This window comes from Carcharodon carcharias, chromosome 13 (assembly GCF_017639515.1).
Source record: "Carcharodon carcharias isolate sCarCar2 chromosome 13, sCarCar2.pri, whole genome shotgun sequence".
In the NCBI taxonomy this organism is placed as follows: Eukaryota; Metazoa; Chordata; class Chondrichthyes; order Lamniformes; family Lamnidae; genus Carcharodon; species Carcharodon carcharias.
Genome location: NC_054479.1, coordinates 82,892,855 through 83,037,033, shown reverse-complemented (window position 1 = coordinate 83,037,033; position 144,179 = coordinate 82,892,855). Strand labels below are relative to the sequence as shown.

The 144,179-nt window shown below is 45.6% G+C and overlaps 2 protein-coding genes across 2 annotated transcripts; one reads left to right on the top strand and one right to left on the bottom strand.

The window, feature by feature from the left end:
• The first annotated feature begins 59,976 nt into the window (after positions 1-59,976).
• On the top strand, positions 59,977-84,390 carry amdhd1 (amidohydrolase domain containing 1). The gene is made up of 9 exons (XM_041203485.1): positions 59,977-60,113; positions 60,702-60,808; positions 60,908-60,972; positions 62,359-62,636; positions 65,937-66,162; positions 69,263-69,387; positions 76,960-77,053; positions 80,748-80,908; positions 84,285-84,390. Exons 1-9 carry the CDS (start codon positions 59,977-59,979, stop codon positions 84,388-84,390), a joined length of 1,299 nt encoding a protein of 432 aa, XP_041059419.1.
• Positions 84,391-88,625: 4,235 nt separating this feature from the next.
• hal (histidine ammonia-lyase) lies at positions 88,626-143,444 on the bottom strand. Its single transcript, XM_041203245.1, has 20 exons — positions 143,190-143,444; positions 143,024-143,084; positions 142,559-142,586; positions 138,391-138,465; positions 138,192-138,264; positions 137,881-137,947; positions 136,904-136,941; positions 136,683-136,808; positions 131,992-132,131; positions 126,372-126,419; positions 116,818-116,965; positions 115,949-116,044; positions 115,792-115,850; positions 113,934-114,014; positions 103,653-103,718; positions 102,619-102,784; positions 99,015-99,149; positions 90,898-91,006; positions 90,724-90,793; positions 88,626-88,757 (listed from the first exon to the last, which is right to left on the bottom strand). The coding sequence occupies exons 1-20, from the start codon at positions 143,437-143,439 to the stop codon at positions 88,626-88,628; spliced, it is 1,968 nt and encodes a 655-aa protein (XP_041059179.1). The 5' UTR covers positions 143,440-143,444.
• Between the last annotated feature and the right edge of the window lie 735 nt (positions 143,445-144,179).

The following is a 144,179-nucleotide window of genomic DNA, read 5'->3' as shown; positions in this document are numbered from 1 at the left end:
TCTTAGGACACCTAAGCTAACCCATGTGTCTCTCTCTCTTCGATTCTGCAGGAGGAGAACATCAGGATCATGGAGAGAGAAATAGAGTTAACATTGAGTCCACATGACTCTTCAGAGCAGTTTTGAAGAGGAGCTGTGTGGACTCAAAACATTAATTCTGTTTCTCTCTCCACAGATGCTGAGAGACTTGTTGGGTTTTTCCAGCATTTTCTGTTTTTATTTCATATTTCTCACATCTGCAGTATTTTGCTTTTATCAGGATCATGGTACCTGTTGATTTAGCAGAATGCCTCATGGCTTACAGGGAGCAGAGAAGAAGAAGTAGCTGGCTCAGTAAAGGGCAGAGCATCTCCCTCTAGATGAATGGGTGGCAGGGCCTGCTGCACACGCAGAAGATCCACAATAAACCATCACTCATAAGCACAGGGTCTATAGACAGCGCTCATCATTCCTGCTGATGATTGAGAACCAGTGTCACTGAAGACTGCAGGTCTAGGGAACTGGTTGGTTGTATACGCCACCTGCTGCAGGATTTGGCACCACGGGGACATGGAGGGCATCCACTGACAGTGTCCGTGAAAGTGACTGAGGCGCTCAATTTGTACGCCAGTGGCTTCTTCCAGGGCTCCACAGGTGACCTGTGCCGGATCTCGCAAGCCTCCACACACAAGTGTAGCTAGGTCAAGGACGCCACCTTCGCAAAGGCACAGAACTTTGAGTATTTCATCTGGGATCAGGAAATCCAGGGAGCAAGAGTGCTGGGATTGGCACAGATCTCTGGTTTTCCACAGGTGCAGGGTTCCATTTACTGCACTCACTTAGCACTTAGATCTCCATGGCAACAAGCAGTCAACTATGTCGAATGCAGGGGGTTCCACTCGCTGAATGTTCAGCTGGTGTGTGGCCACCACAAATGCATCCTACAGGTCTGCGCATGATTTCCAGGGAGCATCCATAACTCCTACATCCTTAGCAGGTCTCAGTTCCCTGACATCTTCCAGGGTTCAGATAGGCTGCAGGGTTGGCTCCTCAGGGACAAGTGTTGCCCACAGAGGCTGTGGCGGATGATGTTCGTGCGGCAGCCTCAGACTGCAGCAGAGCGATGCTATAACGAGGCTCATGTCATGACTCAGGTTTTGGTGCAGCAAACAAAAGGCATCTTGAAAATTAGGTTCTGATGCCTTGACAGGCCCATCACACTGGCCAGATGAGGCAGACGCTCAGGAAGCCCTCATAGCCGCAAGATTCATGGAGGATGATGACGAGATGCAATGAAGACAGTCACCTTGCATCTGGGAACATTTGACTCGTGTGACTGATGGCAGCACACATACCCTCAGTGCTCAAGCTCATGTCATGGAGCCACAGCGGAGGTCTAATATTAGCTAGATTCCAGAAGTATGATGACAACATGCAGTGAGGACATGCCATAGGTCTTCACATAGCTTCTGTGAACATTTGACCCCTATCTGGCTGAGGGCAGCTCGCTTATGCTCTGTGATCAGGGTCATATCACAGAGACGCAACCATGAAACTTTCAATGCATCTGATCCTTTGTCTGTCTTCAGCACCTGAGCCCTTCAGGAGCACAAGTCACTGGACACAAATGCTGAAGAGATGAGGGCCAGCCCCATCTTAAAAGGTGCTGAGAGCACACACAGAGAATGATGGAACTCTGTGACACCTGCCCACTACATTCTGGCAGCAATGACAAGCACCACCGAGGTGCAGGCATCAGTGATGTGTCCAGTGGGTGTGAAGCCGGACCATCACTTTGCTCTGAACGTTACATATTGCATGGGCAATAGGCCCTGGACTGAGACACCTGCCTTTATCTTCTGCAGAAAAGTTTCATGTGTGAGTGACACGAACCCTGCCCATCAGAACAAGGAGCCATTGACAAGGAGACATTCTTGGGAGTTTACTTACAATAGTGAACATTATGTACAAGTGATTAACACCCATGACCAGGCTGTGCAACTACTTTTTCCTTAGCTTGGCCTAAATAGCCAAGTGGTTATGGTAGTCCCGCCCGATTGTTTGTCCCTCTTCCGCGGCTACGTTCGCTGCCGGATGTCCATGGAGAAGGAGCACGCGGTGTCTGCTGGCACTCTCGAGGCCTTCCGTGCTCGGTGGGCACCGCGGGGACTGGGGTGTTTTGTTGACCCCTTTAATCACATTTCGATTTAAAGTTTGTAAGTTTCCTTTAAACTTTGTTCTTGGTTTTACAGCTGACCTGAATTAGGGGCTGTGCCTGATTTATCCCAATTTTGTTGATTTGGTTTTCATTTAAAAGATTATCAAGAGTTCAAATCTCACAATGGCAAACTATGAAACAATTTAACTTCATCTGAAACAGATGGAAACGGGTTTGTACTCAAAAGAGTTACATCTTCTTAACGCTTGGCCTAAATAGCCAAGTGGTTATGGTACTGGGCTTGTAACCCCAAGATCAAGAGTTCAAATCTCACAATGGCAAATTATGAAACAATATAACTTCATCTGAATAGGAACAGATGGAAACTGGTTTGTACTCGAAAGAGTTACATCTTCTTCGCGCGTCTGTGAGTGTCCAGGTCGCAGCCGATGCCATCCAAGACCTGAGAACGGTCGTGCTCGGACCCGACGTTATTTTGGGTCTTGAGGCGGCCCAGGTGCGCGGTGGTCTTCCGTCTGAGCGTTCCCCTGTTCGGACGGAATTCCACATTGGCCCCAAGCCCCGAACCCTCCCTCGGGTGCTGGTGCCCCGCAATATGGGCCGCCTCGGGGACATGCCCTCTGTGCCTTTTGGCACGGCAAAGAGGAGCTTTTTGTACGGACTGCTGCTGCACACCTTCCATTTTCTCGCCCTTGTCCGTCGACCGGACACGCCCTGGCGTGCCTTGTTGCCGTCCGGCGGCGGAGGCCCCCGATGGGAGGCCCTCTACGGAGGTGTCCTCCCCCTTTCTATCGGAGACCTGGGTTGGAGGGTGTTGCATGCAGCAGTCCCTTATAATAAGAGGATGCATTGGTTCGCGGACTCTCAGGACACGTGCCCTTTTTGCGGTCTTGTGGAGTCCGTGGACCATGTATACATAGGGTGTTGTAGGCTGCACTCCCTTTTTAGTTATTTGAAAAACCTTTTATTGATGTTTTGTTTGCACTTCAGCCCCACGCTCCTGATCTATGGGCACCCGGTGCGGAAGGGGGTCGGGAAGGAGGAGGACCTCCTCGTGAACCTGCTCCTGGGCCTGGCCAAGTTGGCCATTAACAGGTCCAGGCAGCGGGCGATCGACGGGGGAGTCCCGCCTGATTGTTTGTCCCTCTTCCGCGGCTACGTTCGCTGCCGGATGTCCCTGGAGAAGGAGCACGCGGTGTCTGCTGGCACTCTCGAGGCCTTCCGTGCTCGGTGGGCACCGCGGGGACTGGGGTGTTTTGTTGACCCCTTTAATCACATTTTGATTTAAAGTTTGTAAGTTTCCTTTAAACTTTGTTCTTGGTTTTACAGCTGACCTGAATTAGGGGCTGTGCCTGATTTATCCCAATTTTGTTGATTTGGTTTTCATTTAAAAGATTATCAAGAGTTCAAATCTCACAATGGCAAATTATGAAACAATATAACTTCATCTGAATAGGAACAGATGGAAACTGGTTTGTACTCGAAAGAGTTACATCTTCTTCGCGCGTCTGTGAGTGTCCAGGTCGCAGCCGATGCCATCCAAGACCTGAGAACGGTCGTGCTCGGACCCGACGTTATTTTGGGTCTTGAGGCGGCCCAGGTGCGCGGTGGTCTTCCGTCTGAGCGTTCCCCTGTTCGGATGGAATTCCACATTGGCCCCAAGCCCCGAACCCTCCCTCGGGTGCTGGTGCCCCGCAATATGGGCCGCCTCGGGGACATGCCCTCTGTGCCTTTTGGCACGGCAAAGAGGAGCTTTTTGTACGGACTGCTGCTGCACACCTTCCATTTTCTCGCCCTTGTCCGTCGACCGGACACGCCCTGGCGTGCCTTGTTGCCGTCCGGCGGCGGAGGCCCCCGATGGGAGGCCCTCTACGGAGGTGTCCTCCCCCTTTCTATCGGAGACCTGGGTTGGAGGGTGTTGCATGCAGCAGTCCCTTATAATAAGAGGATGCATTGGTTCGCGGACTCTCAGGACACGTGCCCTTTTTGCGGTCTTGTGGAGTCCGTGGACCGTGTATACATAGGGTGTTGTAGGCTGCACTCCCTTTTTAGTTATTTGAAAAACCTTTTATTGATGTTTTGTTTGCACTTCAGCCCCACGCTCCTGATCTATGGGCACCCGGTGCGGAAGGGGGTCGGGAAGGAGGAGGACCTCCTCGTGAACCTGCTCCTGGGCCTGGCCAAGTTGGCCATTAACAGGTCCAGGCAGCGGGCGATCGACGGGGGAGTCCCGCCCGATTGTTTGTCCCTCTTCCGCGGCTACGTTCGCTGCCGGATGTCCCTGGAGAAGGAGCACGCGGTGTCTGCTGGCACTCTCGAGGCCTTCCGTGCTCGGTGGGCACCGCGGGGACTGGGGTGTTTTGTTGACCCCTTTAATCACATTTTGATTTAAAGTTTGTAAGTTTCCTTTAAAACTTTGTTCTTGGTTTTACAGCTGACCTGAATTAGGGGCTGTGCCTGATTTTTCCCAATTTTGTTGATTTGGTTTTCATTTAAAAGATTATCAAGAGTTCAAATCTCACAATGGCAAATTATGAAACAATATAACTTCATCTGAATAGGAACAGATGGAAACTGGTTTGTACTCGAAAGAGTTACATCTTCTTAACGCTTGGCCTAAATAGCCAAGTGGTCGTGGTACTGGGTTTGTAAACCCAAGATCAAGAGTTCAATGTTTCATAGCTTGGCCTAAGTATCGGCTGGTCACTTTGACCCCTCCCCCGGACTTTGTCACAAGACCAGCGGTTCCTGGACTCGTTCCGTCGCTTCTGGGCCGGCTGGAGAAGGAAGCGGGGAGGCTTCCCCTCCTTGAGGCTATGGTGGGACGTGGGCAAGACTCACGTCCGAGTTTTCTGTCAAGAGTACGCGAAGGGGTCGACAAAGAGACGCAAATCCAGGGTCGAGGAGTTGGAGAAGGAGGTGCTCGACCTGGAGGCATGTCTCCGTCAGCCCGACGCGGACCCGGCCCTGCGGTCGGTGTACGATGAGAAGAAGGGCGCGCTGCGGGACCTGCAACTGGTCGGGTCTCGGGGCGCGTTCGTGAGGTCGCGGATCTGTTTCCTTAAGGAGATGGACCGTGGCTCTCCCTTCTTCTACTCACTGGAAAAAAGGCACGGGGTCCGTAAGCAGCTCTTTACGCTGCTGGCCGACGACGGATCCCTTGTCTCGGATCCGGAGGGCATCCGGGCCATCGCCCGAGATTACTACACTGCCCTGTTCTCTCCGGATCCGTCCAGTGAGGAAGCTTGCAGAGTTTTGTGGGAGGACCTGCCGCAGGTCGGCCCGGAGTGCGCCGGAAAGTTCGACTCCCCTATAAGTCTGGGGGAGCTGACCGGCGCACTCGACGGTCTTTCTAGGGGCAAAACCCCGGGACTAGACGGGCTGACCGTGGAGTTCTTCAGGGCGTTCTGGGACGTCTTGGGGAGCGACTTCGCGGGGGTCCTGGGGGAGAGCATTGCTACCGGGGAGATGCCCCTTTCGTGGCGCAGGGCCGTGATTGCCCTGCTGCCGAAGAAGGGGGATCTCCGCCTTCTTAAAAACTGGTGCCTGGTCTCCCTCCTCAGCACGGACTACAAAATCTTCGCCCGAGCCATGTCTTCTCGGCTCGGCACCGTGCTGGACCACATGATCCACCCTGACCAGTCCTACACTGTCCCGGACCGAACCATTTATGATAACATCCATCTGGTCCGGGACATCATCCACCATTCCCAGAGGGCTGGTCTGTCGAGCGCCTTCCTGTCTCTCGATCAGGAGAAGGCGCTCGACAGGGTGGATCACAAATACTTACTCGGAACTCTGCGAGCTTTCGGGTTCGGGACGCATTTTGTCGCCCGGATCCGACTTCTGTACACCGCCGCGGAGTGTCTAGTGAAGGTTAATGGGTCCCTGACGGCGCCCCTTCGCTTTGGGAGAGGGGTACGTCAGGGCTGCCCCCTGTCTGGCCAGTTGTATTCTATTTGCGTGGAGCCTTTGCTGCGCCTCTTGCGGAGGAGGTTGTCGGGATTGGTTCTGCGCGGGCCGGGCATCGGGGTGGTCCTTTCGGCTTACGCCGATGACGTGCTCCTTATGTTTAGTGACCCGGCTGACCTGCGGAGGATGCGCGAGTGCCAGGAGGTCTACTCTGCCGCTTCTTCTGCCAGGATCAACTGGGGTAAATGTTCTGGACTCCTGGTCGGTCAGTGGCAGATGGATCCCCTACCCGAGGAGCTCAGGCCTTTCACCTGGAGCAGGACCAGCCTCCTCTACCTGGGGGTCCATCTCTGCCCCGCTGAGGAATCCTGGCCGGCAAACTGGCAGGAACTGGAGACGAAAGTCACCGCTCGCCTGCGGCGCTGGACAGGACTGCTCCGAGTGCTATCTTACCGAGGTCGAGTTCTGGTCATAAACCAGCTGATCGCCGCCATGTTGTGGTACCGGCTGGTCACTTTGACCCCTCCCCCGGACTTTGTCACAAGAATCCAGACATTGTTAGTCGACTTCTTCTGGGACAAAAGATTGCACTGGGTCGCTGCCGAGGTTCTGAGTCTCCCACTTAGGGAGGGTGGTCAGGCGCTAGTGTGCCTACGCACACAGGTGGCGACTTTCCGCCCTCAGACCCTGCAGCGATACCTCTACGTCGAGCCTCCTCCTAGATGGTGTGCCCTGATGACGTATTTCTTCCGTCAGGTGCACGGCCTGAATTATGACGTGCAGCTCCTGTTTATAGAACAGCTGGGCCTCGGTGGCTCCTTGCAGGCGTTGCCCGTCTTTTACCAGGACCTGATCAAAGTCTGGAAAGTGGTCGCCTCGCGACGCAGCTCTCCCCCGTCAGGAGTAGCGGCTATCGTCAGAGAGCCGCTGCTCAGGAATCCGCCCCTCCGACCTTTTCAGTGGTTGGAGGAGAGGAGGGCTGTGGCCGCAGGGGTTACCAGGATCGGGGACGTGCTGGGTGGCGGAGGACTGGGCTGGATGCTCCCGCAGGAGTTGGCGCGACGCGCGTCTGTGAGTGTCCAGGTCGCAGCCGATGCCATCCAAGACCTGAGAACGGTCGTGCTCGGACCCGACGTTATTTTGGGTCTTGAGGCGGCCCAGGTGCGCGGTGGTCTTCCGTCTGAGCGTTCCCCTGTTCGGACGGAATTCCACATTGGCCCCAAGCCCCGAACCCTCCCTCGGGTGCTGGTGCCCTGCAATATGAGCCGCCTCGGGGACATGCCCTCTGTGCCTTTTGCCACGGCAAAGAGGGGCTTTTTGTACGGACTGCTGCTGCACACCTTCCATTTTCTCGCCCTTGTCCGTCGCCCGGACACGCCCTGGCGTGCCTTGTTGCCGTCCGGCGGCGGAGGCCCCCGATGGGAGGCCCTCTACGGAGGTGTCCTCCCCCTTTCTATCGGGGACCTGGGTTGGAGGGTGTTGCATGCAGCAGTCCCTTATAATAAGAGGATGCATAGGTTCACGGACTCTCAGGACACGTGCCCTTTTTGCGGTCTTGTGGAGTCCGTGGACCATGTATACATAGGGTGTTGTAGGCTGCACTCCCTTTTTAGTTATTTGAAAAACCTTTTATTGATGTTTTGTTTGCACTTCAGCCCCACGCTCCTGATCTATGGGCACCCGGTGCGGAAGGGGGTCGGGAAGGAGGAGGACCTCCTCGTGAACCTGCTCCTGGGCCTGGCCAAATTGGCCATTAACAGGTCCAGGCAGCGGGCGATCGACGGGGGAGTCCCGCCCGATTGTTTGTCCCTCTTCCGCGGCTACGTTCGCTGCCGGATGTCCCTGGAGAAGGAGCACGCGGTGTCTGCTGGCACTCTCGAGGCCTTCCGTGCTCGGTGGGCACCGCGGGGACTGGGGTGTTTTGTTGACCCCTTTAATCACATTTTGATTTAAAGTTTGTAAGTTTCCTTTAAACTTTGTTCTTGGTTTTACAGCTGACCTGAATTAGGGGCTGTGCCTGATTTATCCCAATTTTGTTGATTTGGTTTTCATTTAAAAGATTATCAAGAGTTCCTGATACTGAGGAGAGAAGGTGTGTGGTGTTGGTGTTGCTGCTCCTCAGTGTTTCAACTGTTTCTGCTGCTGCCTTTGGGGTTGTTCCTTCTGCTGTGTGCTGCTGCTGCTTCTGCTGCTGCTCCTCCAGTGCTGCTGCTGCTGCTGCCTTGCCCCTGTGGTGCCAAAGGAGAGAGAGGGAGAGAAGAGAACAGTTGCTGCTGTTGCTACAGGACAGGAAGGCCAGGAGGCCAGGACTGAGTTAAAAAACAACATCCTAGGTGGGTGTCTGAACTGTGTATTTTTGTTTAAGGTGGGGGCAATTAAGAACTGTGTTTTGTAGGGGGAGGCAAGAAGACTGCCAGAGGAGTTGGGGAAGGAAAAGAGGGAGGGTGTGTGTGTGTGTGCTGAAACCATCTTTCTGCCACCCCTCCCCCCAACCCAGCCCTTTTCCCAGTAAGGCCAGCAATAGCTGGTGAAGACATCACCTCCCCCTTCCTGAAGAACATCAGGCCCCCACCCACCGTCCATCCACCATTGAGGACACCCACCAGGACATTTACCTCTTTCCCTCCTGTGCCTGTCTTTTACTCCTCTCCCTTCTCTCCTCTCCTGCCTAAAAGAGGGGAGGTTGTTTCTACCTCTCTCCCCCACCCCCTTTCCTCAAACAAAATGGCCAATCCTTCCCAGGGTGGGCATGGCTCTGGCCCAAAGGCCAATTCACCATCGCCTGTGGCCGGGCCCTCGAGGGCTAATATGGAGGCGGTTTTGTCACCGGTGGCAGGGCCTCAAAAAAAGAAAACCTATGCGGGGGTGGTTGCTTCTGCGGCTCCAGCTGCTCCCGCTGCCCTGTCACCATTCCGCCTCCTCACCAGGGCCCTTGGGGTAAAGAGCTATGCTCACCCTGAAATGACAATAGAGGCCTACGTAAAGGCTATGGCTGGGGTCGTCGGCCCCTCAGCCATTGTCGCGGCCTCTAAAACGTATGGGAAGGCCATATTCTTCTTGAGGTCTGAGCGGGCGGTGCACCTCGCCCTGCAAAAAGGACTCACTGTGGGTGGGACTTTTCTGGCGGTGGACCCCCTTGAGGCCACCGCCCAGAGAATTATTATTTCGAACGTCCCGCCTATTCTATCCAGTGAGCTCCTCCTCCCCCACCTTAATAAATTGGGGGAGGTCAGGTCGGGGGTTGCACCAATCCCGCTCGGCCTCAAAGACTCGGCCCTCCGCCATGTGTACTCCTTCCGGCGCCAGGTATTTGTCCGCTTGGCCCGGGAGGAGTGCCTGGAGGGGGCCTTCATTATCAATTTTGAGGGGACCGCCTATCGGGTCTTCTGGACCATGGAGGGCGTGCGGTGCCATGCTTGTAAGGAGGCGGGGCACGTGAGGAAGAACTGCCCCGCCTCCAAGGCCATGAGCCCCACCCAAGCGGCCATGGCTGGCACCGCCCCTCCTCCCCCCCGCCACCACTCCATCTCCCTCCCCGCAAGGGGAGGCGACGCCGGCGGCCACTGCCATCTCGGCTGCCGGTGAGGCGGGGGGAGAGCCCCCGCGCCGTAAGAAGGCGCGGAGGAAGACCCGCAACCTGGAGGCGGCCCCTGAAACGCCCCAAAACCCCCAAACACCTGCAAGCACCGGCTCGGGGGAAAAGACATCATCCGGCCCCGTCGTCGTGTCCGCGTGTGCTCCCGGGCCCGTGGGTGCTAAGGCGCCGAGTGCTGGGCCCGGCGTCGTCCCTGCACGTGCTCCCGGGGCCGGCGGGGAAAAGACGCGGGACCCCGAGCCGGGGAATCTAAAACCCAAGTGGAGTGTCCGGGAGGGCTGGACAAGGAGGAGGGGGCCTCGGAAATGGAGGTCTCCCTAGCCCCCAGCCTGACCCGGAAGAGACGTCACGCTTCGGAGGAGGAGGTGGGTGATGCCCAGACTGAAGAAGTTGGGTGTGTCCCTTCCCCCGATGAAGAGGTGGTGGCGTCTCCACCAAGTAAAATCTCGCCCTGTCCTCTGGGGGAACTCAAAACCCCTGCACCGACTCCCACCACTGTTACCCCCGTCAACCTGCTGCAGTCCCCTGAACAGGGCCCCTCGGGGGTCACTGAAGGCACCTCCCTTGAGGTGGTGCCCGACTCAGGAACCCTCGATACCCCCGAGGTACCTTCTGGCTCGTCGGGGGACTGTAGCTTTCAAAATTTAAAAAATGTTAACGGGTCATTGGGTGGCGGCGAAAAGGAAGGCCTTCCCGCTCCCTCCCAAACCTTAGCACCGGGCGTCCTAGTTTTGGGTCAGGAGCTTGTCCTGAGCTCCCCGGACGACCCGGTGCCGGGAGGAGAGCGGGCATCAGAACTGCCGCTGCCCTCTGACCCAAAACCTTTAGAGGAGACCAGAGAGGACCCCTCTGGCCTTGATCCTGGGGGTGGGATCGAGGTACAGGTGGGGCCAGCTGGCAGCTCCGAATCAGCCCCCGTACTCAATGCGGGGGAGGGGTCGGAAGCTGGAGGCGACGACCTGGAGGAGGACGGGGTGTCCGTGGTGAGCGCTGGAGATTACGCTGAGTCGCTCTCAAGCGAGGCGGTGGATCCCCTGGTGCCCGCCACTGACTCCCCCCTCATCCCCCCCAAGGGAACTCCGGGACTTTTTGGCGAGTCATCGCGGTCGCCGAGACAGGGTTCAGTTGGCCTTGGACCGGTGGCATTCTTTTCCGCTGGTGTTCTGGTCCACTCGCGAGGCTCTCAAGTCTCCTGAGTTGGATAGGAACGCGCGGCGGAGGGTCCAAATGTTTCTCGCTGGGCTCCTGAAGGAGAGGAAGGACTAAAAATTCCTCTTCTTCTTTTTAATGAATTAAGGTGAAGGTTTGATGTACCTTTGACAATGAAGACGACTATAGCCAGCCTCAACATCCGCGGCAGCAGGGCCGCACAGCGCAGGTTCCAGAACTTCTCGGTCCTCAGGGACGGGAAGTATGCGTTGTGCTTCCTGCAAGAAACCCATACCGTTCCGGGAGACGAAGCCACGTGGCTCCTGGAGTGGCGAGGGGGGGTCTACATGAGTCACCTAGCCTCCAATTCTGGCGGGGTGGCTATCTTGTTGGCCCCGCATTTTCAGCCGGAGATCTTGGGGGTCAAGGAGCCGGTGCCAGGCCGGTTGCTGCACCTGACTGTGCGTCTGGGGGGGGGCGGTGCATCACTTTGTGAATGTGTACGCTCCCCTGGGCACGCAGCAGCAAGCGAGCTTCTTTGAAGAAGTGTCCACTCATCTCGGCTCCATCGACGCTGGCGAGTGCATCGTCCTCGGGGGGGATTTCAATTGCACCCTCGGGGTCCGGGACCGTCACGGTACCCCGCACTGCACGCGAGGTGTGAGTAAGTTGCGGGATCTGGTCAGGTCCTTCGACTTAGTGGACGTCTGGCGAAATCTCCATCCTGACTCCAGCGTGTTCACCTTTGTGTCACCTGGAGTCGGAGCGTCCAGACTCGACCGCCTTTACGTTTCGAAGGCGTACGTGTCCTGCGTTCCGGCTGCTTCTATACAGCAGGTTCCGTGCACGGACCACCGTCTGGTGTGGGCGGAGCTCACTTCGTTCTGCGCTCGGACGGGGTCCGCGTACTGGCATTTTAATAACCTGTTGTTGGAAGACCAGCGGTTCCTGGACTCGTTCCGTCGCTTCTGGGCCGGCTGGAGAAGGAAGCGGGGAGGCTTCCCCTCCTTGAGGCTATGGTGGGACGTGGGCAAGACTCACGTCCGAGTTTTCTGTCAAGAGTACGCGAAGGGGTCGACAAAGAGACGCAAATCCAGGGTCGAGGAGTTGGAGAAGGAGGTGCTCGACCTGGAGGCACGTCTCCGTCAGCCCGACGCGGACCCGGCCCTGCGGTCGGTGTACGATGAGAAGAAGGGCGCGCTGCGGGACCTGCAACTGGTCGGGTCTCGGGGCGCGTTCGTGAGGTCGCGGATCTGTTTCCTTAAGGAGATGGACCGTGGCTCTCCCTTCTTCTACTCACTGGAAAAAAGGCACGGGGTCCGTAAGCAGCTCTTTACGCTGCTGGCCGACGACGGATCCCTTGTCTCGGATCCGGAGGGCATCCGGGCCATCGCCCGAGATTACTACACTGCCCTGTTCTCTCCGGATCCGTCCAGTGAGGAAGCTTGCAGAGTTTTGTGGGAGGACCTGCCGCAGGTCGGCCCGGAGTACGCCGGAAAGTTCGACTCCCCTATAAGTCTGGGGGAGCTGACCGGCGCACTCGACGGTCTTTCTAGGGGCAAAACCCCGGGACTAGACGGGCTGACCGTGGAGTTCTTCAGGGCATTCTGGGACGTCTTGGGGAGCGACTTCGCGGGGGTCCAGGGGGAGAGCATTGCTACCGGGGAGATGCCCCTTTCGTGGCGCAGGGCCGTGATTGCCCTGCTGCCGAAGAAGGGGGATCTCCGCCTTCTTAAAAACTGGCGCCTGGTCTCCCTCCTCAGCACGGACTACAAAATCTTCGCCCGAGCCATGTCTTCTCGGCTCGGCACCGTGCTGGACCACATGATCCACCCTGACCAGTCCTACACTGTCCCGGACCGAACCATTTATGATAACATCCATCTGGTCCGGGACATCATCCACCATTCCCAGAGGGCTGGTCTGTCGAGTGCCTTCCTGTCTCTCGATCAGGAGAAGGCGTTCGACAGGGTGGATCACAAATACTTACTCGGAACTCTGCGAGCTTTCGGGTTCGGGACGCATTTTGTCGCCCGGATCCGACTTCTGTACACCGCTGTGGAGTGTCTAGTGAAGGTTAACGGGTCCCTGACGGCGCCCCTTCGCTTTGGGAGAGAGGTATGTCAGGGCTGCCCCCTGTCTGGCCAGTTGTATTCTATTTGCGTGGAGCCTTTCCTGCGCCTCTTGCGGAGGAGGTTGTCGGGATTGGTTCTGCGCGGGCCGGGCATCGGGGTGGTCCTTTCGGCTTACGCCGATGACGTGCTCCTTATGTTTAGTGACCCGGCTGACCTGCGGAGGATGCGCGAGTGCCAGGAGGTCTACTCTGCCGCTTCTTCTGCCAGGATCAACTGGGGTAAATGTTCTGGACTCCTGGTCGGTCAGTGGCAGATGGATCCCCTACCCGAGGAGCTCAGGCCTTTCACCTGGAGCAGGACCAGCCTCCTCTACCTGGGGGTCCATCTCTGCCCCGCTGAGGAATCCTGGCCGGCAAACTGGCAGGAACTGGAGACGAAAGTCACCGCTCGCCTGCGGCGCTGGACAGGACTGCTCCGAGTGCTATCTTACCGAGGTCGAGTTCTGGTCATAAACCAGCTGTTCGCCGCCATGTTGTGGTATCGGCTGGTCACTTTGACCCCTCCCCCGGACTTTGTCACAAGAATCCAGACATTGTTAGTCGACTTCTTCTGGGACAAAAGATTGCACTGGCTCGCTGCCGAGGTTCTGAGTCTCCCGCTTAGGGAGGGTGGTCAGGCGCTAGTGTGCCTACGCACACAGGTGGCGACTTTCCGCCTTCAGACCCTGCAGCGATACCTCTACGTCGAGCCTCCTCCTAGATGGTGTGCCCTGATGACGTATTTCTTCCGTCAGGTGCACGGCCTGAATTATGACGTGCAGCTCCTGTTTATAGAACAGCTGGGCCTCGGTGGCTCCTTGCAGGCGTTGCCCGTCTTTTACCAGGACCTGATCAAAGTCTGGAAAGTGGTCGCCTCGCGACGCAGCTCTCCCCCGTCAGGAGTAGCGGCTATCGTCAGAGAGCCGCTGCTCAGGAATCCGCTCCTCCGTCCTTTTCAGTGGCTGGCGGAGAGGAGGGCTGTGGCCGCAGGGGTGACCAGGATCGGGGACGTGCTGGGTGGCGGAGGACTGGGCTGGATGCTCCCGCAGGAGTTGGCGCGACGCGCGTCTGTGAGTGTCCAGGTCGCAGCCGATGCCATCCAAGACCTGAGAACGGTCGTGCTCGGACCCGACGTTATTTTGGGTCTTGAGGCGGCCCAGGTGCGCGGTGGTCTTCCGTCTGAGCGTTCCCCTGTTCGGACGGAATTCCACATTGGCCCCAAGCCCCGAACCCTCCCTCGGGTGCTGGTGCCCCGCAATATGAGCCGCCTCGGGGACATGCCCTCTGTGCCTTTTGGCACGGCAAAGAGGGGCTTTTTGTACGGACTGCTGCTGCACACCTTCCATTTTCTCGCCCTTGTCCGTTGCCCGGACACGCCTTGGCGTGCCTTGTTGCCGTCCGGCGGCGGAGGCCCCCGATGGGAGGCCCTCTACGGAGGTGTCCTCCCCCTTTCTATCGGGGACCTGGGTTGGAGGGTGTTGCATGCAGCAGTCCCTTATAATAAGAGGATGCATAGGTTCACGGACTCTCAGGACACGTGCCCTTTTTGCGGTCTTGTGGAGTCCGTGGACCATGTATACATAGGGTGTTGTAGGCTGCACTCCCTTTTTAGTTATTTGAAAAACCTTTTATTGATGTTTTGTTTGCACTTCAGCCCCACGCTCCTATTCTATGGGCACCAGGTGCGGAGGGGGGTCGGGAAGGAGGAGGACCTCCTCGTGAACCTGCTCCTGGGCCTGGCCAAGTTGGCCATTAACAGGTCCAGGCAGCGGGCGATCGACGGGGGAGTCCCGCCCGATTGTTTGTCCCTCTTCCGTGGCTACGTTCACTGCCGGATGTCCATGGAGAAGGAGCACGCGGTGTCTGCTGGCTCTATCGAGGCCTTCCGTGCTCGGTGGGCACCGCGGGGACTGGGGTGTTTTGTTGACCCCTTTAATCACATTTTGATTTAAAGTTTGTAAGTTTCCTTTAAACTTTGTTCTTGGTTTTACAGCTGACCTGAATTAGGGGCTGTGCCTGATTTATCCCAATTTTGTTGATTTGGTTTTCATTTAAAAGATTATCAAGAGTTCAAATCTGACAATGGCAAACTATGTAACAATGTAACTTCATCTGAAACAGATGGAAGCGTGTTTGTACTCAAAAGAGTTACATTTTCTTAACCTTCCTAACCCTGCCCGGGGTGTTCCCCAGACTACCACAGTGGAGGTGGAGGCAGCCTGCTGACTGCTACGCCCTGTCTATGATGACCTTGGCGGGTGTCCTCTGGAGGTCCGAGACATGGAAGGCCCCATCCTGCTTGCGGGGTCCTGCTGTTTGGCAGTGGTACCCTCCTCGGTCTGTGGAGCTGGTGCTGCTGGGGTCACAGGAAGAAGGGATTCAGGTGGGCTTGACATTCCCAGGGTCACCTAGATGGATGGGCCTAGGGGGTGTGCACCTGTTGATCCTCTTCCCTATGGGTGCCTAAGGGCCCTTGGCTGACTCCTTCAGAAGGGGAAGCTGGAGTGAGATTAAGCTGCCCTGCATCCCTCTTGCATTGACACAGTTGGAGGCTAGCTATGACATCAGCGGTGGAGTTGAGCCCACGCAGCAGAGCAGGACTGATATCCTGGACCAAGGTCTCCATGGCTGCCACCATCCTACCAGTGCTGAACTCGGTGCATTGGCATACCGGTGCTAGCACCTCAGAGTGCAGGTGGACAAACTCCTCTATCGTGCCTTCCAATCTGAGGATTGCAGCGGACATCCCTTCCTGATGTTCCCAAGCGTGCCTTTGCAGCTCCAGAAACTGAGGTATGACCGAGTGCAGAGGCTCATCATCTGACTTGGGCTCAGCCAAGTTTCTTGGCTCCAGCAGTCCTCTGAGTGCCAGAAACCTGGGAAGTCCCTGTTATCACCAGCTGTAATTTAGACAGTGCAGTGTGCTCACCAGATTGTGACCCTGAGGCTATTTTAGAACTAGGTCCCACTGAGGTGTGTGTCTCTGCGCTGGTGAAGGGTGTGGGTGAGTGCTGTGACAGGACTTCAACTCGGGTGTCATCAGATATTTCTTCAGAGGTGTCTTTGGGGCTTGAATCGAGGTGCTGGCTTGTGGACCCCCTTGCCAGCTTCCCAGATGTGCCTGACAAAAGATAATTAATGCATTGCAGGGGATTGCGTAACCGGGAAACTCACTCACACCTTGGATGTCTGATGGATGTTGCACTGCTGGATCCACACTTGGTTGGGCGCTGCCAACCTCACCGTCACCACAGGAGTGGTCCAGATCCTCGCTGGCCAGCTGGATGGCTCTGTTTGCAAAGTCTGTGAGGACCCTGATGTTGGGCATTCCTTCACCAGTCTGCGACCTCTCCCTTTTGTTGTATGCCAGCTTGTCCCGTATGAATAGAGATGGAGAAAGTATAAGCAGGATGCCTGCCAGGCCAGATAATAAGGATGTCTGGCATGTGTGGGTACTGAGTGGTGACGTGGATGAGGACACATCCGCAGGGCAGATGAAGGTGCCTGAGAGAAAGTGAATGATGATGTCCTTTGAACTGACAATGAGAGCCCTGCGAATGTGTGATGGGTTTGTGAGTGTGAGAGTTGAGATTGTGAGTGGAGTGACTTACCCTGGCAGAATAGAGGAGATCATTCATCCTCTTTCGGCACTGAGTGGCTGCCCTCTCAGGGTGTTGGCACTGACCATCACTGCCACCACCTCCCATGCTGGATTGGTGTTCTTGCTTGCTGGTCCTCGCCCAAAGCAGGGGTAGAGATCTTCACGGTGGGCCTCCACTGTGTCCAGCAGGTGCCCAAGTGAGGCATTGTTAAATCTGGGGTAGCATGTTTCCTCCCTTGGCAGCCATGACTTTCTAGCAGCTTTCGAGAGTGCTTAGAGAGTCTCAAGAGCTTAGAGAGTGCTAGCTCTGTGCAGGAGCGCCCAGGTTATTGAAGGCCTGAGTTGACGGTGGGCGGGTGAATCAGAGGCCACCCTGTCAGCGATCCAGCATGTTTCCCATGAATGCATTTTTGACGAGGCAGGACTTGCCAGGAATGGGATGATATGGCGATTGCGGCTGGTGGGTAAAACAACGTTTTTCACACCCGCTGCCGCACTTAAAACAAATCTGGGACGATCCCATCCATAATCTTATCAAATGGGGGAGCAGGCCTGAGAGGCTGAATGGCCTACTCCTGCTCCTAATTCTTGTGTTGTGTTCACCTCTCATCCTGTTGCTCGCTGACCTATATTGACTCCTGGTTAAACAATGCCTCTATTTTCAAATATTCATCCTTGTTTTCAAATCCCTCTATGGCCTCACCCCATCCTGACTCAGAAGTAAGAGTGGTACCACTGAGCTACACTTAAATTAATGTGTTGTTACACCTCAACATTAGGCCTTTTGATAAATACTCAGGAGCAGCTTTTACATGGTATAGTTATGCAACACAGTTTATATCATACTTTGACATTTAAAATAAATGTTACACACCTTTTAAGCCTTTGCACTTCCTCAGCAGTTTTGTCTATTTCAGCTATTGTACGAAATTTATCTTTCGTATTGTCTTCTGCTCTAGAAGAATATATTAAAATGTTAACATCACTTATAAAGTATCTTATAGAATTATACATATAGCACAAGAGGAAGCCATTCTGTGTATTGACCCAGTGAAGGAGTTGTCCAATTAGTCCCATTGCCCTTCCTTCTCCCAGGTTCTTATGGGTGAAAGGAAAATTTTAACTGAAGTTAAAGGGAAACAAAGTGCCAGGTCCAGAAGGAATAAAGATCCTGAGGTCGACTGAGAGGTGAAGAGGTAGAAGACCCCAGAAGTTGTACGTCAGGTTCTATAGTGTGTGGATGTGAGTTGTAGGATTGGAGAATGGTCAACATAGTATCCAGTTATAAAAAGACAGAGCTAATTCAGGGAATCACAGACCAGTTAGCTTTAACATTTGGGATAGGGAAAAGTTTAGCCTTTGACAATGAAATTATCACTTATCTAGATAAAAGATAGAGTTAGAAATACCCAGCATTGATTTCGAAAAGGACCATCGTCCTTGGCAAACCTGACAGAATTCTTTGAAGGAACATCATGGGGAAATGCAGAGGATGTAATTTACATGGACTTCTGGAGAGCTTTGGCAAGATACAGATTAGTGAAGATGATTAAGGGATATGAAATAGCAAACTGGATTACAGTGAGATAAAAAAGAGAGAAATGAAGGGAGGTATTGAGGATAGTTTTCTCAGAGTGTTTGGAAGTGGTACTGGGGTCCAGGTGAATCCAACTCCCCTGTTTTCACTGTATACATCAATGATTTGGATATGGACCCAGAAAGAGTTGTGTTAAAATTTGCAGATGTTACTAAAACAGGAGATACAGTTAATGATGAATGCCTTTAAAGACCAAAGGAGACTGCAAAAGGGGGCAGATGGAGGGGTTAAAAAGGAACAAGTAAATTCAATACTATGGGGGTGGGTAGGGGGCATAGGTTGGCATGAAGGGGGCATGGGGAGAGAGTGGGGGTATGAGAGGAGAAGACTGGAGGGCAGTTTCTTTTGGTTTTTTGTTTAAAACAGCTGCAACAAAGTGCTGGTGCACTGAGGCAGATCTTTCATCCAGCAGTCTCCGCACTGTTTCGTGGTAACCCACCACGACTCCCAGAAGCCCAGGCCTCCCCAGAATATAAACCTGAAGGGGTACTTCCTCCTGGTTTGGGTCTGCAGAGCAGGGAAACATCCTGACTCTGCGCTCCTGACCTGGAAGTAAAATTCCAGACTGAAGGATCTGGAAGGAGGGGTCATGGCTACAAAATTAAATACAAGAGGTTTAGAACAGAGGACAGGAGAAACTTCACAACACAGTTGTGAGACAGAGGAATTCACTTCCAGGGTTAGTCCAGATAGACTCTCGCTCTTTGCTTCCCTATTCATCCCGACAGCCTCCCTCCCCTGTTCTTCCCGACAGCCTCCCTCCCCTGTTCATCCTGTCATTCTTCTGCCTCCAAGTTTAACCAGACACCCCTCAGAGTGAGGTGGGGGGGGGGGGGGGGGGGGCGGTGTTGGTGGAGGTGGAGGGGGGAGTTTGGGTGGGGGGTGGAGGTGGTGGGAGTGGCACCAAAGGGAGCAGCTGATGAGGCATCAGCTCCCTTGAAGAAACAGGTAGGTATGACAATAAGGGAGAGTGTGCAAGCCACCCATTGGGAGTCAGAGAGAAAGTAAAGGTGTTGGAAACTAAAAGAGCAACACAAAAATAATGAGTGAAAAAATGACTGACAACTACAGGCTAAATCATATCATAAGAAATAGGGTCAAGTGTAGCCCATTTAGTCCATCGAGCCTGCCAATAAGATCATGGCTGATGTGATTTTGGCCTTAACTCCACTTTCCTGCCTATCCCCCATAACCCTTGATTCCAGTGTAGATCAAAAATCCATCTAATCTCTTCTGTGTGCTACATTACAGAGTGTTGTCAGTTTTAAATCATGTAAGCTCCCACTCATTCAATAATTTTTAAACAATTACTCAATTCAACAAATGACTACTACTCCTAAAGTACCGTAACAATGCCTCTGTTCTCCTACTCTGACTTTCCACCATCAAATTTTCAATGGCGATTTTATTTTGTGTGAATTGCTTTTCGTCATCAAGCAGCTGTTGCTGGTTTTCGTGGGCTGTTTGTTCCAAGGCTGCTATCGATTTTTCTTTCACTCCTAATGTATACTACAGACAACCAACAGAGTTTGAATTAGGGACTTTCAGTAGTCAGACAGATTGCCATTGTCTGTATAAATTAATTAGGCCCAATCATTTGAAGTTGAGCAGCATAATCTATTTATTTGAGTGGATTTAAAATCTCATTACATCCATACAATTTACAGCATTTATCATACACCTACATTTCAGTGTCATACTTTCACTAATTAGCTCAAATTTCAAACAAAGAGCAACAAATCATAACTGAACTCATTTGGCAACATGCCACTTGAAAGGCTCTTGGGTCTAGGCAGTATGGGAGCAGATACTGAAGATACTGAACCTAGTAATTAAAGAACTGGACCAGAAACTCAAAAGGTCGCAAGGTCAAAACCTACTATGCCACATTGGGAAATTAAATTCATCAATAACTTGTGGGAAAGCGCAATTTGAAAGCTCTCGGATTGCTGTTAAAACCCCCCACTGGTTTACTATGTCCTTCAGGGAAGGACACCTGTCATACTTACTGTTGTACTGGACATATAGGTGATTCCAGTTCTTTGGACTGTGATTGACTCTTAATATTTTTGGGACTACAAGTTAAAGGCAATAAATGCATGTCTCTCCAGTGTTACCAAAGGACAATTTTTAAAACAAAACAGGGCTAGCGAGGACAAACTAGCAAATTTTTAAAAAATTCTTTCATGGAATGTGGGCATCGCTGGCAAGGCCAGCATTTGTTGCCCATCTCTAATTGCCCTTAAGATGAGTGGTCTACTGGCCATTTTCAAAGGATATTTTAGAGTCAACCACATTGCTGTCGATTTGGAATCATATGTAGGCCAGACCAGGTAAGGATGGCAGATTTCCTTCCCTAAAGGATATTGGTGAACCAGATGGGTTTTTACGGCAATTGATGGTAGTTTCATGGTCACCATTACTGAGACTAGCTTTCAATTCCAGATTTTATTAATTGAATTTCTGCCCTACAAATCTTTCTTTTCTATTTTGCTGCAGAGGATTTACTACAGGAAATAACTTCTGTACATGATTAAAGATATTAAAAAAACATTGTTCTGAAAGATACTGTTCACTGCTCTGTCTGGGAAACACCTTCATTAAACTTTATCAAGAGCCTGCGCTAGTGCAAGAATCCAGTCTCGAACTCATAGGGTTTCTTATACCACTCATACTCTGCTGCAGTGATTCAATCAGGCAGTTGGCCTTGGCTCCCAGGATGTACTTGTGTCAGCAACTGCCACATAATTGACAGCGAATCGGGCTAATCATGAAACAGGCCAGGACTTGCTTTTTGTGATGGTCTGAAAGCCCTCCCTAAGGGAGTAGGGAGGGCAACAAAAGACCCTTGGAATGAATTCATTATTAGAATCAGCCAAGGCAATTTGAACTTGCTTTTATATAATATGCAGAACAAAAAAAATTATGTAAAGCCCAGCATTTCAATTTGTATCTGAAGTCATTTACAGAGGAACTCCTAATAAATCACTATATTCATGTGGTTATTTGATAATTGCAGCATGTTACAAGTGTGAGGTCAAATTTTGTACTTTAACATATATATGTATAATTGAATTTCTGGGGGTGCAGAAAAGTTTTTTTTTGGGAGGTGGGGGTGCCCCTGGTGATGGCAGGAGCAGGTTTAGGCAAGTTCAGAGTCTAGTACTACTCTGAGGGGGAGATAGTGGGTCCTGTGATCTGGGAGCACCGTGGAGAGCAGTTCTTGGAGAATTGGCTGAGGGACAGGAGTAACCTAGCAGTTTTGGCATCATTGCAGGGTTGAGGAAGTGGGAGGGATGGGGGTGGGAGGTAATTGGGAAGTAGGGAACATCTTGGGAAGTGAGCACTAGAGTATTGGTAAGGTTCTGGCAGCCTCCGGGGTAAGGTGATCTAGAAGAATGAGGCCTTAATTGGCCTTTCAGACCATCACAAAAAGCGAGGAAGTTATAGTAGACATTTATAAAATCGCTGGACAGGCCAATTCTTGGTACCACACTTTAGGAAAGATGGTGCAGAAGACTAGAATGGTTCCAGGAATGAGGGACTTCAGTTAGATGGCGAGACTAGAGAAGTTGGACAAAAGCAAAATATTGCAGATGCTGCAAATCTAAGATAAAAACAAGAAATGCTGGAAACACTCAGCAGATTATGATAAGAGATCATTCATCTTGAAATGTTCAATGTTTCTCCCGCTGTGGACGCTGCCTGACCTGCTGAGTGGTGCTCGCAATTTCTGTTGTTGCAATCTCAGCTGAGAAGCTGAGATTGTTCTCATTAGAGCAGAGAAGATTAATGGGAGCTTTAATATGGATGCTCAAAAATATGAAGGATTTTGATAGAGCAGGTGGAGCAAAACGGTTTGCAGGGGCAGGAATATTAGTAACCAGAGGAGACAGATATAAAATAAACAGCCAAAAGTCCAGGTGGAGAAATGTTTTTACCTTGTGAATTATGATGAAATGGAATACACTAAATGAAGGGGTCTTGGAAGCAGTTTCAGTCATAACTTTCGAAAGGGGAATGGATATATGCTTGAAAAAAAAAAGAGTTGGTCAGGCTCTGGGAAAAGAGCAGTGGATAGGGACCTATTGGCTGGCTGCTCGAAGGAGTTGGAATAAACACCTTGGACCAAATGGTCCCTGTGCAGTCTAGTTCTCCGATTCCACAACTAGCTGCCGTGTTCCTACCTGTTAGCTTGTGAGGTAAAAGCTAAGCAGTTTATACTAGAAAAACAATTATTCATATTTCAAATGTGTAAAGTATCAGAAATAAAGCTTTGAGAGTTTAAAATCCTCACGGGGAAAGAGAACACCTCTCAGTTTTAACTCAGAGAAACCAACTAGTACATGCTGGTTTGTCCTGAAAACTTCTCTTGCTCAAAGAGCACATTTGTGGTTGTTAACTCCTGTTCACCTGGTCTGGGGGAAAGTGCTGCCTCAGGGAGATCGCTGAAAGGCTGCCAAATATTAAAAATAGAACAATAAAAAATTCATTAACATGTCCCCCTCATGTGAAAATGTCACATGAGATGGGACTTGTTAATGAAGTACACAAAACCTCTATTAAACACTTTTAAATCCAACATCAAACCTCATCCCACCACCAGATGAGGTTTGTAAAAAAAAAATCACTTACCTGCCTGCCCATTGGGCCCGTGCGCCAAGCTGAAGTTCGCACGGGCCCCTCAAAATCCTGGTCGATTGGTGAGTTAATGGCCTTAACAAGGCCTTTAATTAACGGTGGGTACGTGTCCCGCTGCATAGCGCACCCGCCGACCGAAATATCGCAATGCCGCGCACTGACATCGGGACGCTTGCGCGACATTTTAAGCGCTGGTGTGCGGACTCTGCCACCCACACGCCAGCCAGAAGATTCAGCCCTAGATTTTCGAGACCGGCTAAGCCTTGAAATAAAAATTTTAACCAAGATATTAAAATACATTTCAGTGAGAAGATCTATTGCTGTAAAAATGACACAATCTTTAGATATCCATATTTTGTTAGAAACTTTGGGTGGAATTTTCAAGCCCTGTTGCAGCATGGATGGGGCTGGAAAATGTGGCAAACCATTCAAAAGGCTTCAGCAGGACCAGAAGATCTCACCGGCAAGAGGGGCCGCAAAATTCTGGCCTTTAGTTTGAACATTAGAAATTTCAGTTACTGAAAAAGAGTCAGTTTTTTTTTAATGCATTTTGAGCAATTCTATTAGCTCACTTTTTTCCTTTAACTTTTTAAAAAACATTTAGAAGGATTTCAGAAAAGCTCACTTGTCTCATTATAATTTTTCCTTTGATTCTCTACCCCTTCAGTTCTATTTGCTTCTGTTTTTACTTTGAGCCAACCAGGAAAATGTTAAAGTAAAAATGTGACAACAGGAAACACATACGAAAACTTGTAGTGCCCATTAGGAACAGAAAGTACCTGGAAAGCCAGCAGATGCACAATGATCAAATACATACACAGGGCCTGCATGGCGAAGCAGGCAGAGCGAGCATGCAGCATGGCAGGGACTGCAGGCTTTCCCATGGTGCAAAGTGACATTGACCACACATATATTGCTTTGTAGGCAAGGTATACCACAACCAAAAGGGATTCTACTCCCTCAATGTTTAACTGTTCAGTGACCATACTCAGCGTACCATGTAGGTCAATGGTTGGGATCCTAGTGGCAGTCATTGTGCCTTCATTCTGTCCATTGTACCAGCTACAATTGAGCCATCATGAAAAATCTGAGGGAGGCTACTAAGCAGCAATGGCTTTCCTTTGATGACACGGCTCATGATTCCAATGTGTAACCCACACACACGAGAGCAATGTGCGTACAACAAAAGCCATTCTGCCACACAAAATGTGACATAGCAGACCATTGAAGCGCTCAAGCAATGGTTCAACTGCCTGAAACGCACTGAGGAGTCCTGCAGCTCTCAGCAGAGCTCATATCAAGTGGTGATGTGCTGCATGCTGTACAACCTCGCCATCATACTATACCACAAGCTGCACTACAACCATCTGGAGAGGAGGAAGGGAGGCGACGGAAGGAAAGAGATAACTAAGACAGATCTTTCTGGATGCAAGGTCCATGACTGACTCATTTGATTGTGTGAAACCACTGAATGCAATCCAAATTCTTCATTGACCAACAGCCCAACATCTCACCTTCACCCTGACAATGACCATCACAGTGTCCTCTTGGTCACAATACTGAAATAAAAGCCACGATCAAACAAACATTCCAAACCAAATTTATAACTCAAACTATCCAATATTCCAAACACAAGTCAACAATTTGCTCTGCCATCTGGCTTTGCCTGTCCTAGTGCTCCTACACATTGCTACCCAAGTGGTTGCTGCATGGCTGGTGGAAGGCCATTGATGTTCAGTAGGGGAGACTGCAGATGGCCTTGCAGGATTACCTTGAGTTGTTCTGGACCTAGAAGGCCCAGCTTTGCACTGCATCATCTTGGCATGGGCACCAACAGTCTGTACTAGCTGGCTGATAGGCAATAGCAGACATACTGGCACAGCAGTAGCAGGAGGATCACCCTCAGAGACAGGGCTGCAGGTGTGTGCCCCACTGAGCCATAGGGTTGCCAACCCTCCTGGATTAGCCTGGAGTCTCTGGGAATTGAAGACCAATTCTGGGGAGATGGTGGCGTAGTGGTAATATCACTGGAGTAATAATCCAGAAGCCTAGGCGAATCCTCTGGGGTCACTGGTTCAAATCCCACTATGACAGCTACATGAATTTAAATTTAATTGATAAAAAAATCTGAAGTTGAATGAAGATATCATCAATTGTTGTAAAAACCCAACCGGTTCACTAAAGTCCTTTAGAGAAGGAAATCTGCTGTTCCTACCTTGTCTGGCCTACATGAAATGCCAGACCCACAGCAACGAGGTTTACTCTTAGCTGCCCGCTGAGCCACCCAGCTCAAGGGCAATTAGTGATGGGAAACAAATACTGGGCTGGGCAGTGACACCCACATCCCCTGAAAGAATAAATTTTTTAAAAAAGCATTGAAAAAGTTTGTTTTTTGTCAATTTCTTTGAACATTTCTCTTTACCAGATATAAAAATATTGAAAATGGGGGAAAAAGGTTGTTTGGCTGACAGTCAAGCATCATCCAATTGGGTAATGAGTCTTTTTGCTTTCCAATTGGCGTAGGAAGGCAGTACATCACAAGGACAGATGTGTTGGCCGACTAAGGGCTAGAGCATGGGGCAAGTAGTGATGAAACCTCCAGGAATACATTTAAATCATAGTTGGCAGCCCTACTGAGCCACTTTCACTCTCCTGAGGCAGTGCTTCAGCGAACCCAATAATCTGTTGGGGACAGAATGCTGGGCTGCTGCAAGGCCTTTTGAACACTGGTATCCTCAGCTATGGTAGCAGCAGTCTGAGCTTGAGTGCAGCAAACTGAGATTGCCTAACCTCAATCTGAGCTTCTACTGCAGCACCCTGACCCTGGATGGCTTCTGCTTGCGCTGCAATGGAAGTTGAAACATCAGCCATCAGGAGGGTGCCCATTTGTCTGCTTTTGTACTGGAGAGTCCAGCTTTCAGCAGGTCTGTCCAATGTCCAGCATCTTGAATTTGTAAATAGCCAGCCTGAGGCAGGTCCATAAAGATATTTGTTCACAGGCACTCGCCAACCAATATACCGTAGATGTCAGCATGCAAGTCGACCTTTGAAGCCTCAAAAAAAAACCCTCAGAAAAAAGAGGTCAACTCATACACCAAGTATAAAAGAGACCACCTGGGTGGTCACCATCTTTGTCGTTTGCCAGGCGGGGTCTGCTCCGTGTGGGCATCTTAAACTCCCGTGCATCTTTGTAACACAGCCCATACTGCCTGCTTGATCCCTTGCAGCCAATGAAGTACTGATAAGTAAAAAAAACGTTTTTGGGATGGAAAATGGAGGTTGACTACTAATGCGAGTATAGCATATCATGGCTGAAAAGTATGGGTCAACTCATATGCTGAATATAAGCAAAAACATGATGGGGTTGTCTTATGCACTGGATCGATGTATATGCCACGATTTACAGTAAATCATTTTAAATGACATTGCTATTAACCAATGAAGATTAGAGGCTGGATGATTCCAAAATAGCCACTATAGCAGCCAGTCCTTGTAGAGAGAAATGCCCGTTCCCTTTAAGGACAAAGAAAAGGTTTAATTTTTCTGTTATAATGTTGACTAAACAAAACTCTCACTGAACATGGCTGTTTTCAGGTGTGTGTTGATATTGTTTCAGTGAGTTTCATTGCTGGGTGTACCTGTAAATTACCTCTCCCGCACCCCTGGATGTTATGTAAAATGGAATCCAGTTTAAGGCCTGGCCTTAAGCTTGTAACCATTTTTTCATTTGCACATGCGTGAGGCTTGGTAGCGGAGAGTGTACAGTATTCCTGAGCTCTAAAGACAGCAGTGCTTTCTCACAGTCTGTCTTTATTGAACTGATCTAAAATGGCAGTTTAGGGACCGGGTGGGGGGGGGAGCGGGGGAGAGAGAGAGAGACTGACTCATGGCAGAGGTCACATGACTAAGGCAAACCAGACAGGACATGTAGTTTTTGTAGCATTTCAAAATCCAAACATCCCCTTTTTCATAAGAAGATCCCTCCTTTTCCTAATGAGAAGACACATTTGCACGCACAATCATGTGTAACTGTGAGTTACCCAAGTTACTCACTGTTCTCATGAATTGTTAACTGTTTGTTCTACTAGTCAGTCTCTGCATTTGCATTGTATATACAGCCTTTAAATCATGGAGGTATCTTAAATGGTACACATGCACATTGCCATTGGCCATTTGTCTGGGTGACGTTCCTTGTCCGGAGAGTGTCATTTCCGTGGTGTTGCCAAGGTAGCTGTTGTTATTTTATTTTTGTTGGGGACCCATGGACCTCTGGGATTGATGGTAGATCTGTACTCAGGACAGCTTATGGGACCCCAGCTTCCTGGTCAGCCGATTGCTGTGAAGGAACAGCTTTACTAGCTGTGTGTATATGCCTATGGTTGAGCCAGTATACTTGGTCGTTCACTTCCACCACATATTATTGAGGTGACAATTTCTCTATGCATGTCCCAAGTTGTCACGTGGGCTGACTCCTGTTGAGGGCATTGAAGGTTTGTACCCTGACTGACTCTCCAAAGCTCAGTTTAGGCAGTCTTGTCAAAGCGAAATTTGCCTTTCTACCATTTTTTCACTCATGTCTGTTACTACTTCTGGTTTCAGTAGCTTTTTTGCTATTGGAAGAGTAGCTTGGGTGCGGCGTGACATTAGTCTTTGGACTGAACTACTTTCCATGCCTTCAGTCAGTGTGTTTCTCCACTCGAAGATTGCCTTGTGCTAGATTTGTTTGATTTCTTGATTCTTTTGGTGATTTTCACCGCCACCTCAGCCTGAGGATTGTGGAGAGATGATGTATAGTGTTGGGCTTCTCAATCCTTTGTGAAGTGGAATTTTTCACTCGTGAACTGAGGGCCAGTGTCTCTCATCACAATGTTTAGAATGCAGTAATGACTGAAGTGTGCTTTCAGGCATTCTACAACCTTACTGGTAGTCATTGAAGTCGGCTAGTCTAACTTCCAGTAGTCAGAATAGTAGTCTACAGTGACAAGATAGTTAGTTCCTGCTATAGCAAAGCAGTCTACTCCCAGCTTCATCCATGGTTTGTCTGGGATGTCATGCATCATCAACAACTCCCTGGCTTGTTTCATTTGGTACTCAAAACAAGCACTACACTGGCCTATGTGGTCTTTAATTTCATTGCTCATTTTTGGCCAGTAGAGCACTTCTCTTGTCTTTCTCAGGCTCAATCCAATTCCTTGATGGCTGCATGGATACAGGATCTCCCCTCTCCTCCTTAGGGATGATGACTTTATCTTCTTTGTGCAAGATGCCATCTTAGGCTGTCAATTCATCTTGGTAGCCCAATATGCTCATGACTACAGGTGTGTCCTTGATGCTCTCAGGCCATCCTTTCATCACTTTTTGTAGCACTTGGAGAGTTGTATCATGTTGGGTAGTTCACTTGATTTGAGCAAGGTGCTTGTCTGTCAGATTCAATGTTCTCTGCTGGGTTGATGACTTCTAGGGCATGTCGAGCTGCTGCTTTACGCTGAATCTGGAAGATTTCACCTTCTGTTGTAGCATCCTCAACTTTCTTCATGGGGAGCACTGCTCTCGACAGCATGTCTGCGATGTACATCTGTTTCCCTTGCTTGTATGTCTCACCCAGATGATACCTCTGTAAACGAAGTAAAACATTTTGCAGAAGCTTTGGGGCAGAAAGTAGCGGTTAGAGGAAAATGCATTGAAGTGACTTGTGGTCATTTATTTCGAGAGGACTAGAATATAAAAGCAAGGATATGCTGCAGAGGCTTTATAAGGCTCTGGTCAGACCATATTTAGAATACTGTGAGCAACTTTGGGCGCCGTATCTCAGGAAGAATGTGCTGGCCCTGGTGAGAGTCCAGAGGAGGTTCACGAGAATGATCCCAAGAATGAAAGGCTTATGAGGAACGTTTGAGGACTCTGGGTTTATACTCGATGGAGTTTAGAAGGATGAGGGGGGTTCTGATTGAAACTTACAGAATACTGAAAGGCCTGGATAGAGTGGATGTGGGGAAGATGTTTCCATTAGTAGGAGAGACTAGGACCCGAGGGCGCAGCCTCAGAGTAAAGGGAAGACCTTTTAGAACAGAGATGAGGAGAAACTTTTTAGCCAGAGAGTGTGAATCTATGGAATTCATTGCCACAGAAGGCTGTGGAGGCCAGGTCATTGAGTGTATTTAAGATCGAGATAGATAGGTTCTTGATTGATAAGGGGATCAAAGGTTACGGGGAGAATGCGAGAGAATGGAGTTGAGAAACTTATCAACCATGATTGAATGGCGGAGCAGACTCGATGGGCCGAATGGCCTAATTTCTGCTCCTATGTCTTATGGTCGGGCTCCACTGTTACTTTTTCTCTCCCAGATATTGATGAAAATGCTCACAGACAAGAATAATGGCCAAGCACTCTCTCGATCCGAGTGTAGCGTCATTTCGTTTGTGTTAGCGCCCTGGATGCAAATGCGACTGATTGTCTTCGCTGCATTAGGGTTGCTCTGAGACCTGTCTCACTGGCATCACACCGCAAGGTGAGTTCCTCATTGACGTCATAGCACTTCAGCACTTGTCACTTGTTGTTTGATTTTAGTGAATGCTGCTTCTTGTCCTGTGCTCCAATACCACTGTACCTTTTTGGCAGTGAGTTTGTGCAATGGTTCACTCTGATGACAAATTAGGCAAAAATTTTGCTCAATAGTTACCACCAGTGTCCATCTTACACTCATATCTACTTCGAGATAATATTCTCCGGGTAGACATCCCAACCTTGTAAACACATCTTTGTACTCCTCTAGGATCTGTTAGCAGTCAATGGTGTTGTGTGCTGCAGCATATTGTAAACCTCTGTTGGTATGTTCAGAGTTGCCAGTCCAAGCTTTAGGTTTGCTGGGATGAATGGCTGTTGCATTCCATTTATGATCTGGAACTCTAAATATTCCTTCTTGCCATTGCATTGGGCTCTCAGGCTAATTTGTCCTCTCGGTATGAGTTATCATATAGCCTTAAACTTACTTTCCAGGGCTTCAATTTTGGTTCAACACGTTGAGACACTTCGCACAGGCCTGTGAAGGTCACGATGTTGCATGATGCACCAGTGTCTGACACTTTTTGTTCACTTGATACTCTCCTTCTACGGTCATCATTGTAACAGTCACAAACCATTTGTCACCTATAGACTTGACAGAACCAACCTGTTGTATCATGTATAGTGTTTCATCAGATTCTTCTATTGATATCTCTTGTGGCCATCTGTATAGACTTGTTTTGCTTCTTTCTAGCCAAACACTTGTGTGCAAAATGATTCAGCTTCTTGCAGTTAAAACGGTGCTTTCCCCATGCTGCGCAATCCTTCTTTTCCTTTGTATGATGTCGTCTGCAGTATTTGCATCCTGCCCTTTGTCTGCGATTGTTCTGCTCTTTTGGCCTGGAAAAGTCTCTTAGCATAATGTATCTCCTGGTCTGTTCTGTCATACATGTTCTCCAACTGACATTTTACAAGCTCGGCATTCCTACACACGTCTATCACTTTCCTGAGCATAAGCTTCTCCTCTTGCAGTTGACTTGCTCTCACTGAGGGGTCTCGTAAGCCTAGGAGAATTCTATCTTTAATTAGATCATCTTTTCGTTGCCTGAATTCACATGATTCTGCAAGCTGGGTTAGCGTAGTCATCTACCGATGTGTTTTCCTTTCCACCTTGAGCTCTAGTACATAGTGTTCATAAGTCACTTAGGGCTCAAAATGTGTGTGCAATGCTTTCAAAATCTGTCATCTGTTTCCTTTGTTTGTCAGATTGATTTAAGGTGGAATACAATTTGTAGCAATCCCTCTCCAGCAGTGTTAGAAGTGTGGCTACTCTTATCGGCGCTGGCTTGTTAATTAAACCTGTTGCAATCTTGTAGTTTAGCCATTGCAAGTGGAAAATCTGCTAGTACTATCACATATCGCCTCTCATTTCAACAGGAGCAGGGAGGGGAAAGTTTACAGCCAAGTTAACTCACCCAGTATTTTACTTACCTGGAAAAACTCAGCAGGTCTGGCAGTTTACTTGTTGCCTTCAGTTTGTATCTTTGCTTTTTCTTGTCTTTTTTCAGCAGATTTGAACAATTCCGTGTGTCTTTCTGAGCTGTGGCTTCTCTGTAGCAGTCCCATGATTTTAAAACTTGTTAAAATCCCATTCCTGATACCATGTTTCCTATTCAAAGATTGCAGTGCTTTTTCATAGATCAGTTCAATAAAGACAGGCTAAAATGGCAGCTTACATAAAGACTGCCACATGCAGAGGTCACATGACTACAGCAAGCCAGATAGGATATGTAGTACTGTTGCATTTCAAAACCCAAACACCCTGCACCCCTGGATGTTATATAAAATGGAATCTGGTTTAAGGCCTCACCTTAAGTTCGTAACCATTTTTCTGCATACATATGCGCGAGGCTTGGTGGTGGTACAGTATTCCTGAGCTCTGTCAGTGGCCTCTCTAGCTATCAGTTGCAGCATGAGCGAATGTGCTAATTGGCCAACATTTTCATGCTGGTAATGGGCTCCAAGTTCTGTGTAAAGGAATCTGGAATCCTTCATGCTGCTTGATAGTAACCACAGGCTTTCTGGCAACCCTGCAAGCATTTCATGGTGCGCTCCCATCAAAATTCTGAAGGCCAGTCTATCAATATCTTCATCCAAGTCCTCTTCAGCAGAACTTGTGTACACCCTCATCTTCTGACAAGCTGACCCCTGTGCTACCATTGTCCCAAGCCCTGACTGCAGCTCACTGGTGCTTGGTGATCCATCGCATGCAGGTCCCACCTCTAAGCTACCCTCTAAATAAGGCTCAGTATCAGTATTGGGGCCAGTGGCTGTGAGGGTCAGAGTGAGTGATCGTGTTCCTTTTTCATCATGGGTTTCCTGCTCTTTTACCTCTGCCTGCCCAGCTTGCAGTTCCTTAGCATCTGAAAGGAGAAAGTCACAAGGATATGGTTGTGGTGAGGAGAGAGGAGGGGGAAACAAGGTGTATGCTTACACCATCTGCAACTTGTAAATCAGAAGAGAGTGTGGCATGAGGGAGAAGTGGAATTTGAAAAGGAGAGTTAAGAATGAGTGTATTATCAATGGTTTCATTCATGGTCACTCCAGTTATGGACAGTACTGTCTGCTCCATTGGGGATAAGGGCACGTCCGTCCTTCACTGTTTAGGTGTCGCTACCTTCAGTTACACACCATTTTGTCCTCTAAGAGAGAGGGAAGTGTGCCAATGAGTGTGCAGCAATGTGTTTGGATGATGTGGCTGTTATGGGTGAATAGTTGGCAATGTGTGAAAACTGTGTGCTGTGGATGTGAGACTTGCAGCAATGCTGAGTATGTAAGGGTGGGGTGAAGCTATGAATCTTAGGTATGAGTCCTGATTGATAGAGGTTGTCGTTGGTGAGTGGTGGGATATATGGTGCATTGAACAGTGTGAGGCTAGTGTTGCAGTGGGTGGGGTATGACATTTGAAGATATATTCACTGATCTTGACCACTCGTGTGAGGTCAATGAGTTTCTTGTGGCACTAGAGGACACCAGGTCCTAAAAGTTAAACTCTTGGCATTGACTGCCACAAATATCTGCTCCTGCTGCCATTGTAAGATTTGTCTAGAGGGCCCACTGTGCTGGATGACTTTTTTCTTCCTCTCCACTTCCTGCACCAAGAATTCTAGTGCAGCATTGGAAAACCACGTTGTGTTATTCTTGTGTCTTTCCCAGGTCAAAATCTTTTGGAATGGCACCTGCCCCAGCCAAAATGCACCTCCCCTTTAAGAGGTCCAAGCTAGTTTGAACTTGTACCATTCTCTCATGATCTTGTGGCCTCTGCTCAGATGCACAGCCAATCAACAGCACATTTAATACTGGCTGCATGCTACAATCATTTAAATTAGCAGGCAACACAAAGTTTGCATATTGGCTGCGTCAGAAGCAACTGGTGGGGGTTACTCATCCATCCAGATCCCGATGTAATTTTCAGGGGTGAAGAAATTACACTATCATCAAGAAACAAAAGTATTGTGAAAAGTTCCCGTACCTGTAGCAAGAATAAATATCGCTGCTGATCAATGTACTCCTTCGCTCCAGATTTGTCAGTGGAAGCACCTGTTAAAAAACAAAGTATATTTAATATAGAAGCCCTGTCTCCCTGTGGGATCCTTTTTGGGTTGCTTTCCCCTGCTTATGTCTCTTGGTTTCTCAATCTACATCTGTCTCCTTTCTGGGCATAACCTCACCCTCTGTCCAGCTCCAACCCAGTCAGTGTTGAATCTCACTGCGTCAGTAGGTGTTTGACCACAAAAAAGATTCCTTTATAAAATTAATTAGTAGAGTAATTGCATTAATTTTTCTAGTTTTATTACAGCATGGTAGGAGGGTGTCCAATTTCCAGGATGCTGTGCAGCAATTTATGAAGGGCCCTGACTCGAACATGTATCATGGCTCTATCATCATCACTGGATTAGTATCCAGGATTCCCCTACCCAAAGCTTCTGAGAACATTTTCACCAAACATGGACTGTAGCTATTCAAGGAAAAGGTTTGTGACCACCCACTCAGAGGGATGGGCAGGTTTGACACTCACCCACATCCCAAGGACAAATATAGAAAGAAATTCTCCAGTGCAAACAAACTTTTACCTCCAATAATAAAACACACAGGCATGGAATCTTCTTTTCCTGCACCTTTCCCTTCAACCTCCTCCTTGAAAATAAATCTTCGCTGGCTGCTAGAAATAACTTTTTTTCTTGACGCAAGGGTGCTTTTAGAATAACCTGGAACACCTTCAGCACTTATTGTCTCCTAAATAAAAACACAAGAATTTGGTTCAACAACAGGCAGCAATGTGATGGTCACTTACACACTGACTGAAATGCTACTTCGTTGGAGTTCCCAAACCTCTAAACACGGGGAACAAGGCATCCAGTGTGAAAATCTCATGGGTTCAATTCACAGACCAGAGACTTCAGCACCAAATGTAGGCTGACACTGCAATGTAATATTGAGGGAGTGCTGCACTGTCAGAGAATGTTTCTGCTAAGTTGTGCGTGTGCATGGCCATGCAGCAACTGGAAGGTACCATGTAGGCTGCTCATCCCCTTTAACATACCACACATGACACAAAAGAAATTTAAAGGTACAGCGTGTTGAAATAAACAGGCCACACACAAGAGAAATAAATTTAAAGGGGATGCTGGTCAAGCTATTTCTTTCACATGAGACATTCAACCAAGGTTATCTACCCTCTCAGGGGGATTAAAGATTTCACAGCAACATTTGTGTTACACAGGTGCCAAACAATTACCATCTCCAACAAGAGAGAATCTCCCCTTGACATTCAATGGCATTACCGTCGCTGAATCTCCCACCATCAACATCCTGGGGGTTACCACTGACTATAAATTTTATTGCATCAGCCACGTAAATACTGTGGCTACAAGAGTAGGTGAGAGGTTGGGAATTCTGTGGTGAGTAACTTATTTCCTGACTCCCTAAAGCCTGTCCACAGGGCTCAAATCAGGTGCATGACGGGATACCCTCCACTTGCCTGGATGAGTGCACCTCCAACAATGCTCAAGAAGCTCGACACCATCCAGGACAAAGCAGCCCGCTTGATTGACACCCCATTCACAAACATTCACTCCCTCCACCACCGACACACAATGGCAGCAGGGTATACCATCTACAAGATGCTTACAGCAACTCACCAAGGCTCCTTTGACAGCAACTTCCAAACCTGTACCCCTGAAAGATGCTTGGGAACACCACCACCTACAAGTTCCCCTCCCAGTCACATACGAGCCTTGCAAAAACCTGGAACTTCCTCCCTCACAGCACTGTGGGTGTACCTACACCACATGGACTGCAGCGGTTCATGAAGGCAGCTCACCATCATCTTCACAAATAGGGATGGGCAGTAAATACTGGCTTTGCCAGCGATGCTCAAATCCCATTATGAATGGAAAAAAGACTGATTCCTGGGACTGTCCAATGCGGAGAGATTGAATTGTAAATTCCCTAGAATTTCGAAAAAAATGTGAGATGATCTGATTGAAAGCTATAACATTTTTAAGGGGCTTGTGAACAATGTTTCCATTAAGTTACACAGCCTGGAAGGTATTACACAGGCCTTATTCTGTATTAAACAATGTGCATGCAAAATTTTTTTAAAGCAATCGCAATACTGAAAATGCTGGCTGTGCACAATGGCTAAATTTTAAGGTAGCATTGGCTTGGAGGATGTCTCCCTTGGTTGGGAAGTCAAGAATTACAAGTGACAGACTCAGATAAGGAATCATTTAAGACCAAGATGAGAAAAAAATTTTTCACTCCAAGGATTATGAATCTGTGGGATCTTTTGCTCCTGAGGGCTACGAATGCTCAGTTGTTGAGTATATCCAAGGCAAAGATTGACAGGTTTTTGGATATTAAGATAATCAAGGGATATGGGGGTAGTGCTGGAAGATGGGGTTAAGTTAGAAAATCAACCGTGATCTTACTGAATGATGGAACTGGCTTGATGAGCCGAATGGCCTCCGCCTGCTGCTATTCCTTCTGTTTATGTAAGGGAAAGCCTTCAATCAATCAATCATTCCTGTATTATTATGGGGGCATGGCATGAGTTTCAGCAAATTTACTAAGATTCCAGAGATTGTGTACTTAGAACTCTGGTCTCCTAGCAGCTGCAGAAAGCACAGTTTTTACCTTTTGTCGCAGTTGTAATTTTTCTCGGGTTGCTTTCACGTTGGAAGGAATAGTAAATGGATGTGTCAGATGATGCTTCTTATCCTCATCTGGTTGTTGCATGAGTGGGTGGGTAAGTGGGAGGAGGGGAAAACATGATTAAACATAATTAGAAGTTTCCTAATAAACATACAATATAAAAGTACAACATACATAATAAACTAATGCAACATGACCTATGTAGTGTAAAGGGTTAATGGAGTAGACATGCCAACGAGCGATGCATCTGTGACAGCAGCTGTCATGTGCTGGAGACGTTGTGCAGCAAACGGGCTGTTGTCAGAGGAGATGTGCCTACTCAGTAACCCACCTTGTACATATAAAAGATAGCATAAATACCAGAGTCTGGCTACAGGTTCTCTTCACAATATACTAGACTTGGCATCTTACTCAAACATGGCAGCAGTGATAGTGGCACAAATCTAAGCAACAGTTGATGCCATAGAGTGAACACCCATGGTCCACAATGGCAACAACCCCTGGTCGGACTGACATCTTGTAAGTGCCCCTCAGCAACAGCCTAACTGAAGAAGGGTAGTGATGGCTGCACTACACAAGCAGTCACTGCCCCTTCTCTGCCCGTTTCCAAGCTTCAAAGGCCTGCACCGCTGGAAGACGTGGGACAGTAATTTTATGAAGGGCAAGCAGCCTTGGGTCTCCTTACTGAAACACAAAACTCCAGGTCAGTTCATTTCTTTACTTTGTTGGTTCAGCCACTGACCAGATTGTTGGCAGTTAGAGGCTCAATGAAACCTCTGCAGATTTTGACCCTGTGTTGAAAGCCTTTGATGCATTCTTCACTTCATCCCGGGATCCAGCTGCAGGGAGAAAGCCTTACAATCACAACTCCCACAGATCAGAGGATGTTGTTGAATCACTTCCTACTTCTCCGTGCTCCAGTAGCTAGTCCTTGCCTAAAGGAGCTCGTGGCAGATGATCAGGCTAGTCAGCCCATTCCAACCAAGCGAATTGGGCCCATCACTCCACGACACAGTCGGCAAGGTCCATTCATCCTGCAGGCCCAAACATAGTAGCCCTGCCCACACCAAAGCCCAACAAACTGGTCGAAAAGTTGGGAACCCGTGCCACCACCATCTTGAAGTGCTTACACTGTGGCATGAAACAACAACACAGGCAGCAGGATTACCCAACATGGAGTGTAGAATGTTTCAGATGTGGGAAGGTGGGGCATTTCCAGTTCTTCCATTCATTTAAAACCTCCAATAAGCAGAAAAAAAGAGCAGAATTACTGCTGCTCGCAATTCTCCCAGGAGATAAATCACAAACAGACAAAGCTCATTTCAGACTTTCTAGGAGAAGTATAAGATCATTCCCAAGACATCTGGTTGGTCACTTGAGAAGTCAAAGGGTTTCCAAGCCACTTCAAACTCGATACACGCAGGGGTATCCTTACTGGCTGATCACCTTGCATCACTCAACACAGTTCCTGTTCCACCTGCAAAAATAAACTCCAAGGGCAGGGAGGAACTAATCTATACGTCAAGGATCAGATTACATCCACTCTATGGCACAAGGGGTGACAGATCAAAGAGACCCTCTATATTCTGTGTCACCAAAGTATTTCTTTACTCAGCAGGGATGTCTACATACGATTTGTGCATCCTACAGAAAGTCGAAGAGATCCTTTCACTGGACGTAAGGACCACATTCCCCAGGAATTTCATTGACTCTTTCAGGGACTGGGTAAGCTGAAGAACGAATATCACATTGCTCCCAGAGACCATGCCAGTCTGCCTGTTCACATACAGAAGGGTACCACATCCTCTACTACTGAAGGTCAAAGAGGAACTTGACTGCATATTGCACAGAGGTGTTACTTCACTGGCCACACAACCAGCCCGGTGGTGTTCCGGGCTGGTTATAGTTCCCAAACCCAATGGTCAACTCAGGCTCTGTGTGGATCTCACATAATTAAATAAAGCTGTGCAGAGGGAAGTCCAGCAAATGACATCTATTGACAACAGTGCGGAGAAGCATGCCAATAGCATCCTTTTTACCAAACCTGTGCCAACAGTGGGTTTTGGCAAGTACTTCTCGCTCATGAGTCCAGATTTGTGATGGCCTTTATCACATCTTTAGGCCGGTTTTGTTTTAATCACCTCTCTTTCGGCATCTCGTCTGCCCCCGAGATATTCAACGCATCATGTCCACAATCCTAGATGGCAAATAAGGTATTACCTACTATGGATGACGTCCTCACACCTGGCTCTACAAGAGCAGAGCATGAGCTTACGGTAAGATAAGTTCTCCAGGAAGCAGGCTTCATGCTGAAAGCTGTGAATGAATTCGACAAGACCACCATATCACTTCTAGGCCATATCATTCAAACATATGGTATTCCACAAAACAAAGGACATTACCGATTTTCCCCAACTGAAGTATATCAGAGATATCCAGTGGTTCTTAGGGATGGTAAACCAGGCAGGCAGGTATATCTGAAACTTAGTCACACTCAGAACCAATACCAGACCTCCTAAGGAAAGTCCAGCAATGCTTCTGGGGCATTGAACAATGCATAGCCTTTCAATCCATTAATGACTAATTAATCTCCTTGGATATCCTGGCACATTACGGTCCCACTTCACCCCCAGTTATAGCTGATGCTTCCTCCACTGGCCTTAGCACTGTTCTTATCTAACTGCAAAAGAAAGGAGACAGGAAACCAAAGCTCTAATGGAAACTGATCAAAGGTACGCCACCATTAACAAAGAGACACTTGCGGTTACATGGACCATTGAGTGGTTCTCAGGTTACCTGATGAGCTTGCCCTTTCATGTAGAAACAGGCAACAAGCCTTTCATTGCCCTCCTGAATTCCAAGGGAATTGTTAAAATGTCCCTACACATTCAACAATTTTGTCTTCGCTTGATGCGTTATCGATACATGGCCATTTATGTTCCAGGCATGTCACAAAATGCAGCTGATGCTCTCTCCAAAGCCAAGGTAGACCAAGTTATCGCTTTAGATTCCCCTGTTTGTCTCAAAAGTAGAAGCATTCTCCTCGGCTGTAACAAGTCTACTGCCCACCTCGGCCACGAAACTCCAGGATATCCGATGTGCCCTAAAAGTGGATGTCGAATGCGCTCAAGTACGCGAGTTCTTCCTCCAAGGAAGGTCTAAATATATCCCTGCAGAACACCTCATCCATAAATTCCATGAGCAATGCAGTCACTTGACCATGGTGGATGACCTCTTAGTTTACTACCACTGCTTGGCCATTCCTCAGTCCTGCAAGAAGGGACCCTCCACAGATTCAATGGAGGACACCTAGGCGTTTCTAATTCCAGAGCACACACACACTGCAATCTATATAGTATGGGGCAGCATGCAGGAGGTTCAAGATTTTGTCTTATCCTGCCACAACTGCTGCATTAATAGTCTGACACCCACAGAACCCCTGGCTGGTTCCACACCAAGCGTGGCAGAAGTTGGGGTTCAACCTTTCTGGTTATCAAGGCAAGCCGTACCTCGTGGCTATAGGTTATTATTTGAGATAGCAACCATTGTGGAGTCGGTATTCAGAGCGCTACAGATCATCTTGCATATCCATGGCTTCCCGGATGAAATCATTTTGGTTAGTGGTGCCCAATTTGCTAATGACTACTTTGGTAAGTTCATTGCTGACAATGGGACGAACCACATTACCGCTCCCCTTTTTATCTTCAAGCCAATGGGGAGGCTGGGTGAGCAGTCAGAACCAGCAAGGATCTGCTGTCCAAGAACCCAGACTGGCATTCAGCCCTGTCGCATTATCAAGCCACACATCTGGCTAATGGATTCTCTCCTGCTGCATTGCTCATGGACCGACATCTAAAAACGCACGTCCCTCTACTTCAACCTAATGTCACTCCTGCTGACCAGAAGAGGGTGAGAGAGAGGGAGTTGAGCCTCTGTGGAAAAACAATGACAGTGGTGTATTTCCCAACATAGGGCCAAACCCTACCACCCTTAATTCCAGGCCAGAGAGTTTGGATATATGACTGCAAGACAGAAGATCTCATCTTTTTCAGAATAGAGCATGTGCACTCATTTAGTGTAGACACCATGCAATACCCTCAACAAAACAGGGGAGCCATCATTGCACTGATACCCATCAAGCAAGTCTTCGATTACCATTGTATGTGGGGAAAAAGAGCTCAAGAATACTTCGAGCACCTCGAGAGGCGCTGACCCACTGAAGAACCCACTCCTAGGCCACCGATTCTGTGGGGTAGTCACAACATGTTCTGGGAGAGTGTGAAGGCTCCACAGAGACTTAACATTTAGCCTTGGGGATTCCTTAGGGTTAGGGTATTGGGGGGCAACAGGTGGAGGGTTGGGGGGGGGGGGGATGAAGGTGTGAAAGGAGGTGCCAGAGCCAAAGTAATGTAAATAGTTTAAGGAAACAATGTGATGTAAATAGTTCAAAAACAAATGAGATATAAATAGTTTGACATAGTTAACACTGTTATTAAAAGGTAGATAGCATACTTGGGAGGAAGTGTACTTTAAAGAGTTAATGGAACAGATGTGCTAATAAGCGATGGAATCTATGATGCACCTGTGACATCAGCAGTTGTGCTAGAGACTTTGTACAGCAAACGGGTAACTCTTAGAGGAGATGTGCTTAGTCTGTAACCCACCTTGTACACAAAAACTAATTTATTTAGACAATGTATAAGTAAATACTCAAGTTCAGCCACAGTTCCTCTTCAGGGGGTATTAACACATCCTTCTATCTTACCTTTATTCCACTATCAGCACCTTCTTTAGTCTTTAACACTACCATTAACACTTTCTTTGTCCTATGTCCATGAAATCTTTGTCAATTTCTGCTTAACACCCACCTAACCCTGACCTTCTATCTTTCCCCACCTGCTCCACCCTCTCTTAAACAGTATAAAATACATCACATTTCCACTTCTCTTTAGCTCTGAAGAAGAGTCATATGGATTTGAAACGTTAACTCTGTTTCTCTCTCCGCAGATGCTTCCAGACCTGCTGAGTTTTTCCAGCATTTTCAGTTTATTACAGTTCCTCTTCACAAGATACTAGGCCTGGCACAATCCTCAAACAGCATATAGAACTCTTTCATGCAGAGAGCAGTGAGAATGTGGAACGTGTTACCACAGGGAATGATTGAGGTAAATAACATAGATGCATTGATGGAGAAGCTGGATAAACAGGCAAGGAGGAGAAGTGAAGGGTATGCTGATAGGGTTAGGTAAAGCAGGATGGGAGGAGGTCAGTGTGAAGCATATACATCATGGACCAGTTGGGCCAAATGGCCTGTTTCTGTGTTGCAAAATACTGTAAGATTAAAATTTCACTAATTAACTGCATTGTAAGGGTTGAATAACCCAGATAAGTTACTTCATACATCTTCCCTTTTCTCCGGAGTCATTCCAGTGACCAGGATCAAACACAAACTCTCCTTCCCTGATCAATCAACTGGTCACATCCAGTTGCTTCCAGACCAGCATTTTCAGTTTATTACAGTTCCTCTTCACAAGATACTAGGCCTGGCACAATCCTCAAACAGCGTATAGAACTCTTTCATGCAGAGAGCAGTGAGAATGTGGAACGTGTTACCACAGGGAATGATTGAGGCAAATAACATAGATGCATTGATGGAGAAGCCAGATAAACAGGCAAGGAGGAGAAGTGAAGGGTATGCCGATAGGGTTAGGTAAAGCAGGATGGGAGGAGGTCAGTGTGAAGCATATACATCATGGACCAGTTGGGCACCTCCACCTAATACCAGATGTAATGAGCTCACGTACGTGTTTCCAAGGGTAAGTCTCTCCACTTATCCACCTTTGCTCCTTCCTCTTCCCTGTCTTTATTCCTCCTTCTACACTGACCTCTTGCAACTTCTCACTCATACATACAGCCTTCATAAGACTCATCTGTCCCACAAAGCCCACCACCTCATGTCTGACCTACATTTGCCCTAGATTTTGTTACAAATTCCTTTCTTCATCAAAACTCCACCCTCTCACCACCAATGACGTTCTGAGCCTCTTCATATCTTCAGTGCAGTGTTTTCAACCCATCAAAAATGCTCATACCTGAACCACTACCCTATCAGTAATCTGCCCTTTCCCTCCAAATGTTGCCACACAATACAGGCAAAGCTCTATGCTCCAAATTCAACTCCCTCCAACCAGTTTCCAGTTGACCAACCTGATCAAAGGCATCCCAGGTGAGTTTGATCACAACTCCAAGTTTGTTCCCAGTTTGTCTGTGACCTCTGATAACAACCAATTCATTCTCCATCAACACCTCAGTGCTCAACCCTCATGGTGCTATTTTGCCATCATTACACTTCTATACATAACACATTTCATTCATTGGTTTCATCTCCAAGTTCAATCCAATGAACCCCAGCGTTTCAGTGTTGGTGCCATCTTCCTTGAGGTTCAAGTCCCACTCCAGGGAAAGTTCAGGCTAACAACCCAGTGTAGTACTGAGGGAATACCGCACTGTCAGAGGTGCCATATTTTCAATGAGACATTGAACCAAGGCCTCATCTACATACTCGGGTGTGTGTAAAACATTCCATGGTGCTCTCAAGGAGCAGCAGGAATGTTCTTCCCGATATCCTGGCCAATATCTATCCCTCAATCAACTGTTATGGTAGATGATATCTGCCAGGCAGACCAAATCCACAAGGGAAACTTGGCTACGCTATCACAACAGTTTTGCAATTTGTATTTATTATGAGAAGAGGTGTGCACTGGATTCAGAAGTAATGAGTCCACTAAGACCTTTAGAGATTTTAAAAAGTAAATTAAAATATTTATTAACAAAAGAAAAGATTTCAAACACATACATAAGACTATAATTAATTATAAAATCCTAAAATTCCTAATTAACCTGACTCCCAATTACAAACCCTCTTTAAAACAACAGGCAAAACAGATTTTAAATTTAAAAAGCAAGCCAGCAAGTTACCAGAACACCCACTTGAAAATGGAATTCCAAAAGCTCGTCTCCAACTTTAGTTACAGGACACAGCAGATTTATGCACAAATGGCTGGAGGGTTCCCGAAAGCTGTTTCACAAACTCCTTTTAGATCTTAAATGGCCCCTCAACATAGCCTTTCATTCTCCTTTATCGAAGTTTCTCTCTCTTTAATCTGTAAATGCCATTGTTCCATATGTATTTGGAAACATACTTTTTCTATCATGTAAAAACTTTCATGTTGCCAATATTGTCAGTAACTTTTGGGAAAAATAAACACACTGCTTTGACTTGCTTATCTCACTAGTTGTAAGCATCCTAGCATCCCTTTGAAATGCAAACAACTCCTTCATTTATCTAAAAATGCAAATTTCCTTCACATCTTATATGCTAAGACAGCATTATTGTTGTTTACTCATTAGCATGTCAAATACATTTCTACACCTACTTTCTTTTGATAATTTCAAGCCTGCAGTCTCCCAGGCTCCAAATGTAATTAAATCACACAGACAGAACCACTTACCTCACACCCGTAAGCCTACTTGACAATAAACCAGAATAATGTTATGAAAATGATTATACTTCTGTAACAGGATGCCTCAAAGAAAGAGATTATACCGACATACAAAATAGGAGCAGAAGTAGACCATTCGGCCCCTCATGCCTGCTCCGCCATTCAATAAGATCATGGCTAATCTGTTTGTGTTGAGTTACACGTTCCCAACTACCCCCAATAACCTTTGATTCCCTTGCCTAACAAGAATCTATTTGCCTCTGCCTTAAAAATATTCAATGACCCTGCCTCCACTGCCTTCTAGGGCAGAGGGTTCCAAAGTCATACAACGATCACAAAAAATTTCTCCTCATCTCTGTCCTATAAGGGCAACCCCTAATTTTAAAACAATTCCCCCTAGTTCTGGACTCACCCACAAGAGGAAACATCCTTTCCATGTCCACCTTGCCAAGGCCATTCAGGATCTTATAAGCTTCAATCAAGTCACTCCTCATTCTTCTAAACCCCTGTGGAAACAAGCCCAGTCTGTCCAACCTATCCTCATGAGACAACCCACTCATTCCAGGTATCAATCTAGTAAGCCTCCTCTGAACTACCTTCAATGCATTTACATCCTTCCTTAAATAAGGAGACCAAAACTGCATACAGTATTTGAGATGCAGTCTTACTAATGCCCTGTACAACTGAAGCATAACATCCTTACTTTTATGTTAAATTCATCTTGTAATAAAGGATAACATTCCATTAGCCTTCTTGATTACCTGCATACTAACTTATTGTGACTTCTGCACGAGAACACCTAGATCCCTCTGCATCTCAGAATTCTGCAGTCGTTCTCCATTTAAGTAACACTCTGCTTTTATATTCTTCCTGCCAAAGTGAACAACTTCATATTTTCCCACATTATACTTCATCTGCCAGATTTTTGCCCACTTACTCAACTTATCTATATCCACCTACAAACTCCTTATGTCTTCTTCGCAACATACTTTCCTACCTATCTTTGTGTTGTCTGCAAATTTAGCTACTATGTCTTCACTCTCCTCACCGAAGTCATTGATGTAAATTGTAAAAAATTGAGGCCCCAGCACAGACCCCAGCGGGACTCCACTCATCACATCCTGCCAATTAAGCAAAAACCAATTTACGCATAGTCTATTTTCTGCCAGCCAGCTAATCTTCTATCCAGGGTAATATGTTACCCCCTACACGATGAGCTTTTATTTTACGCAATAACCTTTGATGTGGCACCTTATCAAATGCTTTCTGGAAATCCAAGTACGTCTATAGGCTTCCCTCTGTCCACTGCACGTTGTTCCTTCAAAGAAATCTAATAAAGTGGTTAAACTTGATTTCCCTTTCACAAAGCCATGCTGACTCTTCCCCTTGGAGTTTTTCTAAGTGTCCAGCTACAACCTCTTTAATATTTGACTCTAACACCTTACCCATAACAGACATCAAGTTAACTGGCCGTTAGTTTCTTGATTGCTGCCTCCCTCCCTTCTTGAATAGATGGGTTATATTAGCTACTTTTCAGTCTGATGGAATCTTTCCAGAATCTAGGGAATTTTGAAAAATTAACACCAACACATCTACTACTTCATTAGCCACCTCTTTTAAGACTCTAGGATGAAGTCCATTTGGACCTAGAGACTTGTCAGCCCGCAGATCCACCAGTTTTCTCAGTACTGCTTTGCTAGTGATTATAATTTCACCAGGAAGAGATTTTTCCCATTGGCGAGCAGGGGCAGGGCCTACTCGCTGACACGTAAAATGACGTGCGATGAAATCGGGCGGGCGTCCCGATGTCACCACGCGTCATTTAGGTTTTCAGTTTCAGTTTGGCACCCGCCAAACTGTCAAAGGCCTATTAAGGCCATTTAAAACCTAATTAGTTCAATTTAATGAGCTGCTCGTCCAACCTTAAGGTTGGTGAGCAGGCAAAGAGCCCAGGCAGCCTTCGTGTTTTTCACAAAACTTCATCCACCGGCAGGATGAGGTTTCATGAAGTGTTTATAAATCTAATAAAAATTTATACATTTATTCTTTGACATGACCCAACTCACGTGATAGTGTTACATGAGGGGACAAGTTTTTAAAGTGTTAAAAACCTTTATTTAGAACTTTAGCACTGAAACAAATCTCCCTGAGGCACCTCTCAGGGAACCGCCCCCCCCACCCCGCCCGCTCAGCGCTTCCGGGCGGGCGTCACAGTAGGCAGGCCTTAATTGGCCCACCCACATAAAATGGCAGCGCGTCCCCGTTCGGATTTACACCCGCCCCCCCATACAACCCCGCCCTAACGGGGGGAAATTTTTGGCCTAAGTTTCTCTCTCACCCCACCTCCTGATTCATAGTTATTACTGGAATGTTTTTTGTATCTTCTATAGTGAAGAAAGAAGCAAAATACTTGTTCATTTCATCCGTCATTCCCTTATTATATATTAGCTCCCCATTGCCACTCCAGAGGACCAACACTCACCTTACTTACTCTTTTCCTGTTTAAATACCTGTAGAAACTCTTGCTATCCATTTTTACATTTCTAGCTAGCTTCCTCTCAAACTCTAATTTCATTCTCCCAGTTAATCTTTTGGTCATTCTCTGCCAATCTTTATATTCTGACCAAACATCTGACCTGCCACTCATCTTTGTGCAGTTATATGCTTTTTCCTTAAGTTTGATGCTTTCCCTCACTTCTTTAGTTAACCACAGTTGGTGGGGCCTCCCTTTAGAATTTTTCTTTATAGTAGGAATATACTTATTCTGAGTATTCTGAAATATCCTCTTAAATGCTTGCCACTGCTATCTATTGATCTATCCCCTAGCCCAGTATCCCAGTTCATTTCAGCTAGCTCAGCTTTCATACCCATATAGTTGCCCTTATTTAAGTTTAAAATACTAGTCTTGGACCCACTCTTCTCCCTTTCCAATTGGATGTAAAACTCAATCATATTGTGATTGCTGCTACCTGAGGGTGCCTTTGCTCTGAGGTCATTAATTAATCCTGCCACATTACACAATACCAAGTCCAATATACCCTGCTCCCTGATTTGTTCCAGAACGTGCTGCTCTAAGAAACTAAACTATCTCAAAAGCATTCTATGATCTCATCAGCCAGACTACTAATGCCAACCTAATTTTTCCACTTTATATGTAGGTTAAAGTCACCCATGATTATTGCTATCCCTTTATTAGAAGCACCAATATTTCTTCTTGTATACTTTGTCCTACATTGTGGTTCCTGTTAGAGGGCCTGTAGACCACCCCAATAGTGACTTCTTTCCCCTACTATTCCTCATCTCCACCCAAAACGACTCTACACCCTGATCTCCTGAACCAAGGTCATCTTTAACGATTGCACAAATGCCATCCTTTATTAACAGTGCTACCCCTCCACCTTTACCTGGCTTCCTATTCTTCTTGAAGGTCATATAACCCTCAATATTCAGGACTCTATCATCTGGTCATTATCACATTGCTGTTCATGAGAGTTTCCTGTGCACAAATTGGCTGCCAGATTTACTAAGTTATAACAGACTACTCTTCTAAAGTACTTCATTGGTTGTAAAGCACTTTGAGTACTTCATTGGTTGTAAAGCACTTTGAGATGTTTGGTGGTTGTAAAAAGTGCTTTTTAAATGTAAGTCTTTCTTTTTTACCTAAGCATCTACTATCAGTAATGTCATTCACAGGCATGAGATATTTACACTAGTGTCATCCAACTCTTTGCATTAGCCTATTATCACCAAGTTTGTTGTTTTATTTGATGATTGTCACTTTGAGGTTAAAGGCCTGGATGAGTTCAAATAACTTAGAGCTGAACACCAGCTGATCCTGCTGACACCTCAAAGCCTCTGGCTCCAAATCTACCAATCAGCACCCTGTGTACATAATCTGTTCCTAAACAGAGTTTCCAATCACACATGGTATATCACTAAAACTACGTGCTTCCAGCTCTGAACATTGCCCACCTACACCCTCTGCCCACTATTGCTGAAACCTTTGTCCATGCTTCCATCACCATTGGACTCGACTTCTCCATTGCCATCTTCCTTTCTGTGGTATTTATGGTTTTATCTAATGTATAGTATACCTTTAAGAAGGATGTTATAAAGGAAGATCACATGATCTTGTGTAACCAATAGAAGAGTAGCGCAGGCTACCTATGTAGATAGTAGTCTGTAGTTAGCAGCCAGAACTATGGATATAGGGTTTGATGTGAAAGCACATGAGTAGCTGCTAAGTATCTTGTAAATAAACAGAATGTTTTCCACTTAAGAAGTGTCTGCTGATCAACTCTATCTAAAGTACCAACTCGGTCATCCCGCAACAAGCGTGCAATTGGGATTCACAAATCCCAACACTTTCTTCTTCCACTTTTTGCAGTGCCCAGTTAACCTGTCGCCCTGCAGCTCTCCCAGCACCCTTATAGCTGCCAGACCACAATAGCTACCTGTGCCCAAACAAATTTCAAAATCATCGTTCTCATTTCCAAATCCCTCCAGGGCCTCGGCCCCACAATCTACATATAGAAACTTTCTCGACCATATCTCCAGCTCACTTCCTGTGCTCTATTGATTTGGGATTACTGCCCCTTTCAGTCACCTCCACCCTCCACCCTTCCCTCTCTAAGAGGCTGATCTTTCAGCCACTATGGCCCTTACCCAAAATTCTCTATCTAACCCTCTACCTCAGTTACTCTTTCCTCCATCTTTAAAAGCCTAACTCATTGACCAAGATTTGGTCAACCCTCTTACTCAGTCTTATCCTCCCTGTAAAGCACTCAGAAAATGAAATATTCTTAAGAGCTTCCATCTCACTGAGGAGGCTTCAGGCCAATCCACAGCCAACAAGCTGTTCTGAAAACTCTGCTCACATTTTGACAGCCATAACCTATTCCAGCACAGCAGCTGCATCAATCCACAACATTCAGAAACAACCAACAACATTCTAAATAAAAGTTAATTTGTCCTATCTCCCAACATTAATGGATTCTTTAAAAGATTCCAGGATCTGACTCTGCATCTACACCAAAAACTAATCAGTTCTTCCTTTGGCCATACCCTGTATACCAAGTTTAGTTGAAATTCGCCCATGAGTTTCTGAGATACATTGTTTATTAACAGATTAATAAACGGGTGCAAAAACATTACCTCCGCCCACCTTCAGTATCAGACATAATAATGCATAAATATAGATTGCTATTTGGCAATCCAACAGAATCCACCAAATCATCAAGTACAAATTACAACTTGTGGCTTTGAGAGCTTAAGTGCACCAATTGTTTCCTGCTATCAAGAGCGTTGCACATTATTAATGCTCCCTAGATGGTTGTACACATCCCACATTGGAAAGTGTCAACCAAGAACAGTTCTGTCCCCCTTAAATATTGTTTTTTGGGCTTAGCTTAAAATCAGCAACAATGTTTCTGGATCCCAGATGCTCTGTAGCCTCCAGGAGCCTATGCAGCCCTCATGGATTGTTAAACACCAAATCTGGCACAACTTCTGCTCTGCAACCTCTCACACATGTGCAAGGATACAATTGAGATACTAAGCTTTTCATTCCAACTCTGATATCTTAAACAGCCCCCTGCCCCTCCCGACCAACACATGATGATCTTCTGCTGCCTCTATGTCTGTCCAAACTGTGCCCCAGTGACCTTCTCACCTTACATTGGAGGTCAACAGCTATTACCAGTTATTGCGCACTGTTGATTACCATCTGTGGAATTTGTTTTTTTTTAAATTTCATTCTCTTCAGCCACTATAGGCACCTTTTCTCTCATTCCTAACCAATAATAATAATTTATCCCTTTCTGTTTTTGGATCTCTACTTTTAAAACATCTTATCTTCCATCAGTTCCAGCTCTTTGCTATCCTCTGCCGAGCTCAACAATATCAATATTCTTACTGATCGTATTTACCAAAACTAAACACATGGAGGATTTTTACAGGCATTAGTTAATGATAGGGTTAAATTTCAGATTAGATAGAGCAGCAACTGGCATTGTTGTGCGAAGCTGCTGTTATTTGTCTGATCAAATATCAACAATTTGTGCAGACTCAAATATCGTTATAGATTCATTGCAACAGTGCCGAATTTCTAAAAAAAGATTGACTTCTTTTAATGTTCTGCTTATCTCCTTCAAGTTGCTTTCCCTTTTACCTTATTTTGCACCAACTCCATTGCAAGAGTGATGCTGCCTGATTTCTGGGCTTTGTTAATATCCCCTCTGAATTGGCTACCCCAACATTAATACATGTTTGTTCTCTATGTACCTGAGGTGCAGCTGCATTCCAAAATGGTTGTGGAATCTCAGAGCCAGCATCCAATAATCTTTATGACTTTCACACGTTAAAGAACAGTTTTGCACTGGAATAGCAAGTTGAACAGGCATCACTTACATGGAAATCTATCTGCAGCCCCCGAAGCTTGAGTTAGTGAGGGCACGATTGTTACCGCTCCCGCTGCCATGGTTTCAGATGGGTTATAGTAACCTGGATTACAAATACCATTACCTGTTAGTCCAACGGCTATTGAGACAATAAGACAGCTCGCTACAACTGGAAAACTTATTTACCTACTGATTATCCAAACCCAGGGCTACAATTAAAATAAATTCTATGGGTAAACATTAACAGTGGATGTGCTTAGCCATTGGCTTATTTGTTTAAATATGGATACTTTTCTTCACCATACAATTTTAAATTGAGATTTTGAAATGTTTCAAACAAAACATTGTCTGAACTCTACAGGATGTGTCAAAAGTTACCAATACATTTTTCTTAATTCATTCATTTTCAGGATCTGGGTGTGACTGGAAAAATCAGGATTTGTTGCCCATTCCTAATTGCCCTGAGAAGGCAGAAGTTGGCCTTTTCAAGCATCTGGGTGAGATAAGGCAAATGGCTTCCTTTCTTAAAAGGACAGTAATGAACGGGTTAGGCTTACTTTTAAATGGTACCAACCATTTATTTCCAGTTTTAAAAAAAAAAGATATTCAATTCTCAAACTGCAATGATGGGATTTAAAATCCGCTTTTCAGGATTATAAATCCAGGGTTCTAAATTACTAGTTCAGTCAAATAACTACACAAAAACTAGTAATGCTACCATGAGTATTTGTCCTAAACCTTTACCGCATGGACTGCAGCGGTTCAAGAGAGCAGCTCACCATCACTTTCTCAAGGGCAATTCCTATGGGTAACAAATTCTGACCTTGTCGGGGACATTCATATCCCACAAATGAGTAAAAAAAAGACAAAAAAAAACCTAACCCAAATATGCCCAGATAAAGAAACCTTCCAGGAAAGAATACCAATTATACCACTAGAGGTCTCCAGACACTTAGGAACATAGGAACAGGAATAGGCCACTCAGCCTGCTCCACCATTCAATTAGATCGTGGCTGATCATCTACCTCAACGCCATTTTCCTGCACTATCTCCATTTTTAAAATTCTTTCATGGGATGTGGGCATTGCTGGCAAGGCCAGCATTTGTTGCCCATCCCTAATTGCCCTTGAAATGACCTTGCTAGGTGATTTCAGAGGGAAGTTAAGAGTCAACCACATTGTTGTGGATCTGGAGTCACATGTAGGCAAGGCCAGGTAAGGATGGCATATTTCCTTCCCTAAAGGACGTTAGTGGACCAGATAGGTTTTTTCAACAATCGATGATAGTTTCATGGTCATTATCACTGTCTTCAACATGCTCAATGATTGAGCTTCCGCAGCCCTCTGGGGTAGACAATACCAAAGATTCATCGCCCTCAGAGTGAAGAAATTCCTCATCGCAGTCTTAAATGGCCTACCCTTTATCCTGAAGTTATGTCCCCTGGTTTTAGACTCAGCAGCAACTTGTTATATGGATCCACATTCATGCCATTGGCCGAATCTGTCAATAAATTACTATTCTTCAAATAAAAATTACATTTCTCGCTTAAAGATAAGTGCCAATGTTTGGAAATTTTTCATTCCTTTAAACATTTAACAAGCTGAACTCTGACACTGTTCAAAGTCTATTTCTCCCCTCATTGTACAGTTGCCCCTTCTGTGACTTATGTTCCAGCACTCCAGGATTGCCCTGAGCTTTCCAGGAATTAAGAGATTTATCACCAGGACACTGCTGCAAGTAGCCAAGAGAAAATAAATCATAGGGCCATTCAAAATTGCATTTTAACAAAAGCATTCTTTGAACACATTTTTTCCTGAATTTAAAAATATCAAATGTGTGAAAAGGCTGTTTGACTTGCAGTCAAGGATCACCTAATCAGATAATGGACAAATGACTTACATTCTGACTGGCACAGGAAGGGTGGGCACCATGTGGACAGACATGCCAGGCAACCAATGAGACCATGTGATGTCATCTACCACGGCACCACCCCCCCTCAACACCACCCACCCTCAAACTCATGACTGGGCCAATGAGCCTGTAGGAAGTCTCAGCTCCCACCTTCACCCAGGCTCTGGGCATTCCCCTGATAGTGTAGGGAATGGCAGACCAGAGACAAGGCTTCCCCTCCGCAATAGAGGATCCAGCAACTTCATATTTGACGAAAGCAAAATACTGTGGATGCTGGAAGTCTGAAATAAAAGCAGAAGAGGAGTCATACATACTCAAAACGTTAACCCTGTTTCTCTCTCCATTGATGCTGCCAGTCCTGCTGAGTTTTTCCAGCATTTTCTGTTTTTAACTTCACACTTGACCCAGCTACAGATGTACAACACTGAATGTGGCATGGACCCTCCTCAACCAGGTACATACCCTTGCCAGTATTGACTTTTCCCCAAATACACACCCTTTCCCAGTTACAAAATCTTCCATGGGTATGCACTCCCACCCCTCCGCCTCAGGTAAACACTCTTTCCCTGGGTACACACTGCACCTCAGATACACACCCCTCCCAGGTTTCACACCCCTACTCAGGTACACACCCCTCCCAGGTTTCACACCCCTACTCAGGTACACACCCCTCCCAGGTTTCACACCCCTACTCAGGTACACAGTGTTTTCCATGTACACCCCTCTCCAGCTGCATACCTTTCCCGAGATTCACACTCTTCCCCCGAGGTGCACATCCCTCCCTGGGTGTTCAGCCTTCCTCAAGTAGACGTCTCACCCTCGGTACACAGCCTTCCTCAAGTACACCACCCCTCCATGGGTACACAGTCTTCCTCAGGTACACAGCCTTTCTCAGGTACACCAGCCCTCCCTGGATACACACCTTTTCTCAGGTACACAACCAGCCTCAAGTACCCCTGCCTCGGAACCGTTATCCCAGTCCGTGCTCACCGGGGCCTTGCCAAGAATCAAGGCATTTAATTGGTTGGCCCTGACCGGCGGATGTAAGGTCTGCCCTGATTGGCTGGTGAGCGCGGGTGAGAGGGAATGGACCTCAGCGGGAGCCAATTAGAATCAAAACAATCGGCGCGAGGAGGTCAGGTAAAAGATCAGGAATACATTGGATCCTAACACTGATACAGGGATAGAAGATACGGTATCCGTTCCAGGGAGATACATTGGAATCCCTGATATGGGGACAGAATCCCTATACAGATCCATTGTACAGAAGACCATGAGGGCATTCGGCGAGGCGCAGGGAGCATTGATTCCTTGTTGGAATCAGTACAAGGGTCAGAAAGGTATTGAGGTTCTTCCGGCAGTTTCAGGAACTAAGCAAAAGATGAAAAAAATACGACCTCAATCTCAGGATTGCTCCCACCGCATGCTAATGAGTATAGAAACAAGAAGATACTGCAGCTAGATGCAAGGTTGGAGAAGTGGTGCGCAGGACGTAGGGTTTTAGGCTGCTAGGGCATCGGAAACTGGTTCTGTGAGCGGGGGCACCTGTCCATGATAGACAGGTCGCACCCGAACACCGCTGGGAGAGGTTAATACTGTTCCAGGAGGATTTCAACTGATTTGGCAGGGGGAGAAGAACCAGAAAATCGTAGAAAGGAACAGCAATGAGGTCAGAGGACAGAGATATAACCAGCAGTGAAATTAAAAATAATCCCAAAATCACAGATTGGGGAAAATAGCGAATGTGATGAAGGAGGTACAGTATTAAACTGTATGCACGTCAATGTCCACAGTGTAACTAATAAGATTGGTGAGCTGCAGGTAAAAATTGCCATATGGGCTTATAACATGGTTATAGTAACAGACACAGGCCTTAACCAATGCCCTTCTGAATATTCCTGGTTACTGATTATTCAAAAATGATAGAGAAGGAGAGAGTCTGACAGTATTTATCAAGGATATTCTAAAATCAAAATAGTAAGGATATACTAGATGGTTCTAGTATTGAATCTGAATCTTGAGTTGAGGAATAGAGGGGAACTGTTATATTGCTAGGAGTTTTTATAGAGCCCTAAACAGTGAGAAGGAGATAGATGAACAAATGTATCGCCAAGTTTCAAAAGTGTAACAAAATAGTGTAGCAATATTAGGAGACTTGTTTACCCTGATACAGACTGGGAAAAGGACATTCAGCTGAGAGTAGGGAAGGAGAGGAATTACTAATATATGTACAGGAGAATTTTCTCAATCAAGATGTTTCCAGTCAAACGAGGAAGGAAGCAAAGCTGGATCTGTTTCTAGGAAGTGAAATAGAGCAAGTGGAGGGTATTACAGTAGAACATGGGTAAACTGCAACAATTGTTTATTCCTGTCTGGTGCAAAAATAAAACAGGAAAGGTGGCCAAACCATGCCTTACAAGAGAAATTAGAGGTAGTATTAGATGCAAGGGAGAGGCATACAAATTGGCCAGAAAAAACAACAGACCTGAGGATTGGGAGCAATTTAGAATTCAGCAAAGGAGGACCAAGGGATTGATTAAGGGGAAAATAGAGTACGAGAGTAAGCTTGCAGGGAACATAAAAACTGACTGTAAAAGTTTCTATAGGTATGTGAAAAGAAAAAGATTGGTGAAGACAACTGTAGATTTCTTACAGTCAGAAACAGGGAAATTTATAATGGGGAACAAAGAAATGGCTGACCAACTAAATACATACTTTGGTTTTGTCTTCACAAAGGAGGACACAAATAACATGCCAGAAATGTAGGGGAACATAGGGTTTAGTGAGAGGGAGGAACTGAAAGAAATCAGTATTAGTAGGGAAATGATGTTGGGGATATTGATGGGATTGAAGGCCGATAAGTCCCCGGAGCCTGATAATCTACATCCCAGAGTACATAAGGAAGAGGCCCTAGAAATAGTGGATACATTGGTGGTCATCTTCCAAGATTCTATAGACTCTGGAACAGTTCCAACAGATTGGCGGGTAGCTAATGTAACCCCTATTTAAAAAGGGAGGCAGAGAGAAAACAGGGAATGATAGACCAGTCAACCTGATGTTGGTAGTGGGGAAAATTCTAGAGTCCATTATAAAAGATTTAATAGCTGAGCACTTGGAAAACAGTGGCAGAATCTGACCATGTCAGCATAGACTTATGAAAGGCCTTGACAAATCTACTGGAATTTTTCAAGGATGTAACTAATAGAGTTGATGAGGGGGAGCCAGTGGATATGGTTTATTTGGACATTCAAAAGGCTTTCGACAAAGTCCCACACAAGAGATTGTCATCTAAAATTAAAGCGCCCCCATGGGATTGGGGGTACTGTATTGAGATGGATAGAAAACTGGTTGGCAGACAGGAAACAAAGAATAGGAATAAACGGGTCTTTTTCCGAATGGCAGGCAGTGACTAGTGGGGTACCGCAGGGATCGGTGCTGGGACCCCAGTTATTCACAATATATATTAATGATTTAGATGAGGGAATTAAATGTAATATCTCCAACTTTGCAGATGACACAAAGCTGGGTGGGAGGGTGAGCTGTGAGGAGGATGCAGAGTTACTTCAGTGTGATTTGGACAAGCTGAGTGAGTTGGCAAATGCATGCCAGATGCAGTATAATGTGGCTAAATGTGAGGTTATCCATTTTGGTAGCAAAAACAGGAAGGCAGATTATTATCTGAATGGCTATAAATTGAGAGGGGGGAATGTGCAACAAGACCTGGGTGTCCCTTGTACACCAGTCACTGAAGGTAAGCATGCAGGTGCAGCAGATGGTAAAGAAGGCAAATGGTATGTTGGCTTTCATAGCCAGAGGATTCAAGTACAGGAACAGGAATGTCTTGCTGCAACTGTACAGGGCCTTGGAGAGACCACACCTGGGATATTGTGTGCAGTTTTGGCTACTTATCTGAGGAAGGATGCACTTGCTACAGAGGGAGTGCAGTGAAAGGGATCAAAGGGCGTGGGGAGAAAACGTGAGCAGGCTGTTGAGTTGGATGATCAGCCATGATCATAATGAACGGTGGAGCAGGCTCGAAGGACCGAATAGCCTACTCCTGTGCCTAGTTTCTATGTTTCTAACATCCAGCCAATAGTTACCACAACATTTTAGCGTAATTATGGAACAAAAATCAAAAAACATTGAATATAAAAATATTCCATCGGGGAAGAGCTAATTTCAGTGAGTAAACAGCAACTTGCATATATGTAATACCTTTAATATAATTAAAAACATCCCAAGGTGCTTCACAGGAGCATTATCTAATAGAATTTGAGACAGCAGAGAGATTTCTTGGAGATTAAAGTGAAAAGATGAAACAAGAATGAGAAAAAAGTGAAAATCTAAGTGTCAGGCTCGGGTCTGGAGCATCAGCCAAAACATGCATGTGAACATACATGGACGTAGGGAAAATCAGTTAATAGGCCTGGTTACTTAATCGGATTCAGATATATGTGTCTTCATAGTAAACCGGGAATAGAAAGGAGGTAATAGGGATAATAAGAGGGAGTGAGAATTAAAATCAGAGGTCCATGATGGGATTAGGAAAAGACCATAGGTAGATTGGAAAAGATGAATGGAGGGTAAAGCAATAACTGAGCATTGAAGGGCATTCAAGGAAGAGATAGTTTGTGTATAAACTAGACATATTCTTTTGAAAGGAAAGGATAAAGCATTCAAGGCCCTAAACCCTGCCCCTTATGATCCTGGCCTATATCTTTCTGAACTGTTTTAAGGTTCAATGTAAGGTTTTCTCTCAAACTCTCTATATCTCCTGTACTTTCCATAATCTTCCTGGTCATTAACTGAACCTTACTTCTGTTGTTTGTCATAAGCTTCCATTTCCTGGGGTTTTTTTTTAGTTTTATTTCCTTTATCATTTTTTAAAAATTCATTCAGGGGATGTGGGCATGACTAGATAGACCAGCATTTATTGCCCATCACTTCTCAAGGGCTATTAGGGATGGGCAATAAATGATGGTCTGGCCAGCGATGCCCACACCTTGTGAAAGAATTAAAAAATTCCAATTCTGCACTCATTCCCCACCTCCCAGCCCACACCCTGGGGTCCTGTAAAATCCCAGCCATAAAGTATTGGCCATTAGCTCAGGAATAAGTTTGGTCTATTAAGGGACTAAAGTGAAAGAAAAAGACTTGCATTTATATGGAGCTGTTCATAACCTCAGAACATCTCAAAGTGCTTTAAGCCAATGAAGTACTTTTGAAGGGTAGTCACTGTTATAATGAAGGAAACATAGCAGCTAATTTGCATACAGCAAACATCAATGTGATATTGACTAAGTAATCTGTTTTTAGTGATATTAATTGAGTGATAAATATTGGCCAGGACACCTGCCCTGCTTTGTATAGGATATTTTACATCTACCTGAGACAGCAGATAGGATTTGGGCTGAGCATGTCATTTGAGAGATGACACCTCCAGCAGTGCAGTACTCCCTCAGTACTGCAGTGGAGCATCAGCCTGGATTCTTGTGATCAAGTCTCTGGAGTGGGACTTGAACCCATAACCTTCAGAATCAGAGGCAGGAATGTTTACCAACTGAGCCACAACTGGAAAAAGTATCAAGTTAACACTTTGCATCTGTCTTCGCAAAGGATGATGTGAAAGTCACAACAAAAAGAAGAGAAGGAAGGTTATGGACAGGATAGTAAGAGAGAGAAGACACGCTAAAGAAAATTATCATAATTGAGAGATGGTAAGTCTCCTGGCCTGGATGGAATGTGTCCCAGGTTGCTGAAAAAAGCAAAGGCAAAAACAGCAGTCACAGTCTTTTAATTATAGGATGCAGAAGCAGTGCCAGAGTACTGGGGATTGCTAATGTTTTACCATTTTTCAAAAAGAGATAAAACCAGGAAACTAAAGCCAGTCGGTCTGACATCATTGGCAATGAAGTTATTAAAAATGATTATCAGGAACAAAATAAAGACAGCCAGCATGAATTTGTTAATTAAAAATCATATCTGACTTCTTAGAGGGACTAACAGAGAAGGACGATCAAGGTAGTGTGGTTGATGCTGTTCAGTTGGACTTTTGGGAGACATTTGACAAAGTGCCACACAGGAGGCTTGTTGAGAAGATGTAAACCCGTGGAATTAAGGGGAAATTGATGGTATGGATGTGGAATTGGCTCAGTGGCTGGAAGCGGAGGATGGTGGTGAATGAATGAGATGGTTAGCAGTAATGTTTCCCAAGGGTCAGTTTTGGGTCCATTGTGCTTCTCAGTTTTCCCAAGTGACCTAGACTCAGGTTTAGGGAGCTGTATTATAAAGATTGGAAACTCAGCAACTTTGTAGATAGTGATGAAGATAGTTAGAGGCTTCAGGATAAATATTACCCTGGATTGTTCACTTACACCTTAGAGAGTAGATGGGGCTTTAGTTTAAGGTCTCATCCAAGGTCTCATTCATCCAGATGTATGAGATATAAAAATCAGTGCACCCAATACTGTCTTGAAATGGAACAGTCGCAGGGCTAGTGCAACCACTCGGCGGACTAAGCAGTCATCTCAAGCAGCAACACTTGGGGTTGTGGCAAAAAACTAAATGAACTATTCCCGAAACTACATGGGCAGGATTTTTCACTCAGCGCGCGGGCGTGCGCCTGACATGCCCAAGTGTGAAATAGTGCGCAATGACTTCTTGTGAGTGTCCCAACGTCATTGCACACTTGCGCGATATTTAGGTCGGTAGGTGCGTATGATTGTCAGCAGTGTGCCCGCCAACAAGTAAGAGGCCTGCCCTGACTTCAGCACTCACATTCTTCCTGCCCCCACCCCACTGAATGGGGTGCCATTCAGCACGCCTTTCACGCTGGCTGGCCATTAATTGGCCAGCCAGTGTGAAATTCCAAAGCAGCCCACTTCCATTTACTCCCTCCACCACCGAAACACAGTAGCAGCAGTGTGTACTATCTATCAAATGCACTACAGCAACTCACCAAGGCTCCTTCAACAGCACCTTCCAAACCCACAACCTCTACCACCAACAAGGACAAGGGCAGCAGATGCATGGGAACACGTAAATGATTTGGATGAAGGGACCGATGATGTGGTTTCAAAATTTGCTGATGACACAAAGATAGGTAGGAAAGTAAGTTGTGAAAGTAAGAAGACGGCATAAGGGGGCTACAAAAAGGATATAGATAGGTTAGGTGAGTGGGCAATGATCTGGAGTATACTGAGGGAAAATGTGAGGTTGTCCATTTTGGCAGGATAAATAAAAAAGAAGCATATTATTTAAATGGCGAGAGATTGCAGAGCTCTGAGATGCAGAGGGGCCTGGGTGTCCTAGTGCATGAATTGCAAAATATTAGTATGCAGGTACAGCAGGTAATTAGCAAAGTTAATGGAATTTTATCATTTATTGCAAGGGGAATTAAATATAAGAGTAAGGAGGTTATGCTTCAGTTATAAAGAGCATTGGTAAGGCCACATCTGGAATACTGTGTACAGTATTGGCCTCCTTATTTAAGGAAAGATGTAAATGCGTTGGTAGCAGATCAGAGAAGGTTTATGTGGGTTGTCTTATCAGGAAAGGCTGGACAGGCTAGGCTTGCATCCATAGGAGTTTAGAAGAGTAAGAGGCATATAACATGAAACATATAAGACCACTTGTCAGCCCAAGCCTGGATATTGTCAGTAAGCAGGTTGTTGCTGAGTAAGTACCACTTGATAGCACTGTTGATGACCCCTTCCAACTCTTAACTGATGATCGAGAGTAGATTGGTGGGGCGGTTATTGGCCAGATTGGATCTGTCCTGCTTTTTATGGACAGGACATACCTGGGCATTTTTCACATTGCTGGGTAGATGCCAGTATTGTAGCTGAAATGGGACAGCTTGGCTAGGGGTGAGGCAAGTTCTGGAGCACAAGTCTTTGGTACTATTGCCAGAATATTGTCAGGGCCCATAGCCTTTGCAGTATCCAGTGCCTTCAGCCGTTTCTTGATATCATGTGGAGTGATTCAAATTTGCTGAAGACTGGCATCTGTGATGTTGGGGACCTCAGGAGGAAGCTGAGATGGATCATCCACTTGGCACTTCTGGCTGAAGATTGTAGCAAATGCTTCAGCGTTGTCTTTTGCACATACCCTGTATTGAAATGTAAGAATCGTACACACACTGTACAGAGATGTAACAGTTATACACACACACTACACTGAAATATAATAGTCAGTACACATACCTTGCGCTGAGATATAACTGCATGCAAACTGTACTGAGAATTTTATATCATCGAACGAGAAGCTGCTTTGAGGAGTTCAGAAGTTTAGTTATCTGTTAGTTATTAATCTTTCAGTCCAAGAGATTTTTTAAAAGTAATATTCTGCTGGAAGAGCTCCTGACAATATTTTGTCGAGTTGAAGAAGTTGAACCCTCGCTAACATTCACGGCACAAACAACCCACCAGCTCAATGATACAAACTATTTATTGTAAGAATAATAAACAGATGTGGAGCTGAGACACGGGATTGGATCAGTTCATTGAATGATTGACGGCGAGAACGGGAATAGTTCCCAGAGTGTGAGGGATTGAGTGCGGTGCCTGTGTGTGAGGGGTTGAGTGTGTGAGGGACAGTGTGTGAGAGGGGCTGATTGTGTGGGGGACAGTGTGTGTGGGGGTGCGGGCGGGTGTTGGGACTCCAGCGAGTTGAGCTTCACAATGTCGAGAGCGTGCGGGCTGCTGGTTAAAAACGCAGCTCAGATTGTTCAGGTTTGTGATAATGGAGCACAATACATGAGCAAAGGCGAGTTACAGAACATTGCAGTCATTCCCCGTGGGAGCATAGTGATCGGGAGGTAAGTGTTCAAAACCTCTGGGGCGGATAAAGCTGTTCTAAAAGAGCTGGACGTCCGATAATCTGTTCCTTTAATGTAACTCATTCAAAACTCCTGTCAAGTCATTTTCTGTCCATGTCACCTCTCTTCCCCACTGTCTTTCTGCAATTGACCTGGTTCCCCAGAAGCGATTAACCCCGAGGCCCGTCTGTCCCTTCTTCTGTATATCCCAAGAGACCATCTGGAAGTCGAGCAGGGGAGTTCTTCCGCAGTGTCCTGACCAATATTTATCCCTCAATCAACATCACCAAAAGAGATTATCTGGTAAAAGCAAAATACTGCAGATGCTGGAAACCTGAAACAAAAATAAAAATAGCTGGAAAAACTCAGCAGGTCTGACAGCATCTGCGGAGAGGAATGTGATTATGTCATTGCTGTTTTGGGATCTCGCTGTGCATAAATTGGCTGAAGCTTTCCCTACATTGCAACAGTGCCTAACTTCATTGGCTGTGAAGAGCTTTGAGATTCTGAAGTGTAGAAAGGTGGTATAGAAACACAAGTGGTTCTGCTTCCTTCAAGTGACTGCCATTTTCTAACCTCAATTTACAGAGATGGCCTGATTGAGGCAGTGGGGCCGACAGAGATTATCCAGGCCAAATATCAGGGAGTTACATTTGACCAACAGATCGATGCTTGTGGAATGTGTGTGCTGCCAGGTTAGTCTCTCAGAATACTCCTAATTAATGTTAACATTTACGATGAAGACAATTTCACACGCAAGTGTTTTTTGTGCCATCTTAATTTTTCATTTCTAGGTCTGGTGGATGCACACACCCATCCAGTGTGGGCGGGAGACAGGGTTCATGAATTTGCAATGAAGGTAAGACTGTGCAGATAAAAACAGAATATGGGGCCCAGAACAGAGCGGGGTGCAGGGCCTGGGACAGAGCAGGACGAGGGCCCAGAACAGAGCAGGACAAGGGTCCAGAACAGAGCAGGGTGATGGCCCAGAACAGAGCAGGGTGATGGCCCAGAACAGAGCAGGGTGATGGCCCAGAACAGAGCAGGGTGATGGCCCAGAACAGAGCAGGACAAGGGCCCGGAACAGAGCAGGGCGCAGGGCCTGGAACTGAGCAAGGCGAGGGCCTGGAACAGAGTGGGACGCAGGGCCCGGAACAGAGCAGGGCGATGGCCCAGAACAGAGCAGGGTGATGGCCCAGAACAGAGCAGGACAAGGGCCCGGAACAGAGCAGGGCGCAGGGCCTGGAACTGAGCTAGGCGAGGGCCTGGAACAGAGCGGGACGCAGGGCCCTGAACTGAGCATGAGGCTGGGAATGGAGCAGAGATTGTGGGTCCAGGCTCTGTTCTGGGCTCCATGCTCCATTCTGGGCCCCACACTGCCTGCACCATTCTGGGGGCCGTGCTCTGCTCCGTTCTTGGCCCTGCACTCTGCCTGGGCTCCATGCTGTCTGCTCCATCCTGGGCCCATGCTATTTGTTCCACACAATGTTCAAAAATGTATTCACAGGATGTGGACAAGGCTGGGCCAGGATTCATTGTCCATACCTGGTTGCCCAGAAAAAGTGGTGCTGAGCTGCCTGCTTGGACCATTGCAGTCCATGTGGTGTAGGTATGGCCACAGTGCTGATAGGGAGGGAGTTCCAGAAGTTTGACCCAGTGACGATGAAGGAACAATGATACATTTCCAAGGCAGGATGGTGTGTGATTTTGAGGGAAATTTGCAGATGATGATGGTGTTCCCATACACTTGCTGCCCTTCCCCTTCCAAGCCCGCGGGTTTGGGGTAATTGCTAAACATTCACATGAAAAGTTAGAAGCAACTTGTCAGATAGGGCAAATGACAAGAGGTGGAGACGTGGGACAGTGTTCGGGGATTGCAGGAGGGCCTGGGGTTGAAAATGGCCTGTTTTTCTTTTATTCACTCATAGGATGTGGGTGTCACTGGCTGGGCCAGCATTTATTGCCCATCCCTAATTGCCCTTGAGAAGGGGGTGGTGAGCTGCAAATTTGTGCAAATGTTAAGCAAAGGGCATTTTGCCATGGTGATATGCTGGCAGGGTGAGGCCTGTAAAGCTGTGTTTCACCAACTGGCTAAAGTTAATATCGACTATTACTGGAAATTAACCTCATATTCTTATGATTTAAGCTACCACATAACTAATGCCTAATTTTGATAGGGGTCATTCAGGAAGGGAGGTTGAACTGCACAATAGTTGCATTTATCTTTTTTCAATTCATACACCAGCTGGCAGGGGCATCGTACATGGAGATTCACAATGCTGGAGGAGGGATTCACTTTACTGTGGAACATACAAGGAAGGCATCAGAGGAGGAGCTGTTTGACAGTTTGAAATGGCGACTGCTGTGTATGATGAGAGCTGGGACCACTCTGGCCGAGTGCAAAAGTGGCTATGGTTTGAATCTGGAAACTGAAACCAAAATGCTTCGGGTGATCGAGCGAGCTCGAAGGGAGCTCAATATTAGCATCTCCTCCACTTATTGTGGTGCTCATTCTGTCCCGAGGTAATGTCACCAGTTGCTGAAATAGTCTTAGTGTACATAATGCTTGTCATTTTATTTTCCACCTACAGCTGGTCTGCATGCACTCCAATGTAATATTGAGGGAGTACTGCATTGCCTGAAGTGCTATCTTTCAGGTGAGAAATTAAACCGAGTTCCCGTCTCTGGTTCTCGTAGCTCGGGAGATGTAAACAACCCCACGGGTCTTGCTGAAGAAGAAGGAGTTCTCTTGCCATTCGGTACTGGCCAACCTTTCCTCACTTAACCATGCCCATCAAAATGAGATTAACTCACCAGCCATTCAGTCTCTATCTGTGGGGCATTGCTAATTAGTTGCTGCATTTGTTGAAATAAGTGACCGAACTTCAAAAAAAAAGTGATTCATTGGTTTGTTCTGGAGAATTCTGTTCAGTTCTAGGTATTGCAGCTCAGGAAAGATATATTAGCCCTGGAACGAGTGCAGTGCAGATTCACCAGAATGATACTGGGGCTAAAAAGGTTAAACTCTGATGACAACCTGCACAAACTTGTCTTGTGTTCCCTGGATTATAGGAGTTTAAAGGGCAATCTAAAACAGGCGTTTAAAGTGATGAAAGGAATTTGAGAGGGTAAATAGAGATAAACGATTTCCCTTCGAGGGATAATTCAGAACAAGAGGACACAATCTTCATATTAGACTTGGCCCTTCAGGAGTCAAATCAAGAAGCATTTTTCACACAAAATCCTGGAAATCTGAAACTGTCTCCCCTCCCCCAACACCCCCTCTTCCAAACAGCTGTGGAGACTAAGGATCAATTGAAGCTTTCATGGCTGAAACATTACATTTTTGTTGGGTAAGGATAGCAGCAGAAATGGAACAAAGATGGGTAAGTGGAGCTGAGGTATGGATCAGCCATGATGTCACTGAAGACAGAACAGACTCAAGGGGCTTAATGACCTCCTTCTGTTCCTATATAACACCATCCAGGACATGCTGGATGTGATAGCGTGCAATGGAAATGAAGGTGTTTTCTCCCTTCTCTTATGACTTTTGTACTCATCCCACTCATGTAGTTGGGAAGTTTAGCCATAGGACAGGAAAGTTTCTAAGTTACCAAAATTGGATTTATTCATGGAGTGAGAAAGCAGTTATTCCTGTCTGCAACGACCAGGTTTTACCAGTATGGAAGGCAACATTGGAAAGTCACTCTTCAACTAATCAGGGCTTTTGTCAAGATGACCCAGGTCTGAGGGATGTCCAGCTTACAATATCATCAACAACCACAACAATTTGCATTTATATAGCAACTTTAAGTAATAAGATGTCCCAAGGTGCTTCAGGGAAGGGTTATCAACCAAAATTTGACATCATGTCACATAAAGAGAAAGTAGAAGAAAAGCTTGGCCAAAGGGTGAGGTTTTAATGAAGGTCTGTGTAATAAAAATGTTTTCTCAGGTTGCCTCAGGATCTTTTCCTATCAGCTTAAATGTGCATCCTCTGCAGGGTGACCAATCCTTCTGCCATTGGAAACACTTGTAGAATCATAGAATAATAGAATGGTTGTAGTGCAGAAGGAGGCTATTTGGCCTGGCATGACTGTGCTGTCTCTCTGCAAAAACAACTTGGCTAGTCCTTTTCCCCATAGCCCTGAAAATCTTCAGATAATTATCCAATTCCCTTTTGAAAGCCACAGTTGAACCTGCCTCCACCACACTCTCAGGCAGTGCTTCCAGATCGTAAGTGTTCACTACATTAAAAAGTTTTTCCTTATGTCACCTTTGATCCTTTTGCCAGTTACCTTAAATCTTTGTCCTCTGGTTCTTGACCCTACTGCCAGCTGAACAAGTTTCTCCCTATTTACCCTGTCCAGACCTCTGATGATCTTCCCCAAGAACCTGCTGAACAGCAAGGTCTGGGAAGCAGTTGCATCGATTGCCGTATCAAATCTGCTCACAGCCTTCTCTTCTAAGGAGAACAGCCCCAGCTTCTCCACTCTAGCCAAGTAACTGAAGACCCTCATCCCTGGAACCATTCTGCTAAATCTTTTTTGCATGCTCTTTAAAGCTTCCATTTCCTTCTCAAAGTACGGTACCTAGAATGGAACACCATACTCCAGTTGAGGCCACTCATAACATCTTTGCTTTTGTACTCTATGCCTCTATTTATAAAGTCCAGTATCCGGTATGCCTTTTTAAAGTCTTTCTAAACCTGCCCTGCCCTGCCAACTTCAACAATTTGTGGGTCTCTCAGATCCTGCACCCACTTTGGACATAAAACAGAAAATGCTGGAAAAACTCAGCAGGTCTGGCAGCATTGTGGAGAGAGAGACAGTTAATGTTTTGAGTCTGTATGACTTCTTCTTCAGAGCTAAAGAGGGGTAGAAATGTGATTTATTTTATGCTGTTGAAGAGAGGGGAAGATGGAGCAAAATAGACATATTCCCTTCAGTTCATATTTCTTCCTCCCAAAATGTATCACTTCACACTTTTCTGAGTTAGTTTTCATGGCCATGTGCTTGCCCATTTCATCATTGCTTTATTTCCAAAACCTTTCATAATTTTGAACACTTCAAATAAACCAGGCCATAGCCTCCTCAGTTCGAGAGAGAACAACTCCAGTTGCTCCAGTCCTTCCACATTAACTGAACTCCCTCAACCCTGGTACCGTTCTTATAAATCTGTTCTCCTGTCTCTCCCAGGTCTTGACATCCTTCTTAATGTGTGGTGTTCAGAATTGAACACAGTACTTCACTGAGGCTGAACTAGTGTATTTTTTAAGTTTGGCATAACTTCCTTGCTTTTGCAGCATATGCCTCTAGATTTACAAAGCTAAGGACCCGATATGTTTTTTTAGAAACCTTCTCAACTTGTCCTGCCACTTTCCAAGATTTTATTACATACATCTTGGGATCTCTGTTGCTGCACCCCTTTTAAAATTGTATCATTTAGTTATATTGCCTCTTTATTCTTCCAACCAGGATGTATCTCTTCAGTATTTCTCATGTTCAATTTCATCTGCCCATTTCACCAGTCTGCCTAAGTCCTCCTGAAATCTGTTACAATTCTTATTCTTTAGTATATTTCTGAGTTTTGTGTCATCTGCACACTTTGGAATTATGCTCTGTATACCTGAGTCTGCGTCATTCATATATCAAAAAGTGCTTTGGGACATAAATGCACATCTGCCTTTCTCCATGTCATGATTTTCAGATGACTAAAAGCTTTATTCATGCAGAACATTTAATTTTAAAATTTAGAAGAATATGGGACTATACAATGCTCAAAATAAAAGTAAAAGCTGTAAATATGATTCCAATATACCAGAGGGAAGACTGCAGGAGAAACTGTGGATGATATCATTCGAGTTCAACTCCCTAAATTGAAGGAGATGATGGCGAATAGTGAATTTCACATCGATAACATTGATGTTTTCTGTGAAAGAGGAGTCTTTGACCTGGATTCCACCAGAGCTATATTACAGGCTGGGAAAGAGGCAAATCTCCAGATTAATTTTCATGGTGATGAGCTTCATCCAATGCACGCAGCAGAGGTAAGGTGGGATATATTAACCTATAGTTAAAATAATTACATACACAGTACCTGCTAAATTTACATATCTGCAAAAAAATGAGATTTTACCCAATGGCGCTTAATTAATCAGTTCCAGTACTAAACCAAATCAAACTGTGGGCACCAAAACTCACGTTTATATTTCAGCTTTAATAAAGTGAGATGACCCAAAGCACCTCACAAATCAAACAACTTTGGCCACTCAGGGGTATTGGACCAAGTGGTGAGAACTTTGGTCAAAGAGGTAGGTTTTAAGGAGTGTCTTAAAGGAGGACTGTAGAGAGATAAAACGAACGACCATAAGACATAGGAGCAGAAATTAGGCCATTCGGCCCATCGAGTCTGCTCCGCCATTCAATCATGGTTGATAAGTTTCTCAACCCCATTCTCTCGCCTTCTCCCCGTAACCTTTGATCCCCTTACCATTCAAGAACATATCTATCTCAGTCTTAAATGCACTCATGACCTGGCCTCCATAGCCTTCTATGGCAATGAATTATGGAGAGGTTTAGGGAAGGAATTCTGGAGTTTAGATCTTAGATGGCTGAAGGCACAGTTGCCTGTGGTGAAACAATGGGGCTGGGCAAGAGGCCAGAATTGGAAGAGCACAGAGTTGTTAGAGGGTTAGAGTGCTGGAAAAAAAGAGAGACACTGTTGCATTTATATAATGCCTTTGGTGGCCCCAGGTGTCCCAAAGTGTTTACAGCCAATGAAATACTTTTGTAGTGTTGTTACTGTTGTAATGTCAGAACAGAGAAGTTTACAGAAAGAGATCATGATGAGTTGAGAATTTAGTGATAGAAATGAAGGAAATGCTGATCCAGGGAGCCATTGTAGATCCAGGCGTTGCAGTGCTGATGGGTAAAGGGAACTTTTTGTGCAGCAGAGTTTTAGGTTAGCTCAAGTTTACAGAAGATGCAAGGTGGAAGACTGGACCAGAGAGCATTGGAATAGTTGAGCCTGGAGGAGACAAACATATAGAAAATAAAAGTGCATGGTGTAGGGGGTAATATATTAGCATGGATAGAAGATTGGCTGGCTGGTAGAAAGCAGAGAGTATGCATAAATGGGTCATTTTTGGATTGGCAGGATGTGACAAGTGGAGTCTCACAATGACCTCAACTTTGTACGATTTACATCAATGACTTAGATGAGGGGAGTGAAGACATGGTAGCTGAATTTGTAGATGACACAAAGATAGGTAGGAAAGTATGTTGTGAAGAGGACACGAGGAGGTTGCAAATGGATATAGATAGGTTGAGTGAGTGGGCAAAGATCTGGCAAATGGGGTTTAATGTGGGAAAATGTGAAGTTGTTCATTTTGGCAGGAAGAACAAAAAAGCAGAGTATTACTTAAATGGAGAACAGCTGCATAATTCTGAGGTGCAGAGGGACCTAGGTGTTCTAGTACATTAGTCACAAAAAGTTGTTATGCTGGTACAGCAGGTAATTAAGAAAGCTAATGGAATGCTATCGTTTATTACGAGAGGGATTCAACATAAAAGTACGCTTTAGTTATACAGGGCATTGGTGTGACCATATCTCGAATACTGTGTGCAGTTTTGGTCTCCTTATTTAAGAAAGGATGTAAATGCATTGGAGGCGGCTCAAAGGAGGTTTACTAGGTTGATACCTGGAATGAATGGGTTGTCTTATGAGGAAAGGTTGGACAGACTGGGCTTGTTTCCACTGGAGTTTAGAAAAGTGAGGGGTAATTTGATTGAAGTATACAAGATCCTGAACGATCTTGACAAGGTGGACATCAAAAGGACGTTTCCTCTTGTGGGTGAGTCCAGAACTAGGGGGCACTGTTTTAAAATTAGGGGTCACCCTTTTAGGACAGACAGGAGAAATTCTCAGAGGGTTGTGTGACTTTGGAACTCTCTGCCTCAGAAGGTGATGGAGACGGGGTCATTGAATATTTTTAAGGCAGAGGTAGATAGATTCTCGTTAGGCAAGGGAATCAAAGGTTATCGAATTAGATGGGAATGGAAATTGAAACAAAAGATCAGCTGACTTGAGGAGCTGAATGGTTTACTCCTGTTCCTATTTCATATGTTCTTATAGATGAAAGTTTCAGCAGGAGATGAGCTGAGCAGGGGCAGAGACAGGCGATGTTCAGGAGGTAGAAATAGATGGTCTTAGTGATGGGGAACTTACGGCTGGAAGCTCAGCACAGAGTTAGATAGGAAGCCAAGGTTGTGAATGGTCTGGTTCAGCTTCAGATAGTGGCCAGGGAGAAGAATAGAGTCAACAGCCAGTGAGCAGAGTTTGCAGCAGGGACTGACAACAATGGCTTCGCTCTTCCCAATAATTAATTGGAAGAAATTTTCACTCATTCAACATTAGATATTGGATAAATTGGAGACAGTGGTGGGGTTGAGAGAGGTGCTGGTGGGGTAGAGGTGAGTAACATCACTGCACACGTGGTACCCGATGTATTTTCAGAAGATGTCACGAAGGAGCAGTATGTAGATGAGGAATAGGAGAGAGCAAAGCAATTAGTAAAGCAAATAATTACACCCAGCAAGGGATTAAAAGCTTCTAGCATAATATACACAGCTCTTATTGGAATCTTTATGTTTCTAATGCAAGGATGAATTGGAGGGAATGGCTTTAATCTGAAAAACATACTGGTAATGAAAATCATTAAATTTACAAGCTGCCAATACACCCAAACTGGCGATTTCAGATTCACCTCTTCCTTCATGTTATCGACATCACTTAAGGAGATTCTCAAAAATCCGATGCTCCGGAATTTGGCATGGTGCAGTGCAGTGCAACTTTAATAGGCTCATTTACAAAAATAGCAATCCTAAAACAGCAACAGATAAGACAGATTAATCCATACATCTGAAATTTTCTTCAAGCTTTTGTGATTTATGTTTTATGAAAGCTTATATAACTGGTGGCCAGTCGAAGAAGCTCTATTACTGTTGGAGTCTTTAGTTTATATTCATTTGATCCTATGTTGCCTTCAGTATTTTACGTGATTGTGCTATGAATCAGTACAGGATAGAGTGTTCTAATGCAGGAAGGTCTGTAGCTGCTTCTCACCACTAATCTTTTCTACCAAACAGCTTGGTGTAGAACTTGGTGCTCTCGCTATAAGTCACTTAGAGGAAGTGAGCAATGCTGGAATTGCCGCCATGGCGACTGCGAAATCAGCTGCTGTGCTTCTCCCGAGCACTGCTTACATATTGAGGTATTGCACTTTATGAAGTGTCTAAATGGGGAAAAGGAGCAGAGAGATCTGGCAGTTCTGATTCACAAATCATTAAAAGTGGAAATGCAAGTTAATAAGGAAATATAAAAGGAAACAAAGTATTGGGGTTCATTTCTGAAGAGATAGAATTGAAAAGCAGTGAAGCTATGTTAAACCTATATGAGATCTTGGATAGACTTGTAGCACCGTGTATAGTTCTGCTCTCATAAAGGATGTAGAGGCACTGGAGAAGATGTAACAAAGATTTACAAGGATATTACCAGGGCTGAGAGGTTATACCTATTAGGGAAGACTATACAGGCTGGGTCTCTGTTCTCTGGGAAAGAGAAGATAGAGATCTTTAAACTTATGAAAGTGTTTGACAGGGTAGATGTAGAGAAGATTGTGGAGGGAGTCCAAAACTAGGGTCCATAAATATAAGAAAGTCACTAATAAATCTAATAGGGAATTCTGGAGAAACTTCTTTACCCAGAGAGAGGTGAGAATGTGGAACACACTACCGCAGGGAGTGGTTGAGGCGATTAGCATGGATGCATTTATCATAAATGCATAGATTAGCATAGATGCATTTTAAGGGGAAGTTAGGTAAGTTCATGAGGGAGAAAGGAATAGAAAGTGATGTTGATAGGGTGAATTTAAAAGGTGAAAGAGGAGTCTCTAGTGAAGCATAAACACAAGTGTAGACTTTCTGGGCTGTGAAATGCTATGTAATTGTATGTAGGACATGCTGCCCAGTGCACTCTGCTGTGAAGTACACACCAGTAGATGTCAGGTGATGAAAAGATGAGGCTCACTTGGTTCAATAGCCCACTGGAACTCACAGCTCATATTGCTTTTATTTCCAGTTTCTCTGTTCCCACAGGTCCCACACTCTGTGTAAGGTATTCTTCCTTGTTGAGAAGCCAGCCGGAACCTTGATCTCAGGCCTTTCTTACACAACTAACCTGTTTGCGAGGTAGTCCAGGGTAACCCATCCTCAGATTGTTTTTCCTCTTTGGAGGGAAAACTGAGCCTTCATTCAGTGCTCCCTGAATCTCCTGGTTGAAACTTGTGGAGATTCATGACCTTGTGCCACCAAGTTGGTGTCTGCATCACTGACCCAAACCCTTGGAGCACAGGCTGTGTGGAATTTTAATTCAGAAACATTCATACAAAAATTGCCTGCACTACCTCATGGGCATCTTTAATAAGAGCATTAAGTTAATGCAGTTAAATGGTTAATGCACTCAAGGAAAACAGTGCAAGTCGAACTTAACACTTTGTGATTAATCTAACTAGTTTTCAATTATTTTTCCTTAAATATTTCCCTTTTCTAACAATAATCAGTACCTCAATCCTTCAAAGTCTTCCTTTCATTATTTTTTAATATTTCTTGCAATGCATTACCTTCGAACAATTGGAAAGACATACAGACTAGCATTTAAATAGCACCTGTCAGGAGCTCAGAACATCCCAAAGCACTTTACAGTCAATGAAGTATTTCTGACATACAGTCACTGAAATGTAGTAAACATAGTAAGCTCCCATAGACAGGAATGTGATAATACCCAGATAATCTTTTAGTGATGTTGACTGAGAGATAAATATAGGCTCCAGTACAGAGGGCAGAACTCCCTTACTTCACTTTGAAGAGTGAAAGGGCATTTGGGGCTTCAGTTTAATATCTCATCCAAAAAAAGATTGCTCTCCCTCAGTATTGCACTTGAGTGTCAGCTTGGATTTTGTGCACAAGTCTCTGGAGTGGGGCCTGAATGCACAACCTTCTGACAGTGTTACCCACTGAACTAAAGTGTGTCAGCCTTTGCTTTCTAAATAAGGTAGCTGCATTGGGTTCCCTTCAGATTAACCCATCGCCAGTGATTCAGTGGCTGAAGACAGTGTGGACATGAGCCATACAGAGCAGGAAGCTCTGGGTTCAATTGCTGGATTTTGCTGGGTTTACTGATCTCTGGGAATGTGGAATTTTCGGAACACCACAATTGGTCTCAGAGCCCATGGAAGGGGAGCAGAGGACAGGAGAGCAGCCATGATTCCCAGATGAAGACAGAATTGAGCTCAAGTATGATCAAAGGGGTCACCAATAAATAGCCATTTGGACAAATGCCAAGGGGCAGCAACACATATACCTCATGTATATACTGTGAATTAATTTTTAAAATGTTGTTACTGGGTAGGCCAGCATTCATTGCCCATCCCTAATTGCTTTTGAGAAGGTGGTGGTGAGCCGCCTTCTTGAACCGCTGCAGTCCATGTGGTGTTGGTATACCCAGCGTGCTGTTAGGAAGAGAGTTCCAGGATTTTGACCCAGTGATGATGGAAGAAAGCTAATATACTCAGGATGGTGTGTGGCTTCGAAGGGAACTTGCAGGTGGTGGTGGTGTTCCCATGCATCTGTTGCTCTTGTCTTTCTAGGCAGTCGTGGTTGCATATTTGGGAGGTGCTATCAAAGCAGCCTTGGTGAGTTGCTGCAGTGCATTTTGTTAATGGTATACTCTGATGTTCCCTGTAAGCTGCATTCACGTGTGGCCACCAACCCAGAAGGTACCGTGCAGGCCGCTTATAAGAGGTGCTTTTTAAGATACCTCCTGCATGATGCCATATAAAAGTATTTAAAGGCACCACACATTCAAATAAACACAGCAAAAAGAGAGGTACACACTGCATTCATGTTGCACCCGTGGTGGAAGGAGTGAATGTTTGAGATGTCAGAATGGAATGTTTTGTCCCAGATGGTGTCAAGCTTCTTAAGTGTTCTTGTCGTGTCATGACTCAGTATGGCTGGTTCCAGAAAATTGGGAATGGTGGTTTCAGGAGCAAAAGCAGAATGAAAAAGAGGCAAAACAATTCAGACTACATAGCACCAATTATTCGATATACTATTAATAAAGAGCATAAGGAATGGGAGGAGGAATAGGCTATTCACCCTTGTGTGCCTACCCCATTCAATAAGATCATGGCTGACCTTTTACCTCAGCTCTAGCTTTGCACACTATCCCCATATCTGTTAATCCCCTTGATATCCAAAAATGTAGTGAGGTTGATTGGTTGGGTAACCGCAGAATAACGAGAGGGCGGTTCATAAAGCTAGTGATATGAGTGAAATAGTCTCTGCACAATGCCCAAAGTCCATGCAGATACAAACGTTTCCATTTTGTGGAATATGCAGCACCAAGCACTCTTTAATTCATGAAGGGCCTTGTGCGTGTGTGCATCATCTGACAGATGAGCCTTTCTTACTGACGAAAGAATTGTCATGGGTCGCTGAGGTACACTCTACTTACTCTGCTACTGTTTGCATGAGATAATTTATCAGGAGTTTATCAGTGTGCTTTTATAAAGGCCACATGGGTTATAGCTGAGCTATTCAATCAATAGTAGTTGTAATGGCAAACATGTTTTGCTAACGTTGGCCATTTTTGGGGTTATAGTGGATCTTGAATTGCTTACAGTGTTAACTGAAGTAAATTAATAGGTTAGGAACCAGCCAGCAATCATCCAGACTGGGGAAAGGTCACTGGCCTTGCTGTACATTTGGAAGCTCCGAGTTTGTTCTATGTGATTCTGTTACTGTAAGTGCAGTGAAGCTCCGTGGCTTGTGATGGTGGAAGATTGCAACAGGACTGCAGTCAATGAGAGGTCACTTAATTTGCATGGGACCGGCGGACACTGACGCCAATAAGAGTGCACCTCCTATCGCTCCCACCCCCCACCTCCGCCCCATAGTTGCAAAATGCAGCAACCGCCTATAATCTCACCCAGCCGCATTGAATGCCACTCTTTAAGGCCGAGGTCGTTCACCTTCCTGGTGGGTTCCACCTGCTCCCAGTCCTACATTAGATACTGGGGAAACGGGAAGTTGAGTGTCGGGAATCTCCAACCAAGAAACAGGATGACCTCATCAGCAACAGTAGCTACCTCCACACCTCCGCCACCGCCCCACCCCCCCCACCCCGACACACACATACACACACACACATATTATTGGCTGTGGGAGGAAGACCCCAGAAATAGACATCCTGCATGCCTGGGTCCCTGCCATCTTCCAGAAGGTTCTGTCAGAGTTAGAGTAAGAGTCAGACTGACACCCCCCCCACCCAAAGGAACATGAATTCAATTTCCGTTTCCAGAGAATTTTGGAAAATGTCATTGTTCTTAGCATTACTCTTTCATCGCTAACCTGACTTGGTATTCTTGAGTGATCAGTGTCTGACTGAACTAAGTCCCTGAAATCCATTTAATATTCAAGTACCATTGTTATTCCTTCACACCATTCTCTGCTACTGCTATGGCCAGGGTTGTGGCATTGGTTTATTCTGGATGGTTTCATCATGTGACCTCCTACTTCCAACTGCCTCGCCCTCACATACTCACTATTGGTCAGCTGACACATCCATCGCCACAGCCAATTGGAAAACCAGGAGACTCATTGTTACCCAATTGGATGATTCTTGACTGTCAGCCAAACAGCCTTTTACCCATCCAATATTGATCTAACTAATAAATGAAAGTGTTCAAAGAAAAGGAATAAAAAGCCATAGAATTTATTTTTCATGCCTCTATGATTTTCCCCCCTGGTTGTTTGCAGTAATTACTGGAGACTTAGTGACAATCCTGCAGGAAGGGAGACTCTGAGCTGTGGCCTTGCCTTCATCCCTCTCTGTCACTTTATACATAACTTTGCCATTCTCCCTTTGTCCTTCAGTAGTCCCAACTTTCCCTTGACTATTCTTTAGTTCTTATAATGCTCTGGGGACCTGGGTTTGAATCCCACCATGGCAAGTGGTGAAATGTGAATTCAACAAAAAATCAGGAATTAAAAGTCTGATGATTAAAAGTCTTATGGTCTTATGATGACCGTGAAACCATGGTTGATTGTTGTAAAAACCCGTCTGGTTCACTAATGTCCTTTAGGGAAGGCAATCTGCCATCCTTACCTGATCTGGCCTATATGTGACTCTGGACACACAGCAAGCCACTCAGTTCTCAAGGGCAATTAGGGATGGGCAATAAATATTGGCCTCGCCAGCAACGACCCCATCCCATGAAAGAATCTTTTAAAAATGAAGGAAGGCGAGAGAAAATCAGCCATGACAATGCACACAATGGGGATATTTGAATTATGTCGCTATACGATTGAATTTTTGTTGGTTTGTGGATATTAACGATATGAAGCAAAGGTGGGTAAATGGAGTTGAGGTACAGATGAGCCATGGTTCAATTGAATGAAGGAGCAGACTTGAGGGGTTAAATGGCCTCTGTCCCTACGTTTTCTCACTGGGTGAAAAATGGGGCTGTGAATGGGCAAATCGGTGTCCCATTTCACACCACCCATTTCTTTTTGACATCAACGAATGTGCAAGTTGGTTCATCAATTCTCGATCACCCGTTTTGTACCTGGTGGTAGATGTTAAAAATATCTTCATGAAGTCAAGACCAAGTTGGGTGAAGTGGGGTTAGAGGGATGGGGGCTAATTGGACCAGGGTGAGCAGATTATGTCATTATTTTTATATACTTGTATTATAAAGTCCTATGCCCAAATTTACAGTTGAAATTTACTATGTAATCACACCCTCCTACCAATTGAGGTGTTAGACAGCTTGTACTGGCAGGCAAGTGTAATTGCAATGTGACACCTTTACATAGGCAGTTTCCATTCTAAGTGCGTGCATAGGAATTTATAGTGGCGGGGTGAATGAAGTTGATAGGACATATGTGGAGATAAAAGCAGCATGAATTTCCTTGAAGGTTCTCCCAATTGCCCACCATTACTTCAGCAGAAACCTTGAATAAAACACAGAAAAGAGGTTTACGCTGAAGTTAGAACAGCCTATTGGATAACCTCATGGAACTGGTCAAAATCTTTAACGTATTGTAAGTAATCTGCAGTGGTCAGAAAATGAAAGCCATTTCCTTGACAAAAAGGTTTAGGGACTGGGGTCTGGGTATCTGTCTTCGAGTGGTTATATCTAGATTTTAAAAATAATATAGTTAAAGTGTCTTTCTGTCAAGTAGATCTCTGTCCTATGTTATGAAGATACCAGAGTTTCCAATAAGCAGCAAAGGAAATATTGGAAATAAAATCTTGTTCTACCTCCTTCCAAATCCCACCTTGTCCCTTTCGTTTGGGACTTAGTGAAAGTTGACAGCTCAAGCTGGAGTTTAAAATGCAGAACTGGCAGTAGATGTTCCAGGATTAGACTAGCAAATCAGAGATTGAGAGTCCAAGTTTCACCCTGGTAAGTGGATTGTAATTCAGTAAAGCTGGCAATGTGGGCTGACACCATGAAAAACTGCCGGATTGTTGTGAAAATTCAATAGCTATCTGCTATACCTGATGAGCCATGGTTCAATTGAACGAAGGAGCAGACTTGAAGGGTTAAATGGCCTGTGTTCCTATGTTTTCTCACTGGGTGCAAAATGGGTCTGTGAATGGGCAAATCGGTGTCCCATTTCTGGCCTGAATTTGACTCCAGTCCCACGCTAACACGCTTGGCTAAATGCCCTTGTGAAACAGCCAAGCAAGCCACTCGGTTGTGAAAACAATCACCATGAACGCTCATCAGCACTACCTTCCCAGGGCATCTAGGGATGGGCAATAAATGCCAACCTTGCCAACCAAACCCACACCTTAAGAACAATTTGCTTATAGTGGAAAACAGGATATGGATCAATTAAAGTGGGCTGTTCACTTCAGCTAATCACAAAATATTTCACAAGTAAGGGAGAGAAAGTGTTATTTGAAAAGCTAAAGACACTGACAACAGATATATGTACACATGGGGAGGTGGTGGTGTAGTGGTGTTGTCACTGGACTAGTAATCCAGAGACCCAGGGTCCCTGGGGACCGGGGTTCAAATCTGGCAGATGGTAGAATTTGAATTCAATAAAAATCTGGAATTAAAAGTCTAAACTGTTGCTAATTGTCATGAAAGTAACCCATCTGGTTCATTAATGCCCTTTAGGGAAGGAAATCTGCTGCCCTTACCTGGTCTGGCCTATATGTGACTCCAGGTTGACTCTTAAATGCCCTCTGAACAAGGGCAATTAGCCCACACCCAATGAATTAAAAAAACACAGCTAATAATTACTTTGAAAAGTAATGGGGGAGCTGGAGAGTGGAAGAGTGACACTAAAATATTTCCTGTTTATTGAGGACTAATCTGATTCATTAGTTACATGAGAATGAAAATATTAATACCAAAGAAGTGGCACAATGTTATAAAAAAAAGCCAAGTAATTTCACAACATCGGTTGTTACTTTACAACAAAAAATTACATTTTTGTAGTGCCTTTGATGTGGAAAGACAACAAAAAATGGACGCCGAGCCAAAAGAGACCAAAAATATGTTCCGAGGTACTGTAGATTCAAAGAGAAATTTAAAAGGGAAGAGGGGCCTGGAGAGACAGCGAGGTTTAGGGAGGGAATTACGGCCTCCAAAGGTGGGGTGAAAGGATGGGGATACATGAGGAAACTAAAGAGTACATTAGAGTATTACTGGTAAATGATTTAAAACTTACATATTATAAAATCATGCTTATAACATTTTCAGGCTTAAAACGCCACGAGCTCGAGACATGCTTGATGCTGGAGTGATTGTTGCTCTTGGCAGTGACTTTAATCCTAATGCATATTGTTTCTGTATGGTAAGTTAATCCATTCTTTCATTAAAAGCAAAATGCTGCGGATGCTGGAAATCAGAAATAAAAACAGAAAGTGCTAGAAAAACTCAGCAGGTCTGGCAGCATCTGTGGAGAGAGAAACAGAGTTAATGTTTTGAGTCCAGTATGACTGTTTCTCTCTCCACAGATGCTGCCAGACCTGCTGAGTTTTTCTAGCACTTTCTGTTGTTATTTCATTCTTTTATTGTTTGATTTTGTGTTTTTGTAATCGTTTGGTGAATAGAATGATATATTTAGCGGAGAAAGTTCATATTTTTCATATGGAAGCTTTGAAAAGAAAAAACTTGCATTTATCCAGAATGGTTTACAACATCACCACAGAGCGCTTTACAGCAAATAAAATACTTTTGAAGTGTAGTCAATGTTATACCGTAGGAAACGTGATTGACAATTTCCCACAGTCCCACAGATGAGCAGGTCATCTATTTTAATTGTGTTGATTGAACAATAAATATTGTCCATTGAATATTACCTCAAAGCAATAATTAGACAAATTTAATTTTAGGTCAATTTCCACATTTAAACAACTGCAACAACTAAAAAAATGTTATGTTTTCATTGTGAAAATTTCAGTTATATCTGGTACTACAAAAATAAAATATACAGAGAAAGTTTGCAACGTATATCCACTTTTACACAACCAGTGATAATGACCTGGAACTCACTGCCTACAAAATTGCTGGAAGTTGAGACAAGTAATGATATTAAGGGAATTGGATGGACACTTGAGGGAAATAAATGCAGGGTTACGGGTTTAGAGTGGAGAATGGGACTGATTAGATTGCTCCACAGAGAGCCGGAATAGACTTGATGGGCTAAAAAGCCCTCCTTCCACCCTTGAACTGATCAAACCAAGTTGACAGACAGGAAAAGACTAGCTAGTCCATCAAGTCTGCTCCCTTATCATGATGGTGGGGGCATCATGACGAAACATTTCTTCCCTACCCCACATTCCCCTTTCCACTCTCTTGGGAGAGGTAAAAAAAACCAGAGAAAAAGCCCAGGAACAATAACGGAAAAAAATACCTGAAAAAATTCCTCTCCGATTCTTTCAGGTGATGGAACCAGTCCAGGAGATCACAGGGACCAAGGCCAGGATTTTCTGTGGGACTGGAAATTCCCACCCAATGTCAGCAGACCAGAATTTTCCCCCTCCTGCCTGTGACGATTCCTGCCATGGGCGGGGCTGGAAAATCCTGTCCCAAGTGTTTTCTGTAAAGACACTAACCTTCTACATGAAGTTTAAACACCCTCCCCCCACCCCTGTTCTCTGGACCTCCCCTGTTAAATTGGAATAATTACCAATAGACACCAAATCTAGCACTCTTGTTAGTTTATCAATCTCTCCTCTAAGTCTATGAAAATAACTGGACTGAGGTCATTGATCCTACCTGAATAGTTGAGTTTCTTGAAGCTTGGAATCATTCTTTGTAGCTCTCCCCTGGACCTTTCCCCACCCATTACATGGGGAAACAAAGGCCAAAACCAGTACTTCAAATGCAGTCTGACCAGCAAACCCGTACAACAACAACATTTAAAAAAAATATATTAAATATTCCTTAATACCGCCTAACACCTTGTTAGCTTTGGCTACAGTTTCTCTACATTGCCCATGAACCTTCAGAGATGTGTGCCCAATAACAGCAACATCTTTTTCTCTGAATCTCATTCGTTGTTATTTCCTGAAAATTATATGCATATTCTGTGTTGGGTGGACCAACATAGGACCAATATACTTTTCCAAATTAAACAGCATTTGCCATTGTGTGGCCCATCCCAGCACATCTAAACCTTTCTGAGTTTGATGGCACTCTTCTACTGCCTTAACCCTTGGTGCCATCTGCAAAAGTATTTAAAATACACCCCACAAGGCTGTTCAGATCATTAATAAAGACATGAAGAGTACCAGTCTAGGGACGATTCCGGGGGGGTCTCCACTATAACTAGATTTCCAGACTGAATCATATCCGTTAACTGCAATTGTTTATTTGCAGGACTGGGACCAATTCCCAATTCAGAGTTTCACATTCCAATTGATGCCACTAGTCTCCATCTCATGGAGAAACCTAGGGTTAGATTTTATAGGATGCTGGGGTCCCATATTCCCCCTGCAAAAAAGTCAGAGGTGGCCTGGGTTAGCCTGTATGTATGATTTAAGGCAGGATTTCCACCCCCAGCTAGGCAAAATGTCCCACCTCTTAGAGGTGCCAGCCAATTAAATGGCTGGCACTCCCCAGTCACAGCAGCGCCATCGGAAGCGGTGGCCACTGCTGGGAGGAGCCATGGAGCCATAGTTAAAGGTAAGTGGGAGGAAGGAATGGACTGGGGGTGGGGGGGCAGTGGGGGGAACAGGTTGAAAGAGCTGGAGGAGCCCTCCAATGGGGCCAGGGGAGCCATTAAGGAGGAACCCCGTCATTATCAGCCACCAGCTGCTGCGTTGGCCGCTTAACATGGGCTTCTCCCACCACTAGTTAAATCCAGTGGCAGTGGGATGAGGTTCTTAATTGACTATTAGTTGGCCACTTAAGGGCTTCAGTTAGCTCATGAGCGGTTGGGTTGCCCACGCCTTCCTTGCTGCTGATAAAAAAGAAATTGTGGTGGAGGCAGGGACAGTCACGGCACCTATAGCATTTTACAGGCCCCTCCACTGCAGACCCACCACCTGCAGTGCGGGGTGGGGGGGGGGATAAAATCCAGCTCCTAGTGTAAGAAACCTTACCTGAGGTTTTCTGAAAGTTGAGGTAGATGATGCCTAGCAGATTTCCTTTATCCATTGCCTTAGTGACTTTCTCAAATAAAAAAACTGTCAAATTTTTGCAGTGTGACCCATATTTTGGAAGCCATGTTGTGAGTTACTAAATTATCATTGCGATCGATTCCTGGCTTTGACCTCGTGCTTTCCAAATTCCCGCTTCTGCCCGTTGCACAGATCTGGTCATGACATCTCCAGTCCTTCCTGGGATTGCCATACCCTCCCCCACCTTTTAAAATCAGGGCCATTGATTTTTGGCATTGAAGCAGTCCAAAGAGAGGCCAGATAGCTTCTTCAGCCTTTCCTCTGCAGCTTCCCTTCGGCAGAGCAATGCAATTCCTGATCACTGAGACAAGGAGTACTGAATTCACAAATACAATTTATTCAGCTTTCAGGTATCCATGCTCCAAGTTCTGGAATCCACTTGCTCAACATCTCAGCCTCTCCACTATTAAAAGGTGGGGGAGGGTATGGCAATCCCAGGAAGGATTGGAGATGTCATGACCAGATCAGGAGCAGGAATTTGGGAAGCATGAGGTCACAACATGGCTTTATGATCCTCCCTGAAAATCCACTGCTTTTGGGCACTCCTGATATTTCTACTTGTGGCTCACCATCTGTTTTTCTTGGTTGCCTTTGTGAAGCACCTTGGGATGTTTTTACTACATTAAAGGTACTAAACTTGTACATTATAGTGAAATTGCACTTTCCACACATTTAAAATTCTGCATCAGACATGCACAGATGAATTTGTGGATTAGAGTCATTGTGTTGCTTAGAGGCATAGTTTAAAAGGAATCTATACCTATAAACAGGGTGGGGGCTGTGTACTAGTTCATTGATAATGTTGCTACTATAGTTTCCACAAATCTCAATGGTCACACTTCCTTGTTATTACTCTTTTAGCCAATGATCATGCACATGGCATGTGTAAACATGAAGATGACAATGGCTGAGAGCCTGGCAGCTGCCACCATCAACGCAGCCTATGCCCTCGGAAAATCTCATTCTCATGGTTCCCTGGAGGTAGGGAAACAAGGAGATCTCCTCATCATTAATGCATCAAGGTACGTCATGCATTGAGACTTTCCTCACCCATCCGCAAATAACAAACTCCGGACTGGTGAAAATAAAATTACAAATAGTGACTGGAAATGTTAGACGCTGTTAAAGGAAAATGCCAGATCACTCGCTAATAGATCCCACATGAACTGGTTCCACACTCATTCATTACTAATAGATACTAGCAAAACTGGAGGCAATGGAAATCAGGGGGAAAGCTCTCCGCTGGTTAGAGTCATACCTAGCACAAAGGACGATGGTTGTGGCTGTTGGAAGTCAGTCATCTCAGCTCCAGGACATCACTGCAGGAGTTCCTCAGGTTAGTGCCCTAGGCCCAACCATCTTCAGCTGCTTCATCAATGGCCTTCCTTCCAAAGTAAGGTCAGAAATGGGGATATTCACTGATGATTGCACATTGTTCAGCACCATTCACGACTCCATCACCCCATGACATTCAATGGCATTACCATTACTGAATCCCCTACTATCAATATCCTGGGGGTTACCATTGACCAGAAACTGAACTGGACTAGCCATAACTGGACTGTGGCTACAAGAGCAGGTCAGTGGCTAGGAATCCTGTGGCGAGTAACTCACCTTCTGACTCCCTAAAGCTTGTCCACCATCTACAAGGCACAAGTCAGGAGTGTGATGGAATACTCTCCACTTGCCTGGATGAGTGCAGCTCCCACAATACTCAAGAAGCTTGACACCATCCAGGACAAAGCAACCTGCTGGATTGCCACCCCAACCATCATCTTCAACATTCACCACCCCTCCCCCCCTGCAACTACTGATGCAGCAGTGTGTACAATCTACAAGCTGCACTGCATAAACTCCCCAAGGCTCCTTCAACAGCACCTTCCAAACCCGTCACCTCTACCATCTAGAAGGACAAGGGCAGCAGGTATGTGGGAACACCACCACCTGGAAGTTCCGCTCCAAGCCACTCACCATCCTGACTTGGAAAGTCAACCGTTCCTTCACTGTTGCTGGGTCAAAATCCTGGAACTCCCTCCCTAACAGCACTCTGGGTGTATCTACACCGCATGGACTGCAGCGGTTCAAGAAGGCAGCTCACCACCACCTCCTCAAGGGCAATTAGGCTTCGGCAATAAATGCTGGCCCAGCCAACGACGCCAACATCCTGTAAATAAAAAAAAACACAGATCCTACACAAACTTATTCTGCACTCATTCCTCGCTAATAGATCCCACACAAACTGATTCCGCACTCATTCCTTACTAATAGATCCCACATAAACTGATTCCACACTCATTCCTCACCAATAGATCCCACACAAACTGATTCCACACTCATTCCTCACTAATAGATCCCACACAAACTGATTCCGCACTCATTCCTTGCTAATAAATCCCACACAAACTGATTCTGCACTCATTCCTCGCTAATAGATCCCACACAAACTGATTCCACACTCATTCCTCGCTAATAGATCCCACACAAATTGATTCCGCACTAATAGATCTCACACAAACTGATTCCGCACTCATTCTTTTCTCTTTGCCTGGAACTGGTTTGTGTCCTGCTATTTATTTCTTCATCTCTGCTGATATGGACTTTGGAACTTAAGCTCCTTTGCCATGTGCTATGTAACTCATTTTAAACAGTTTAGAGTTGAATTTGATGCACATTAGCAATTGGAGTTAAAAGAAGTAAAGGAACTTTGCTCTCATAAGCTCTGGAATTTCCTCCCTAATCCGCTCTACTTTTCTGCTTCATTTTCCTCCTTTAGGATGCTCATTGACCAAACTATCTGTCCTAATACCACCTTCTGTGACTTGATGTCAAATTTTCCTTTATAGCCACTTCTGTCTAGCACCTAAGGACATTTTTTATTAAGTTAAAGATGCTAAATAAATAAAAATTGCACTTGATGTTATTTACTTTGTTTAATTTAAATTATTGGAAATCCAGTTTGTAAATGCAAAGCTTTGTATTCTTCGTTCATGGGATGGTTAGTACTCCTGCTTGTCATATGATGATTAGTACTCCTGCTTGTCATATGATGATTAGTACTCCTGCTTGTCATGTGGGAGACTGGGGTTCAATTCCCTAATGGAAGGTCATAATTTTTAATATGTCATCTATGACTCAGCGAGTAGCACAGCCCACTCTTGAGTCAGAAGGTTGTGGGTTCTACATAGCCCAGGCTGACACTCTAATGCAGTGCTGAGGGACTGTTGCACTGTTGTCAATTTTCAGCTCTGGATTTTAATTTATTTCATATTCTGGATCTAAATACCATTACTGATTTTAATAAAAGATTATGAAAGATAAAGTCCAAAAGGTGGACAGCCATTATTAAATTAATTTTCCATTTCACCCTAGTCAGTTAAAATATGTCAATTAAAAATTTTGTTTCAGTTTTCTGTCAGTCTAAAAATATTAGAAAATAATTAACATTTCTGTAGGAACTTTCACATTCTCATGGGGTTCCAAAGGGTTTACAGCCAACAAAATTATTTTACGCAGGTTAATTGATCATTACCCATGACCCAGGAAATTTAACTTTGCTTTTTCTACTCAGGAGTCTGAGTTGTGTCTCGGTGGGTAGCATTCTTGCTTTGGAGTTAGAATGTTGTGAGTTCAAGTCCTGATGCCGGACTTTAGAGTCAAAAAAATCCAGGCTGATGGGGACTGCTGCAGGTTGTCTTTCAGATGAGACATTAAACCAAGGACTTGTTTATCCTCCCAGGTGGATGTAGATGAACCTGTGGCACTGTTTTGTAGAACAGGGATATTATTCCTGGTGTCCTGGCCAATATTCATCTGTCAAGCAACTTCACAGAAACAGAGATAAAAACAAAGAACTGCGGATGCTGGAAATCCAAAACAAAAACAGAAACAGAAATACCTGGAAAAACACCAATGCTGCCAGACCTGCTGAGTTTTTCCAGGTATTTCTGTTTCTGTTTTTGTTTTATCACAGAAACAGACTTTCTGGTCATTATCAAATTGCTGTTTATAAGAACTTGCTGAGTGCAAATTGGCTGCCATGTTTTTTAAATTATAACAACAACCGCAGTTCAAAAATCCCTCTGGGCTAAAGTGCTTTGGGACAACTTGTAGTTGTGAAAGGTGTTATATTGTGAAAGGTGTTATATTGTGAGGTGCGAAAACCTACAATATATCAATGGATTTATATTGATGTTATTTTTATTCCTTTTAGACAGAACAATATCTTAATTGTGTATTATCTTTTAATTGTATTTACAAATCTTTTTTGATCTAGCTGCTGTTCATCTATTTACACTTTGATCCAACATCTGCAAATTAGTTTGACTTTCTCAAATTGAACATCAAAGTAAAATTCCTTTATAAATATATATCACTACAGTATATCCTTTTTTTTAAAAGGTGGGAGCACTTGATCTATCAGTTTGGAGGCCATCAGGAACTAATCAAGTATGTAATTACCAAAGGAAAGATTGTATATGAAAATGAAAACTGCCTGAGTTACTAAATGCCTGGGAGCCCAGATCCTAAACCGAAAGTGATAGCAAACTATTCTGAAGGACCTTCTAAAGGAATATGAGCTCCTAATATAGACTGATCACCAATCTTGTTTCAAGTTTAAGATGGTCTTTGTAGAAAGTCACACACTGAACTGAAATAAAGATCAATGAGCATCTTGTGTAGATATTTATTTTTTTCTTTATTCTTTCATGGGATGTGGGTATTGCTGGCAAGGCCAGCATTTATTGCCCTTGAACTGAGTGGCTTGCTAGGCCATTTCAGAGGGCTTAACTGCCCTCAACCACATTGCTGTGGGTCTGGAGTCACATATAGACCAGGTAAGGATGGCAGATTTCATCCTCTAATGGGTATCAGAAGAACAGGTGCATTGTCATAGTTACTATTACTGAGACCAGCTTTATATTCTAGATTTTATTAATTGAACTTAAATTCCACCAGCTGCCGTAGTGAGATTTGAGCCCACACCCCCAGAGCATTAGTCTGGGTCTCTGGATTACTAATCCAGTGATACTACACCACTGTCTCCCCATACTCAACTGTAGCACAAGGAATATCCTAATGATGTCTTATCAATTGAAATATATACTATATCTTTACTAATGAGATCTTTATTCAATGTAAACCAGTAGGAAATTGTGTCTCAATAAACTTCCTGTAGAATAGCCCCACAGATTTCACCTGAAGTTGGACAAGAACTTGCCAGTGTTTCCTTTTATCTCAATCATCTGTTGGGTGTCTGTATTTTGACGATCACCAGTGTGTGAAAGACTCTGATTATAAAACTAATCACACCCAGCATCAGCATTATTGGTTTATTTGTGTTTGTGGTTTGGTAGGTTCCTTGGTAGAGGGTGGAATTCAAACTTTGAAGAATGCACCAGGGGGACTGAGCTGGCGTTAGGGTTTCCAACCCTGGTTGGACCTATTTCTGGAGATTTCATCATGTGGATCCCTGCCTCTAATCAACCTGTCCAGTCCAACAGCGTTTACCTCCCATCTCTGATCCTTTAATCACTAATAAAGTGTTCAAAGAAAATTCTTTCTAATGCCCCTTGAGTTGCTTGCAGCAGTGTCCAAGTAATTAACCCTTTATTCCTGGAGACAAGCCTGGAGGGTTAACCCAATTAGCAACCCAAGCTATCTTCAGAGTGTCCGAACGACAGCTCGTAGGCCACACTCGGCCTGGGAAACAGCGTTAATGTTTGCTGCTATTTCCAATTTGTTGGTTTGTCTTCTTTAAACTGCATTTTCCTAGAAGTTTGGTTATGGCTGCTGGTTTTTAAATCCTAACCCAGAACACACAATCCCATTAGTATTCACAAGGCTAAGATATGCAAGTGAATGGGAATATTTGACCAACCTTGTGTGATCTTTCACTCCATGGGATGCATTAAATGATATGCCCTCTAGCAACTGATGAACCAGTATTCCTCCATGTTAAACATCAAATGGAGGAAGCATTAGGGTAGCAAGGGCATAAGGACATCATGAAGAATTGCTCAGTTGCACAGGCATTGACTGAGTTGGTCAAGTCCTGAAGAACCTTGCTGCCAGATTGTGCTTGAGGGTGCTGGTGAAAGAACCAACATGAGGATAGAACCTACTTGACTTTGTCCTCACTAATCTACCTGTCACAGATGCGTTTGTCCACTACGGTATTGGGAGCAGCCACTGTGTAGTCTCCTTGTAGAGAGAAAGACCCAGCTTTGCACTGAGGACACTCTTCAATGTGTCATATGATGTTATCACCCTGCTTAACGGATAGATTAAGAATAGATCTAGCAGCTCAAACCAGGGTCTCCATGAGGTGCAGTGGACCATCAGCAACAGCAGAATTGTATTGAATTATAATCTGTAACCTCATGGCCCAGCATCTCCCAATATGGTTTAATGAGGAGTATAGGACAGCATGGCAGGAGCAGCAGCAGGCATATCTGAAAATAAGTGGCCAATCTGCTGAAGCTACAGCACAGGACTACACACATGTTAAAAAGCTAAAGAACAGTTTGCTACAGACAGAGCTAAGTGATCCCACAGCAATGGGTCAGATCTAACCTCTGTAGTCCTATCACATCCAGCCATGAATGGTGATGGACAATTAAATATCTAACCAGAGGAGGAGGCTCCACAAATATCCACATCCTCATTGATGACAGAGTCCAACATGTGATTGCTAAACTCAAGGCCGAAGTGTTTGCAAATTGGCCAGAAATGCTGAGTAGATGACCATCTTGGCCTCTTCTTGAGGTCTCAGCCATCAGATAATTCAATTCCACATGATAACAAGAAATGGCTGAGCACACTGGACACATAAAACATCAAAAGCTATGGGCCCTGACAACATTCCTACAATATTGCTAAGGACTTGTGCTCCAGAACTTAGCTGTGCCCCCAAGCTATTATAATACAGGATCTAGCCCACAGTGTAGAAAATTGCCCAGCTATATCCTGTCCACAAAAAGTGACACAAGTCCAACTCAGCCAATTACCAGCCCATCAGTCTACTCTCAATCATCAGCAAAGTGAATCAAGGTGTTGTTGGCAGTGCTATCAATAACTCACCAATAACCTGCTGGCTGATGCTCAGTTTTCATTCCACCAGGAGCACCTGGCTCCAGATCTCCCTACAGCCTCCATCCAGTCAACTCTCATCTGAGATTTTCTATTGATTCTGCCTCCACCAAGTGTTCAGGAGGTGAACCCCAGGTCATAATAACTTACCACAGCAAAAATTCCTGGCTTCTTTGCAAATTACCTTGAATTTGTGTCCTCTGGTTATTGACCCTCCTGCCAATGGAAACAGATGCCCCCACAACTCCCACCCCCATGTGCCTCATCAAAATCCCTCATGATTTTGAACACCTCTATTAAATCTCTCCTCTGCTCTCAGAAGAACAATCCCAGATTCTCTAGTCTCTCTACGTAACAGAAGTCCCTCATCCCTACAAACAAGGCTTCTTCATATGTGGCATTTGTTCATCAGATTAATCCCTGGGATGGCAAGATTGTCCCATGAGGTGAGATTGAGGAAACTGGGCTCATGTTCTCTACAGTTTAGAAGAATAAGACGTGGTCTCTTGAAACTTACAAAATTCTTACAGGGTTCTACGGGGTAGATGCAGGAAGGGTGTTTCCCCTGGCTGTGGTGCCGAGGGGTTGGGGGTCCAGAGCCAGGGGAGACAGTATCAGAATAAGGGGCAGGCCATTTAGGACTGAGATGAGGAGGAATTTCTTCACTCAGAGGGTGGTGAATCTTGGGCTATCTTTACCCACGAGGGCTATGGAAGCTCAGTCATTGAGCATGTTCAAGGTTGAGATGGATAGATTTCTAGATACTAATGACATCAAGGGATTTAGGATAGTGCGGGAAACTGGTGTTGAGGGAGACAATCAGCCACGATCTAGCTGATTGGCAGAAAAGGCTTGAGGGGCCAAATGGCCTACTCCTGCTCATATTTCCTATGTTGTGACAGACTATTTTTCGAGAATTGGCTTGTTCAGCCATCAAAAGAAGTGCAGCAGATTACCTAATCTGACCTCACCAAAGTTCTGAGGCTGCATTCCCATCATCTCTCACAGATGGAAGGATGTCAATCATCAAAAGCAATCATCCCTGGCCCCAGTCCGGTGAAACCAATCATCCCTGGCCTCATTCCAGTGAAACCAATCATCCCTGGCCCCATTCTGGTGAAAGAAACATTATAGTAAAGAAACCAAATGGGTGTAGAACAACAAGACTGAGGAATTTGAAGGAAATTTAAGAAGAGGCAGAGCAGGAGTAACATTTCAATTTTTTATTATTAGTAGTGTTGAATTTTATTATAGGCCCTTTTAGTGTAGGAAGAAAGTGGCAGCTGGTGTCATTACTAGTGGGACACAGATACGTAAGTGTCCCTGCAAACAGAGTGAAATCTTTAAAAAACTGGCGAGCCAGCAAGCACTGATTTTCCTGGAGCCATCCGTATTCTAAGAATTCAGGAATACTGTGGCAGACTGCTTTCAATCTTAGTAACTTACATACCACATTACATAAAGAAACACAATTTTGACAATTTAAAGATAATTAAACTAAAATGTATTTCAGTTAACTTGCAAACATTACTTTTAAAGATTGAACTGCACACTTATGTCAGAATATTATACATTACAGAAGGGTTTACATATATTTCCATTCTGGTTGCAGTTTTATACTTGATTCAGTGAAGTGGATGGTGGATTATATTATTCTATTCGAGCTCTCTTGCAGGGAGACACTGGTGGCTCCAGGGTAAAGGAGGTTGGTGAAATGGGCCTCGCCTCAGGCAGGTTTGCCAATCTGTATTTCTCAATGTAAGGATGTGCCACTTCCCAAACCTATGGGGATAAGGAATCCAATCAGTAACAGAAGCAATTTAATAGCATCTGAGCAACAAGATCTCCAAGTTGGATGGACATTTCTTTTGGGTAAAAACTTTTCCTTGGGTCACAGGAACAGGAGCAAGTCATGCAACCTGTCTGTTCCACTGATCAATTGGATCGTAGTTGATCTGTATCTCAACTCTGTTTATCCACATCCCTTAACACCACTTTCAAGGCCATCATCTCCTTCCAAAGTTATCTGAATTTGGGAACCATTCCTTGAGATGGGAAAATTGCACATGTCGCTCCGCTATTTAAGAAAGGTGAGAGAGGGAAATCAGGACATTATAGAGCAGTTAGGCTAAAATCAATGGTCAGGGAATTATCAGATTCTATAATTAAGGGTAGAATGATTGATGACCTTGAAATTTTCAGTTATCAGAGAGAGGCAGCATGGATTTATTACAGGCAGGTCATACCTGACGAATCTGATTGAATTTTTTGAAGGGGTGACCAATGGACAGAAGAATATCTATGGATGTTATTTACATGGACTTCCAGAAAGCATTTGATAAAGTCCCTCTTAAGAGACTGTTAGCTAAAGCTGAAGCTCATGGAATTGAAGGCAAATTATTGACTGATCAGGAAATTGGCTGGGTGGCAGGAGGCAGAGAGTAAGAAGAATGGACAGGTACTCTCATTGACATGATGTGACCAGTGATGTCCTGCAAGGATTTGTGTTGTGGCCTCAAGTATTCCTTAGTATTTATTAATAACTTAAATGATGGGATAGAAAGTCACATGTCCCAATTTGCCGATGACACACAGATGGGCAGAATTGTTAGCAGTGTAGATGGCAGTGTAAAATTACAAAGCGATATTGGTCAGTTAAACGAATGGGCAAAACTGTTGCGAATGGATTTCAACGTAGACAAATGTGAAGTCATCCACTTTGGTTCTAAAAAGGATAGAACAGGGTACTCTTGAAATGGTGAAAAGCTAGAAACAGCAGAGGTCTAAAGAGACTTGGGGGCTCCAGGTAAAGATCATTAAAATGTCAAGAACAGGTACAGAAAATAATGGCCTTTATATCTAGAGGACTAGTATACAAGAGGATCGAAGTCATACTACAGACATACAAAGCCCTGGTTAGGCACACCTGGAGTTACTGTGAGCAACTCTAGGCACCACATCTTAGTAAGGATATACTGACCTTAGAGGGAGTGCTGCGTAGATATACCACAATGATACCTGGACTCCAAGGGTTAAATTACGAGAAAAGATTGCACAAATTAGGGTTGTATTCCCTGGAAGTTAGAAGGTTAAGGAGGATTTCATCAAAGTTTTCAAGATATTATGGGAATAGATAGGGTAGATTGGGAAAAATTATTTCTGCTGATTGAGGTGTACACACAAAGGGTGATAGAAATTTGGAATCTCTTCCACAATTGGATAGAAGCTAAATCAATTGTTAATTTTGCAAGTGAGATTGACAGAATTTTGTTAAACAAAGGTGTTAAGGGGTATGGGGCAAAGGTGGGTATGTGGGCTTACATCACAGACCAGCCACGATCTCACAACTGGCTTGAGGAACAAAATGGCCCTTTCTGGTCTGAGAACTTAAGTGCCCAGGACTAAATACAGCAGTCCAGCTTCATATAACTGTAGCACAACTTTCACCCATAACTTCTGAAGGACCTATGTGGAGTGGACATTCGACTACCGGATAGTGTGCACATTTAACATTGGGTGTAGCACCACTTAAAATGGTAAAATTTGTTCACAAAATACTTCATTTGTTTTTATTAAATTAGTCAAATGAAAATGCCTTAAAATGAAGTTATTTTGTACCCAATGCCTGCATATAAATGATCAAAAAAGAATGAGTTCCTGGAGTTTCATTTTGAACATGTTTTCTCAGATCAGTTGTTGAAGGTTAAGTAGTTTTATCTAACGTAAACACTGCAATGTGCCAACTTGCCTTTTGTTCCACCAATAACTGATGGACAACTTCAATATCTGGTGCCATGAAACGGTCTTTAATCCAAGGTCTAGAATGCAGACAATTAAAAAAAAATTAACCATCTTGACTGGAAACATTCCAGACAGTCACAGTTAAAATGTGACCCAAAGCAGATTATTAGTTGAATCATACCTCACAACTGTGCGGACCAGATCGTAAACCTTTTCCAGGGGAGTTGTTGTTTTCAGGGGACGCAAAAACTCAATACCCTGACAGGCTGCAAGAAGTTCTATGGCAAGCACTGAGTGAAACAAAAGCACTTGATTTCAATCACCCAAGATGACCAACTTTAGAAACATATGAAGGATCAGAATCAAAGTTTTTAATGGGCTTCAATTAGAAACAGTAAATAGTGAAGTAAAGAAACTCCGCAAATATCCCCATCCCCAATGATGGGGGAGCCCAGCACATCAGTGCAAAAGATAAATCTTCACCCAGAAGTGCCAGGTGGATGATCCATCTCGGCCTCCTCCTGAGGTCCCCAGCATCACAGATGCCAGTCTTCAGCCAACTCGATTCATTCCACGTGATATCGAGAAATGGCTGAAGGCACTGGATACTGCAAAGGTTATGTGCCCTGATAACATTCTGGCGATAGTACTGAAGACTTCACAACAAGCTACGCTCCACTACAGTATCTCCCCGGCAATGTGGAAAACTGCCCAGGTGTGTTCTGTACACAATAAGGAGGACAAATCCAACCCAGCATATTACCACGCCACCAGCCTACTCCTGAACATCAGCAAAGTGATGGAAGGTGTTGTCCACAGTGCTATCAAGCGGCGCTTACACAGCACTGATGCTCAGGTTAAGTTCTGCCAGGGCCGCTCAGCCTCAGATCTTGCTCCAACTTTAGTCCAAACATGAACAAAAGAGTTTGCCTTGCAAGTGACACCCGGATCCCATGACTGAATTTAAAAAAAAACATTTGAATCCTTCACCTTTAGTTGTGATTAATTTATATTTTCAAGAGAGGAAAAATCAGGCTGGGAACATTCAGGCATTTTTTAACACTTTCAAACACTTCAGAGAAGGTACAGCACTTTCTAGGTAGAGCACAGCATCTTTACACCGTCCCAACAAACTCCCAGAACATGTTCACCACAGGTTAGATACAGCACAGGGTTAGATACAGAGTAAAGCTCCCTCTACATGACCCCATCAAGCACTCCCAGGGCAGGTACAGCACAGGGTTAGGTACAGAGTAAAGCTCCTTCTACACTGTTCCCATCAAATGCTCCCAGTAAAGGTGTAGCACAGGGTTAGATATAGATTAGAGATTCCTCTACACTGTACCCATCAAAAACTCCCAGTAAAGGTACATCACAGGGTTAGATACAGAGTAAATCTCCCTCTACACTGTACCCATCAAGCACTCCCAGGGCAGATACGACACAGGGTTAGATACAGAGTAAAACTCCCTCTCACTATCCCCATCAAACACTCCCAGGACAGGTACAGCACGGGGTTAGATACAGAACAAAACTCCTTTTACACTGTCCCCATCAAATACTCCCAGGGCAGGTACAGCATGAGGTTAGATACAGAGTAAAACCCCCTCTACAATGTCCCAAAATTTAGAGTAATTCCACATTCTGAGTTCATGTGGACCAATCTTGCCCAGATACACCTGAAGTAGGGTCAATGCAGGATTATTCTGAAGATCAAAGCAATTAATGCAGATTAAAGAGATTTGCATCCCGTTGAATTTAAAAACATTTAGAAACAGTAAACAGCCACTATACCCAACAGGTTTGAGCCTTCTAACTAATCTCAACTCCATCTCTTCATAGTACTTGAGCTACTTTTCTAGGAACAGATCTGGTAACTATTAACTTTATCCATTTTATTCACCCATTACAGCTTCCCTGATCATATGGTTTGCCATTTTCCTCTAACATTCCTAATTTTTAAATTTGTTTCTGTCTGGTGATTTAACTCTTCCTAGTAATGTACGATTTTCCTGGGTCAGTTTTCTGAAGCCCCTTCCTAATTGTCAATACTTCTGTTAGGTCAGCACACAGTCTCCCCTTTTACTAAAGAGAACAAGCTGAACTTCCTTAGTTGTTATTTTCAGGTTTAGATTCCAGATACCCAAATCCATCTTAATCGCTGTACAATACCAAAGTTAAGAATATAATTTTTAAAAATTAATTTATGGGATGTGGACTACGCTGGCCGAGCCAGCATTTATTGCCGATCCCAAGTTGCCCTTGAGAAGGTGGTGGTGAGCTGCCTTCTTGAACTGCTGCAGTCCATGTGGTGTAGGTACACCCACAGTGCTGTTAGGGAGGGAGTTCCAGGATTTTGACCCAGCGACAGTGAAGGAACGGCGATATACTTCCAAGTCAGGATGATGAGTGTGGCTTGGAGGGGAACTTCCAGGTGGTGGTGTTCCCAGCTATCTGCTGTCCTTGTCCTTCTAGGTAGTAGAAGTCGTGGGTTTAGAAGGTGCTGTCCAAGGAGCCTTGGTGAGTTCCTGCAGTGCATCTTATAGATGGTACACACTGCTGCTACTGTGTGACAGTGGTGGAGGGACGTGGTGCCAATCAAGTCGGCTGCTTTGTCCTGGATGCTGTCAAGCTTCTTGAGTGTCGTTGGAGCTGCACTAATCCAGGCAAGTGGAGAGTATTCCATCACATTCCTGACTTGTACCTTGTAGATAGTAGACTGGCTTTGGGATGTCAGGAGGTGAGTTACTCGCCGCAGGATTCTGAGCCTCTGACCTGCTCCTGTAGCCACAGTATTTATGTGGCTAGTCCAGTTCAGTTTCTGGTCAATGGTAAATCTCAGGACGTTGATAGTAGGGGATTCAGTGATGGTAATGCCATTGTACATCAAGGGGCGATGGTTGGATTCTCTCTTGCTGGAGATGGTCATTGACTGTTACATGTGGCACAAATGTTACTTGCCACTTATCAGCCCAAGCCTGAATATTGTCCAGGTTTTGCTGCATTTGGACATGGACTGCTTCAGCATCTGAGGAGTCGGGAGTGGTGCTGAACATTGTACAAACATCAGCGAACATACCCACTTCTGTCTTTATGATTGAAGGAAGATGAAGAGGCTGAAAATGGTTGGGATGAGGACACTACCCTGAGGAACACCTGCAGTGATGTCCTGGAACTGAGATGATTGACCTCCAACAACCACAACCATCTTACTTTGTGTTAGGTATGACTCCAACCAGTGGAGAGTTTTCCCCTTGATTCCCATTGACTCCAGTTTTGCTGGGGCTCCTTGATGTCACACTTGGTCAAATGCTACCTTGATGTCAAGGGCTGTCACTCTCACCTCACCTCGGGAGTTCAGCTCTTTTTTCCATGTTTGAACCAAGGCTGTAATAAGGTCAGGAACTAAGTGATCCTGGTGGAACCCAAACCAAGCGTCAGTGAGCAGGTTATTGCTAAGTAAATGTACTTGATGGCATCGTTGAAGACCCCTTCCATTACTTTACTGATGATTGAGAGTAGACTGATGGGCTGGTAATTGGCTGGGTTGGATCTGTCCTGCTTTTTGTGGACAGGACATCCTTGGGCAATTTTTCACATTGCCTGGTAGATGCCAGTGTTGTAGCTGTACTGGAGCAGCTCAGATAGGGGCATGGAAAGTTCTGGAGCACAAACCTTCAGTATTATTGTTGGGGTATTGTCAGAGCCCATAGGCTTTGCAGTATCCAGTGCCTTTAGCCATTTCTTGATATCAGGTGGAATGAATTGAATTGGCTGTAGACAGGTATCTATGATGATGTGGACCTCTGGAGGAGGCTGAGATGGACCATTCACTTGGCACATCTGGTTGAAGATTGTTGCAAATGTTTCAGCCTTATCTTTTACACTGGTGTGCTGGGCTCCTCCATCATTGAGGATGGTGATATTTGTGGTGCCTCTTCCTCCAATGAGTTGTTCAATTGTCCACCACCATTCATGACTGGATGTGGCAGGACTGCAGAGCTTAGATCTGATCCGTTGGTTGTGGAATCACTTAGCTCTGATTATCGCTTGCTGCTTATTCTGTTTGGCATGCAGGTAGTCCTTGTTGTAGCTTTCCAAGGTTGATACCTCATTTTTAAGTATGCCTGGTGCTGCTCCTGGCCTACCCTCCTGCACTCTTCATGGAACCAGGGTTGATCCCCTGGCGTAATGGTGATGGTAGGCTGGGGGATATGCTGGGCCATGAGGTTACAGAGTTCTGCTGCTGATGATGGCCCACAGCACCTCACAGATGCCCAGTCTTGAGTTACTAGTTATGTTCAAAATCTCTCCGATCTAGCACCGTGGTGGTGCCTCACATCATGATGGAGGGGATCCTCAATGACACAATGACTGGTCACTCCTACCGATACTGTCATGGACAGATGCATCATGATGATTAAATGACCAGGATTACATCTTACTCTCAAGACTGTGTCGAACTTAATGACTTATTTAAGCAACAATACAACCATCTCTTGCTTGGTAATGCACCATGTGTGCCCAACTTTACCCCCAGTGATTCTGCCAAGCAAAACTCAACTTGTTTGACCTGAAGCTGAGCTTCAAACCCCCACATCTCATAAATCACCAAGAATGTTACACAACTACCCCTGCTCTAACTCTTATCCCCAAGGGAGGCGGTGGCATTGTGGTAATGTCACTGGACTAGTAACCCAGAGACCTAGGCTAATGCTTTGGGGAGCAGCTGATGGGACTTAAATTCAATCAATAAATCTGGAAATCAAAGGTAGTCTGTTTTTTTAAATTATTCATTCAAGGGATGTGGGCTTCCCTGGCTACGCCAACACTTATTGCCCATTCCTAATTGCCCTTGAGAAGGTGGTGGTGAGCTGCCTTCTTAAACTGCTGCAGTCCATGTGGTGTAGGTACACCCACAGTGCTGTTAGGGAGTGAGTTCCAGGATTTTGATCTAGAGACAGTGAAGGAACGGTGATATTATAATGACCATGAAATCATTGTCGTAAAACCCATCTGGTTCACTAATACTCTCTAGGGAAGGAAATCTGCCATCCTTACCTGGTCTGACCTACGTGGGGCTCCAGGTCCACGGCAATGTAGTTGACTTTTAACTGCCCTCTGAAATGGTCTAGCAAGTCGCTTAGTTGTAACAAACTGCTACGAACTCTTAAAAATATTAATGAAACTGAGTGAACCACCTGGCATCGACCTGGGTACCGGAAATGACAACAGCCCTGTCCACCCTGCAAAATCCTCCTTACTAACTTCGGGGAGTTTGTGCCAAAATTGGAGACCTGTCTCACAGACTAGTCAAGCAACAGCCTGACAGTCATCCACACAGAATCATACCTTACAGATAATGTCCCAGACTCCACCATCCCCATTCCTGGGTATGTCCTGTCCCACCGACAGGACAGACCCAGCAGAGGTGCCGGCACAGTGGTATACAGTCGGGAGGGAGTTGCCCTGGGAGTCCTCAACATCGACTCCCGACCCCATGAAGTCTCATGTCACCAGGTCAAACATGGACAAGGAAACCTCCTGCTGGTTATCATCTACCATCTCGCTCAGCTGATGAATCAGTTCTCCTCCATGTTAAACACCACTTGGAGGAAGCACTGAGGGTGGAAAGGGCGCAGAATGTACTCTGGGTGGGGGACTTCAATGTCCATCAGAAAGAGTGGCTTAGTAGCACCGCTACAGGCAGAGCTGGCTGAGTCCTAAATGACTTCGCTGCTAGACTGGGCCTGCAGCAGGTGATGAGGGAAACAACAAGAGGGAAAAACCTACTTCACTTCATCCTCATCAACCTGCCTGACGCAGATGCATCTGTCCATGGCAGTATCAGTAGGAGAGACCACTGCACAGCTCTTGTGAAGACGAAGTCCCCTTCTTCAACTGAGGATACCCTCCGTCGTGTTGTGTGGCATTATCACCGTGCTAAATGGGATAGATTTCAAACAGATCTAGCAACTCAAGACTGGGCATCCATGAAATGCTGTGGGCCATCAGCAGCAGCAGAAATGTACTCAACACAATCTGTAACCTCATGGCCCAACATATCCCCCACTCTACCATTACCTTCAAGCCAGGAGATAAACCCCGGTTCAATGAAGAGTGCAGGAGAGCATGCCAGGAGCAGCACCAGGCATACCTAAAAGTGAGGTGTCAACCTGGGGAAGCTACAACACAGGACTACTTGAGTGCCAAACAGCATAAGCAGCAAGTGATAGACAAAGCTAAGCGATCCCACAACCAATGGATCAGAACTAAGCTCTGCAGTCCTGCCAGATCCAGTTGTCAATGGTGGTGGACAATTAAACAACTCACCGGAGGAGGAGGCTGCACAAATATCCCCACCCTCAATGATGGAGGAGCCCAGCACATTAGTGCAAAAGATAAGGCTGAAACATTCGCAACAATCTTCAGCCAGAAGTGCTGAGTGGATGATCCATCTTAGCCCCCTCCAGAGATCCCCAGCATCACAGATGCCAGTCTTCAGCCAATTCAATTCACTCCATGTGATATCAAGAAATGGCTGAAGGCACTGTATACTGCAAAGGCTATGGGCCTTGAGAACATTCCAGCAATAGTACTGAACACTTGTGCTCCAGAACTTGCTGCACTCCTAGCCAAGCTGTTCCAGTACAGCTACAACACTGACTTCTACCCGGTAATGGGAAATTGCCTAGGTATGTCCTGTACACAAAAAGCAGGACAAATACAACCCAGCTAATTACCGCCCCATCAGTCTACTCTCCATCATCAGTAAAATGATGGAAGGGGTCATCAACAGTGCTATCAAGAAGCACTTGGTCAGCAACAACCTGCTCACTGACACTCAGTTTGGATTCTATCAGAGCCATTCAGGTTCTGACCTCATTACAGCCTTGGTTGAGACATGGACAAAACAGCTGAGCTCCCGAGGTGAGGTGAGAGCAACTACCCTTGATATCAGTCCTGGCTGCTTGGTTGCTTCCCTGGTGTTGGGGTGTGGAGTATATCATGTGGACTGGAAAAGATTTTGCAACAGGAGGGTAAAGAACTGGTCATCATAGCCCACGTGAGAGCAAATGACAACTTTTGTCATTTTCAGAATGTGTTTATTGTCCATTCTTAATTGTCCTTTAGGAGCAATGATGGGCCACAACATCCTGGGGATTACCATTTACCAAAAACTGAACTGGACTAGCCATATAAGTACTGTGGCTACAAAAGCAGGTCACAGGCTAGGAATCCTGTGGTGAGTAACTCACCACCTGACTCCCCAAAGCCTGTCCACCATTTACAAGGCACAAGTTAGGAGTGTGATGGAATACTCTCCACTTGCCTGGGTGAGTGCAGCTCCAACAACACTCAAGAAGCTTGACAACATCCATGTCAAAGCAGCCCACTTGATTGGCACCACATCCACAAACATTCACTCCCTCCACCACCAATGCACAATGGCAGCAGTGTGTACTATCTACAAGATGCTTTGAGGGAACTCACCATGGACTCCTTAGACAGCACCTCCAAAACCCATGATTGCTACCATCTAGAAGGACAAGGGCTGCTGACACATGGGACCACCACCTTGAAGTTCCCTTCCAAGCCACTCACTATCCTGACTTGGAAATATGTCACTGTTCCTTCACTGTAACTGGGTCAAAATCCTGGAACTCCCGCCCTAACAGCACTGTGGGTGTACCTGCATCACACAGACTGCAGCAGTTTAAGAAGGCAGCTCACCACCACCTTCTCAAGGGTAATTACGGTAGGCAATAAATGCCCAACCAGCGATAACCTTGTCACATGAATGAATAAAAAAACTGCAGGGAGGCATCCACACAAAGCCATTAGCTGGGAGTTCCAGGATTTTGACTCAGCAACGATGTGTGTCCAAGTCAGCATGTTGTATAACATAGAAGGAAACATAGAGGTGATAGTGTTCCCTTGCACATAATTCCCTTGCAACTGGTTTGGGAAGTGCTGTTAAAGAATTCTTGCCAAGTTGCTGTGGTACATCCTGTAGAGAGCACACTGTGTGCCAACCATAGAAAGGAGATGTTGAAGGAGTGCATGATCTGTCCATTAAGCAAACTGCTTTGTGCTCCCTCAGTAGGTAAATTCACCATTCATTCATTAACCAAACATTTTAATAAGAAATGTAACGAACTAACACAACATATAAAATCTTGAAAACAATAGGGTTCATTAGTTACTGCTACTGCAGACAGGAGTACATAAGTTTTGAGTTGTCCTCAATATCTACCAGTGTTCAACAAAATGACAATCATTGATACTCAGTCATACCTTGTTCCGCATGCTCAATAACTCTCAATGCTTTCCTGGCAGCCCATCCACCCATGGAGACATGGTCCTCAGTGGCAGCACTGGTGGACAGGGAGTCCACCGAAGATGGATGGCACAATACTTTGCTCTCAGAGACTGAAAATAATAAAGATTATTTTCCATATACTTGCTCTATAAACTAAAATGGTAACATTTAACACTAAAGTTTTCAATTGGGGAAAAAGATTCATTCTCTCCAATCCTTTGTAGAACCAGGAATAAATGTGTTTTGTAAAGTGGTATGTCATAAAGCCTTACTTCCTTTTATTGTGTTTTTGTCACACTTGTGTCAACTTTGTCTCATTACAAATTGTTCTATCCATATTTATAATGGAAATTTCCTATGTAAACTTGTCACGCAGTGGCGGCACTATAGAGCCCCCATGGACCACCTGCTTAATTACATCCATCCATGGTTCTTGTGTGCAACATGACAGGAAATCAATTAATATCTAAGTGAAAGTGATTTGTTCCTATACAATTCAAAATCTTGTGCACTTCCTGTTCATAGACTTTGCTTCCTGTTGTCATGGTTTTCTGTCAGCGTTTACCATTGTGAATTGTTGTGCCAATATTTTCCATTCATCGCTGGTATTGTATTTCCAATCACAGGCCATTAGGTAGCTCTATGGAGTGAGGTTTTGAAGTCTTCATTGCCACTTTGTATATTAAAATAAAACTAGCATTCATCAACTAACCATGGGTAAGTTGAAGACTTATTAACTCTGGTCACGTCATCCCGAGTGAGGTCACCTGGACGCCTTTCCTATGAAAATGAAGCAGGAACCATGGTGGTGCCAATCCCACCTCATTGGCATTTGGCCACATTGTAGGTGTAAGTGCTCTATCCTCCTCGGAGAATCCCACATGTGCAGCACCAATCAGTGTTATCCAATTGAAAGCACTGATACCCATAGGTGTGGCCACAGGCAGTAATTTTAGTAGCAGATGCCTCATACGCACTCATAATTCATTTCATACGTGCGTTTTTACTTAATAAACATCATTCAGTAACCTAGGAAGTAAATGACTCACAACAATGAATAGTGTTATAACCACTTGATTTTATAAGAAGGTATGTTTTAAGCTGTATCCTTTAAGTCAAGATAAATTGGAGTCGTTTGGAGAGGGGGATGTGATCTCCTACAAAATCTGATTGGAGACAAGCCTCCCTGTGACCTGGTTGTTATGGGAACAGAGGCACAGGTCAAAACTTATTGAAAGTAAGGTGTAAATTGGACAGAAAGGCCTTGCTATGTACACAGAGGGCAGCATATTACAGACGGGCGGACGGCTCACCCTAACCCAGAAGCAAAGTCTGCGTGTAGCTGATCCACTCCAATCCAACCCACCCTGCAGCCATAAAGCGCTGTGGGTGGGCTATATTGGGGCAGCGTGGATCATTTGCACTCACTGAGAAGAGCATCCTGCCCTCGGGAGCTGCTGGCCAATTGGATCAGCTCCAGCAGCACCAAGAGCACACTAGTGGGCACTGCCAGGACTGCAAACAGGCCCAAGAAGAAGTCCCGTGGATCCTGGAGCCAGGTAAATCCGGGGTCTTGGGTGGGGAAGATTTGGGCAGATTAGGGAGGAGTCAGGAGATGGGGATGTTGTGTTTTAAAGAGCCGATGGGTAGGAAGAAAGTAGGGGGTACTATGTTAGAGGGGCTGCCCACTGAAGTGCAAAGGGCATCCCCTGAAAATTGCAGCCCCCTCTTCCTTCCCGGCCTATGAAAAGATTTTTAAAAAGCAGCATGTCCACTTCCACCCAACTGCCCACACCAACCATTTAATGGCATGGGAAGCATATTATTGGGGTCAATTGTCTTGTTAACAAGCTCAATTGACCCCTAATTATTTATTTAAATATGGTGGGTGGGCTGCCGATTTCAGTAACTCCCACCTCCCACCGTATTATGGGGGTGAGCTCATGGGTGGGCAGGAAGGTGGTGGGCTGGGTATCTGCCCTATTTTACTTGCCCACCCCTGCAGAAAACTCACCCGCAGGGGCCCATAAAATGCTGGCCACAGACTCTCAGAATAAGTCAGACAGAGAGACTTGGGGAAGAAGACTGAAAACAGGTGCTGCTATACCAAGCGAAGAAAAGAGCTGTTTCTGGGTTAGACACCAAGCAGAGTGTTGGTGAGGACAGATTCCTGTATGAAGAGATGAGGCTTGTGGAGATTTAAAGATCAAGGAGTTGCTACAGAGGGTGTGTTATTACTGGAAGTCCATTCGATTATGCTCAAAAGATTGAATGAAGGACTTTAAAAGGACTTGGAATATTCACCCAGGTAGGGGAAGGAGCTTAAGCTGAGAGGAGCTTGGGAGGACGGGACCCGCCATAGGAGATTCGGCGGCCCAGCTAGAAGTCCATAGACTTTCAGCAGGACCGAAAAATCCTGCCCTACATCTCTGCTGACAGTATGGTGTAATGTGTAAACGTGGCATGGGGCCTTCTGTTGTGTGAAGAAACAAATGGGGAATATCTTTTCTGTAGTTTAGTGGGTTAGTTGCCTACTAAATAATATTTAGTCATTGTTGATTTTGGTTTGTTTGTTACAGTATAAGTTTTAATATGTGAAATCTTGTTCTGTGGTCCTTTGTGTTGGTCACTGGGGAATTCATAAGTTCATTGTTAAGATGGCAATCATATTGTTAAAACCAATTGTTAGTTAAACAGGTGATGGGCATTAATCATCCCATCTAAATAGAATAAAAAGGTATAGCTGGAACACTTTGTTTGGGAGCTACTAGGAAGTTAGTAGCACAGAGGAGTTGTCTTGGAGACCAGGCCTGGATTAATTCTTCCACCGCAACCTCTTATTGTGAGTAACATTCATAAAGTGGTCACCAAGGATGCCTGAAAAATGGACCAATCCAACTTTGGCTTGAATGGGAGCAAGAAGAGAAGATTCAGCCCGCTCTGCAATTCAGTTAGATTGTGGCTGATCTGTATCTTAATTTACGCTCCTTTTATCTGTGTCCCTTTTCCCCCCAAAAAATCTATTAAACCCAGTCCTGAAAGCTTGGAGTGACCTCCAGCATTCACAGTTTTTTATGGGAGTGTTTTCCAGATTTCCACTAATCTCTGATGAACTGCTTCCTGATTTCAATGTCAAACTGCCTGGCTGTAATTTTAAAGTCATGTCCCCTTGTTTTGGATTCTCCCACAAGAGGAGATCATTTATTAGGCTAGATGCGGAGAAATTTTTTGTTATTTTTAACAGCTCCTTCAATTCAAGCCTTGAACTTCTCTCAAAGGAATACAAGCCCTAAGTTGAGTTTAGAATGCTGCGGAATGATCTAACTGAGGTGATTAAAATGATGAAAGGATATTCTTTTCAGGTGTCCTTGGGGCACAGTATATTGGTCCACATTGCATCAATATCACTCCCACAAACACCTCGGCAATGTCTGCTCTCTCTCTCTCAGGTCCTGGACCTTCCTCTATTTCTTCCTCTTGCAAGTGGCCAAGTGACCACAGATCTTGGCTTCCAACATTCCACTAATAAAAACACAACTAGTGCTGAACCTGCTGAAACTCAAGAGTGAAGTGATGTACCCAGGGCAGCTGCTGAGCAGTGAGCTATCATGAAGCCAGAGTTCAAACCCCCATCGTTAACCAGGAAAGCAGGCAGTTCACTCAGGGATGGATTACACAGTCTTTCAATTCTCCTCTCACTGATTGCAGCAAGCTCATGAACACCAATTGCCAGATAGTCAAGAGCCTGTGTAAAAAAAAAATGACAAAGTGATTGGTTCTGGTTAACGATACAGCAATGATACATGATCATTCGTCTTAAAAGAAAAGATGTTTCTTTCCAGCATTTGGTTTTCCTTTGCTATGTTAAATATATCTGTCTTTGCATTTGACAGAAATAGAAAGCAGTTTTTCCCATCTTAATGCCTTTCACTATTTTAAAAACATGGTAAGAAATTTAATATCTGTAATAATTATAGGATGTCTGTGAATCAGAGCTATAACCACCATTGATAACAGGTAGACATTTTACAGATGCTTTAACATGCAAGACCCAAAATAATGGACTCCACCAGTAATACAACACAGATGGAGACCATTTGGCCCATTGTGCTGTAATTCTGAAAACCTCTTCAAAACACTTTAACCCTATTACCTACTCATAACACTGTCAATCACTCAGTTCCTTTCACAAGTGTAAACAACCTCTTTTGAGCTAAATCATTAGTGGAGTTTGGAACTCAGTCAAACATTCATAACAAGATTCCATTGCACAATTAGTCCCACTCCCAACCCAATTAGTTCCACTCCTGAGCTTTTTGCTCATAATCTTTTTTTTCACCCTTCTTTAAATGCTTGGTCTTTTAAAGCCATATTTTATTCTGCTTTCCCCTGTTTGTTGGACGTTCCAAGTCCTAACCACCTTCTGGATGAAGAGGTTTCTCCCAAACACTTTCCTTGTTTTTCTGATAATCATAAATTCCTGACCTCCATTCACCAACCAGTGAAAATAATATTCTCAATTTACTTCATCAAAACTTTAATTTTGAATGCCCATAACAGCTTGCCTCTTAATCTTCCTTATTCGAATAATATTGAGTGAAACAAATACTTACTTTTGCAGGATATTCTCCATGGAAGTTTCCACCGGAAATTGTCTCTCCTCTATCTGCAAACACCATCTGAAGTGAATAAGTTAAGGTTTATAACGAGTGGCTATGACGACACTGGGAACCCACTATCAGGTACAAAGAACCAGAGAATCGTTGCCATAGAATTAAGTTGCACTGTGGCACTTGAAATAGGTTATGATCTCTTGACATAAACTTGTCTAAAGGTTCTCGGTGAAAGAGAAGATAATTAGGATTGATTAAAATCCATTTGTTATATTCAACAGCAGGTCAGGCAGCACTTGTGGAGATAGAAACAGGGTTAACGTTTCAGTTTGTGACTTTTCATCAGTTCTGATTCAAGGTCATGAACCTGAAGCGTTAACTCTGGGCCCGATTTTAATGCCTCCATCCATGCTGGAATGGGAGAAAGGGGGATTTAAAATGACAGGCAGGACCCAATTCTGGGATTCTCACCTCCATTCCCGTGATGTGGGATTTTTATGGCCCCCAGTAGCAAACCTGCACACAACAATCCCACCCTGGTCTACTCCATTGCGGGGTTGGACATTTTAGACCCTCCCGCCGCCCCCCTAACTATTTCTATGGAGTTGGGTCCGATTTTGTTAGGTGACGTGGTTCATGGCGCCTCAGAGGAGGGGAAGACTAGTCTGGAGTTGGGAACCATTTGACAGGTTAGTTCAAAAGATGTTGACAACTTCAAATGTTTTAATGTAATGGTATGGTAAGTTAAGTATGCTTTTAATATAGTGATTAGTAATAGGGCTTTGTTCTTAAAAGGTAAGTGGCATTAAATTGACAAACATTGTGAAATGTTCAGATACATAGTACTTTATCAAGTGGATAATATGCTCATCTGCATTCAATAGTATTAAGATTGTCATCTTGGCCCTATGCTTTGATTTTTACATTGATTTAGAGTCCAGACATTTGTTGAGCCTTTGAAAAAATATGAACAGATGGCTACCTGTTCATGCCTTGGGCTTGCTTTCAGAGATGGAGACCCTGAAACCAGCTCACCCCCACCAATTCTGGCCTCTTGTCCAAACTCAATTTCGTTTGGTCCACCACTGGTGGCCATGCCTTCAGTTTTATAGGCCCTAAGCTCTGGAATTCTCTCACTAAACCTCTCTCTTATTTTAAGATGCTCCTTAAAAGTTACTTCTTTGACCAAGCTCTGGTCACCTATCCTTCTGTGACTCAGTGTCAAAGTTTGTCTGGTAAAATTGCTATGAGGCACCTTGGGACATTTCAGCCCATTAATGTTGCCACATAAATGCAAGTTGTTGTTTTATTGGTCAGTCGACCTCACACCCTCTACAGGATACTGAAGCAGTCCATGTCCAAATGCAGCAAGACCTGGACAATATCCAGGCTTCGGCTGACAAGTGACAAGTAACATTCACACCACACAAGTGTCAGGCAATGACCATCTCCAACAAAAGAGAATCCAACCATCACCCCTTGATGTTCAATAGCATTAACATCACTGAATCTCACACTATCAACATCCTGGGGGTTACCATTGACCAGAAGCTGAACTGGACCAGCCATATACTGTGGCTACACGAGCAGGTCAGAGGCTAGGAATCCTGTGGCGAGTAACTCACCTCCTGGTTCCCCAAAGCCTGTCCACCATCTACAAGGCACAAATCAGAGGTGTGATGGAATACTCCCCACTTGCCTGGATGAGTTGCCAACTTACCAACAACACTGAAGAAGCTTGACACCTTCCAGGACAAAGCAGCCCACTTGATTGGCACTCCATCCATAAACATTCACTCCCTCCACCATCGATGCACAGTAGCAGCAGTGTGTACCATCTACAAGATACGTTGAAGAAACTCACCAAAGCTCCTTAGACAGCACCTTTCAAACTCGTGACCTCTACCATCTAGAAGGATGAGGGCAGCAGACACATGGGGCAGAATTTTCCTGTTGGTGTGCAGGGGCGGGAACCACACGCCGATGTATAAAATGACACGTGGTGATGTTGGGCGAGCGTCCCAATGTCACCACATGCCATCGCGATATTTCGTTGGGCGGGCACGCGATGATATCTGCTGCGCACCTGCCATTAATTAACGGGCCACTTAAGGCCCTTGAAGTGCCAATTAATGCTGATTTTCCGGCGCCCATGTAATCTTTGGGTCGATGCATGGGCGCAACGGGCAGGCGGGTAGTAGACGATTGTATAAACCTCATCCACGGGCAGGATAAAGGGCTTAGCGAGGTTGCGAGTGTGTTCTGTCAAATATTTAATTTGGAAAGTTACTGTTACTTGCCTGTGTGATCCAAAATACTTCAAAACGCATACCAGCTGCTTGGGTGGACTCACAACCTTCAGGTCAACAGTCTACAGTGAGGAATCGTTTTTGGGCCTGCAGGTTTCAGGAAGCCTTCCCTTAGCCTGGGAAAGGGAGTTGAACTCTCCACCGGAGGCACCTCCTCTGAGGAGGGAGGGGGGGGCTAGAAGGGGGAGGAGGCCAGGAGTGCACATTCAGCCTCCAGGGGAGCCACCTGTGGGAGGAGAGGCGCAGGCACAATGGGTGCAGGGCCAGCAGGAAGTCCAAGATGGAAGGGGCCCCAGAAGATGCCACTATCCTGCTGCCAGGGTATACAGGCGGTGAAGCAGCTACCTCAATATGACTGAGGTGCAGTGCCAAAGGAGGCTCCGTCTCAAGGGAGACAGTCAACTATATCTGTCAGATGATTGGACCTGTGATCTCAGCTAACTGTGTGGGTGGACACCCCATGCCAGTTGCTCTAAAGGTCACAGCTGGCCTCAACTTCTATGCATCTGGCTCCTTTCAGGGCTCGGTGGTTGATCTTTGCTGTGTCTCCCAATCAGCTGTCCACACTTGTGTCAAGCAGGTTACAGACTCTCTGTTCAGGCAGGCATTGACCTTCATCCACTTCTGTTGGGACCAGGCAAGCCAGACACAGCGAGCCAGAAGCTTTGCGGCCATTGCTGGCTTCCCCCATGTCCAGGGTGCAATAGACTGCACACGTGGCCATCAAGGTACTAGCAGGTGAGCCCGGTGCCATCGTCAGCAGGAAGGGCTTCCACTCCATGAATGTGCAGATGGTGTGTGATCACAGGATGCAGATCCTGTAATTATGTGCAAGGTACCCAGGCAGCTCTCATGATGCCTACATCCTCTGACACTCCCAGGTGCCAGGGCTCTTCAGTACTCCAGCCCGGCTTGATGGATGTCTGCTGGGAGACAAGGGCTATCCCCTCAAAAGGTGGCTCATGATGCCTCTCCGCCATCCAAGAACAGAAGCTGAGCAGTGGTACAATAGGAGCCACGGCATCACAAGGGCTGTGGTGGAGAGAGCCATCGGTCTTCTCAAAATAAGCTTCTGATGCTTGGACTGCTCAGGGGCGCACTCCAGTACCGCCCAGATCGTGTCTCGGTGATAGTGGTAGCATGCTGCGCTCTCCACAATCTTGTGCTGGAAAGAGCGGACACTTTGGATGATGAAGACATCGACGCAGTGGCTGCAGCTGCACACGATGAGTCCAGCAGTGAGTCCAAGAATGAGCATGCACAGGGAAATGCTGAGGGGGTAGATGCTGACCTGGGTATACTCCAGGGAGGCAGGGACACCCGGGAGACTTTAATCCGATGAGCCTTCAGCTAGCACACATATGAACCTCCAGGACAAGCCTGGGCTGCAGGCTCTGTACTCAATACCTGAGTGCAAAATCTGCCTGGATAGGAACATTAACTAAGAGCTTTTTTTTACCAAGTTGAATGTCCCACAAAACACTCATAACATTATTAGTAACCATCCACCTGCAGAAGAGGCACCCTAAGCCATGGTGACATCTCTGAATTTAATGGTATAACAAAAGGAATTTAAGAGAACAAAATGACAAATGTGTTCAACATCACACCAACTCATAAAGACTTCATTGCGGGCCAACACAAAAGCAGCAGTGATAAACCCATGATGTGCCTAAGCTGCCTTGTGTTTACATTTCTGGGTGCTACGTCTTGGTGCTGCCTCCTCTCTGGAAGTGGCATCTGAGACAGCCTGCTGACTGTGCTGTCCTGTTGGCCTCGATGACCTTGGCGGCCATCTTCTGGCCCTCCCCAGTCGTTGCAGCCTCACCGGATGCAACAGTCACTAGGAGAGAGGTGCAGGAGCTGCCGCCCTCATCCGGAGTGCTCTGAGAGGAGCCCACAGATATGACAGGCGGCTGTTGCACCGACGTGAGGTGGGTTCGGATCTCCCTGCTCATTGTAGATGCTGGGCACCGAGCTGGGAAACTTGGTGACCAGGCCATCTCCCACAATGGCACTGACTAGCTGAAGCCAATGCCAATGTGAGCACTTGCTGGTCTGAGCGCACCTCCAGGAAGCCCTGATTGGTCTCCTGGAGGAGCCTTTCCACAAGATTCGCCACTATCTCCAAGGAAGACACATGGTACTTGGCCATGAGGCTCATTGCATCGGCGATGGTGCATAGACTCCTCCACCATGGATACCAAGCTAAGCATAGCTTCATGTATCTCCACCAGATGCTCCCACACACCCGGCCGCATTTCCTGCGTTTGCTGTGTCGTGGACGATTCCAGAGGCACATCATCAGACACCGACTGAGCATGTGCCTAGTCCCCTGCAGTCCTCTAACTGCTGGAGCCATGGGCACTCTCTGCCTCTGCCAGCTCCTCCAGCAATGGCATTAGTGGAGTACAGAAAGTGCCGAATGGAGCTTAAGAGAGCAATTAGGAGAGCAAAGAGGGGATATGAGAAAGCTCTGGATGGTAAAAGTAGGGAAAAGCCCAAGATATTCTATAAGTATATCAATGGGAAGAGGATAACCAGGGAAAGAGTAGGGCCCATTAGGGACGAAGGAGACAATCTATAGGTTGAGCCAGAGGACATTGGTAGATTGTTGAACGAATACTTCACATCCGTCTTCACCCAAGAGTGTGAAGATGAAGGTATGGAACTCGGGGAGAAAAGACTGCGAGGTTCTTGAGCAAATTGATATAGGGAGTGACAAGGTGTTAGAGGTGTTGGCAAGCTTAAAAGTGGACAAATCTCCAGATCTGGATGATTTGTGTCCCAGACTGCTGAGGGAGGCAAGGGAAGAGATCGCAGGGGCTCTGATCCAAATTTTTAATTCCTCTCTGGCCACAGGGGGAAGTGCCAGAGGGCTGGAGAACAGCTAATGTGGTTCTGCTATTTAAGAAGGGTTGTAGAGATAAGCCAGGGAACTACAGACCAATGAGTCTCACGTCAGTGGGAGGGAAACTATTGGAGAAAATTCACTTGGAGAGGCAAGGTTTGATCAGAGATAGTTAGCATGGCTTTGTCAGAGGGAAGTCAACACTAACAAATTTGATTGAATTTTTTGATGAGGTGACCAGGTGTGTAGATGAGGGCAGTGCAGTTGATGTAGTTTATATGGTTTTCAGCAAAGTCTTTGACAAGGTCCCACATGGGAGACTTATAAAGAAGGTAAATGCACATGGGATACAGGGTAATTTGATAAGGTGGATTCAAAATTTGCTTAGTTGTAGGAGATAGAAGGTGATGACAGAAGGCTGCTTTCATGACTGGAAGCCTGTGTCCGGTGGCATACCACAGGGATCTGTGCTGGGTCCCCTAAGATTTGTCATTTATATAAATGACATAGACGATTATGTGGGGGTAGGATTAGTAAGTTTGTGGATGGCATAAAGATTGGCTGGGTGGTTAACAGTGAGGTTAAGTGTCTTGGATTACAGGAATATATAGACAGTATGGTCAAATGGGTAGATAAGTGGCAGATGGAATTTAACCCTGTAATACACTTTGGAAAGAGTAATTTGACAAGGAAGTATTTACTGAAGGCATGTCACTAGGACGTTCTGAGGAATAAAGGGACCTTGGCCTGTGTGTCCACAGATCTCTGAAGGCGGAGGGGCATGTTAGTGGGGTGGTGAAAAAGGCATATGGGACACTTGCCTTTATCAATCAAGGCATAGATTACAAAAGTAGGGAGGTCATGTTGGAGTTGTATAGAAGCTTGGTGAGGCCACAGCTGGAGTACTGTGTGCAGTTCTGGTCACTACATTATAGGAAGGATGTGATTGCACTGGAGGGGGTGCAGAGGAGATTCACCAGGATGTTGCCTGGGATGAAACATTTAAATTATGAAGAGAGGTTGGATAGATTTGGGTTGTTTTCATTGGAGCAGAGAAGACTGAGGGGCGACCTGATCGAGGTGTACAAGATTACGAGGGGCATGGACAGGATGGGTAGGGAGCAGTTGTTCCCTTAGTTGAAGGGTCAGTCATGAGGGGACACAAGTTCAAGGTGAAGGTTTAGAGGGGATGTGAGGAAAAACTTTTTTACCCAGAGGGTGGTGACGGTCTGGAATGCACTGCCTGGGAGGGTGGTGGAGGCGGGTTGCCTCACATCCTTTAAAAAGTACCTGGATGAGCACTTGGCATGTCATAACATTCAAGGCTATGGGCCAAGTACTGGTAAATGGGATTAGGTGGGCAGGTCAAGTGTTTCTCAAGTGTCGGTGCAGGCTCGATGGGCTGAAGGGCCTCTTCTGCACTGTGTGATTCTGTGACTGTGAAGTGCCCTCACCACTGTGCCCCGAGACACTAGCTGATGATCTAATTTCCACCGAGGTGCTCATATCTGCACTGGTGCCTGTCTGGCAGAGATGGTGTGATGCTGGTGGGTCAGAGACTTCAGGGCCCTCAGGTGTGAGACTGTGCCTCCCTGGCCCAGCCCTGCTCCACTGATGCTGAAAGGATGAACAAGGACATTTGATTAGTTAACGTGGAGACAATGTCAATGTGCACCCCTGTCCCCCGGATCATTATGCGCTCATCCTTCCATAAGCAATGGTCAAGCCATGTTGCAAAGTTCAATTTGCATTCACTGAACATTCTGCAGTGCCATGGCTGCCGGGAGAATAATGGTGACCTCACTGCTGGGTAAACATATTTGCCCATGGTACCCCAGCATCACCGACACCGGTGGACCTGGGCACATGGCACCTCCAAATCTAGGGCCTCCTGCTTGAACCGAGTAAGCATCACCACCTGGGCTGGCCCTCCGCCAGTCCTCACCCGCTTGGCTGCATCATGAGCATCTTCTCCTGAAAAGGAGAGAAGAGCATTGATTAACGTGACTTGTACCTGGAATCTCTTCCTGGACAGCCCACCCCAACCAGACCGGGACATTGCAGGGCTCCAAAGCCTCTTCACCCTGCTGCTGCTGAACACTCACACAAAGATGCTAGGCCTGTCACCACCCCCTTGGCCAAATGCTGCCTACATCACATTTGGCGCCACACAACCTAATCTTCCATAGCAAGGAGGCGCAAACATGTGGAGCGCAGAGGACAGCAGATCGATTGGTGCCACGCCACATTGAAGCTCCTCTCCCAGCATGTCATCACCCTGACTTTGACATGTCCTGGAGTTCCAGCTCTGCCCCCAGGTGCAGCTCCTCCAGATTGCCCCCAAAACAGTAATGTGGGTCTCAGCGTACCACTTGCTGTGGGTGCAGGACCCATCTCTTCACCCTCTCAGGGTGACCTCAGCATGGGCAATATCTGCTGGCCCACCCAGCGAAGGACACATGCTGTCAATGATTCAATGCAGTCACTGCACTCAGACTTGGGTGGTGGTGGTGGTGGTGAGCGGTGGGGGGGGGGGGGGGGTGCGCCATCGGGAAAGCCTAGCTGCTGGGTTAAGTGAGCAATGCCAACATGGTACTCACCCTTCCCGAATGCAAGAGGTCATTGAAGCGCTTGTGACACTGGATCCACATGTGTTGCACCACATTGCCGGAGCTCACCTCCTCCGCCACCTCCTCCCAGGCACGTTTGGTCATGTGGGAGAGCCCCCTCCTCCCGTCCTGGGGTACCAGGACCTCCCACCGTGCTGCTACCTCCTTGAGGAGGGCAGCAAGGCAATCGACCGAAAAATGAGGGGCACATCATGGTGAATCATGGTCCTTCCACTGGCCATGATTCACAACCTTGGAAAGACTGCAGCAGTTTTTTTAAACAGGCCACTGGGTTGCCATTGGATCCGGCAGTCATTGCAGTCCCGCCACTGCCCGCCCACTCCCGCTGTTCTCGGGAGCCACGATTCACGCAGGGCGGGCCTTAATTGACCTGCCCGTGTAAAATGGCAGCACGGACCCGATCATGGGCAGCAATTAGGTCTGTGCCCGCCCGCTCCACCAGCCAGCCAGAAAACTCTGCCCATGGGAACACCACCACCTGGAAGTTCCCCTCCAAGTCATTCACCATCCTGACTTGGAAATACATCGCCATTCCTTAACTGTCACTGGGTCAAAATCCTGGAACTCCCTTCCTAACAACACAGTGGGTGTTCCTACACTACATGGACTGCAGTGATTCAAGAAAGCAGCTCACCACCACCTTCTCAAGGGCAGTTAGGGATGGGCAATAAATGATGGCATAGCCAGCTTCGCCCACATCCCGTGAATGAATAAAAAAACCTGGAGTGCACCTTTTAAAGTCCAGTATTGAGGCAAATGATAGTGAGACCAAGGGATTACAACAGATCACCATTAAACTGTACACCAACTCCACCAAATGAATGTTGCCCTGTTTTTGGAATGCTAGCTGAAATGATACTTTACTGGAACAAGGCATAACTTTAACTGGTACATTTCAAGTAAGATGTACAAGTGGGAAAAATGACTAAACAGTTTGTGCGGGGAAATTGATTAATTTTCTTGTGCTGATGCATTAAGAATTATGGTAAAGGTGGACCTTACCTGTTCTCTAAGTATCCACTCACTTTCTCTCACTGAGCTGTTCAAAGGTAAGCTGGCTTAGACTTTTAAAAACATGGACACTTTCTTCTTGTTGCTGCAGCTTCCAGGATAGGGGGAAGGAAAGGGGGGAAATCTGTGTATGTGAGAGAGAGATGGAGCACATTCCAAGGAGCTAGTCCCCTTTATCACTGCAAGGTGGCATTGGCTCACTGTACTGTCACTCATAGTAACTGCCCTTGAAGGCTACTTTATAATGTGGAAGAGAGAGGATCCATTGTGTCTGCTTCAGCTAAGCCTCCTGCTATGCTGACAGACTGATGCTGGGGCCTTCAATTATTTCAAGGAGCCATCATCCCATGATAACAAGCTATTTTTGGGATGGTTTATTAACAGTCCTCCCAATGAATAATCAATGAACTTGGTGATACAGAGCTTAAATATTACTGAAAAGAGAGACATTTCACTGCAACTTTTCGTCTTGCACTCATCAGGACAAACACAAGAATACCACATTTCAAACGATCACAACAATTTATACTACAGGAGAAAAGGTTGGCAAGTCAACTTCAATTTATTTCTTAATACCTGGGAGTTTGGGGAGCCTATAGTTCCCCGTTGTTTTCTCCATGGCACCACCTTACCAATCAGAATCAAATTCCCAAACAAACAGCACCCTCAGTCTCTCTTTTCAGCAAGGATCAAATCAGTGGATACTTCAAATCACAGCTGAACCTAATCCCAGGCTGTTGATTTATTGATGAGAAAAAATTGCTGCATTTCACATTACAGAAATATTATAAGTTCAAAAAATCCTCCCAAGGAAACACAGGCAAAATACAAGTTGATCCTTTAATTAGCTCTTAGCATGTACAGACTAGGCAGCAGTTTCATAATGGATAGCAGGGCAAGGAATCTGTCTGAATGGGATAATATACATAACAGTGGGTTGGATCAAGACAGGTTTTTCGGTAAACTGACATTCATTAATTCTCTGCTATTGCAACTTTTTGCAGCAATCCATAATAAGCAGCATTGTGTTCCCCTCCAACATATTGTTATAACAATCCCAAGCCAGTTGGTGAAGTGTGAAACTAGACACTAATAATTTTCTTTGATAATGGGCTTATTCACAGAATGCAGCATTAAAAATGTCTGCTTCCTACCTCCCAACCCAGTGTCCCAGCAGTCTCTCTTTACTTAAACAATGCCCTTCATCTGTGTATCTTAACAATATAATTAACATGGCATTAACACGTATTCCCTTTTCATTGGGTGGTTTGGCACATTGGACTTATTAGATTCAGTCATTTTGGTATTACATCAAATACCACTTAACCCACTTCCAGATATACCAGTTTTCTCAATGCAAATCCTTTACACTAATTGCCTCACCTGACATCTTTCTATGGCTCACAGTGGTAGACCCAGAGCGCTCACAGTCTACAAGAAGAAAGCTCACACTCTGCTGCACTAAACTCACAAAGGATACTGGATTATCTGTGGCACTGTTAATCTCAGTCTCAATTATATTTTTCACGAATGTGATAGTGTCATTCACCACCCCATGTACCTGCAAAAAAAACAATTGAATCAAATCAAGCAAATGTCAGTAACTTCTTGTATTACTTTAGTAAGCGCTCTATTTTATGTTTTAACATAAGTATCAGCGTTCTGACTCAGTGATCACTGTACAAAGCAAGAATATGCACAGAGGTCAGTGCTCAAAAGTATTTGGACTCTTCAACCCATTAAAATGATGGAAAATTAGTTACTGAGTGAATCCTGTACCAAATCTGCATCTTGTCACAGGAACTTCTATCCTGGAAATCGGTGTCAGCCATAGGTTAAAGATGAAACTGAGCACGTTATGCAGGCTGACACTCCAGTGCAGTACCGAGGGAGTTCTGCACTGTCGGAGGTGCAACCTTTCGGATGAGATGATAAACTGAGGACCTGTCTGCCCTTCCAGGTGGATGTAAGAAATCCTATGAAGCTGTTTTAAAGAAAAGGAGGGCAACTCTCCCCCAGTGTCTTGGCCAATATTTATCCCTCAATCAACATCACTTAAACAGAGATCTGGGGCTGAATTTTTACCTTGTCAGGTGGGCCTGGGAATGGTCACGAAACCACTGCGATTGGGTCCCAATGTTAATTTCATGCGTGAAATGTGCGCTGCAGCACTCAGCGCTGCCGGGGAGGGGGCAGGAGGAGTACTAGTACTGACATTCGTGCGGGTGCACGCAATGAAAGCTCCCTGAGGCACAGAGCTGCCTCAGGGAGCTGAAGATCTTTAAAATCAAGAATTAAAAAACTTACAAATGTTAAAAACATGTCCCCTCTTGGCACTCTGTCACATAAGCATGCACATGTTATAAATGAGATGTAAGCATTTTATTTTATTTTTAATTCCTGTTGGAAACCTTATCCCATCTATGGATGAGGTTTCATAAAAAATCCAAAGGCCGCTTGGCCTTTTCGCCCACCCGCCAGCCGAACAGTTGGACGGGCAGCAAAAAATCTGATTTGATTCATTAAGGACCTTAATAGGCCTCTTAACTGTTGGCGGGCAGGCACACGAGAGAGTGAAATATTGCAAGAGTGCACAATGATGTCAGGACGCTGGCCCGACGTCATCGTGCACTAGTTTACTCTCACTCAGGTTGGGCATATGTCTGCCCAACGATAGAAAAATTCTATCCCTGGTCATTATCTCATAACAAACATACAAATTAGGAGCAGGAATAGGTCAATTGGCCCCTCAAGCCTGCTCCGCCATTCAATAAGATCATGGCTGATCTGACTGTGGCCTCAACCCCACATTCCATCTACCCCTGATAACCTTTGACTCCCTTGTTGGTCAAGAATCTATATCTACCCCTGCCTTAAAAATACTCAATGATCCTGCCTCCACCAGTCTTTGGGGAAGAGAGTTTCAAAGGCTCATGACCCTCTGAGGGAAAAAAATTCTCATCTCTGTCTTAAATGGAGACCCCTTATTTTTAAACAATATTTTGTGTTTCTAGTAAATGCTCATTGCTGTTTGCGAGAGCATACATGGAAAGTGCCTGTCACGCTTTGTACACTTCACAACAGTGGCTACACTTCAAAGGTATTTCATTGGCTGTAAGGAGCTCCGGAACATCTTGAGGTTGTGAAAGGCTTTATAAAAATGGAAATCTTTCTTTTCAATAGCAGAAAGAAGAAGCACCATCAAGTAATCAACAGCATTACATGTAATCCAGTTTATTGCGGTTTTATTGTGTCAATTATTGGTGTCTGCTGGCTGTAGTCTAGTCAGAAAGGAATCCGACACAGTCAGGTTCCAGAGAAGTATTGTTAGTGCCTACCTGTGGGCAGCATCGTAGGGTGTAGGCATCCTGAACACGGTCACAGAACCTGTGGCTTTCTGTGAAGGGAGAATAATGTTACAGGGATGCTGAGACAAAACCTCCAGAAGTACGCTCGCAACCGCCATGAATGGCCTCACACTCAGGGAGGGCTTACCTGCTATTTCCGAGGGATGGTGATCAGAACCCAGCAGTGACCTAAATCGAGAGGCTACCTCCACCTGGCCGGGATGAGGCCGCAATTTGTGAATGTCTAAATACACAGATAACAGCAGAATTCAATACCAGAGGTAACCAGTAACTGTAGACTCTGCTATATTTGCACAGGGGACTTTATGGCTCATCATTAAAACAGGCCCTACTCATTGGCAAGTCTAACTTCTTTGTAGCTCCACTGCATCTCATGTCATTTATAATGCTGCAATACACATTAACCACATTTGCTGAGTTCACTCAATTTAGGATATATATTGCTCTCTTTTCATACTGGCAAAAAAAAAATCAGTGGGGTAAGAGGGTGGAGGGGAGGTCATTTTTTCCCTGATATGTGCAGAGGGAATTAAATCTCTCAATTTAGTATAAGGACAGAGGTAATATAAGTTTCAGAGTGAGGGGCCTGTGTGGTGGTTGAGGGGCCTGTGTGGTGGGTGAGGGGCCTATGTGGTTGTTAATAAGAGGGCTCCTGTATCTGATATTGATGAATTGGGTGTGGAATGGGGCCACTAGTGCCTTTATTTTAATCACTCTGGGATGTAGGTGTCACTGGTAAAGCCAGTATTTATTGCCTATAGCTAAGTATTGTGGAACAGTAAGGAATAGTCTCATTCTTTCATTATAATCCAATAAATCTTTAAATAAGTGTTCTGGCAAAGATTAAACAATGTAATTGTTTAACTTAAAGCATTCGGATAAGAATGGTGGAGAAAGTTATCTCCATGGGTATCAATCATGTGTGTATACTGTGTGATCCAAGGAGTCAAAAACCCACTGCAGTTGAACATGTGGTAGCCCCCAGTAACCACTCACCACTGTCAAAGGCTCTGGTTGTGCCTTTCAGAACCTCCAGTGTAAGAGCTGCTATAATGTCTGCCTGCCGGGCTATCGCTGTCGCTCTCTCCACTGCCTCAGCCCCCAGCGATGTGATCATCTGAGTCCCATTGATCAGGGCCAGTCCCTATGTGATAAAACAGAACACACAACACTCTGCCATTGTCACGAGGGAAGAAGTTCAGCAGTGTCATGCCAGAATAAGATAATGCCAAAAAAGCATGAAGGGGGCAAATTAATAATTGCTTGAATGGACAGAGACAAGTTTTAAACGCTTGCGCAACAAGCAGGGAATATAGGCACAAACATTCACAACAAATCATCTATGAGATGATGACCCAGTGCCCTCAGTGCTGATGACCCAATCCACAGTGCCCCAAGTGCTTATGACCAATTCCCTGGCCCAATGCTGATGACCCAGCCCCAGTGCAGATGGCCAAGTTCCCTGGGCCAGTGCCCCCAGTGCAGATGGCCAAGTTCCCTGGGCCAGTGCACCCAGTGCTGATGACCCAGCCCCCAGGTCCAGTGCAAATGACCAAGTTCCCTGGCCCAGTCCCCTGGCCCAGTGCTGATGACCCAGTCCCCTGGCCCAGTGCACCCAATGCTGATGACCCAGTCCCCCAGCCGTGCTCCTAGTGCTGATGATCCAGTCCCCAGACTCAGTGCTCTCAGTGCTGATGACCCAGTCCCTGGCCCAGTGCTGATGATCCTGGCCACTGGCTCAGTGCCTCCAGTGGTGATGACCCAGTCTCTGGCCCAGTGCCCTCAGTGCTGATGACATTGTCTCCTTCCAATGGTGCTGCTATTGTGCAGGAATAAGGTGGAGCTCTGGACGCATCACTCACAAGGGCTGAAAGTCTCAGCGGCTAGATGGGCTGCTGAGCACCTGTTGTGCTCTGGCCTCCACCTCATGCTGAGTAAAAGTCCCAGAGTATGGGTTGCAATCAGTGAAGGCTTCTCAGCTAGCCCTCAGCCTGATCTTTGAAGCACATTCTGAGGGTGGAAACCATAGTCAGTGTCAGGATCAGACCATTTGCTGAGTGATTCGTACCAATGCCCACATTCAACTCTCAAGTTACAAAGAAACTTTGCCAATACTTGGCCATCAAGGCAGATATCCCCTGCAAACTGAAATCGGTCATACAGACTGTTGGCCACAACATTGATCTCACTGTTACACATTGAGGGGTCACACACTCCATTCTCACTCACTGTTACACATTGAGGGGTCACACACTCCATTCTCACTCACTGTTACACATTGAGGGGTCACACACTCCATTCTCACTCACTGATATACACACACAGGGATCACTCCATTCATTCTAACCCAGTGTGGCGCAAAAATAAAACTCTCCCTCCATTCTCACTCACTGTTACACACAGGGTTCATTCCCTCCATTCTCACTCACTGTTACACACAGGGTTCATTCCCTCCATTCTCACTCAGCATTACATACACAGGGATCACTCCCTCCACTCTCACTCAGACACATAGGGATCACTCCGCCCATTCTCACTCAATCATACACGCAATGGGACCTCTCCGTCCATTCTCACTCATTGTTATACACACACAGGAATCACTCCCTCCATTCTCATTCAGTATTACACACAGGGATCACTCCCTCCATTCTCACTCGGTGTTACATACAGAGCGTTGACTCCCTCCATTCTCACTGGCTGTTAAACACACAGGGATCATGCCCTCCATTCCAATTCACTGTTACACACACAGGAATCACTGGCTCCATTCTCACTCATTGTTACACACTACAACGATCACTCTCTCCATTCTATTCCACTGTGACACACTCAGGGATAACTCACTCCATTCTCACTCAGTATTACACACACAGGAATCACTCCCTCCATTCTCACTCACTGTTACACCCTCAGGAATCGCTCCCTCCATTCTCACATAGTGTAGCACACACAGGGATCACTCCATCTATTGTAATCCACTCTTACAGAAACAGGGATCTCTCATTCACTGTTACACGCACAGGGATCACTCCCTCCATTCCAATTCACTGTTTAACATATGGGGATCACTCACTCCATCTCATTCACTGTTGAACATACAGGGATTCTCCCTCCATTTTACTCATTGTTACACACACAGGGATTACTCCTTCCATTCTCAGTGTTACACACACAGTGATCATTCCCTCCATTCTCACTTGCTGCTACACACATAGTAATCACTCCCTCCATTCTTATTCACTGTTATACTTCACCACTCTGATTCAGTATTACACACATAGGGGGTCACTCCCTCAATTCTCACTCACTGTTACACACACAGGGATCACTCCCTCCATTCCAATTTACTGTTCAACATACGGGGACCACTCCCTCCATTCCCATTCACTGTTCAACATACAGGGATTGCTCACTCCATTCTCATTCAGTTTTACACATACAGGGATCGCTACCTCCATTTTCACTCAGGGTTAGACACACAGGGATTGCTCCCTCCAGTCTTACTCACTGTTACGCACGCAGGCATCACTCCATCCATTCTATTCCACTGTTACACATTGAGGGATCACTCCCTCCATTCTCACTTGCTGTTACACATACAGGGGTCACTACATCCATTCACACTCACTGTTAAACGTGCAGGAATCACTCCCTCCATTCTCACTCAGTGTTACACTCACAGTGATCACTCCCTCCATTCAAATTCAGTGTTACAAATACAGGGATCACTCCCTCTATTAAAATCCACTGTTAGATACACAGGGGTCACTCCTGCCATTCTAATCCACTTTTACACACACAGGGATCACACTACATTGTCATTCACTGTTACACTTCAGGGATCACTCCCTTCATTCTCACTCACTGTTAGACACACAGGGATCACCTCATCTATTCTCATCCAGTATTACATACACAGGGATCACTCCCTCTATTCTCACTCACTGTTACACACAAAGGGATCACTCCCTCCATTCTCACTCACTGTTACATGCACAGGAATCAAACCCTCCATTCTCAGCCACTGTTGCACAAACAGGGATCATTCCCACCATTCTCACCCAATGTTATACACACAGGAATCAAACCCTCCATCCTCACTCAGTGTTAGATGCACAAGGAACACTCCCAGCATTCCCATTCACCATTAAATATACGGGGTTCACTCCCTCTATTTTCATGCAGCATTATACACACAGGGATCACTCCCTCCATTCTTGCTTGCTATTACACACACAGGGATCACTCCCTCTATTCTCACACACTGTTACACACTGAGGGATCACTCCCTCCATTCTCACTCACTGTTACACATACAGGGAAAAGTCCCTTCATTCTCATTCAGTGTTACACACACAGGATCACTCCCTCCATTCTCACTCACTGTTAGACACAGGGATCACTCACTCCATTCTCATTCACTGTTATACACACAGCTATCAGTCGCTCCATTTTCACTCAGTGTTACACACACAGGGGATCACTCCCTCCATTCTCATTCAATATTACACACTCAGGTATCACTCCCTCCATTCTCATTGTGTTACACACACAGGGGATCACTCCATCCATTCTCATTCAATATTACACACTCAGGTATCACTCCCTCCATTCTCATTCAGTGTTACACACACAGGTATCTCTCCCTCCATTCTCACTCACTGTTACACACAGAGGGATCACTCCCTCCATTCTCATTCAATGTTATACACACAGGAAACAAACCCTCCATTCTCACTTGCTGTTACACACAGAGGGATCACTCCCTCCATTCTCACACATTGTTACACACTCAGGTATCTCTCCCTTCATTCTCATTCAATGTTGCATGCACAGGGATCACTCCCTCCATTCTCACTCACTGTTACACACACAGGAATCAAACCCTCCATTCTCACTTGCTGTTACACACAGAGGGATCACTCCCTCCATTCTCATTCAATGTTGCATGCACAGAGATCACTCCCTCCATTCTCACTCACTGTTACACACACAGGAATCAAACCCTCCATTCTCACTTGCTGTTACACACAGAGGGATCACTCCCTCCATTCTCACACGTTGTAACACACTCAGGTATCACTCCCTCCATTCTCATTCAGTGTTACACACAAAGGGATCACTCCCTCCTTTCTCATTCAATGTTACACACGCAGGTATCACTCCCTTCATTCTCATTTAGTGTTACGCACACAGGGATCACTCCCTCCATTCTCACTCAGTGTTACACACACAGTGATCACTCAATCCGTTCTCATACACTGTTAGACATACAGGGATCACTCCCTCCATTCTCATTCAATGTTGCATGCACAGGGATCTCTCCCTCCATTCTCACTCAGTGTTACACTCACAGTGATCACTCCCTCCATTCTCACTCAGTGTTACACTCAGTGATCACTCCCTCCATTCAAATTCAGTGTTACAAATACAGGGATCACTCCCTCTATTAAAATCCACTCACTCCATTCAAATTCAATGTTACACACACAGGTATCACTCCCTTCATTCTCATTTAGTGTTACGCACACAGGGGTCACTCCTGCCATTCTAATCCACTTTTACACACACAGGGATCACTCACTACATTGTCATTCACTGTTACACACACAGGGATCACTTCACCCATTCTCGTTTAGTATTACACACACAAGGATCACTCCCTCCATCTCACTCACTGTTAAATGTGCAGGGATCACTCACGACATTGTCACTCACTGTTACACACTGAGAGATCACTCCCTCCATTCTCACTCAGTGTTACACACACAGGGATCTCTCCATCTATTCTTACTATGTGTTACACACACAGGGATCACTCGCTCAATCCTCACTCACTGTTACACACACGGGGATCACTCTCTCCACTGAGAAGAGCGCATTGTGATTCCATTCTGCTTAATCCAGATAGTTGGGGAAGTGCAGGAGGTTATCAAGGAAGCTGATTAATTGAGATAATTCAGATCATTTATGATTTCAGGTTGTATGGACTCGGGCTGGGATTTTCTGGACCTACCCTCTATGCCTGCATTCCCTGGTGTATTGACGAGGTGCAGGGTGAATTAATTGCGGGGTTTACGATGGTTCATGGATTTGGAAGGTTAGACAGAGAGGCCTTTCCTCTGTTGGAGATGGGGGTAAGGAGAAGAAAGGGACACAAACTTCACTTTAGAGCCAGGCCATTTGGGCTGATGTCACACAGGTGGTAGTGGAAAACTGAAACTCTCTCGCTTGTTTAAAAAAAGCTGTTTGGCCTGGAGGTAAATCAGAAATTTCCAACTGAGACTGATAGATTTTTGCATGAATGAATACAGGAGCAGGGGAAGTTGGTGGATTTGGGATACAGATCAGTCATCATCTAACTGAATGCTGCAACAGACTAGTGTGGCTAAATGGCTTCCGCTTGCTCCTATTTTCCACTGTGTAGAATACAGGTTGGGAGGGATGTAAATGGTCTGATAATTCACAATCACTTGTTGTACACTCTGCGCTAAAGTCAAATTATTTTTATTCTAATGTGGGGTGTTGTCATCGCTGACTAGGCCAGCATTTGTTGTCCATCCCTAATTGCCCTTGAGAAGGTGGTGGTGAGCTGCCTTCTTGAACTGCTGCAGTCCATGTGGTGTAGGTACACCCACAGTGCTGTTAGGGTGTGAGTTCCAGGATTTTGACCCAGTGACAATGAAGGGGCAACAATATATTTCCAAGTCAGGATGGTGATTGGATTCAGGGGAACTTCCAGGCAGTGGTGTTCCCATCTATCTGCTGCCCTTGCTCTTCTAAGTGGTAGAGGTCACTGGTTTGGGAGGTGCTGTTGAAGGAGTATTGGTGAGTTCCTGCACTGCATCTTGTAGATGGTACACACTGTGCATCAGTAGTTCAGGGAGTGAATGTTGAAGGTGGTGGATGGGTTGCTAATCATGCAGGCTGCTTTGTACTGGATGGTGTCTAGCTTCTTGAGTGTTGTTGGAGCTGCACTCATCCGGGCAAGTGGTGGGATTAAGCCCATGTCCCTAAAGCATGACTAGTCTGCAGGACAGCTCTCCCAATTTCTTTTATTCGCTGATGGGATGTGTGCATTGCTGGCTATTTATTGCCCATCCCTGATTGCCTTCGAGAAGGTGGTGCTGCGTTGCAGAAGCCTCCAGCAGTTAATAAGGAGGACCCCCAGTTCGTTCACAATTTTCTTTGTTCTAATAAACTGTTGCTCCTAAGGTTCGAAAAGTGATTTTGATTGTACAACGAAGCCCTCAGTTCTTTGGTCTCTTTCCCTCTCTTTTACTCATGTAACTGTCGGGTCAATGGTTTACAGCAACAGCCTTCAACTGCAGACAATACTTACACAGCACAGAGGTCAATATAGCTTAACCAGGGATTTAGCAACAAGTGATACTTGAGAATGTGTTTGACCAGATGCCCTGTCCTTGTTACAGGCTGTGTGTGAGATGCTGATAAGCACCCAAGTAAAACTCAGCAGCTGGAAGTCTGGGGGAAAAGCGAGAGTCTGACCTAATATTGAGCCCTGTGTCAAATCCAGCTAGTTCTTTTGCTCCCTGGTATCTATCACACAGAAAGCTCTATGACCATGGGAGGAGTGGGAAATCTGCCATTCAACCGATGACGTACAGTTTTATAGAAAAATGTTCCTACATCTCCGGACTGCTCAGTGACCGATTGGGAATAAGAGAGCTGGACCTTTACATTGATGCAGACAAACATTCCCTCAGCCATAGGAAAGGGTGAAACTTGCAGAAGGAAACATCAACACTCGCACCCCACCAACCCCACCCCACCCCCCTACCCACAACCTCTATCAACGTCATCAGGGTGAATGAAGGGCAGTGAGAGTGCTTGAAGTTATGCCACTGCCAGAGTTTCTGAGCATTATGGATAAGGACAGGGAAAAGGAAACTGTCCTCACACCATTCCTCCTCCACCTGTGGCCTTGTTCCACTGTCAGGCCCTGGAATCTCACTGCTCGGCTTTGTGGCTGCATTATGGTTAGGCTATAAGGAAGCTTTTGAACTATTCTGCACAAAATTTCCATTCAATACTCCACCAGTTTTGATGTTTTCATTAAACTGTCACATTAGTGAATAAATATGATGACCCTCAGCATGATGGAAGGAATCCAGGTTAAATGTGGCTTTGAGATGAAATCTCTGGGGAATGGGAGATTAGAATGGAATTAGATATGTCAACTGGCAGATTTAATAACCAGATAGCTGGGTCAGTCAGGCTCTGGGAACTCCTGGGAACTTCAATCCCAGGAGATCTGAACCCTGAGAACTCATGGAAACTCTGGGTCCTGTGACCTCTGGAACCTGGGGACTCTGACACCAGGAATTCTGACCCCAGGAACTCCAACCCTGAGAACTCCAGACCATGGTGACTCCAGGCCACGGTGACTCTGGCCACAGGAGCTCAGACTCCGGGAATACCTGGGAACTTCAGACCCAGGAACTCCAGACCCTGGCAACTCTGGACCCTGGGGATCAGCTTGGTGATCAGTCAGCCAGTTCCTGTCACAGTTGCTTTGTCACTGAGGCCTGAATTCTTTCTCCTTCTACCCCAATGTAACCCAGCAAGCCTGTGATACCAATGGTCATAGCAAGGTAACAAGGCTGACATCTCCCGATGCTATTGGGTTGATAAGCTGGGTGTTTTTAGTCGGTTAAGCACCAGCAGCAAGCCCATCCACACTGGAGCTTCTTCAGTTAGAGCTCTTGTCAGTCTGACTCCAAATCGATAATGGGTTCCTGTATGGCACATTCAAATTGGTCGAATGGAAACTCTACTCCACATGGATTTGCTCAGTGGTTAGTCTTACATTCCTCTGTAGTCTGTTAATTGATGCAGGGCACTTTGTTAAATATGCTTTGCTAAGATGGTAGCTATAGTGCAGCCAGCATATCGCCTGAGATGGGTTCCTCAAAATGGACCCACACTGCAACTGATAAACAAAATCCTGGTGTAACATGACCACAATATGTGAACTGATGTGAAGTGTGCAACACACTGGCTCCCACTCAAGGTCCCACTTAGAACAAATGAACTAATAGTTTGGATTCTGTATTTCCAATCAGAAAAGATACTGGGATCTGTTTCATTTGTTGCTCGTTAGAAGGCTGCATAAACCAGTGCTAATTGTGGCTCGTTTGGTAGCATCCTTGCCTTAAATCACAGGGTAGTTGGTTCACCATCCCCATACTAACTACTTTGAAAGGGCAGTGCTCAGCTGAACATCCCCACATTATATCCCCACATTATATCCCTATCCCTGTAAGTTCCTCATCCTGAAGTAGCTGGCCAACTCTCTTTCATTTTTGGAATCGGTTCCACCAGCTTTTCAGGTGAAGGCTTCCAGATCCCACCAGCTCCAAGTGAAAATATTTCTCTTCATCTTTCCTCTTCACCTGTTGAGAACAATTTTAAATTTCCCACCTCTGGTTATTGACTCACTCGGCAGAGGGAGTAGGTTTTCTCTGTCCGCCGTGTCAGAACCTCTCGTCACGTGGGAAGCCTTTATTGGGTTATTTGTGGCTCAATTGGCAGCACTCATGCCTCAGAGGCAAGTCTCACTCTGGTGACTTCACAGAACCGTATAGGAACTTAGAATGGTTACAGCACATGAACAGACCATTGTGTCCATGCCAGCTCTCTGCAAAAGGAACTCAGCTAGTTCCACTTGCCACTTCTCCCCATAGCCCTGCAATTCTTTTTTCTTCAGGTGCTTTTTCCAATTCCCTTTTGAAAACCCCAATTGTATCTGTCTCTTCCCTACTCTCAGATATTGTATTCAGGCTGACACTCCAATGCAGTACTGAGGGAATGCTGTCGGAGGTGCTGTCTTTCGGACGAGATGTGAAACTAAGACCCCCATCTGCCCTCATGGGAATGTAAAATATACTGTGGGACTATTTGCAAAAGGGCAGCAGAGTTTGCCTCAGTGTCTTGTCCAATACTTATCCCTCAGTGAACATCACTTTAAGAAAATTATCTGGTCATTTTTATATTACCGTTAATGGGATCTTGCTATGTGCAAATTGGCTGCTGGACTTCCTACATTACAACAGTAACTACTGTAGTATCAGGGTGTTTGGGACTGTAAGGGTTAATGTGGGAGTGGGGAAACAGTACATTATGATGTAGAGTCAGATGGGAGTAGTAGAGTGTAGTGGGGAGTCTGATAGATGTCAGCGTGAAGATAGCACCTAGTCAAGACTGTGTCCTGTATCTATATAAAAGGTTACGTGTTAAAAATAAACAGTTATTGTTCAACCAGACAAGCCTCACGACCTCTTCATCAGACAGCATACAACCATACAGCATGGTGACACCTTACTACAATGATACTTCAAAAATACTTCATTGCTGTAAAGTGCTTTCAGATGTCCTGAGGTTGTGAAAAGTGCTATACAAATGCAAGTTCTTTCTTTATACAACCAATGCTGATCAGGCAAGACTATTTGACACCCTACACACAGATATGGTTCCTCACAAAAATAGAACGAACAATCTGCTGGAAATACAAACTCTGGAATTACCTCCTTTGGTTTCAGTGAAACAGGTTTCAGTCCATGTGCTTGCAAAACCTAAAGAGAAAAGGTTTTGTTATTGCATCAGATATTTCCCAGTGAGATGTTAAACTGAACACATGAATCAAAATTTATGGCCTTGAGGAATTTTGGAACAAGATGCTGCTCTCGAGTTAAATTCAGTCCATGTTGACTTAAGTTCATAACAAACACAAGCTAATGGCACTTGCAGATTAGATTCAGACTGGATGTCTGTCCAGACTGGGATGTATCCCGTATAATTCAGCTCCTGAAGCTGAAGACATTCAGTGAATGGAATGGTTTCATTGACTCAAGCCCAGCTCAGTTACCAAGGGGAAAAACAGAATTACCTGGAAAAACTCAGCAGGTCTGGCAGCATCGGTGGAGAAGAAAAGAGTTGACGTTTTGAGTCCTCATGACCCTTCGACAGAACTTGAGTTCGAGTCCAAGAAGTCCGATGCTGCCAGACCTGCTGAGTTTTTCCAGGTAATTCTGTTTTTGTTTTGGATTTCCAGCATCCGCAGTTTTTTTGTTTTTATATCAGTTACCAAAGGGTCCTGTCTAAGAGGGCTGGAGCTGGTTTGATTGCCTGTTCAATTAGCCAAGAACTTTTGGCAGTGTCGGACCTTTTTTTGGCATCTTACTTGCTGAGGCACAAAATACTGACCCCAGAAATTTGAATAGCAATTTTAACTCTGACCTGCTGATGGGAATGGGTGGTGCAGGCAGTTAAAATGCTCGCTCGGAGCTCTCACCATATTCCTGCCATCGTTTCTGCAGTCATGATTTTGGCAGTGTTGGGGCTGACCACCACAAGCAGACAAAGAGTGTTGATAATATTTAATTGTCAGGGTCCAATGATATCATTCAGACCCTTGTGTGATCGCTAATCACAGGGGTGATGTTTGTAGGACAGGGACCAGAAAAGGACAACAGAGCAATTGCAGGTTTTCAACCAAAGGCTCCCCATTCCCATACCCCCGGCCCCACTCTGAGAAAGGCAGTGAGAATCCAATGACAATGAAGGGACAAGCACAGCAGGTTTGAACAGGAGAAAGGGTGGAGAGATTGCTCTTCAGAGAGCAAAAATGCTAGAGAGGTGTTCCACAATTTCTTAGCTTTCATAGAGAGTCAAGACCAGGATATGGGTTTGGAATAAAAGAAGCTGGGTTTCTTGGAGACAGCCTCAGTAAGGGAGGAGGAGATGTGGAAGAAACACAAATTCAGACAGAGACCAAGAATGTTGACAAGTTAGAGTCACCAGAAGCAAGCTGTAGTAGGGGCTGGCTACACTTGGGAGAGGCATGAAGTTTCTCTTTATTCATTCAAGGGATGTTGCTGTCACTGGCAAGACCTGCATTTGTTGCCCATCCCTAGTTGCCCTTGAGAAGGTGGTGGTGAGCTGCCGTCTTGAACCGCTGCAGTCCATGTGCAGTAGGTACATCTACAGCACTGTTAAGAAGGGAGTCCTAGGATTTTGACCCAGCGACAGTGAAGGAATGGTGATATATTTCCAAGTCAGGATGGTGAGTGGCTTGGAGGGGAACTTCCAGGTGATGGTGTTCCCATGTGTCTGCTGCCCTTGTCCTTCTATATGGTAGTGGTCGTGGGTTTGGAAGGTGCTGTCTAAGGAGCCTTGGTGAGTTGCTGCAGTGCATCTTGTAGATGGTATACACTGCTGCCACTGTGCGTCGGTGGTGGAGGGAGTGAATGTTTGTGAATAGGGTGCCAATCAAGTGGCTGCTTTGTCCTGGGTGGTGTCAAGTTTCTTGACTGTTGTTAGTCATATGCATTCAAGCAATTGGAGAGTATTCCCTCACATTCCTGATTTGTGCCTTGTAGATGGTGGACAGGCTTTGGGGAATCAGTAATGACAGTATTTATAGGGCTAGTTCAGTTAAGTTCCTGGTCAATGATAACACCCAGGAAGATAATGCTGGGGGATTCAGTGATGGTAATGCCATTGAACTTCAAGGGAAGATATTTCTCTCTTTTTGTCTGACACTTGTATGGTGTGAATGTTTCTTGCCACTTCTCAGCCGAAGCCTGGATATTGTTCAGGTTTTTGCTGTATTTGGACATGGACTGCTTCAGTATCTGAGGAGTCACGAATGGTGCTGAATGTTGTGCAATCATCAGCGAACATCCCCACTTCTGGCCTTATGATGGAAGGAAGGTCACTGGTGAAGCAGCTGAAGGTGGTTGGGCCAAGGGCAGTACCCTGAGGAACTCCTGCAGTGATGACCTGGAGCTGAGATGACCGACCTCCAACAGCCACAACCATCTTCCTTTGTGCTAGGTAAGACTCCAACCAGTGGAGAGTTTCCGCCCCCCCACCCCCGATTCCCATTGACCCCAGTTTTGCTAGGGCTCCTTGATGCCACATTCAGTCAAATGTTGCCATGATGTCAAGGGCAGTCACTCTCACCTCACCTCAAGAGTTTAACTCTTTTGTCCATGTTTGAACCAAGGCTGCAATGATGTCAGGAGCTGAGTGGCCCTGGCAGAACTCAGACGGAGCATCAGTGAGCAGGTTATTGCTGAGTAAGTGCCACTTTATAGCACTGTTGATGACATTTTCCATCACCTTGCTGATGATCTTTTAAATGAAAACCAAATCAACAAAATTGGGAAAAATCAGGCACAGCCCCTAATTTAGGTCAGCTGTAAAACCAAGAAAAAAGTTTTAAAGGAAACTTACAAACTTTAAATCAAAATGTGATTAAAGGGGTCAACAAAACACCCCAGTCCCCGCGGTGCCCACCGAGCACGGAAGGCCTCGAGAGTGCCAGCAGACACCGCGTGCTCCTTCTCCAGGGACATCCGGCAGCGAACGTAGCCGCGGAAGAGGGACAAACAATCGGGCGGGACTCCCCCGTCGATCGCCCGCTGCCTGGACCTGTTAATGGCCAACTTGGCCAGGCCCAGGAGCAGGTTCACGAGGAGGTCCTCCTCCTTCCCGACCCCCTTCCGCACCGGGTGCCCATAGATCAGGAGCGTGGGGCTGAAGTGCAAACAAAACATCAATAAAAGGTTTTTCAAATAACTAAAAAGGGAGTGCAGCCTACAACACCCTATGTATACATGGTCCACGGACTCCACAAGACCGCAAAAAGGGCATGTGTCCTGAGAGTCCGTGAACCTATGCATCCTCTTATTATAAGGGACTGCTGCATGCAACACCCTCCAACCCAGGTCCCCGATAGAAAGGGGGAGGACACCTCCGTAGAGGGCCTCCCATCGAGGGCCTCCGCCGCCGGACGGCAACAAGGCACGCCAGGGCGTGTCCGGTCGACGGACAAGGGCGAGAAAATGGAAGGTGTGCAGCAGCAGTCCATACAAAAAGCCCCTCTTTGCCGTGCCAAAAGGCACAGAGGGCATGTCCCCGAGGCGGCTCATATTGCGGGGCACCAGCACCCGAGGGAGGGTTCGGGGCTTGGGGCCAATGTGGAATTCCGTCCGAACAGGGGAACGCTCAGACGGAAGACCACCGCGCACCTGGGCCACCTCAAGACCCAAAATAACGTCGGGTCCGAGCACGACCGTTCTCAGGTCTTGGATGGCATCGGCTGCGACCTGGACACTCACAGACGCGCGTCGCGCCAACTCCTGCGGGAGCATCCAGCCCAGTCCTCCGCCACCCAGCACGTCCCCGATCCTGGTCACCCCTGCAGCCACAGCCCTCCTCTCCGCCAACCACTGAAAAGGACGGAGGGGCGGATTCCTGAGCAGCGGCTCTCTGACGATAGCCGCTACTCCTGACGGGGGAGAGCTGCGTCGTGAGGCGACCACTTTCCAGACTTTGATCAGGTCCTGGTAAAAGACGGGCAACGCCTGCAAGGAGCCACCGAGGCCCAGCTGTTCTATAAACAGGAGCTGCACGTCATAATTCAGGCCGTGCACCTGACGGAAGAAATACGTCATCAGGGCACACCATCTAGGAGGAGGCTCGAGGTAGAGGTATCGCTGCAGGGTCTGAAGGCGGAAAGTCGCCACCTGTGTGCGTAGGCACACTAGCGCCTGACCACCCTCCCTAAGCGGGAGACTCAGAACCTCGGCAGCGACCCAGTGCAATCTTTTGTCCCAGAAGAAGTCGACTAACAATCTCTGGATTCTTGTGACAAAGTCCAGGGGAGGGGTCAAAGTGACCAGCCGATACCACAACATGGCGGCGATCAGCTGGTTTATGACCAGAACTCGACCTCGGTAAGATAGCACTCGGAGCAGTCCTGTCCAGCGCCACCTTGCTGATGATGGAGAGTGGACTGGTGGGGTGGTAATTGGCCGGGTTGGATTCATCCTGCTTTTTCTGTACAGGACACACCTGGTCAATTTTCCTTGTTGTTGGCTAGATGCTAGTTTTGTAACTCTTTCGAGCACAAAGCCGTTTCCATCTGTTTCAGATGAAGTTACATTGTTTCATAGTTTGCCATTGTGAGATGTGAACTCGATCTTGGGGTTACAAACCCAGTACCATAACCACTTGGCTATTTAGGCCAAGCATGGTAGTTTTGTAGTTGTACTGGAACAGCTTGGCTAGAAACAAGGCTATTTCTGCAGCTCAAGTCTTCGGTACCATTGCTGGTATGCTGCCAGGGCCCATAGCCTTTGCTGTATGTTTGGAACAAAATCAAGGCTGACACTAGTGTGCAGTACTGAAAGGGTGCTGTACTGTCAAGTGATGCCATCTTGCAGATGAGATGTTGAATCAAGACCCCATCTATCTGTTCGGGTGGATGGATAATATCCCATGGTAATGCTTCAAAGAAGAGCAGGTGAGTTTTCCCAAGTGTCCTGCCCTATAATTATCCCTCAATCAATATCATTATCACATTGCTGTTTGTGGGATCTTGCTATGCACAAATTGGCTGCCGCTTTTCCTACATTCCTGCACATCAAAAGTACATCATTGCCTGAAAAACATTTTGAGACATCTGGTTGTTGTGAAAAGTATCAAATAAGTACAAGCCTTTCATTTTCTTTACCCAGTGCCTTCAGCCGTTTCTTGATATCAAGTGGAGTGAATCGAATTGGCTGAAGACTGGCATTTGTGGTGCTGGGGACCTCCGGAGGAGGCCGAGATGGATCATCCACTCGGCGTTTCTGGCTGAAAATTGTAGCAAATGATTCAGCCTTGCCTTTTGCGCTGATGTGCTGGGTTCCTCCATCATTGAGGACGGGGATATTTATGGAGCCCCCCTCCTCCATTGAGTTGATCACTACCATTCACGACTGGATGTGGCAGGAATGCAGATCTTTGATCTGATCCATTGGTTTTGGGATCGCTTAGCTCTGTCTATCACTTGCTGCTTACATTGTTTGGCACACAAGTAGCCCTGTGTTATAGCTTCACCAGGTTGCTGTTGCCCTTCATTGTAGTTTCACCAGATTGGTGTTGTCCTGTGGTGTAGTTGTATCTTTGTGTGAAGCAGTTCAACCTTTGCAGAATGGCAAGGAATAGGATTTTCATTTCCTGTTGTACAGAGTGAGGGCCATCAAACTGTAATTGTTGGCGTGGGTCCTAACATAGACATCAGGTCCTAGTGCCATTAAACCTATAGTCAACCAGCTTCATAACTTAACTTAGAGCAAGAAACAGAGAACTTACATATTTGGCATCAGCCCAGCCACTTTTTGGTGACCACATTTTGCCTTCACCCATCAGTCCCAGGGCAAGATGAGCAAGCGGGGCAAGATCTCCACTCGCCCCAACTGTTCCCTTCTCCGGGACGTAGGAGAGGCAGGAAGCTACAGGAGGCAGAATATGTCAGTTTATAAAAAGGTGTGTGGTCACATTTACCCAGTAAGTACATTGACCCCATTACTTTTAAAAAATAAAGTGCATTATTTCAATACCATCTTTTTTCAAAATACCACAGATGATACCGAATTTCTTTTTATTTGTTCTTGGGGTGCAGGCATCGCTGGCAAGGCCAACATTCATTGCCCTTGGAAGTTTCACAATGTCTACAAGGTAAAGATGAGTCAAGACCCATTTTCAGGCAGAAGCTGTGCCATGCGACCAAAGCATGCCCGAAGCAAGAAGCCCTCATCTGCAGATTGAGCCAGTGGTGCCAGAGCTGGACATGCACCACAGGGAGGGCCTCCAAGCCAAGACTCGACAAAAGGTCAGCCTCGGGAGGTGAGGCTGGAAAGGGCTGGGGGGCAGACTTGGAGAGATCATTACTCTCAATTTCACATTTAAGTGTTGATAACCTACCATTGCTTAGCATTTTTTAGTTGTAGCCCTCAACAATCGTTAGGCCAATTGTTTACATATTGGCACTGCTTCCACAAACATTCAGTCCCTCCAACATCGACACACAGTAGCAGCAGTGTGTACCATCTACAAGATGCACTGCAGGAACTCACCCAGGCTCCTTATATAGCATCTTCTAAACCCACGACTGCTACCATCTAGAAGAACAAGGGCAGCAGATAGATGGGAACAAAAGAGGAAAAGCCAGAGCTCCCTGGATAATGAGTGAAAGGAAGCAGAAAAAGGGTGTGTATGATGGACATCAGGTCGAACAACAGAGGTGGGAACCAGCCTGAATATAGAAAGTTCAGAGGGGAAGTCTGAAAAGAAATATGAGGCAAAGAAAAAGTATGAGAAGAGACTGGCAGCTAAAAGGGAATCCTAAAGTCATTTATAAGCATATACATAGTATAAGGGTAGTCAGGGCAGGCCTGGCACTGATTACAGTCCAAAAAGGGGACTTATGCATTGAGGCGGGTCAGGGGTGTGGGGCATGGCTGAGGTATTGAATGAGAACTTTGCATCTGTCTTTACCACAGAAAATGCTGCCAAAGTCGGGAGATAGTTGAGACACTGGGTGAACTGAAAGTTACATACGAATTAGGAGGAGGAGGCCACTCGGCCCCTCGAGTCTGCTCTTCCATTCAGTGAGATCATGGCTGATCTGACCATAACCTCAACTCCACATTCCCACATACCCCCGATAACCTTTCACTCCCTTGCTTAAGAAGGATCTATCTACTTCTGCCTTAAAAATATTCAAAGACTCTGCTTTCAGCAACTTTTGAGGAAGAGAGCTCCAAAGACTCATGACTTTGAGTGAAAAAATTTCTCCTCATTTCTGTCTTAAATGGGCGATACCTTATTTTTAAACTGTGCCCCCTCATACTAGATTCTCCCATAAGTGGAAGCATCCTTTCCACATTCACCCTGCTGATGAAGAGGAGATATTAGAAAGGTTGGCTGTACTTAATGCTGATAAGTCACCAGGACCAGATGGGATGCATCCGAGGATACTGAGGAAAATAAGGTAGGAAATTGCTGAGGCACTGGCCATAATCTTCCAATCCTCCGTAGATTCAGGGTTGGTGTCAGAGAACTGGGGATTTGAAAATATTATCCTCATGTTCAAAAAATGGTGTAAGGATAAACCAAATGATTACAAGCCAGTCAGTTTAATGTCACTGTTGGGAAAGCTTTTAGAAACTATAATCCAGGAAAAAAGTAAGTCACTTGGAAAGTGTGGATTAATTAAGGAAAACCAAGCACAGATTTCTTAAAGGCAAATTGTGTGACTTAATGAGGTAACAGAGAGTTGATGAGGGTAATGTGGTTGATGTGATACATATGGACCTCAAAAAGATTCAATAAAGTGCCACATAACAGACTTGTCAGCAAAGCTGAGGCCCATAAAATAAAAGGGACAATGGAAGCATTGATACAAAATTATCTAAGTGCCAGGAAACAGGGAGTAGTGTTTCTCGGACTAGAGGAAGGTATACAGTGGGGCTTCCCTGGGGTCGATACTAGGTTCATTGCTTTTCTTGATCTGTATTAATGACTTACACATGGGTGGACAAGGCACAATTACAAAATTTGCAGATGACACAAATCTTGGAATATTGCGAACTGTGCAGAGGGTAGTGATATACTTCAAGAGAACATAAGCAGGCTGATGGAATAACAGAAACGTGGCTGATGAAATTTAATTTAAGAAGTGTGCAGTGATATATTTTGGTAAGAAGAACGAAGAGAGGTAATAAAAAATAAAGGGCAGAATTATACAGGGGCTCAGGCACAGAGAGGCCTGGCAGTGTATGTGCATAAATTGTTGAAAGTGGCAGGGCATGAAAAGAAAATGGTTAAAATTCACCTGTGATCCTGGGCTTTATAAATAGGGCAATAAAGTACAAAAGCAAGGAAGTAATAGTGAACCTTTATAAAACATTGGTTTGGCTTCAATTGGAGTATTGCATCCAATTCTGGGCACCACACTTTAGGAAAGACGTGCAGGATTTCCAGAGGGTGCAGAAAAGATTCATGAGATTGTTAGAATGATTCTAGGCATAAGGGACTTCAGTTATATGGATAGTTTGGAGAAGCTGAGACTGTTCTCTTTACAAAAGAGAAGGTTTGATAGAGGTGTTCAAACTCATGAGGTGTCTAAGCAGTGTGTATAGAGAAAAACTGTTCCCATTGGTGGAAGGGCCAAGAAGCAGAGGGCACTGGTGTAAGGTGATTGGCAAAAGAATCAACGGTGACATGAGGAAATACTTTCTCACACAGCGAGCGGTTAGGGTCTGGAATGAACTGCCTGAGGGTGTGGTGGAGGCAGGTTCAATCATGGCTCTCAAAAAAAGACTGGATAAGCATCTGAAGAGAAAAAAAATTGCAGAGCTCTGGGGCAAAGACAGTGGAGTGGGACTAGCTAATTTTCTCTTGCTTTCAGCCAACAGAGGCATGATAAGCCAAATGGACTCCTTCCGTGCTATTCTATTCTAGAATTCTGACTTGGACGGGAACTTGCAGGTGGTGTTGTCCCCATGTATCTGCTGCCCTTTGTCCTGCTAGGTGGTAGTGGTCATGGGTTTGGAAAGTGCTGTCGAAGTGGCCTTGGTGAATTCCTGCAGTGCATCTTGTAGATGGTACACACTGCTGCCACTGTGCGTTGGTGGTGGAAGGAGTGAATGTTTAAGTTGGTTGATGGGGGGGTGGGCTGATCATGAGGAGCTCTACTTCATCACCACCTCTTATGACTCCTCCACTGTCTCTAAATTATCGGTCCACTTTTCCAACACCCAGTACTGGTTGAGCAACTAAACTAGCCACCAATTGCATCCCTCTCCTTGTTAACTGTCTGAGACTAAAACAGACTGCTTGCAACTGTAATGTCAGATTTGACCTTGAGATGAGCTTCCGAACACATATCTGCGCCATCACCAGGACTGCCCATTTCTATCTCTGTATCCTCACCTACACCAACTCTGCCCGGTCTCAGTTTATCTGCTGCTGAAACCCTCATCCATGTCTTTGTTACCTCTGGACTTGAGTATTCTAACGCACTCCTAACTTGCTTCTGGAGGTCATCCCTAGTTCTGCTGCCTGTGCCCTAACTCACATTCACCCATCACTCCTGTGTGCACTGACCTACATAGACTCCCAGTTAAACACAGCTTCAATTTTAAGTCATTCCTCCGTAGCTCTGTGATCTCCCCAACAGCTCTACAACTCTCCCTGACCTTTGTATCTCCTTATGTAACTCGGTGTCAAGTTTTGTTTGCGCTCACCCTGTGAAGTGCTTGGGATATTTCAGTACGCTAAAGATTTAAGTATTACTGCAAAAAGAGACATGCTGTCAAAGCTTTTCATCTTGCACTCATCAGGACAGTTCACATGAATACTAATAGTAAAGGGGACAACAATTTATACTACATGAGAAGAGAGTGCTGATTGGCAAGTGGACTCTGGTCGAGATATTGCCATGGAGAATTCACCAGGGAACAGTTAACTGCCTAGCTTTTGTTCAAATTCAAACTGGGCAGGCCAACTCTGATTGGTCAAGATATTGCCATGGGAAATGAACCAGGAAATGGCAGTCCCTCAAGCTTTTGCTTAGTTGAAGGCAGCACAATTTGTGGACATGCTTCTTCTGTCTGCAAAGGCCCTGTGTGTAAATATACGTGGCTCCTAGCATGTATAAGTGAGCCACACTGAGTCTGACTGATAATGTTAAATTGGTTTTCAGTGTAATTCTTAGCACATTCAGGATTATTAAGCAATCACAGAATCACATCTAATTTGGATACTATGCTTTGAATTTTGCAAGCTGGTTCGGTATGTTTAAAGATAAAGCACAATAAAGATTCTATATAAATTCAAGTTGACGTTGCATTAAACTACAGTAAAAGCAGCTCCAGCACACAGCATGAACATAATAGTACTCCAGCACATAACCTCAACCCACATTAATGAAAATTAATTATACAGTAATTATCATTAATACATGTCTGACTATATAAATGAGTAAAGTTGTATATTACCATTAAATGCCTGCACCATTTGATTGAGGGTCTCTAAGGAGATTCCGCTGTAACCCTTGGCAAGAACATTGATCCTGAGGGCCAGCAGCATACGGGACCTTTCTGGTGACAAGGGTTTACCAACACCTGCAGGGCAGAGAGCGCAACAGATCAATGAACCAAATAGATTCGAGAATGAAATATTAAACACTTGATATGATTTTGAGATGAATGGTCCATACCGGCTGAATGGGAACGAATAAGGTTCTCTTGGAGTTCCCTGAATGGATGTAAGAGAAGGAATTACACATTGGAGAAATTTATTTTATAAATGATAATTATTTCTACATTTCCACACAGGGTGGGGTGGAAAGTATTATATGGAATATTACAAAATGCTTTCCCAAAATGTGGTGAGGCTCAGGGCCTGATCCTGAGTTAATTGGAACTGATTCATGCTGAGATTAGGCTTCTAGGCGCTGCTACATAAAAAGAGGGAAGACCAACAGGGCTCAGAATTCTGACTCTTCATCACTTTCCAGTGTGTGTGGACACTGGGTGAGGGCAGGCTCGGAACAGGAAGAGACCATTCGGCCCCTTGAGAGGTGACGACTGATCCTCTATCACACATGGTCCAGTTAGAACAGGCCCTTGGAGGAGATAGTCTAGGACAGAGAATTGTGCAAACAAAGTCACCACAATTGGAAACAGGATAAGGGAAGATCAACATTCAAAATTTTGTTCAGAGTTGGGGTGCATTGATGTAAAAGGGGGTTATAATAAGCTGGGAATTTTCTTGGAAATGTTTCCGCTCTGCTTCACTGGAAATGGAGCAGAAACCTTGTTTGGGAATGTAGAACTTGTGTTGCACTTCATGCAAATTTACAGAGTACCAGCAGGAGCCATTCCAAGGAAATTCCCAGCCTAAGAGTTTGAGTGGTGATCGTTAGAGTGTTTCTGCAATACGGTGGGGAAGGGGGTGGATGGTAATTTTAAACAAAATCACTGAGGGTTGCCATGGGATCGGGTGGGATGCTGCTTTACACCCAAGCCAAAACAGCAAGTAAAATCAAGAAGACTAGTTTAACAGCCCATTTCGCAGTTCGCTCACAAGCAAGTTAAGCTAAAAGTGTTGAAAAGAAACATGGAGAACTAGATTGAAATGAACTACAGAGAATTAACATAAGCAGCCATCAAATCATAAAACAGCACCACTTACTTGAGCTTATTGTGTGGGATAACAGTCCGAGCAAATTTCCCAAAGCCTGTAGTTATTCCATATACAACTGAAAGAAGAATGAGGCATAAAGGTAATTTCCCTTCATTGTCTTGGGTTGTTGTGTTTTGTTAGCACACAGTAAGGGGATGTGGGATGTCTGAGAATCAAATCTATCACAGAATCCAGTGAGAAATTTAAACTGATTGAAACTCATTTTGAATTTCCTGAAGGACCCACACTTTACCAATGTTGGGTTTACGAGTTCTTGTCCATTGAGTTTCCCTGGCATGTCTTTTGATTTTTCAACATACCTTTATGTTCTTTCACAATATTTTCCAGAAGTAACCTTGACTGTTTGATCTTCTCCTCTGATTCTGCAGTTAGCTGTGAGGGAGGGGTGTGGGGAGGGGAGCAGGGAGGAAATGTTAAACTGCTGTCATTCAGTTGTTTGGTTTGATAGAATTTCAACATTATTCAAGCAGCACTCAGAGGTCTTAGAAGTACACTCACCTTGATCTTGTAAAGTCCTCTTCCCAACCGAACTAGATCTTCTATTGTTAGATGGTTTCCATCTAAACAAATATACTAAAAGATTGTGTGTTTCCTTTAGAACGTTTGATTAGCACCGAGCAATATACAAATATATATCAGCACCTTTTCACATTGGGTTAATGTCAGCCTTCAGTTGGACACTTCCAATCTTGACTTTCCAATGCAAAATAATATTTCTGCTCTGCTCAATATCTGGGTTCTCAGCCTTGGTTTGAGCTCTCAATAAAATGTGAATAGATATTTGTAACCTATTAATAGGAACAAATATGTAATTGACCATTTTAAAGGGCCATTGTCTGTATGATCATGTGTTAGGTTAGCAAAAAATGCAATCAGCTACAATTATATTATCACATCTGATGAGCAAATGATCATTTGAAGTGTTTGTAGCCTGCAATTTTGAAAAATGCATCTTCTAAAAGTTTAATGGAGTGAAACCTATTTCAATCAGCAGTGAAGCAGGATCTGTCTCTGTTGATAAGAGCTGTGCCAGCCTTGACTCCACTGACTGGGGTAGGAATTGCTGATGAGCAGGTTACAAACAAGCTTTGGATGAGTTAAGACTTTTATCTAACTCAATGTCAGTAAGACTGACTGTGACCTTCCCCATTCACCTGCTCAGGCTGAACCTGTTCAATCCAAAGCTGAGCTTTATATCTCACATCTGCCCCATCATCAAGGCTGTGTCCACTTTTGCTGTATCAGCTCCTTCCACCCAATCGCAGGCCCAACACCAAGCAAACTGTTCCCCAGCTTTCTGTCACCATTACACTCAGTTTGTCCAATGTCCTCTATAAACCTGTCTAGACTCATACATACACTGTCCCACCACAAGCCTTGCTTACCGTCCTGGCTGATTGACACTGGCTTCCAGTCCCTAGCTTCATTGGGTTTAACATTTTCAGCTTCAGCTCATTCTCTTGTTTCCTCTTGTGGGTGAATCCAGAACCAGGGCACTGTTTTAAAATTAGGGGCTGTCCTTATAGGACAGAGATGAGATTTTTTTCTCAGAGGGTTGTGCAAGTTTGGAACTCTCTGCCTCAGGAGGCGAGTCACTGAATATTTTTAAGGCAGACATAGATGGATTCTTGTTAGGTAAGGAAATCAAAGATTATCAGGGGTAGATGGGAAAGTGGAACTCGAAACACAAACAGATCAGCCATGATCTTATTGGATGGCAGAGCAGGCACAAGGGGCTGAATGGCCTACTTCTGCTCCTATTTCATATGTTTGTATTCTGTCTCTGCAACATCTTCCAGCCTCACATCTCCTCCCTACACAGATCTAAAAACCCTGGCCCTTTGTCAATCCCTTCAAAACAAAATTGATGCCATTCACTGGAACTGCTTCGACAAGCTTCTCTACTTCTCTCCCTACTTTTAGAAATCATCCCAAAACCAATTTTTTTGATGGATTTGGTCACCTTCCCTAACTCCCCCATCAAAGCTTGCTGTCCCATTCTTTATTCCTTGTATTTATCTTCCTCTTTACCTGCTAAACCAACCATCTCCATCTCCAACCTCCCTTTCCACTCCAAAGTCACCTCCCAAGTCTATGACCATTTTTCCTGCAATTCCATGTTTGATTCTCTCCAGATTTCTGCCCTGCCACATTACCCTAACACCTTTTACCAAAGTCACAAATTATATCCTGCTTGACTGTGACAAGGATAAACTTCCCCTCCTTATCCTTCTCAACCTGTCAGCAGCCTTTGACATGGTTTGACCACACCATCCTACACAAAGTCCTCTCCACTGTTGTCCAGTTGGGTGGCACACGGTTCCTTTCTTATCTATCAAATTGGAGCCAGAGCGTCACCTGAAATGGCTTCACTTCCTGCTCCTGCAACGTTACCTCTGGTGTTCCCCAAGGATCAATCTGTGGCCCCCTCCTATTTCTCATATACAGGCTGCCCCTCTTCAGCATCATCTGAAAGCAGTGTTAGTTTTCACTTGTACATTGATGACACCCAGCTCTACCTCACCACCACCTCTCTCAACTCCTCCCCACTGTTACTAAATTATCAGACAGACTATCCGACATCCAGTGCTGGATGAGCAGAAATTTCCTCCAATTAAATACTGGAAAGACCAAAGCCATTGTCTTTGGTTCCATCATAAACTCAATTCCCTGCCTACCGATTCCATCCCTCTTCCTGCCGATTTAGAGGAGCTGTGCAGGGCAAGTTTTTTATGCAGAGGGTAGTGAGTGTCTGGAATTCGCTGCCTGAGGAGGTGGTGGAAGCAGGTACGATAGTGGTGTTTAAGAGGCAGCTTGACAAATACATGAATGGGATGGGAATAGAGGGATACGGACCCCGGAAGTGCAAAATGTTTTAGTTTGACAGGTAATATGATCAGCGCAGGCTTGGAGGGCCAAAGGACCTGTTCCTGTGCTGTACTTTTCTTTGTTCTTGTATTGTCTGAGGCTGAACCAGCTTGTTCACAACCTGAGTCCCTCTGAGATGAGCTGCAAGCCACACACTTGCTTAATCACTAAGGCTGTCTGTTTCTATCTCTGTATTGATGCCCAACTCTTTCTCTTGCTCAGATAATCTGCTGTTAAATCCCTCATTCCTGCCTTTATTACCACGAAGCTTAATTATTCCATAGCATAAATCAAAACAGAAAATGCTGGAAATACTCAGCAGGTCAGGCAGTGTCTGTGGAGAGAGAAACAGAGTTAACATTTCAGGTCAGTGACCTTTCATCAGAACTGGGGAAAGTTAGAGTTGTAACAGGTTTTGAGCAAGAGGTGGGTGGGTCAAGGACAAAAGGTCTGTGACAGGGTGGAAGACGGGACAGATTGACTGACAGAGGAATTAATCTTCCAGGGCCAAGGGGCAAGGTGCTGGGGCAAGAAAAGAAACAAACAAAAGATGTGCCTGGAGCAGGTGTGTTTCTATCTGAAAGAAAATAATCAAAACAAGGAAACAAAATGAGGCAGAGATTACTGTCTGAAATTGCTGAACTCGATGTTGAGTCTGAAAGGCTGTAAAGTGTCTAATTGAAGATGAGGTGCTGTTCCTCAGGCATACACTGAGCCTTATGGAAACAGTGCAGCAGGTCAAGGACAGAGATGTCAGGGTGAGAACAAGGTGGAGAATTAAAATGACTAGCCACCAGAAGCTCGGGATCATGCAGCACCCGAGCGGAGGTCTTCCCAAAGCTCAGTCTCCGTTTGGTCTCCCCAGTGTAGAAGAGACCACATCATGAGCAGTGAATACAGCAAACTAGATTGAAAGAAGTACAAGTAAATTACTGCTTCAGCTGGGAGGAGATTTTGTGTTGAAGAGAGAGGAGATAAAAGGGCTGGTGTTACACCTCCTGTGTTTGCATGGGAAGATGCCATGGGAAGGGTACAGGGTTTTGGAGGTTAATAGGAAGTGAACCGGGGTATCATGGAGGGAACGGTCCTTTCAAAATGCTGAAAAAATTCCTGGCTGGCCTTCCACATTCTACCATCGGCAAACTTAAAGGCGTCCAAAACCCTGCTGCCCGTGTCCTAACTCGCACCAAGTCCCATCACCCATCTCTGACCTTGAATTCCCTCTGTCCTCTCTTAGGAAAAGCTTTTGGTCACCTGCCCTAACGTTTTTTCATTCTTTCATGGGATGTGGTAAGGCCAGCATTTGTTGCCCATCCCTAATTGCCCTTGAACTGAGTGGCTTGCTTGGCCATTTCAGAGAGCATTTAAGTCAACCACATTGCTGTGGGTCTGGAGTCACATGCAGGTCAGACCAGCAGATTTCCTTCCCTAAAGTGCATTAGTGGTCACTGTTATTGAGATTAGCTTCCAATTCTAGATTTCTTTTCTATTACTTGAATTTCAATTCTACAAGCTGCCATGGTGGGATTTGAACCCATATCTCCAGAACCACCAGATGATTAGCCCAGTGATATTACCACTATGCCACCATCTCCCCACTAGGAACATCAGATTCACACCAGCAATTTAAGCCAACTGAGTTTTTTTTTCCAAGTCAGTTCCTCACACACATGCAAAACTCTGTCCCCAGAATACAAGTAGAACCCTTTTGTGTTAATCAGTGTTCCCTGGGCCGGTGAAAGGGGTACTCAAAAATCAAGGACAGAGATTGAGAACTGTACTGTCCAAGTGTGTTTACCTCGTCTGGCTGATGGTATCTTGTGTATCTGAGTGAGTAGCTGGTTAAGGTATTTCACCTTGACTTGAATCTTGTTTATAGCCTAAAGAACTGCAAATATTTACGGGAAATATTCTCCATTCACTGCACTGTCGATGGTGCCACCCTTTGGAAGTTATGTTAAAGCGAGGCCCCCATCTGCCCCCTTGGGTAGATGTAAAAGATCCCAAGGCATTTTTTGAAGGAGAGCAGGGGGATTCCCTCTCGTGTCTTGGACAATATTTATCCCTCAATGGACATCATAAAAACAGATGATTTGGTCATTTACCACACTGCTGTCCATGGGAGCTTGACTGTGTTCAAATTGGCTACTATATTTCACACATTACAGCTTCAAAAATACTTCACTGGCTGTAAAGTACTATGGGGTGTGCACGGCTGGTGAAAGGCGCTATGTAAATGCAAGTCCTTTTTCTCAAAGGATACAAGTGAACCCTCTCGGGTTGAGAAGGGATGAACTCTGAAGACATCACATCGTCCTTCAGCACTGGGTTAAAAAGATAAGCGCTGAGATTAATTAATTTATTAGTTACTTCATTAGATACTTCATTAGCGATATAAAGTAGACGGGGTAAGGAATCTTTCTTCTTACCTACTTCAATGAAGTCATTATCCTCCAGGACATCCTCAATAGCATCATCAGGATCCAGTAAGCCGAGTCCTTGACACTTCCTGACCAGGAATCCGCTGCCGCTGCTCCCCGGGCTCACCCCACCGCTGTCCGGCTTGTTCTTCATGTATCTCCGGAGAGCCTCACTGCCCAGCCAGCGGACACTGGCTTGAGTGTCCTTACAGGGCACGGTCAGCCACTCTTCCCGGACATGCACCGTGAACCGGGCCATCTCCAAACAGCTGCCCAGCTCCCAGCTCCTGCAGGCGGCTCTGACAGCGCTTAAACTCCGGGAATCCCGCTCCGGGAAATCCGCCCCGTCCAATCGCCTCCCGACCCACCCTAATCCCCCAAGTCCCACCCAATCCTCCGCCCCGTCCCTTTACTCCGCCCCTCTCCCTCCCCGTTCTCTCCCTCCCTTTCCCGCTGCCCCCCCCTCCCTTTCCCTCTGCCCCCCCCCTCCCTTTCCCTCTGCCCCCCCCTCCCTTTCCCTCTGCCCCCCCTCCCTTTCCCTCTTCCCCCCCTCCCTTTCCCTCTTCCCCACCCTCCATTTCCCTCTCCCCCACCCTCCCTTTCCCTCTCCCCCTCCCTCCCTTTCCCTCTTCCCCACCCTCCCTTTCCCTCTTCCCCACCCTCCCATTCCCTCTTCCCCACCCTCCCTTTCCCTCTTCCCCCCCCTCCCTTTCCCTCTTCCCCCTCCCTTTCCCTCTTCCCCCCCCTCCCTTTCCCTCTTCCCCCCCTCCCTTTCCCTCTTCCCCCCCTCCCTTTCCCTCTTCCACCCCCTCCCTTTCCCTCTTCCCCCGCCCCGCCCTTTCCCTCTTCCCCGCCCCGCCCTTTCCCTCTTCCCCCGCCCCGCCCTTTCCCTCTTCCCCCGCCCCGCCCTTTCCCTCTTCCCCCGCCCCGCCCTTTCCCTCTTCCCCCGCCCCGCCCTTTCCCCCTTCCCCCGCCCCGCCCTTTCCCCCTTCCCCCGCC

Excerpts from the sequence above, each read along its gene's own strand:
- hal (XM_041203245.1), bottom strand. The coding sequence starts at position 143,439 with ATGGCCCGGTTCACGGTGCATGTCCGGGAAGAGTGGCTGACCGTGCCC. Across the intron at positions 137,948-138,191 it reads TATTGTGAAAGAACATAAAG|TTGTATATGGAATAACTACA; the intron begins GTATGTTGAAAA and ends TTCTTCTTTCAG. Across the intron at positions 116,045-116,817 it reads AACCAGAGCCTTTGACAGTG|ACATTCACAAATTGCGGCCT; the intron begins GTGAGTGGTTAC and ends CTGTGTATTTAG.
- amdhd1 (XM_041203485.1), top strand. The coding sequence starts at position 59,977 with ATGTCGAGAGCGTGCGGGCTGCTGGTTAAAAACGCAGCTCAGATTGTT. Across the intron at positions 60,973-62,358 it reads TTCATGAATTTGCAATGAAG|CTGGCAGGGGCATCGTACAT; the intron begins GTAAGACTGTGC and ends TTCATACACCAG. Across the intron at positions 62,637-65,936 it reads GGTGCTCATTCTGTCCCGAG|AGGGAAGACTGCAGGAGAAA; the intron begins GTAATGTCACCA and ends CCAATATACCAG.